The sequence below is a fragment of the Dryobates pubescens genome, chromosome 17 (assembly GCF_014839835.1).
Source record: "Dryobates pubescens isolate bDryPub1 chromosome 17, bDryPub1.pri, whole genome shotgun sequence".
NCBI lineage: Eukaryota > Metazoa > Chordata > Aves > Piciformes > Picidae > Dryobates > Dryobates pubescens.
This window is the reverse complement of record NC_071628.1, coordinates 10,009,157-10,131,052: the sequence shown is the minus strand read 5'-3', so window position 1 is coordinate 10,131,052 and position 121,896 is coordinate 10,009,157. Positions and strand designations below refer to the sequence as shown.

General features: G+C 53.3%; 1 protein-coding gene across 1 annotated transcript; it reads left to right on the top strand.

Moving 5' to 3' along the window:
- Positions 1-11,752: 11,752 nt before the first annotated feature.
- UACA (uveal autoantigen with coiled-coil domains and ankyrin repeats) lies at positions 11,753-54,584 on the top strand. Its single transcript, XM_054168874.1, has 19 exons — positions 11,753-11,881; positions 29,830-29,963; positions 30,890-30,978; positions 31,959-32,023; positions 33,080-33,137; positions 34,180-34,250; positions 34,359-34,465; positions 35,404-35,585; positions 36,621-36,658; positions 37,494-37,580; positions 40,261-40,368; positions 42,238-42,270; positions 42,981-43,079; positions 43,292-43,328; positions 45,123-45,175; positions 46,580-49,264; positions 50,860-51,012; positions 51,881-51,946; positions 53,147-54,584. Exons 1-19 carry the CDS (start codon positions 11,825-11,827, stop codon positions 53,216-53,218), a joined length of 4,194 nt encoding a protein of 1,397 aa, XP_054024849.1. The 5' UTR covers positions 11,753-11,824; the 3' UTR covers positions 53,219-54,584.
- Positions 54,585-121,896: the final 67,312 nt, after the last annotated feature.

The window sequence follows — 121,896 nt, the reverse complement described above, 5'->3', positions numbered from 1 at the left end:
TTGGAATGTGCTGCCCAGGGAGGTGGTGGAGTCACCATCATTGGAGGTGTTTAGGAGGAGAGTTGATGGGGTGATGATCTTGAAGGTCTCTTCCATCCTGGTTCAGTTCTCTTCTGTTCTGTTCTATGAATCATTAAGGTTGGGGAAAGACCCTGAAGATCATCAAGTCCAACTTTCTACCCATAACCACTGGACCATGTCCCCAAGGGCCACATCTACCTGCTTTGTGAACACCTCCATGGGTGGTGACTCCACCACCTCCCTGGGCAGCCTGTTCCAATGCCTGACCACTCCTGCAGGAAAGAAATTGTTCCTTGTGTTCCACTTAAACTTCCCATGGAGCAGCTTGAGGCCATTGCCTCTTTTCCTGGTCATTAGTTACTTGGGAGAAGAGGCCAACACCAGCCTCACCCCAACCTCCTTTCAGGGGGTTGTAGAGTCAGGAGGTCTCCCCTCAGCCTCCTTTTCTCCAGGCTGAACAACCCCAGGTCCCTCAGCTGCTCCTCACCAGCCCTGTTCTCCAGACCCTCCACCAGCTTTGTTCCCCTTCTCTGGACCTGCTCCAACTCCTCAGTGTCCTCCTTGAAGTGAGGAGCCCAAGACTGGCCACAGAAAAATGCAGAAGCCTTGGAGAGATTTGTGCAAGGTCCTGCCCCTGGGTCAGGGCAACCCCTGGTATCAACAGAGGCTGGGGGTGAAGGGATGGGGAGCAGCCCTGGGGAGAAGGACTGAGGGGTGCAAAGCTGGAGATGAGCTGGCACTGAGCAGTCCTAGCCCAGCCCCAGCTGTGTCCTGGGCTGATCCCTGGCAGCAGGGGGAGGGAGGGAGGGGATTCTGCCCCTCTGCTGCACTCAGCTGAGACCTCACCCTGCAGTGCTGGGGCCAGCTCTGGAGCCCTCAGCACAGCACAGACAGGGACCTGTTGGGGGGGCTGGAAGCCCTCTGCTGTGAGGCCAAGCTGAGAGAGTTGGGGTTGCTCAGCCTGGAGAAGAGAAAGCTCCAGGGAGACCTTATGGCCATATTTCAGTCACTGAAGGGGACCTACAAGAAGGTTGGGGAGGGACTGTTCAGAAGGGGCAGACAGGACAAGGAGCAGTGGTTTGAAAATGGAGCAGGGTGGATTTAGGTTGGGCATGAGGAGGAAGCTCTTCACAGTGAGGGTGGTGAGACACTGCCACAGGCTGCCCAGAGACGTGATTGAGGCCCCTTCCCTGGAAGACATTCGAGGTCAAACTTGGTGGGGGTCTGAGCAGCCTGATCTAGCTGGGGATGTCCCTGCTGAGTGCAGGGAGGTTTGACAAGATGACCTCTGAGGGTCCCTTCCCTTGATGCATTCTGTGATTCTCTTGGCTGTGGAGGCAGTGTCTGGCCCCTGCTTGGAGTGTGTGCCCTGGCACACGAGACAGCCCATGAAAGGGGCAGAGGAAAGCACTCCTCTGGGAGCAGGTCCCAGGCTGCTGGGAGGCTTTGACCCCTGGGGTATTTTTTCCCCTCTCTCTTGAATGACAAGACTCTGAGACAATCCACCCATGAATAGCTGGCAGGGAGCAGCAGGCTCAGCTTACAGGGCTGCAGACCCCCAGGGCAGGTATTTCAGGCAGCTTCTGCCTGGTGGCTTTGTCCAGCACTCTGAGGGGAGGCACAGGACCTAGGACATGTCTGCCACCTTCTTCTACACGTGGACATGGTGATGAGGGATGTGGCTTAGTGGCAGTGGCTTAGCAGTAGTGCTGGGATGGATCATGAGCTCTTGGCAAGGGGTTGGACTTTATGATCTCAAAGGTCTCTTCTAACCTAAGCAGTTCCATGATTCTTCCAGGATGGATCCAAGGGCCTCTGCCCTAGACCAGCTCTTGGGCTGGTGCAAGGATTGCAGCCAAAGCTCCTCTCCAGAACCTAGTCCCTGTCCACTAGTCCCACTTGCCATTGGCCAGCATCCCAGAGGAGCAGCAAGAGCAGGAGGAAGGTTCACTTTTCAGGAGTGAGAGGAACTGGGCAGCACTGGTGTGAGCTGAGAGCCCTGTGCCAGCCTCACAGGTCACACCAAGCGCTCCTCCCTCTGTCACCCTGGGGTCTGAGCATCCCCCAGCCACCTCCCTCTCCTTCTGAGCTCCTCAGCTCCCCCTTTACATCTGTCACACGGAGGGTGGTGAAACACTGGGACAGGTTGCCCAGGGAGGCTGTGGATGCCTCCTCCCTGGAGGTATTCAAGGCCAAGCTGGATGAGACCCTGAGCAACCTGGGCTGGTGGGAGGTGTCCCTGCCCATGGCAGGGGGTTGGAACTGGATGATCTTTAAGGTCCTTTCCAACCCAACCCATTCTAGGATTCTGTGGATCTATGAATCCTTCTCTGCTCCTCCTGTGAGCCTGGGGCTGCCCTTGCTTTGGCTGCTGCAGCAGGCAGGCTCTCCAACCCTGCTGAGCAGAGCAGCTGGAGAGCACACCTAGCAGGGGAGAGCTAATGAAGCTATTCTGTGAAGCTTGGAGAGCTCTGTGGTGCTCCTCTGGCTGCTTTTTAGGATTCTGGTGGGAGACACTGTGATTGCTATTATTATTCTACCCCAAATCCATGCCTGGATGGTTGCTAACCTGGGACCTTACTTGCTTTGCTCCTCCTCAAGCTAAAAATGGCTCAAGGGTCTCTCCTGTGCTGACAGGAGCTCCCAGGAGGAGACAACATATGAGAGAGCTACTGAAGGTCAAGTGGCTCTGGTTTCACTGCTGATGCATTTGGGCTTAAGCAAGGCTCCAGGCTGTTGATGATCCAAGCCTAGACATTAGACACACGAGGTACAAGGAGCTTGGGAAGAGCTTTCCCTTTGTGGCTGACTCCACCACCACAGCTTTGGAAGCTGCAGTGGTGTCGCCTAGGAGCTCTGGTTTCCAGTGTAACCAGGCAGCCAAAACGATCCAGCCAGGGTGGAGAAAGACCTGCTAATGACCAACAGCTATTAAGATGTTTTCCTCTGAACCAGGCAACCCAGCAGGTTGCCCAGGATCACAATGTCCAGGGAGGTTTGGAACCAGCCCACAGAAGGAGACTCCACAACCTCTCTGGGCAGCCTGCTCCAGGGCTCCAGCACCCTCACAGCACACATGTTTTGATTCATCTTCAGATGGAACCTCCTGGGTTCCAGTGTGTGCCTGGTGCTCCTTCTCCTGTCCCTGGGCACCACCCACAAGAGCCTGGCTCTATCCTCTTGCCCCCCACCAGCCTTTAGCTCTTGCTGAGCATGGATCAGATCCCCTCTGGGGCTGCTCTTCTCCAGGCTCAACAGCCCCAGGGCTCTCAGCCTTTCCTCCTCACAGAGATGCTTCCTCAGCACCTTTGTAGCCTCTGCTGGACTCTCTCCAGGAGCTCCTTGTCTCTTGAACTGGGGAGCCCAGAGCTGGACCCAGGACTCTAGCTGTGGCCTCACTGGGGCAGCTTCGAGGAGGAGGAGAACCTCCCCTGATCTTCTGGCCACACTCCTCTTCATGTACCCTTCACTGGAACTGGAATGCCCTGCAGCCAAGACAATTCAACCGGGAAATGTGTGTGGGGTCACCCTGGGGAGCTGTTCTGTCCCAGGCTCCATCCCCAGCCTGAGCTTCCCCCCTTGCTGCCAGGACAGATTCCCTTCCTCTGGGGCGTTATCTTCTCTCGGGGTGTGTTCAAGCTCTGAGAACACCCAGGACAGGCTGTTCTGCTGGCTCTCAGCAGCAGGCAGCAGCCCTGGTTTCAACACCCACTTCTGAGCTGATACACAGCTTTGGAAAGTCCTAGCCCACCTGTTCCCCTCCTCTCGGACCCGGACAGGCAGTGCTTGTGGGCTGGGGGGGCCGGGCGCTGAGCTTGGTGCGCTCCCCGTGGCCACCAGGCACTGCTCTGAAACAGCTGCTGGTGACAAGTGAGAGCAGCCAAGCTGGCAGCAGAGCTTCTGTCAGCCTTAGCTCCGGGAGCTTGGCACAGGGTTTGTTTTTCCCCGAGCCTGGCGTCGCGCCACGGCGGGCTCAGGAGCAGACAGGCTGTAAACATGGCCTGCGTGGAGCCTCCCATCTCAACACGCTTCAACCTCCTCCCTTTCTGGGAGCTCAGGGCAAAATGGGGGTGAAAGGAGCCCAGCAGCAGCTGGGAGTGGTGGGCTGAGGGCTATTGAAGGCTTCCCGCTGCTGTCTCCTTCTCGTCCCCGGCGTGGCGGCAGCAGGACATGCAGAGCGGTCTGTGCACGCCTGGGTGGGGAGAAGGGGCTGCAGGGGAAGGGGGGAGTCAGGCCCCCCACTCCAAGAAGGACACTGTGGGGCTGGAGCAGGTCCAGGGAAAGGAAAGGAAGCTGGAGAGGGGCTGGAGAACAGGACCTGGGGGTGTTGAGCCTGGAGAAAAGGAGGCTGAGGTGAGAGCTCCTGGCTCTCTACAGCTCCCTGAAAGGAGGCTGGAGCCAGGTGGGGGTTGGTCTCTTCTCCCTAGTAACAAGTGATGGAGTAAGAGGAAATGGCCTCGAGTTGCCCCAGGGCAGGTTCAGGTTGGACATGAGGAACAATTTCTTGCCTTTGAAGGTCCGGCCCAGGCTGCCCAGGGCAGTGGTGGAGTCCCCATTCCTCAAGGGGTTTCAGAGCCTTGGAGATATGATGCTGAGGGCCACGGTTTGGTGGTGACCTGGCAGTGCTGGGCTAATGGTTGGACTCCATGAGCTCTTTCAACCAAACTGGAAAGGATTCTGCCATTCAGGCTGAGGCAGAGCAGGCAGTGACTCCTCTGGTTCTGAGTGGCCACCGCTGCAAGTTGCTTGGTGTAGGCACAAACCCCAGCTCAGAAAGGCACTGGGCAGGGAAGTGGTCCTCTGGCAGGTGCTGTGAGCCACCCCTGGAAAGTTTCCTCACGTCCTTGCAGTGAGGACTGTGACTCCTCATGGGCTGAAGAGCAAAGGGAGATAAATGACTTCCTCCTCCATGTGCGTGCCTGGCGTGGAGCTTAATTTCTGGGGATGATTAAAGCAGCAGGGGATGCAGGAAGTGGTTGGGAATCCAATGACCCAGGTGGAAATAGAAAGTGAGGAGCAGGTTTGCCTTTCATGTCAGGCTGTGGTGGTTATGGCCTGTTACAAAGTGATTGATAAGTACAGGGCCTGGGGGAGCCTGACACGTTCAGGCTGATCTGCTTTCTCCCTTAGGGAAGAGCTGAGTACCAAACCCTGTGGAGACTCGTGCTGGAGACAGGTGTAACAGTACCACAGTGTGGTAGGGGTGGGAAGGGACCTCTGGAGATCATCCACTCCAACCCCCCTGCCAAGGCAGGGTTGGCTAGAGAAGGTCACACAGGAGCACATCCAGGTGGGTATGGAGTGTGTCTGGGGATGGAGACTCCACCACCCCTCTGGGCAGCCTGCTACAGTGCTCCATCATCCTTAGATTAAAGGAGTTCCTCCTCATGTTTGCATGGGGTGATTTGTCCAGGGGGTGCTCCCCAGCCAGCTCTGCAGTGTGGCTGCAGGGCAGATGTCACTGGGTGTAAGTGGAGGGCCTAGTGTCCTGCTCTCTGACCCCCAAAACAGGAGAGACAAGGACTTCCTGGAGAGGGTCCAGGGGAGGCCACAAAGATGATCAGAGGGCTGGAGCACCTCTCTGATGGGGACAGGCTGGGAGAGTTGGGGCTGTTCAGCCTGGAGAAGAGAAGGCTCTGGGGAGACCTTAGAGCTGCATTTCAACATCTGAAGACCTACAAGAAGGCTGGGGAGGGACTGTTCAGAAGAGCCTGTGGGGATAGGACGAGGAGCAGTGGTTTGAAACTGGAGCAGGGGAGATGTAGGTTGGACATTAGGAGGAAGTTCTTCACAAATGAAGGTGGTGAGATACTGGGCCAGGTTGCCCAGAGATGTGGTGGAGATCCCATCCCTGGAGACACTCAAGGTCAGACTCAGTGTGGCTCTGGGCAGCCTGCTCCAGTTGGAGATGTCCCTGCTGAGTGCAGGGCAGTTGGACAAGATGACCTTTGAGGGTCCCTTCCAACCTGATGCCATCTGTGAATCTGTGCCACCACTCCAGCTTGGTTGCCTCTGCTGGAAGGTGGTGTCTCCTTCCTTTGGGCAGTGTGTGACCACCTGGCTTCCTGCTGGTTTGTGAGGCAGACACTTCTTGACCCCCGACTGGGGGTGAGAGGATCGCACGCGTGGAGCTGCTTCTAACGGAGCAGAACCACAGAGCTTGGCAGTGTACCTCTGGAAAACCTCCACCACAGCTTGGCTGGTTCCTCCTCCTGCCCCACTGCAGAGCTTGGCAGCAGTCCCTTGCTCTCCACTGCTGGATGTGCAGGCCAGCCCTGCTTCTGTTTCAGAGGATCTTGCCAGAGATTAATTAGATCCCAGGCCCGTTAAGAGGACCAGCCAGCAAATTTTGTGTGCCATTCACTCAGGGCTTGTCACACAAACACTGTGGGAAGAAGGAGTCCCTTTGTGGGGCTGCTGCAAGCAAAGGCTGTCACAGAGATGGAACACCTGAGCAGATAAGGGAACGTGGTGGCTTCTGAGCTGCAGAGGCTGCTTGCTTAGCTCAGAATTTGGCCAGGTTGGATGGGGCCTCCAGCAACCAGCTCCAGTGGGAGGTGTCCCCAGGGCAGGGGGTTTGGAACTAGATGATCTTTAAGGCTCCTTCCAACCCCAATCATTCCATGATTCTATGATTTTAGCTGTGGTTGATGACACAGCACTGAGTGTCTACAGGCGTGGGTAGCCTGGCTGTGCTGGGGCAGAGGCTGTGCTGGGCTACCTGCAGCTGCTGGGAGTGGGGACAGTGGTGCTGATGCATCAGGGTCTGAAGTTCAACAAGGCCAAGGGCAAGGTCCTGGCCCAGGGTTGAGGCAACCCCACCATCATCACAGGCTGGGCTGAAGGACAGGAGCCATCCAGAGGGACCTTGGACAGGCTGCAGAAGTGGGGCTGAGACAACCTCATGGGGGTCAACAAGGTCAAGTACAACAAGGGCATGGTCCTCCCCTGGGCCAGGGAAACCCCCAGTGTCAGTATTGGGTGGGGATGAAGGACTGGAGAGCAGCCCCATTGGAGAAGGACTTGGGGGTGCAAAGTTGGAGATGAGCTGGCACCAAGCACTCCCAGCCCTGCCCCAGCCATGTCCTGGGCTGATCCCCAGCAGTGTGGGCAGCAGGGGGAGGGAGGGGATTCTGCCCCTCTGCTCTGTCTGCTGAGCCCCCACCTGCAGTGCTGGAGCCAGCTCTGGATTGCACAGCACAGACATGGACCTGTTGGAGCAGGGCCAGAGGAGGCCACAGCAATGCTGTGAGGCCAGGCTGAGAGAGTTGGGGTTGTTCAGCCTGGAGAAGAGAAGGCTCCAGGGAGACCTTCTGGTGGCCTTCCTGTATCTGAAGAAGGCTTCAGGAGAGCCAGAGAGGGATGTTGTACAAAGGCATGGAGTGACAGGATGAGGACTTCAAACTGGAAGAAGCTTGATTTAAAGGAGACATTAGGAGGAAATTCCTCCCCAGGAGGGTGGTGAGGCACTGGAGCAGGTTGCCCAGAGAAGATGTGGAAGCTCCAAGCCTCACAGCATTCAAGGCTAGGTTGGATGAAGCCTTGAGCAACCTGGTCTGGTAGGAAATGACCCTGCCCATGGCAGGGGGTTAGAACTAGGTGATCTTTCAGGTCTCTTCCCACCCAAACCAGTCTGGAATTGTGTAATCTAGTGGGCACCCACCAAACCCTGTGTCAGCACACAAGGAGACAGAGTCAGTGTCAGTGTTGCAGAGAAACCTGTGGTTTGAAGGATGTAGTCCCAGAGAAGGAAGCAATGTGGAGTTGGGGGGAACAGATCTCCAGCTAGAGCTGCAGAGTGCCATTTGGTCCCTCTGCCAGCAGCGAGGTGACCTTATCTAACCCCCCTCAGGTTGTGCTCTGCTGGTTGTGCCCACGCAGAGCAAATAGAGGCCACGGCAGACTGGCTGCTGCTGGCTCATCTCACTGCCAGGAGAGCTGGAAGGCTTGGCCAGGTGAGTGGGGAGCGAGGAGACAGAAGCCAAGAAGCAGTAACTGAGTGATGGTGAGAGCATGCTGCAGGACAAATGAGGATACATCCAGCTCGTGGGCAGAGAGATGGATGTGGAGAGGTGGTGGAAGCGTGGCGGAGTGGGAACCACCTGCCAGGAACCACAGCAGCAGCAGCAGCTTGAGTTAATTTGGAGAGCAAAGTTGAGAAATCCAGAGGAAACAAACCAACCAACCAACCCCTGCAGAGGATGTGTCCAGAATTAGAGAATAGCTCTGGCAGTGGGGCCAGGGGAAGGGCTGGAGCACGGATATGTGTCCAGGAATGGCTTGAGTGGTGAGAGCAGAGGACTGTGGTGCTGAGGGGGGTGTGTGAGACGAGCTCCTGAAGCTGCAGGGCCTGGAGGCCAGTCACAAGTAGAAGTCAGTCCTTACTAATTCAACCTGAAAAGTCTTGTTCCTGTGCTGACACGTGCAGCAGCAGGCCTGAAAGATGTTCAGATAGGGAGCACTGGGCTTCCACAGGAGGAAAGGAGAAGGCTCCGACCTGGCTGATTGCTTCACCCTGTGCAGAGCTGGACAGGGGGAAACTCTGTGTCTGGGACCAGCTTCACCCACCAGCGGTAAGAAGCTGGTTGTGATCACAAGGCAGATGTTCATAGGTGCATAGAATCATAGAAGGGGTTGGGTTGGAAGGGACCTTAAATATAACCCAGTTCCAACCTCCTGCCGTGGGCAGGGACACCTCCCACTACCCCAGCTTGCTCAAGGCCTCATCCAACCTGGCCTTGAACACCTCCCCAGGGAGGGGGCATCCACAGCCTCCCTGGGCAACCTGTTCCAGTGTTTCACCACCCTCACTGGAAAGAATTTCTTCCTCATCTCCAGTCTGAGTCTCCCCTCACGTTGTCCCCTTTGTGGAGGCTGCTGAGCTCTGGAAGAGCCAAGACCCAGCTGGTTGGTGTCCACATGTGTGTGTGTGTGTGTGTGAGGCAGGGAATGCTCTGGAGCTGTTTTTGAGCACTGGGAGCTGCACTGAGCCCTCAAGTTGTTAACATTCTGCTTCCCATCTTAGTGGCTCAGAAGGAACTTCCTTCCAGCAGCAGAACTGGTGGATGGAGGAGAAACCTCCTGCTGCTAGCTTGGTCCTGAAAGCCACTGAATGTTTTGCAAAGCTGAAACTTTTGGTGATAAACCCTTTATTTTTGAAGGCAAATTATGGTTCTGATTTGAAGAACTCAAAGCAGTCCATCTGCCCCAGGTTAGGCTGCTGCTGGGGCTTGAGTCCCGAGGGGACATGAAGGCTGCTGGTGCATGTCTGCGCAGATCCTTGCCTTACACAAACACCCTTTGGAGGTGCCATGGTTTGGGTGAGCTCTAGGAATTTGCCTTTTCCAGTTCTGTACCTGCAGCTGGAAGAAATCACAGGTGGAAAATAACTGGGGGATCCTGATCTGACCAGCTTCCAGCTCCTGCTGTTGCTTTACCCACCTCGTCACCTCGAGTGGTGCCAGGCAGGCTCGGGTTACCTGTACCAGCTGTGGCAGGGTGGCAATGCCAGGCTGAAGTGCTGGGAACAAGGGTTCAAAGGGGATTTGCTGGCCTTTGAGAGCTGGAGTGGTGCTGGCTGGCTGAATGACAAGAGGTGTCGGCTTCTGCTCTGAGGAGATGCTGCTCTTGGAGCTTGGAAACGTGGGGGCATCAACATGGGGGGGGGAATGGAGGTGCCTGCTGAGAGAGGTTGCCTGAAAGCCTGGCTCCTTCAGGAGGAGAACCTCAAAACTCTTCAATGGCACTCAGAGCATGAAGAAGGTTTCTCTGAAGAGTTTAATCTGGACTTAATCCCTTTTAGATGAGGTTAGGCTGAGGGTTAGGCTCCTCTGGGGGAGGATTTCATTTTCAGAGCATGCTGGTGCTTCCCAGCCACCCTGAGGGGTACCAGTTGGCAGTGTTTGAAGACACCAAGTACCCTTCCCTCTAAGCAGGCCACCTACAGGGAAACTTCAGTGTTTTGAGTACATGGTTGGCCTGAACTGATGGAAAAGCAGTGACATTTACCTCCAGCTCTGCTTATCTTGCAGATTTGTTTATTCAATAGCTCCAATCCGAGGTTTTAAACACAATACATGGGTTGTAATGGAACAGCCCCAGAACTCCTCCTGACCTTGGAGGTGTCACTGCTGTGCCACCATCTGTGACAGGGCTGTGAGTAAGGGGATGAAAAGGAGATGCTAAAGAGGCATTGGGCTGAACAAAGCTGTGACCAAACCAAACAAACTGCCACCCTCAGACATTCCTTAGGCAGAAGCTGGGAGTTAATGACATTGTTTGAAACGCTGCCTCTACTCAGCTCCTAAGATCTCCTCTGACTAAAGGTCTCCTTTATGAAGGGGGGAGGATGTTTGCAAGGACAGCAATCTGTTTGCATTTTTTGCTCCTGGCAAGTGTGCACCAGGCTCCCCATGCTCTCTCCCTCCTGCCACCAGACCTGGGACCTCTGTCCCTTGTCCCCAACCTGGGGAACCAAGAGGGAGACAACTATAGCAAGAATCACACACTGGTTTGTGTGAGAAGGAACCCCCAAAGGTCATCTAGTCCAATCCCCCTGCAGTCAGCAAGGGCATCTGCAACTAGAGCAGGTTGCTCAGAGCCCCAAACAACCTGACCTGCAATGGTGGCAGGGATGGGGCAGCTCACACCTCTCTGGGTAGCCTGGGGAGGCTCTCACCACCCTCTGTGCCAAACGTTTCTTCCTTCTCTCCAGTCTGACTCTCCCTCCTTTAGTTCACACCATCACCCCTTGTCCTGTCACAACAGGAGTCTGGCCCCAGCCTGAAGCACTGAAATGTCACCAGGTGCTCTCCCTGGAACCTTCTTTTCTCCAGGCTGAACAACCTCGACTCTCTCAGCCTGGCCTCACAGCAGAGGGCTTCCAGCCCCCCCCCCCAGCATTGCTGTGGCTTCCTCTGGCCCCTCTCCAACAGGTCCCTGTCTGTGCTGAGGACTCCAGAGCTGTCCCCAGCCCTGCAGGTGGGGTCTCAGGAGAGCACAGCAGAGAGGCAGAATCTCCTTCCTCTCCCTGCTGCCTATGCTGCTGGGGATCAGCCCTGGACAGGGCTGGGAGCACTCGGTGCCAGCTCATCTCCAGCTTTGCACCCCGCCGAACCCCTAAGCCCTTCTCCACAGGGCTGCTCCCGATCCCTCCATCCCCACCCCGTGCTGACACCGAGGGCTGCCCTGGCCCAGGAGCTGGACGTTGCCCTTGTTGTACCGGACCTTGTTGACCCCCATGAGGCTGACTCAGCCCCACTTCTGCAGCCTGTCCAAGGTCCCTCTGGACGGCTCCTGCCCCCCAGCCTGCTGTCATGAGCCCGCACGCAGAGGGCGCCGGCGGTGCCGCCCGGTGTCATCACCGGCCTGTGCTGAGGGTGCTGCTAATGTTCCCCCCGGGCCAGCCCCTTCCCGGCCCCCCCGCGGTCCAAGGCCCGGTCGCCCTCTCCGTGTCCCCTGCGGGGCCGCCCGGGCGCCAACACGGCGCAGCGTCTGCCGCGTGTCTCTGCCCCGCCCGCGGCGCTCCCCCTGGCGGCCGGTTGGTTCCGCCGGGGGTCAGGCTCCGCCCCCCCGCCCACACCCCCGCGGGCCGCCTTTAAAAGGAGGAAGTCCCTCCCCCTGCCCCTCTCGGCGATTGGCCGCGGGGCCGAGGCGGGTGCGCGCTGTTTGGCTGCGGCTGGCCGGTGGGCGGGGCGGCCGGCTAGGGGTGCCGCGGCGGGCGGGGGCCGCCTCGTCCCGGCCGTGGCGGCGGCGGGTGCGCGTGGCGGGGCCGGTGCCGCGCCCGCCCGCCCCGGGCCGCGCCATGAAGAGCCTCAAGTCCCGCTTGAAGAAACATGAAGCGGTCATCGCGGGCAGCACGGTAGGTGCCGGTGGGGCTGGGCAGAGGGGAGGGGAAGGCCGCCCCGGTGGCGCTGAGGGCTCGGGGGCTTCCTGCGAGGGCAGCGGCGGCTGCTGGGCTGGGGGGAGTGTGAGTGCTGAGCTCTCCTCTGGGGCGGTGGGGTGAGGGTGAGGAGCTGAGGGTGAGGAGCTGAGGGGTGCGCTCTCGGGGGTTCGTAGGGTTGGAAGAGCAGGAGAGCTGTGGGACTCTGTGGAGAGGATGGGGCAGGAGGTGCTGGGGAGCCGAGGGCTGAGCTGGGGGGCGCTGCATGAGGCTGGAGGGCTGGGGAGGTGACGGGGTGATTCCGGGAGGTTCAGGGTGTAGAATTGCTGTGGGTCCCGGGTGTGGATGGAGCAGGAGGGCTGGGGAGGTGAGGGGTTGATCCCGGCGGGGTGTAAGGGACAGGAGAGCTGTGGGTCTCTGAGGGGCGGATGCGGCAGGAGGGCTGGGCTGAGAGGAGCAGAAGCAGCCGGGCAGCTGGACGTGGCGCGGGGGGCAGAGCGCAGGGAGGCTTTGCTGAGAGCGGCGAGCGCGGAAGAGCTAGAGGAATTTGTGGGGAGGAGAGTCTCTGGCATCTCTAGGGAGCGAGCTCTCTGGGGCAGCCCCTGGCCTTTGGTGGGGAGGATCTGGGCTTCAGTGAGTTGGGGATCTGCTGGAGGAGTGGGGATCCCTTGAAGGTTGAGGGCAAGGGCTTCGAGGACAGGCAGGGAGCCCCTGGGGTTGGGCTATGTGTGGGGAGGAGGCACAGCAGAGAGAGGATCTCTCAGCGCTGGCGTGAGGAGAAGCATGATGAGAATATGCACTCTGCCTGGCACCCAGCCCCTTGCTGAGGCTGCCCTGGATGACCTGCAGCTGGGAAAACAAGCCTGCAAACGTGTGTTACCTCTGCCTTCGGTTTTGCTTTGTGGCCCCACCAGAAATTAACACTTTTCCCCCCCCCCCTTTAAATCTTATAAGAGCCTTGGGAGTGCTGAGCTCTGGCTGGCAGCCTGCCCTGGGGCTTGCTGAGATGTGTGTGCATGGCAGCGGCTGGTTCACCATTAGTAATTCCAGTGGCCAAATCCGAGTGCTTATCCCAGTGCACAGAAGGAGGATTTGCTTAGGAGGGGAACAAAAAGCTTTCAGAGTGCCTGGTGACTTTTTGCAGTTGTGTTTTCTGCTCATACTGGGCCTGGGGGATTTGCAGCCTCTGGAAATGAGGTACCTCTGCGATGGTGCAGCTGTCTGCGGCGGCTTCTCTTCGGCTTCCGAAGTGTAGGCTGCTGTTGAGGGGCTTTAACTGGCTTTGTTGGGTTTCATTTTTACTTCATGCATCAGGGCTGAGTCAAAAGCGGTGTGGCCAGCAGAGAGAGGTGATTCTGCTGCTCTGCTCCAGTGAGACCTCACCTGGAGTGTCATGTCCAGCTATGGGGTCCTCAGCACAAGAGAGACGTGGACCTGATGGAGCAGGTCTGTAGGAGGCCACAAAGATGATCAGAGGGCTGCAGCACCTCTCCTATGAGGACAGGCTGGGAGAGTTGGGATTGTTCAGCCTGGAGAAGGCAAAGATCCTGGAAGAGTTTAGAGCTGCATTTCAATATTTGAAGGGGAGAGACTGTTCGGAAGGGTCTGTGGGGATAGGATGAAGGGCAGTGGTTTGAAACCCCAAGCAGGGTAGATTTAGGCTGGACGTCAGGAGGAAGCTCTTCACAATGAGGGTGGGGAGACACTGTCACAGGTTGCCCAGAGATATGGTGGAGTCTACATCCCTGGAGACACTCCAGGTCAAACTTGATGTGGCTCTGAGCAGCCTGATCTAGTTGGGGATGTCCCTGCTGGGGAACAGGACCAGAGGGCCTTTGAGGTTCCCTTCCAAGCTGATGCAGTCTGTGCTCTCCACAGATGGCTTTTGCTGAGAGAGGGCTTTGTAACGGAAGAAAGCTACGCTGGGAAGTTACTTTGTGTGGCAAACCATCTTTAACTGTGACCTAAATGCTTCCCTTGGAGTCTGCTGTGGCAGTTGCCCTCTTCAGCTTCTTGCTGTCTCTGTTGCTGCGCTTGCCTCTGGCCGTGCGGAGCAGCGGAAGAGGGCAGGCCAACAGCCACACGCTGCCTTCTATCACTCATTCAAGATATTAGCAGTCTCCAAAATAGCTCTGTGCATTTGCTTTGCATCTGAAGCTATGACTTGAAAAGAATAACTCATTTGAAAGCCATGCCAGCAGACAGGCTTGGGAAGTGCTGAGCCAACTCGTCCGCCACGGTGACAGCTCCCTGCGGAAGTGCTGCCCTGTGCTGAACGTTTCCCTCCGCAGGGGAGTGAGTCAGAAGTCAGCTATGATGATCTGTCCTGTGGAGGCTGGCACTGGTGTGTTATTCACTGGTTGCACTTCAGAACTGTTTGTTGTTTCACAAGGAGGCTACAATTACTCTCTTTCCACAAACACTGACAGCAGCTCTGTTTGGTTTTGAGCAGAGGTGGAGGTTTCTCCCTTCCGGAGGTGAAGGCTCCACAAAACCTTCCTTCCAAAGCAGGTTTCAGCAAGTTCTAATAACTTCTGCTCTTAAAAGCTTGAAGGGAAAGTATTTTTCACAGACTCACAAATTCACAGAGTGGTTTGGGTTGGAAGGGACTTGACAGATGAGCCAGTTCCAACCCCCCCCTGCCCTGGGCAGGGACACCTTCCACTGGATCGGGTTCTCAAGGCCCCATCCAACCTGGCTTTGAATGCCAGGCATCCACAGCCTCCCTGGGCAACTTGTTCCAGTGTCTCACCACCCTCACTGGAAAGAATTTCTCCCTCATCACCAGTTTGAATTTACACTCCTCAAGTTTAAATCCCTTCCTTCTCATCCTGTCAACAAGCCCTTGCAGGTGGTGCTGGTGGTTTCACTTCAAGCTTCTGCTTTGGGCAATACTGTCCACACTTGGTGCTTAGACTTCAGGCAGTATTTTCTGCTCTTTCTACAAAGAGGTTAAAAACCCCTTGTAGTAGACAAAGGTCACTATTTATACATGAAAAATGCTTCATGAGACTCCCCCACTGGTGGAAGACCTCCAAGGGTGAAACATCTAATGCCATCCTCCAGCTTAGCATCTACCAGAGGAAGGTGAGAGGCTCTTGGCACCTCTTCCCCAGCCAAAGCATCTGGCATACACTCCAAGAGATTTGAAGGGTCATGTTAGGGATCAGAAATCATAAGTAATACTTACTAATAATGAGTTTCAGTGAGCTCCTCCAAAAGACCCCACTTTTGTACTCATGATGTCCTTATTTCCCCTGCTTGTTACATGATCACCCCACTGGCTAATCAAAGCACAGCTTGGAACCTTCTTTGTGGGGAAAACAAAATCCAGCTCTGTGGGTCAGTGTCAATAGTGGGCCTGAGGGAGGAGGCCTGGGACAAGCCAGGTCTCTGTTCCTACCTCCTAGGGAAGGAGGGGAAGTGGGTGGGAGTCCTGCCAGCAGGAGCTTTATAGGTCCTGCCTGAAAAGAGTAAAAGAGTTGCCTGTTTGAGAAACTCCATCCCTCTCTCCTGTCCCCACCCAGTGCTATTTCCTGGGGGGTGGAGGGAAAGTTAATCCTTTCACCATGCTCCTCAACGTTTTCCTCCCAGGTTCAGGTAATAGTTCCATGTTCCCCTGGCTTGTGATGGTGAGCTTTTGGAAGTGGCTTTGTTGCTTTTTCTCCTGATGGAGGGAAGCCACAAAAGGCAACAGAAATTGAAAGGACAGTTACTAGCAATTCCACCATTCTCCAGAGCATCCTGTCTGAAAATGGAATGATCTGGTTTGGCCAGCTCCAGCTGGCTGATGGTGGTTGGGAAGTAATCTGAGGAGGAGCCTGCTGAGGAACTGCTGTGGAGTTGCTCTGTTAAATTTCAGGTTCATCTTCATCTTAATGGGGGAGTTTTAACCTTTCTTCTGGACTGCCTGCCAGAGGATGACAGTTTGCAGAGATTCCTGGTGGGGCTTTGAGCACAGCCAGAGCTGTATCAGTGAGCACTGGTGGGTCTGCAGCTCTTGGGAGCTGTTTGCATCTGAAGATAGGACATCAAAGCTGGAGCTGGTGTGAGATAGATAGGAGGGCAGGCAGCACTCTAGAAATCAGCAGCACTGCCTGGAGAGCCTGTGAGCAGTGAGACTGAGCAGATGGCAGACCAGGCCCAAACTTCCACCAGTCCTTTCTCCTCTGGGAAGAGTCATGCTGGATGTATTTAATTCAGAGAAACGGACCATCCCATGTCATTAGTGAAATCCATTGTGCAAGAAACAAAAGTAGCCACAGGAGCACTTCTCCTGGTGTGATGAGCTGTGATTATTAAATGAGTCTCTGAACAGGGAGATGTCATCCAGAGCCACCTGGATGAGCTGGAGAAGTGGGGCCATGTGAACCTTATGGTATTCAGCAAAGCCAGGTGAAAGGTCTTGCCCATGGGTGAGGGCAGCCATCTGTGTCTGCACAAGTTGGGGAGGGAGGGATTGGGGAGAAGGACTTAGGGGTTCTGGGGGGTGCAAAGCTGGAGGTGAGCTGGCACTGAGCGCTCCCAACCTCAGCAGTGTCCTGGGCTGATCCCCAGCAGTGTGGGCAGCAGGGGGAGGGAGAGGATTCTGCCCCTCTGCTGTGCTCTCCTGAGACCCACACCTGTAGGGCTGGGGCCAGCTCTGGTGTGCTCAGCACAGCAGAGACATGGACCTGTTGGAGCAGGGCCAGAGGAGGCCACAGCAATGCTGGGAGGGCTGGAAGCCCTCTGCTGTGAGGCCAGGCTGAGAGAGTTGGGGTTGTTCAGCCTGGAGAAGAGAAGGCTCCAGGGAGACCTTCTGGTGGCCTCTCAATGTTTCAGGGGGCCAGGTGGACAGCTGGAGAGGGACTTACTCCTAAGTCCTGTTGTGGCAGGACCAGGGGTCATGATCTGATCTAAAAGAGGGGGATTCAGACTAGAGAGAGTGTTTGACTCTGAGGGTGGTGAGAAGCTGGTCCAGGTTGCCCAGGGCAGGGTAGATGCTTTATCCCTAGAGCCATTGCAGGTCAGGCTGTTCGGGGCACTGAGCGAGCTGCTCTAGTTGCAGCTGTCCCTGCTGACTGCAGGGGGATCGGACTGGATGAGCTTGAAAGGTCCCTTGCCACCCAAAGCAGCCTGAGATTCCACGGGTTCTGTAGTTGGTGCCAGCTGAAGGAGTTTCAGGTGGTGCTCACTCCCCTGGTGCTGTGCACCCTGCCCCGGCTGTGTTGCATGGGTAACTCTTCCTCTCTGCGAGAAGTGGAACTGTTTGAGTTGTCTCCCTGCACAGTTCAACCCCTGCTGCCCTGTCAGCAGAGGAGGGGAGGCACCACCTCTTGTCTGATCTGGCTGCTTTTGTCAGGGAGGAATGCTGTTGTTAATGAGCTGGTTAATCAGCGGGGCTCGGTCTTTGTACCTACAGCAGAACAACTTCAAAGTGGTTTGGAGCACCGGGAGTGCTGTAAAATAGGAGCAGAGAATGGTTTGGGTTGGAAGGGACCTTAAAGATCATCCAGTGCCAACTCCCTGCCATGGGCAGGGACACTTTTCACTCAAGGCCTCATCCAGCCTGGCCTTCAAGACCTCCAGGGAGGGGGCATCCACAAGCTCCCTGGGCAATCTGGTCCAGTGGTTTACTATCCTCACTGGAAAGAATTTCTTGATGGTCTCCAGTCTCAATCTCCTCTCTTCTAGCTCAAAGCCATTGCCCCTCATCCTCTGACTGCAAGCCCTTGTCAAAAGCTCTTTCCCCAGCTCTCCTGGAAGGCTGGAAGGCTGTTCTGAGGTCTCCCTGGAGCCTTCCCTTCTTTACATGAAGGAATGAAGTGAAAACCAGGTGTTTGGTCTCCCAGTTTTAACCCAAGGCTCAAAGCTGAGGATTGAAGGTCACTTCTGTGTTGAGCTTCTTAGACAGCAGAGGAAAAACCTGTGGCTGCTGGTGGCACACATCAGGTTGTGAACAGGATTGTTGTCACTGCTGTGCTCTGTGCAGAGTCAGGCCAATTCCTGTCACTGCTCACACTGCTGGGAGCAATCAGCAGGATTTTCCCAGCATTGCTGCTGTTGCCCAGAACAAAATTCCTCTTCCCTGTCCTATGGGTGGCCCACCCAGACAGAGCAGCCTAGAGGAGAAGGACTTGGGGCTCTGAGCTGCTGGAAAACCTCAACATCAGCTGGCAATGGTCGCTGGCAACCCAGGAGGCATCTGTGTGCTGTGACCAGCAGGACAAGGGAGGTGATTCTGCCCCTCTGCTCTGGTGAGATCCTGCATGGAACACTCTGTCCAGTTCTAGTGTTCCCAGCATAACAGGGACCTGGAACTGTTGATACATGCCTAGAGGAGGCCACAAAGATGATCAGAGGGTTGGAGCACCTCCCCTGTGGGGAGAGGCAGGGAGAGTTGGGGCTGTTCAGCCTGGAGAAAAGGTGGCACTGGGGAGACCTTAGAGCAGACTTTCAGTGCCTGTAGGGGGCTACAAGAAAGATGGGGAGGGACTTCCTAGAACTACTGGTAAGTGATGGGATGAGGTGCAATGGACTGGAGCTTGAGGTGTTCGGAGGAGACTTGATGGGGTGCTTGGTACCATGGATTAGTTGATTAGGTGGTGGTGGATTGGTTGAGGGGTTGGACGTGATGATCTTGAAGGTCTCTTCCAACCTGGTCTGTTCTGTTCTATTCTATTCTAGATACTGAGAGTGGAGATGAGGCAGAAATTCTTTCCAGTGCGGGTGGTGAGATGCTGTAACAAATTGCCCAGTGAGGAGGTCATGGATGCCCCCTCCCTGGGGGTGTTCAAGGCCAGGCTGGATGGGGCCTTGAGCATCTTGCTCTAGTGGGAGGTGTCTCTGCCCATGGCAGGGGTTGGAGCTAGCTGATTCTCAAGGTCCCTGCCAAGCCAAAGCATTCTGTGAAACCCAAGGTGCCTTCCTGATGCCACTGGCAGGCAGCGTGGCCAGGAATCACCAGCACTGCAATATCCAAATGCCAAAGCTGAGGGTTAACAGCCCCACAATGTTCAAATGGCAAGGCCTAGGCTGGCTGGGGGCGGTGGGTGGGTGGTTCTTTAGAGCATGGTTGGGTTCCAGGAAGGTTCATTAAGGCTCCTGCTGATGTCAGTGCTCCTTGAAGAACCCTTGGTGCTTCATTTCGCCTGTGGCGCACTGGAATGAGCAGCTTGTTTGCTGCGAGGTGTTGGTGGGGTGAGGGAACAGGAGGGACAGTGTGTGGGTCAGCAGAAGCTCTGGGGGGTGTAGCCTGCTTCTGGGTGCACTGAGATTCTCCAGGCTTGTTGAAAATGATTAGTTTTATCCATGCTTTATCACTTTGGAATGCAACAGCTGGAAATATTTGCAGTCTTGGAGGTAGAGCGAATGCCTGAGTGCAAACCGAACCTCCTCAGCTGATCTGCAGCCAGAATGGTGCAGATAAGGCTCTTGGCTTATCTGCCTGAAGTTTATTTGACCTTCTGCTCAGATCCAGCCCTCTGTAGTGCTTTGTCAGGATTGAAAGATCAGTATTTATCAGCCAGCAAGTGCTTACAGCACCTGGGAGGCTGAGGCTGTTCAGTCTTGCTTGAGACTGTCTTCATTTCTTAGTGGTGACAGCAGGATAGGGGGCAGACAGCAAGGTGAGGTTCTCTTCTCCACACATAGGCGCTGGAGGCTGCTTCCCTGCACGATGGTCAGGTTTCCCCTGCATAATAGGTCAGGTTTCATCACCCCTTAATATTCCCTGATGCTTTGCTGTTAATAAATGGGAGCACACAAATCAATCAGGCCTCGCCTGAGAACTTTTAATCAAGCTAATGGGTTTTTGCCTCCAGGCCAGAGGAAGGTGGGGTGACACAGGTTTTAATGGCACACAAAGGCAGCTGGACTCTGACCTTGCTGCTGCTTTCTCCCCAGTTCAAGGGGAAATACTTTCTCCTGGCTGCTTTTGGAGCGAAGCTGCTGCAGGACCTGGGCTCCCAGGTGGTTTTGTGGTGGAATCTGTGATGCTTTCATTCCTATCAGGGGTTGTAACCTTCTCTGATCTGTGTAGCTCTGACCTCAGTTACCCTGAAGTGTAACTTACACTGGTTTGTTTTCAGGGTGTGGAGGGTTTTCTGATCACTTCTATTAGTGTCCAAGTTGATCTGTACTTCAGGGCTGAGAGTTTCATGGACTCCTAGAATGGCTGGAATTGGAAGGGACCTTGAAGGTCATCCAGTTCCAACCCCCCTGCCATGGGCAGGGACACCTTCCACTAGAGCAGGTTGCTCAAGGCCTCCTCCAACTTGGCTTTGAATGCCTCCAGGGAGGGAAAATCCACAGCCTCCCTGGGCAACCCCTTCCAGGGTAGAATAGAATAGAATAAACCAGGTTGGAAGAGGCCTTCGAGATCAGAGTCCAACCCATCAACCAATCCAACACCACCTAATCAACTAATCCATTGCACCAAGCACCTGAACACCTCCAGTGATGGTGACTCCACCACCTCCTTGGGCAGCACATTCCAATGGGCAATCACTCTCTCTGTGTAGAACTTCTTCCTAACCTCCAGCCTAAACCTCCCCTGGCACAGCCTGAGATTGTGTCCTCTTGTTCTGGTGCTGCTTGCCTGGGAGAAGAGACCAACCCCCACCTGGCTACAACCTCCCTTCAGGTAGTTGTAGAGAGCAAGAAGGTCTCCCCTGAGCCTCCTCTTCTCCAGGCTAAGCAACCCCAGCTCCCTCAGCCTCTCCTCACAGGGCTGTGCTCCAAACCCCTCCCCAGCTTTGTTGCTCTTCTCTGGACACCTTCCAGCAACTCAACATCTTTCCTAAACTGAGGGGCCCAGAACTGGACACAGGACTCAAGGTGTGGCCTAACCAGTGCAGTGTACAGGGGCAGAATGACCTCCCTGCTCCTGCTGGCCACACTGTTCCTGATGCAGGCCAGGATGCCATTGGCCCTCCTGGCTGCCTGGGCACACTGCAGGCTCATGTTCAGCCTAACATCAACCAGCATCCCCAGGTCCCTCTCAGCCTGACTGCTCTCCAGCCACTCTGACCCCAGCCTGTAGCTCTGCATGGGGTTGTTGTGGCCAATGTGCAGAACCCTGCACTTGGATGTGTTAAATCTCATGCCCTTGGACTCTGCCCAACTGCCCAGCCTGTCGAGGTCCCTCTGCAGAGCCTCTCTACCCTCCAGCAGATCAACTCCTGCCCCCAGCTTGGTGTCATCAGCAAACTTACTGATGATGGACTCAATGCCCTCATCCAGATCATCAATAAAGATGTTAAAGAGCATGGGGCCCAGCACTGATCCCTGGGGCACACCACTAGTGCCTGGCTGCCAGCTGGCTGTGGCACCATTCACCACCACTCTCTGGGCTCTGCCCTCCAGCCAGTTCCTAACCCAATGCAGTGTGCTCCCATCCAAGCCATGGGCTGACAGCTTGGCCAGGAGTTTGCTGTGAGGGACGGTGTCAAAGGCCTTGCTGAGGTATCCCTATTTGAGGATGTTTTAGCAACCCAGTGCCCTTCAGCTGTGTGTGGGCAAGGGGGAAGTTGTGTTCAAACCCAAACATTGAAAAGATGTGTAGGTTTTTGATTTGTTTCAGCATAGAATAGAATTAACCAGGTTGGAAAAGACCTTTGAGATCATCCAGTCCACCCTATCACCCAACACCATCTAATCAACTAAACCATGGCACCAAGCACCCCCATCCAGTCTCGAACACCTCCAGGGATGGTGACTCCACCACCTCCCTGGGCAGCCCATTCCAATGGCCAATCACTCTTGGCAGCCTTGGCCTCCTTCAGGAGTTGCATGCAGAGTGCTTGGATGCTCCTGTAGTCTGGGTGCTGTTGTGGCTGCTGCTGGTGTTTGTTTCTCCCTGCCCCAGCCGTGTGGGAAAGAGAACTGGCCATGCTGTTAGGTCCTTGTCGCTCCTTGTGGATAGACTTGACCTACTGGACACAGATTTGGAGCCCTTGAGATGACTTTGGGAGGACTTTTTCTCTTGTCACATGGAGAGCTAGAAGTATATTGGAGTAATGAACCATTTGATCTTGGTGAGAGACTCCAGCTTGTGCAGGAAGGAAAACGCCTTAAAACTCAGGAGTGTTCATGGTGTGGGTCTAGCTGGTTACTCCTTGTTTGACCTGGCTGTTCAAAGACTTACCTCTAGTACCTAGTGAGGCCACAGCTGGAGTACTGGCTCCAGTTCTGGGCTCCCCAGCTCAAGAGACAAGGAGCTAGTGGAGAGAGGTCTGAAGATGCTGAGGGGCTTGGAGCATCTCTGTGAGAAGGAAAGGCTGGGAGCCCTGGGGCTGTTGAGCCTGGGGAAGAGCAGCCTGAGAGGGGATCTGATCCATGCTCAGCAAGAGATAAAGGCTGGGGAGCAAGAGGATGGGGCCAGACTCTTGTGGGTGGCGCCCAGGGCAGCACAAACTGCAACCCAGGAGGTTCCATCTGAAGAGGAGGAGAAACTTGTTTGGCGTGAGGGTGCTGGAGGCCTGGAGCAGGCTGCCCAGAGAGGCTGTGGAGTCTCCTTCTCTGGGGAGATTCCAAACCCTGCTGGCCATTGTGGTGCTGGGCAAGCTGCTGGGGGTGCCCCTGCTTGAGCAGGGCTTAGGGCTGGAGTGGATGGTCTGCAAAGGTCCCTTCCAAGCCTCCCCATGCTGGGATTCAGGATGAATTCCAGGATGCAGTTACCTGAATCAAAGCCGTGCAGCAGTACAGCCTCCTTCTTGACAGGGGCGTTTTGAGCCAGGCAAAACCAGAGCCGTTCCAGGAAGGCTGCTGTGTTTAGACTGAGCCTCACCCACTCTTAGCATTCAATAACCTTCTGTAGATAGAGAAATTGCAGTAAATGAGGTGATAATGTAACCTGGGGGCGAAACAAGAACCCTCTGTTCAGGCTGTCGTTCCTTGATGCAGACTAAACAGTGGCTCTGACTCGGGCGGTTTAGAGCTCCAAAACGTTTGTAAGTGAATCCAGACAGCCTGATAAGCAAGCTGTGGTTCTAAAACTGAACATGCCCTTTTTTCCCCCCCATCTAACATTTGAGCTAAGACTTTCCCAGACCTGTTCTCTGCAGCAGTTTTCTTGGCAGCTGCAGTCTTCACTTTTAAGTTGGCTGAAGTGCCGCAGGGAAGAAGCTCAGCTTGGTGGCTGAGCTGTTTCCACAGCCTGACCTGGCCTTCCGTGTTGTCAGGTTGTGTGCAGGGGAAATAAATCAAAGGCCTTCCAAAGCTGCTGTCACCCTTGTGCCCCAGCAAATGACAGGGTGGGGCAGTTCGGGCCTTGGGCTGGCTCACAAATGGACTCTGGCCCCTGTGGAAAGAGCAGGGACGGGAAATGCGCGGCTGGATGGATGCGGGGAGCCTGCCCTCCTCCTCCTCCCTGCTGGGACCCACAGGTGTGCAGTAGTGACTCAGCAAGCACTCAGTGACAGAGCAGTCCTGTGGGAACCCCTCTGAGACCTGAACTGGGAGAGTCAGAGCAGACTCACAGGCTGGTTTGGATGGGACTGTTCAAGCTCGTCCAGTCCAACCCCTCTGCAGTCAGCAGGGACAGCTGCAACCAGGGCAGGTTGCTCAGAGCCCCAAGCTACCTGACCTGCACTGGGTCTAAGGATGAGGCATCTCCCACCTCTCTGGGCAACCTGGGACAGGGTCTCACCACCCTCAGGGTCAAACATTTGTCCCTTCTCTCCAGTCTGCATCTCCCTCTTAGCTTAAACCATCAGCCCTTGTCCTGTCACAACAGGCCCTGCTCAATAGTCTGTCCCCAGCTTTCTGCTCAGCCCCTTCAGGCACTGGAAGGCCACCAGAAGGTCTCCCTGGAGCCATCTCTTTGCCAGGCTGAACAACCCCAACTCTCTCAGCCTGGCCTCACAGCAGAGGGCTTCCAGCCCTCCCATCACTGCTGTGGCTTCCCCTGGCCCCACTCCAACAGGTCCATGTCTGTGCTGTGCTGTGCTGAGGACTCCAGGGCTGACCCCAGCACTGCAGGTGGGGGTCTCAGCAGAGCAGAGGGGCAGAATCCCCTCCTTTACTTCTGCCCACACCAGCTGAGGACACAGTTGGCCTTCTGACAAATAAGGGCCTGCAGTGAATAGTTCTTGCCCTCTTCCTTGAGGAGAATCCTTCTCTGTGGCCCTTCCAGACTTCATAACCTGAAGTATGGTGTCAGTGTGTTTCTGTGTGTGAGCTGAAGCCCATTGATAGATCTGTGAGCTCTTGCTATTAGTGGTGCTGGCAGCATTTGCCCAGAGCTCTTTGCTCTCAGTGTTTGATGTGCTTATGTCACCCACTAATGGCATTAGAGGAGGCTGTGTCCTCTCTGGCTTTCCTCATTAATGGGATTATCTGCCTAGCTCAGTGCTGCTGAGGAGCCCTGCTCACTTTCACAGGTTTATGTCAGCTTGTGGGACTTGAAAGGTTTAAGAACTGCCTTGGCTTCCAGCTGCTGTTCCTCAAGGGAGGGAGAGGACTTGCTGAAGCTTGTCCATGACTTATTTAAGCAAGCTGTTTATTTGTGTAGCCGATGCTTTGGAGCTCTGTAGGCAAAAAGTGTTTAGGGATGCTGGATGAGCAATTCACACTGCAGGTGGAAGCCTCCTGAGCAGTAATTCTACCTCAGCAGCGAGTTAGCTTGTCACAGTTCCCTGTCCTCCTTGTGTCCCTGGCCCAGTGTTGCAGATGCTCAGCACGGTGGGGTTGGAAGGGACCTCTGCAGATCAGCCAGTCCAACCCCACTGCTCCAGCAGCTTGCTGAGGGTTATGTGCAGGTGGGTTTGGAACCTCTCCAGCTCTGGAGCTTCTGGTGGTGGTGGTCTTTGTTCTGCAAATCAAATGTAAATTAGGTTCCAAGTTCTGGTTGTGTGGAATGAGTGCAGCACAAGGATGTTTCATGAGTTTAATACCCTCGGGGCTCCCTTTCTGCTCTTCTTGTGAATCCCCACGTTCATCTCCCTTGGAGAACAGCTCAATCCCCTGTGATTTTGGTCACAAGGTCGTGTTTCCCAAAGCTGCTGGCTCCTGCTGGAGCCAGGAAGGCTGAATTTCTAGAGAACTTTCCTCTTTGTGCTTAGTCTGAGCTGGGCAGGACTGGGGAATGTGGTTTAGCGATCCTAACTCTTGTGGTCGAGGCTGCTTTGGGAGGATCTTCAGGCTAAAGGGGCTGCAGGGTGAGTGCAGCTCACAAGTCATGTGGAAATATCTTCAGGCAGATAAAAATGGAGAGAAGGGAGATCCTTGGGGTAAACAAACTGGAGAAGAAGACTGCTGACATGGAAGGCACACTCCTGATGTGGTTTCTCACCAAACCCATTCCACTTCAATGGATTTATTAGTATTCCCCCCTCCCCCCCACTGTTCCTGTCTCTTGTGAAGTGTATTTATTCTTCTTTCCACACACCACCCCCCTCCCAAAATGCCATTTTTAGCTTGAGGAGACAGACTTGGTCCTGGACAGAAGATAACTTGAGATGACATAGTCACTGCACTCTTTTGGAGTGGCTTTGTCACATGGACACTAATTGCAGAGAGGTCTCGGAATGTGCCTCTGAGAAACATGCTGGTGCTGGGAGGCAAAGGGCTGGTGCTCACAGCAAGTGATGTGCAATGGGGTAGAAGCTGCTGGGAAGGGGTCAATTGTGTGTGAGTGAGTGATTTCCAAAGCCTCTTTAACCCCAAGGAGCTGAGCCTGCAGAACAGGAGGCTGAGGGGAGACCTTCCGGCTCTCTCCAGCTCCCTGCAAGGAGGTTGGAGCCAGGTGGGGGTTGGTCTCTTCTCCCAAGGAACAAGAGGAAATGACCTCAGGCTGCACTAGGGGAGGCTTAGAGGAACAATTTCTTCCCCAGGAGGGTTGTCCACACCTGGCACAGGCTTCCCAGGGTTGTGGTGAAGTCCCCATTCCTGGAGGGAAGCTGTGGAGATGTGATGCCGGGGGGGGGGGGATATGGTTTAGCAGTAGACTTGGTCATGTTGGGTTAGCAGTTGGACTTGGTGATCTTAAAGGCCTTTTCCCAGCTCAATGATTCTATGATCCATTTATGAAGTGATTTTTCAGTCCCTTGTGGATGCCCTTCAGGGTGTAGATGTGGTTCCTCCCTCTCTGCACCATGTTTGGACTGGATGGTCTTAGAGGTCTTCTCCAGCTGAACCAATTCTCTGACTCAATGTTCCTGCAGCCACGAAGCAGTGTGTGGCTGGTCTTGTTGACCTGTGCCTCTAAATATGGCACTTGGGAGACCTCCATTTAAATTTAAACCTGGTGAAAGGAGACTCCTTCATCATCCCTGCTGTTAATCATTGTGCTGTCTGTTTTCACAGCCTCTCTGACTCCTCTCCTTGAAACCTCTTGGGAGACAGCCCGGCAGCAGCAGTAAGCTGAAACCCGGTTCTATTCAGAACGGGCTTCACCCTTGGAAAAGGAGGATTGGTTTTTGTTTAAAAGCAGAGGCATGTGTGTTTTCTAATTCCAAATGGGTTCCATTTCTGTCCAAATGGGACCAGGCATTCCATCTGCTCCGGGGCTGGGACTGTCTGAAGCCTGCTCCCCAGTCTGGTTTCGGCTTCGTGGCGTTGCGGAACGAGGCGGAGGGGGCGAGGAGGGGGAAAAAATTACTCCTGGGAGTATTTCAGTCCTGCTGTGTTATTAGTGGTGTGCTGAGTGTGACCTTCCCTGATGTCAGTGGGCAGCTAGTTTGTCTTCACGTGTTTGTTATTTTAAAGTGAGTGCTTGCATGTCTGGGGAGCAGAACAGCACCGTAGGAAAGCTTCATGCGTGCTTGTCGCCGTCGTTAACATTAAACCTCAGATGCCTTACTCAGGGCAGGAGCACGCAGGGAATGCGTCCACAGCCATGCCTCTCTGTCCTTTGGCTATCGGCTCCTGCCTTATCAGAAATAGATCAGGGCTGATGAGGCTGCCCATGGATTGTTTACAAGGTATTTCAGGCCTGAAGGGATATTTGCTCGGGGGCTGGAGTCGCTCTGCCCACTTCTGACCCGCCGCAGAAGTGAAAGCTTCCCGGGAGGGTTTTCTTTGGGGCTTGCTGGTGAGGAGGGACAGAGCCACCAAGGCAAGGGCAGCCTCTAGCCAGGGGGGTAGCCCCTGCTTATTTCAGAGTGATGAAGTCTGAAGGTGATCCTGAAGATGGGGAAAATGAGGATCCAAGCTAAGTGAAGGATGGAACAAGATGAATTCAGGGCGGTGGAAAGAAGCTGTGCCTGAGCTCTGCCCTGGTGCTTTGTGAGCTGCTCTGGTTTGTAAGTTGAGGCAAGATCAACCGATTGCTGCTGGCAGCAGGCAGCTGCGAGCTCTACCATGACTTGTTGGCTTTCTTGTGCAGCCAAAGACACAGTAGGTATCTTGGGTTTCCTCTCAAGGGCAGTGCTGCAAAAAGGGTGAAGGCTTGAATGCTGCAAATGCTTTGTAAGAGTTGCTTTCTCATTCCTGTGAATGCCCTGGTTTGAGTTGGGGGTGGGGTGGGGGTGGGAAAAGGGCAACAAACCACAAACAGCTAGTTCTGTTTGGTTTTACTTTCCAGCTCAGTCTCCTCTTAATTAACTCCTTCCTTAAATGTGAACTGTTTGGGGTGAGAGTATTTAATTACAGGGAATTCATGCAGTTTATTGAAGTGTTACAAGCAAAGTGTGTGTGTGAATATTCATAGATATATCTCTTTGAAGCAGTGCTTTGGATAAACAGCTTTGTGAAATAGGAGCAAGGAGGTTTGAGTTAGATTCATGAAGTGACCCTGGAGACCTTCAAGGTCTGCCTTGATGTAACCCTGGCCAGCCCCATCTAGTTGGAGGTGTCCCTGCTGACTGCAGGGTGATTGGGCAAGATGCCCCTTTGGAGATGCCTGCCAACCTGATGCAATAATGAATGGCTGGGGAAGGGTCTTGTTTGTGCTAGCAGGTGTGAGCTGCAAGTGTGCAACTCAGGGATCTAAATCCAGCAGCAAGCATGCCAAGAGGTGGCTGTTCTCCTTCAGGGATGTGAAATGTGTCACACCCCACAGAACTCTGAGGGAACAAACTTGCTGCTTTGTAGGTACTGGGGCTGAGGTGGTTCAAAATCCTTGGCAGAGGAAGCTTTGCCCAGCTGCAGAGGAACACTGGCACCCCTCTGGCCACTGGTCCAGTGTTTGCTGTGACCAGTAATGTCACCAGAGTCATGACTTCATTATGCCAAGCAGCCTGGCTTGGCTTTTAGGCTAATGGATGTTTGAGCTGATTGCCAGCTCAGTGCTGTGCTTTAGCTGGGCAGCACCCTGTGGCTGTAATTTCCTTAGCTGTCTATTTTTATTGCTTCATGACACCTTGAGCAGGTATTGCACTGAACAAGCTGCTGCTGAGACTTCAGGAGGACTCTAATCTTGTTAATCCTGAGCATGGGGAGTAGATAACCATGGTCACAGCTCCGTGGGACAGATCATTCTGCAGGTGCAGGCTGGTGGCAGCAGGTTTGGGGTTTGGTGTGGGTTTCTCTCCCCTTTTTCCAAGCAAACCCAGGCTCTGGTGCAAGGCAGCTGCAGCTCTGGGATCTGCCTGCTTTGAGAACTGGCTGATTGGGGTTGGTGTGCTCCATCATGGACCTTCTCTTCATGGATCAAAGAACACAAACATTCAGTCCTTGCTAGCAAAGGCAGTCTGAAGGAGAAGGAGATTCTGTCTTGATAGCATCTAACTGGATGGGGTTTTTCTGACATGAAGACTCCATAGATTTGGGGGTTTATTTGTTGGTGTTCCAGAGAGAGAGAGGGATCTGCTGGAGAGAGTCCAGCAGAGAGAGAACAAGCTCTGCTTTGGGGTGGGGTGCTTGATCTGTGACCTGAGAGCCTCAATTTGGAGAAAACAAGGAGAAAATGGGGGGTGCTGAATGTCTGAGACTGCATGGTGGCCTGTTTGGAACTGACCAGTTAAGGAGTGAGGAAGCAGTTGTGTCCCTGGACTCAGCACTGGTGACACCACACCTTGAGTGCTGTGGCCAGCTTTGGGCACTGCAGTGAAGGCATTGAGGTGCTGGAGCAGGTACAGAGAAGGGTAAGGAAGGTGGTGAGGGATTTGGAGAGCATGTAGTAGGAGGAGAGGCTGAGGGAGCTGGGGTTGTTTAGGCAGGAGAAAAGGAGGCTGAGCAGAGACCTCATTGCCCTCTACAACTGCCTGAAAGGAGGTTGGAGTGAGGCCAGTGTTGGCCTCTTCTCCTGAGTAACTAACAACAGGAGAAGGGGAAACAGCCTCAAGCTGTGCCAGGGGAGGTTTAGGTTGGACATGAGGAATGATTTCTTCCCTGCAAGAGTGATCAGGGCATTGGAACAGGAGGTGTTGGAGTCACCATCCTCAGAGGTGGTCAAGAAGTGCGTGGATGTGGCACTTGGGGACATGTTGTGGTGGTCATGGAGGTGTTGGAGTCACCATCCTCAGAGGTGGTCAAGGAGTGTGTGGATGTGGCACTTGGGGACATGTTGTGGTGGTCATGGAGGTGTTGGAGTCGCCATCCTCAGAGGTGTTCAAGGAATGTGTGGATGTGGCACGTGGGGACATGTTGTGGTGGTCATGGAGGTGTTGGAGTCGCCATCCTCAGAGGTGTTCAAGGAGTGTGTGGATGTGGCACCTGGGGACATGTTGTGGTGGTCTTGGAGGTGTTGGAGTCACCATCCTCAGAGGTGGTCAAGGAGTGTGTGGATGTGGCACCTGGGGACATGTTGTGGTGGTCATGGAGGTGTTGGGTGGAAGGTTGGACTTGATCTTAGAGGTTTCTTTCCATCCTTTATGTTTCTCTGTGTTGCATGTTGCTTTGCAAGCTGCAGGCAGTTCAGAGCTGTAGACTTTGGATGCCTCTCTAGAGCTCAGCAGATGTTCTCCTCTTCACCATCACTTGTAGCTGAAGTTTGACCCTGCAGGAGAAGTTGTGTCCGTAGAGCACCCTGAGCTCACCTGCTTTTCTGGTCCTCTCCTGCACAGCTCAACACAGACTGGAACAAATATGATGACAGGTTGATGAAAGCAGCAGAGAGAGGGGATGTGGAGAAGGTTTCATCCATCCTTGCCAAGAAAGGAGTCAGTCCTACCAAACTGGATGTGGAAGGGAGATCTGCGTAAGTACCTGCTGGGGCTCAGCAGGGGCATGGGGAAGGTGCTGGGAGGTGCAGTCCCTGGATCTTATTGCTGCCCTAAACACTCTTTTTCAATATATAGGTCTGTGTAATAGTTTGTGTTGGGTTCTGGGTCCAGTTCTAGGCTCTCCAGTTCAGGATTGGCAGGGAATTACTGGAGAGAATCCAGCAGACTCTACAAAGATGCTGAGGGGCCTGGAGCGTCTCTGTGAGGAGGAAAGGCTGAGAGCCTTTGGGGCTCTTCAGCCTGGAGAAGAGCAGCCCCAGAGGGGATCTGCTCAAAGCTCAGCAAGAGCTAAAGGGTGGGGAGCAAGAGAATGAGGCCAGACTCTTGTCTGTGGTGCTCAGTGACAGGACAAGGAGCAATGAGCACAACCTGGAACCCAGGAAGTTCCATCTGAAGAGGAGGAGAAAATTCTTTGGTGTGAGGGTGCTGGAGCCCTGGAGCAGGCTGCCCAGAGAGGTTGTGGAGTCTCCTTCTCTGGAGAGCTTCCAACCCCACCTGGCCATTGTGATGCTGGGCAAGCTGCTGTGGGTGCCCCTGCTTGAGCAGGGGTTAGCACTGGATGATCTCCAGAGGTCCCTCCCCTCCCTCACCACGCTGGGGCTCTGGGGTTTAAATATTTGCTCTTGCCAAACTGGGATGTCAAAGGGAAATTGAAAGCATGTTGGTGGTATTTCCCCCTCCCTGGGTGATTCAAGGTAAATAATGGTTGCTTGTCCAGAAAGTGATCTTGTTCCTTCAAGTAATGTCTGCAAACTTCTGGGGTGGGTTTGGACCCTGTCCAAAGCTGGGTTTGTGCTGCCTCATGCTCTCAGCAGGCAAGCTGTTTGCTTTGACTCCTGGTCAATATCACTCTGCTGTGTACAAGCCAGGGGTGCTTAAGCAAAGTGGTTTCTATTTTTAGGTTCCACGTTGTGGCCTCCAAGGGAAACCTGGACTGCCTGAACACCTTCCTGGTTCATGGAGCTGATATCACAGCCACTGATGCTGCAGGTAGGTGTCCTCAAAGGTTCTCAGCCTGCTCTTTGTTTTGGAGTAGAATTAAAGGTAAATCTTCCTCCTTCCTGTAGCTGGCAAAACAATGAATGATGTGTGACTCAATGCTGAGCTTTGAGGGAGCTGCTGATGTCCTGTCATGTAAGGTCATGAAGGCACTAGAGCTTATGAACCTTGGTTTTGTGCTGCTACAACTGTACATAGAATAGTTTTGGGTGGAGAAGGCCTTTAAGGTCATCAAGTCCATCCATTGTCCAACTCTGCAAAGGCTAAACCATGTCCCTCAGCACCATCCCTGCAGCTTTGAAACATTTCCAGGGATGGGGATCCAGCCACCTCTTGTTCCAGTGTTTGAGAACCCTTTCAGTGGAGAAATTGTTCCTCATGTCCAATCTAAACCTCCCCTGGAGCAACTTGAGGCCATGTCCTCTTGTCTGGTCACTTGTTCCTCAGGAGAAGAGACCAACCCCCACATGGCTTCAACCTCCTTTCAGGGAATTGTAGAGAGCCTGAAGGTCTCCCCTCAACCTCCTTTTCTCCAGGCTGAGCAACCCCAGCTCCCTCAGCTGCTCCTCACCAGATCTGTTCTCTAGACTCTTGCCTGGGCAACCTGTTCCAGCCTCTCACCTCTCTCATTGTGAAGAGCTTCCTAATGTCCAACCTGAATCTCCCCTGCTCCACTTGCAATCCATTGCCCCTCATGCTCTCACCACAGGCCCTTCTAAACAGTCCTATCCCAGCCTTCTTGTAGGCCCCCTTTGAGGTGCTGGAGAAGGAAGGGAGCTGGGCCCCCCCTGGAGGTGCCGGAGAAGGAACGCTAACGCTTTAGTGCAGCACAAATGAGCTCCTTAGGGAGCAGTGTCTCAGGATTAGTGATAACCTTGCTGAGCACCACCCCAAGCCCGTTGGGTTCGTGTCTGGTGCTTCTCATTGCATGCTCCAAGCTGACCTGGGGTTTGGTGTTCTTCTCTCCCCAGGCAGGAACGCCTTGCACCTAGCCGCGAAATACGGACATGCTTTGTGTCTGCAGAAGCTGCTGCAGGTACTGGAGGAGACAGCTTGTTTGTCTTGGGCTTGATTTCTTGAGAGGGACAAGAAGGTGCCTGGAAGGTTCAAAATGGGCATGTGCCACTGGTTTGTTCTTTTTTAGAATGGAATAGACCAGGTTGGAAGAGACCTTTGAGATCGAGTCCAACCTATCACCCAACACTATCCAATCAACTCAACCATGGCACCAAGCTGCCCATCCTGTCTCTTCCTAAACACCTCCAGGGATGGTGACTCCACCACCTCCCTGGGCAGCCCATTCCAATGGCCAATCACTCTCTCTATGAAGAACTTCCTAACATCCAGCCTGAACCTCCCCTGGCACAGCCTGAGACTGTGTCCTGTGGAATTGCATTAATGTGGCTGTGGACTTGCATTGATTTTAACAATGAGACAGTCATGGGGGGAAAGATCTTTCATTTGTATTGAAGGGGCTGTGGCTGAAAGGGTGCTGAAAGCAAGCCAATGAGCTTTTTTGGTCTGCTCACAGGCAAGCAAATCAAGTTGTGGAGTCTGCTTCTGGAATAAAAAGGAGCTTGGGTGCCTCTTCAGACCTGGTGCTCCTTTCATGAGTGCCTTTAGGAGCAGTAACACTGAAAGGTCTGCCCAAGGGATGAGGTCCCCCTCACAGGTCTCTTTCCCAAGGGGAGCATTGAGCTCTTCATGGGGCTCTCCCCCCAAGGGGAGAGCTGATTGTCCTCATGTGGTGGACATTCATATCCTCAATCTGTCACTAATGAGATGATGTTGGCAGTGTCTTAGTTTTGTCTGCTGTTTGTATGATTTTGTACTTCACTGGCATGAAGATGATGTGAATGTGTCTGAACTCTTGGAGCTTCTGCAACTCTTGATCAATGTCTTCAGAGCATCAAAGTGCCTGTAGCCACAGCCTGTCAGCTCCTGCATGGCACTAGGTTTCTAAACCACAAGCTTAACATCTGTCTTTAGTTCAGGCACTTTTTATTGCTTTCATTCAAACCTCAGAACATTTGATGCTTGCTCAGTGCACTCTGGATCTCAGCTGATAAACTGGGGTTGCTTATTTTAACAGTACAACTGCCCAACAGAGAATGTGGATCTTCAAGGAAGAACTGCTCTTCATGATGCAGGTAAAAGGTTGTGCTTCCCCCCTGGCTGGAGTGGGAAATACAGCTTTAGCTTCACTTGATTTTCAGATGGGTCAGAGTCTCCTACTGCATTAGGAGATAATGGTTTTCTCTTCTCATGATGCTTGTCCTCAATGACAGAGTTGTTATCCATGGGACAGCAATGTGCCCTCATAAGAAAGCCACTGATCTCCTGGGGTGCATGAAGAAGAGCGTGGCCAGCAGGCTGGGGGAGGTTTCTTGTCCCCCTCTACTCTGCCCTAGTGAGACCATATCTGGTCTCCCCAGTTCAAGAGAGTCAGGGAACTACTGGGGAGAATCCAGCAGAGGGTATGAGGATGATGGAGTAGAACATCTGTCTGATGAGGAAAGGCTGAGAGCCCTGGGGCTGTTGAGCCTGGAGAAGAGCAGCCTGAGAGGGGATCTGCTCAGTGCTCAGCAAGAGCTAAAGGATGGGAGGCAAGAGGATAGGGTGGGACTCTTGACAGTGGTGCCCAGTGGCAGGACAAGGGGCACTGGGCTCAAACTGGAACCCAGGAGTTTCCATCTGAAAATGAGGGAAGTGTTCCTTGGTGTGAGGGTGCTGGAGGCCTGGAACAGGCTGCCCCTGGAAGTTGTGATATCTCCTCTGGAGAGATTCAAAACCCACGTGGATGCGTTCCTGTGGCCTGCCCTGGGTGATCCTGCTTGGACTCTCTCTCTAGAGGTCCCTTCCTACCCCTATCATTCTGTTACTCTATGAACAGTCTTAGCAGAGGCTGTAGGTCTGAAGGTCTCTCCTGATGCCCATGAATCAAATCTCAAGCAAGTAGCAGGAGCAGTGTTTCAGGACAATGATGTTAGCAGGTTAAGATCCCATCGCTCTGGATTCCCTTCATCCTCACTCTGCTCTGCAGTGTCTCAAACAGGAGAGCTTGATTTCCTTCACATGTTTTTGAGATGGTTGTCTGGGAACTAGGTCCTAGAGCCTTGTCATGCTTTAGCTTGTGGAGGTGTTTGGAGTGTCACCAAGGCTGTGACTTGCTCTTGCTCTTTCTCTTTCAAGCTATGTCAGACTGTTCCTCCAGCATACAGCTGCTCTGCGATCATGGGGCCTCAGTGAACTCAAAAGATGGAGTAAGTTGCTGCTTTGAGCATTCTCCTGCACAAACCCTGTTTGAGTTCTTGTGCTTTCTCTACTTTTTCTCCTTATCCTTACTTTTCTTTCCCTCTCCCTCCCTGCAGGATGGGAGGACACCGCTAGTGCTGGCCGCTCAGATGTGTCGTCCCACCGTTTGTCAGCTTCTGATAGACAGAGGAGCAGATGTTAATGCCAGGGACAAACAAAACAGGTAACACTTGCTGAGGCTTGTCAGGGTGCCTGCTGACATTTCAAGGGTGGAAAGCTCTCCTTTGGCTTACAGGCTGCAGAGTGAAAGAGGCTAAATCCAGTGGAAAAGAACTTGGGCTTGAGTTCAGGAGTGGATGTGCCAGAGCAATGACACGGATCAGGCATGGCCTTCTTAATTGCTGCTTCTTGCAGCTCAGATAAATAGTTGGGTGGCTGCTGCCAGCAGAGGAACTGGAGTTTGTTTGCTGAAGGCTTTGGTTGTAGAACTGCATCTTGCACCCTTTGGGGGTCAACGTGCAAAATGAATCATGACAAAAGCAGTGCTTGGTCAAGGAGTACTTGAGTCCCATCGTGGCTTCAAAGAAACCTAAAGGCCCTTGAAACATTTGCTCCTACACTCAAGGAAGAGGTCAGGGAAGGGGGCTTTGCAGCTCCTGCTTCTGCCAGTTGTTTCTTGGAAGATGGCTGCTTGGTGGCCCGTGGAGATGAGGCTACTGTGGGACAAAGCATGGATCCTTGCGTTGCATGCTCTGGAGCTGGCAGGCGTTCGGCTTGTGCTGCCAGGACTCCCAAGTACTTGCCTCCTCCAGCTTTGTCTAAACCCTCTCCTGCTTTGTTGTGTCTGAGATCTGCATCTAACTAGAGAGAGAGGGAGCCAAAGTCATAGTTTTCAAAACACTGGGTGGCTCTCAAAGGCTTGAGGTTTATGTTGAGTTCCAGGGAAATGCTGCCCTTGGAGCATTGTTTGCTTTTGGACAAATACTTAACCATTGACCAAACGACTCTTGGAAGCTCAGCTTCCTCTCTTGATAGAGGAAAGACTCCTTGCCTCGAGTTCCCATCACTAGACAGCAGTGTAGGAAGGATTAGTGCTGTGACTGCTCCACTGAAGGCTGAGATCCTCAAGTCTCTGAATCAAATCTCTCTCCTCATCCTCAGGACTGCCTTAATGCTAGGCTGTGAATACGGCTGCAAGGATGCAGTAGAAGTGTTGCTCAGGAATGGTGCTGATGTTAGTTTGACTGATGGCCTTGGTCATGACTGTGCTTACTATGCCCGAATTGGTGACAATATTGACATTTTGGCTTTAATAAAAGCTGCCCTTGAGGATTCCAGCAAAGGTATGAAGAACCTGGCTGCCGTGGGTTTGGGGTTGCTCTCCTGTTTGGTGCTCTTCCCGCTGCTGTGCCTTCAGGAACTGGCTTGGTTTGGAGGGCAAGTGTAGTTCTTTGAACAGCAGCAATAACAAAAGTGATAAGCTGCCTGATTGGGAGGGGGAAGAAGGTCTTGGGGAAGAGGTTGGTTTAGCCAGCAGTGTACCCATGTAGCCAAGAAGCCACCAACATCCTGGCCTGGATCAGTAATAGTGGTCAGCAGGGGTTAGGAAGTGATTGTTCCCCTCTGCTGGGCACTGGTGAGGCCACATCTTGAATCCTGCATTCAGTTTTGGGCCTCTCACTCCAAGGATGACATTGAAGAGCTGGAGTAGGTCCAGAGAACAGGTGGAGGTGAAGGGTCTGGAGAACAGGTCTGGTGAGAAGCACCTGAGGGACCTGAGGTTGTTAAGCCTGGACAAAAGGAGGCTAAAGGGAGACCCTCCTGGTTCTCTACAACTCCTTGAAAGGAGGTTGGATTGAGGTGGGGGTTGGTCTCTTCTCCCTAGTATCTCATGACAGAGTGAGAGGAAATGGCCTGAAATTGTGCCAAGGGAGGTGTAGGTTGGGCATCAGGCAAAACCTCTTTGCTAAAAGAGTGGTCAGGGATTGGAACAGGCTGTCCAGGGAGGTGGTGGAGTCACCACCCCTGGAGGGGTACAAGAAACGTGTGGACATGGCACTTTGGGAACGTGGTGGTGTTGGCTTGATGGTGGGGCTTGATTTTAGAGGTCTTTTCCAGCCCAAACAATGATTCTATTGCAAGGTGAATGCAGGCTCAAGGTTGCTTGAGCCTGGCATTGCAGTGTTGATTTTTGGGAGCTGTTTAGCTTTAGCTGCAGACAAACTTTTCACTTGTTTCTGTGGTTGATTAACTGAGGAAGGGTGAATTTATTTCTGGGAATGTCCTCCCAAGATGGAAAGTAGACAGAATGAGCTGAATGTGCTGCATGAGTCTGAGGGAAATGCTTTGAACTCACTCTTTCTGTGGTGCTTTTTCAGCAAGAGGCAGCATGAAGAGAGGGCAGCCTGAACAAAAGGTAAGGTTGGACGTGAGCATCTCCCAAGCCATTCATTCTATCACTGGTGGTGTTGAAAGGGTCCTTAAAATGATGCTGTGATGTGAAATTAGTGTGTTATAAAACCTTAGACAGTAGGACAAGGAGCAATGGATGTGAGCTGCAGCACAGGAGGTTCTACCTCAGCACAAGGGGGAACTTCTTTACTGTGAGGGTCACAGAGCACTGGAACAGGCTCCCCAGAGAGGTTGTGGAGTCTCCTCCTCCGGAGACTTTCAAGGCCTGTCTGGATGTGTTCCTCTGTGACCTGTGCTGGATTCTGTGGCCCTGCTCTGGGAGAGGGGTTGGACTCAGTGATCTCTTTAGTGTTCCAACCCCTGACATCTTGTGATCCTTAGATTCCTACTTAGCTGAGAAGATTCCCTCTCTACTCTGATGCTGTGGCTGCTGATGTGACAAATACCTGGTGATTTGCACATTCAGGGTTAGAGCTGTGACTGTTTGCTGGCTGGCTGAGCTCTGGGTGACCCCTGTGAGGGTGTTTGTGGTATTGCCCCCCATTGGAAGCTGAAATGGAGGCAGGGAGGGAATGGATTGAGACTTGAGGGGAGATTTAGGCTGGAGGTTAGGAAGAAATTCTTTCCAGTGAGGGCGGTGAGACACCAGAACAGGGAGGTCGTTGGTGCCTCCTCCCTGGTGGGGTGTTCAAGGCCAGGTTGGATAGGGCCTTGAGCAACCTGGCCTATTGGGAGGTGTACCTGCCCGTGTCATGGGGTTGGAACTAGGTGATGTTTAAGGTCCCTTCCACCCCAAAGCATTCTCTCTTGAGCTGAAGGCTTCATTGTTGCAATCCCAGGTCACTAACATGTCACAGAAGTGGAACCGGCTGCACACGCAGGAGGATGTGAATGTCAAGCTGTATCAGAAGGATCATAATGCTCAGGTGAGTGAGGAGGATTGCTGTGTCTGCTCTATTCCCACCCTCACAGTCAACCAGGCCTGCTCAAGTCAAGATGTGCTTGTAAAATGAGCTAGCAGTTCTGCTAGGAAAGGTCAGGCCTGTTGCTGCTTAATTAAAGCTTAATTGCGTGCCTGTAATGTGGCAATTATGCAGAGAAGCTGTAAAGGTTTTCAGGAGCAGAATCCTTGTTTGGATAACAAATGAGTGCAAGTCTCTTCATGTCTTTACCTTGCCCAGCTCTTCACCTTCTGCTCCTTCTGCCTGCAGTAAAATCCCAGGGTCACAAAGCAGGAAGGTTTACTGTAGTGCTCTCAAGAGGGAGGTTTAGTGGTGGCCAGGGGGAAGGTTTACTCGTGGCCAAGCAACCTGTATCATAAGATCTACTGCCTGGTATTCATTTTCTCCTCCTGTGACTATGTCACTACAGTTTTCACACAGGTAAACAATGCCCCTGTGCTCAGCACTGGTTAGGCCACACCTTGAGTCCTCTGTCCAGTTCTGGGCCCCTCAGTTTAGGAAAGAGGTTGAGCTGCTGGAAGGTGTCCAGGGAAGGGCAACAAAGCTGGGGAGGGGCTTGGAGCACAGCCCTGTGAGGAGAGGCTGAGGGAGCTGGGGTTGCTTAGCCTGGAGAAGAGGAGGCTCAGAGGAAACATTATTGCTGTCTACAGCTACCTGGAGGGAGGTTGTAGCCAAGTGGGGGTTGGTCTCTTCTCCCAGGCAACCAGCACCAGAACAAGAGGACACAGTCTCAAGCTGTGCCAGGGGAGGTTCAGGCAGGATGTTAGGAAGAAATTCTTCATAGAGAGAGTAATTTGCCATTGGAATGGGCTGCCCAGGGAGGTGGTGGAGTTGTCATCATTGGAGGTGTTTAGGAGGAGAGTTGATGGGGTGCTTGGTTGCATGGTTTAGTTGATTAGATGGTGTTGGATGATGGGTTGGATGTGATGATCTTGAAGGTCTCTTCCAACCTGGTCTGGTTTGGTTTGGTCTATTCTATTCTAATGTTTTAAGCTTTGCACTGAGCAATCAAAGCCTTCATTCTGCTCCACACTGTACTGAAAGGATAAGGCCAGTGGTATCCTGGGGTGCTTGGAGAGTGTAGCCAGCAGGTCAGAGGAGGTTCTTCTCTCCCTTTTCTCTGCCCTGGTCAGACCACATCTGGAGTAGTGTGTCCAGTTCTTGGCTCCCCAGTTCAAGAGGGACAGGGATGTACTAGAGAGTGTCTAGGGGAGGCTATGAGGATGATGGACTGGAACATCTCTCTGATGAGGAAAGGCTGAGAGACTTGGGGCCGTTTAGTCTGGAGAGTAGCAGCTTGAGAGTGGATCTTGTGAATGTTTGTAAATATCTGAAGGGTGGGTGTCAAGAAGTGGCCAGGCTCTTTTCAGTGCTGGCCTGTGACAGAACAAGGGGCAGTGGATGCAAATGGGAGCACAGGAAGTTCCACCTCAGCATGAGGAGAAATGTTGTTGGTGCGAGTGTGCTGGAGCCCTGCAGCAGGCTGCCAGGAGGGGCTGTGGAGTCTCCTTCTCTGCAGACTTTCAACACCTGCCTGTGACCTGCCCTAGGTGATCCTGCTCTGATAGGGAACTGGAATCTACCTCCAGAGGTCCTTTCCAACCCCTACCATTCCATGACTCCCTGGTAAAGCCCTCCAAGTGCAGCTTGCTCTGCTTTGAGCTCAAGCAGTCACTGCAGTTGGGGCAGCGGTGATCAGGCAAGAGTTAAAGGTGGTTTATTGTTTGGATGGGAGCTCTTGACAGCACAGAGCTATCATTTTCATGTGCTGGCTTTATTACAAGTTACCAGGGTGTCTCCTGTGGCTGCTGGAACAGTTAGCACATTTAAAGGTCGCTCTGCTTCCTGCCTGTGAGGCTCTTTCATCACACCTTTGGCTGCAGTGCTTGGGCTTCAGGAATTGTTTTAACATCAGTTATTTTGACTCGTTAGCAGACAGCAGATAAGCAGCCTCTGGAGTGCTGTCAGCATCTTTTCTCTGCTCATGCTTTCCAAACCCTCTATGCACACTGACAGGAGGATGAGCTATGCAGAGCTTGAAGGCTCTGGAGCTTGGGCTGAGATAACCTTTCAGAATGAGCCAGACCTGGAGTAAGGCCACAGAATCATTAGGGGACTCGTTAGGCAAGGCTTGGTGTCTGTAGTTACTGCTCAAACTGCTGCTTCAGGTTTAGTTTCCTGGGGGTAGGGGGGAAGGTTTGAAGCTGAGGGAGAGTAGGTTTAGGCTGGATCTTAGGAAGAAGCTTTTCAGTATGAGGGTAATGAGACTCTGGAACAGGTTGCCCAGAATGGCTGTGGATACCTCCTGCCTGGGGGTGGTCACGGCCAGCCTGGATGAGACTTTGAGCAACCAAGTCTAGCTGAGAGGTGTCCCTGCCAGGTTGGAGTAGATGACCTCTGAGGTCCCTTCCACCCTAAGCCCCATTCTATGGATGTGTGTGGAATTATGACAATGATTTGGGTTGGAAGGGACCTTTAAAAGTCCTGTAGTCCAACCTGTGGTCAGCAGGCACATCTGCGACCAGAGCAGATTGCTCTGAGTCCCCAGACCACTTGACCTGGAATGGCTCCAGGGTATGGTGGTGGTGGTCCTTCTTATTTTATTTCTTATTTTTTTTACCCCCCTCCCCCTTGCCTTTTAAAGGAATTGGAGTTAGAAAATCAAGATTTGAAAGACCGGATGAGAGAAGTGCAAGAGGAGCAAAGGATGCTGCTGGATAGGATCAGTGGGCTCCAGCTCCAGCTCAACGAGGTAAGCTTGGTGTGGGAACAACTTGAAGGTTGGAATAACCACCTGATGCTGGCAGTGGAGGCTGGTAGAAGCTGGAGGAGGGGAGATTTAGACTGGAGGTTAGGAAGACGTTCTTTCCAGTGAGGGTGGTGAGACAGCGGAGCAGGTTGCCCAGGGAGGCTGTGGATTACCCTCTCCCTGGAGGTGTTCAAGGCCAGGTTGAATGAGGCCTTGAGCAAGCCTGGTTTAGTGGGAGGTGGGGGGTTTGAGCTAGATGGGTCCCTTCCAAACCAAGCCATTCAATGAAAGCAGAACAGAAAGCATGTGAAATTGGGATGTGGGTTTCATTGCTGCCTTGGGAACTCTTTCTCTATCACAGTTACTTTCTGCTGCTGCCAAAGCCTTTGGTTTTGTAAGATCCTGAATGTGAGGAGACCCTTTTACAGCTTCACTCACTGCTATTGCTAAATTTGAGCAGTAGCACTTCCTGGCTGTACCTTGATGTTAAGGTGAGCCATGAGATGTTCCTGCACCTCATGATCTGGAGAGGAAACGTCACCTGCACAGTTAACCATAGGTGATGTGTGTCAGCTCTGCTTGTTTTCCAGCTGCCACTGGGAGTGAAAACACACAAAGAATCTTGTGGCAAAAAAGGGTTTAAGTAGGGAATTTCTCACCCCCCTATATCTGAAATCATCTTTTTAAGAGCTCTGGTTTAAAGCCACTGCTTTAGACCTCTGTCCTGAGGTCTAAAAGTGAGCAGCAGAGGTGAGGAGGAAAAAAAACCCAGAAAGAATTGATTATTATTATTGTTTTTAGCCTTTTAGGGGCTCACATCTGGCTTCTTCACTGCATTTTTGTAGCAGTTGAGACCTCAAGGGAGAGGTCATTTTAGATATGAGCAGTAGAGGTGAGGAGGGAAATAAACCCAGCAATCTTGTTTAGCTTTTGAAGGGCTGAACATTTTTATTTCACTTTCTCTTTTGTAGGGGCTTAAGGTGTGTGTGCAGCTTCCCCTCCATGGGGGCAGGCAGAATAATTCTCCTCAGAACCATTTGCTGGTTGAGCTTCTCTCGTTTGAAACCAACCCCCAAATGCCTTAATGTTCCCTTTCCAACAACAGCAAGCTTCTAAAAATCCCTTCTGCCTCAGGAGTGCAGGAATTAGGCAATGAAAGAGAGATTCCAGTTTCCTGCTTTGCATGGCAAGGGGCATTGCTCTGTCCAACATAGAAACATCATCTCAGAATCAATAAGGTTGGAAAAGACCTCAGAGATCATCAAGTCCAACCTGTCACCCAAAACCTCATGACTACTAAACCATGGCACCCAGTGCCACATCCAATCCCCTCTTGAACACCTCCAGGGATGGGGACTCCACCACCTCCCTGGGCAGCACATCCCAATGGCTAACAACTCTGTGAAGAACTTTCCCCTCACCTCCAGCCTAAACTTCCCCTGGCACAGCTTGAGACTGTGTCCTCTTGTTCTGGTGCTGGTTGCCTGGGAGAAGAGACCAACCCCCACCTGGCTGCAACCTCCCTTTAGGGAGTTGTGGACAGCAATAAGGTCTCCCCTGAGCCTCCTGTTCTCAGCCCAGCTCCCTCAGCCTCTCCTCACAGGGCTGTGCTCCAGACCTCGTCCCAGCCTCATTGCCCTTCTCGGGACACCTTCAAGTGTCTCAATGTCCTTCTTAAATTGAGGAGCCCAGAACTCCTTCATTACTGCCCAGGTCTCTTGACAGAGATTAGATGTGAAAGGGGAACAGTCAGAGGTGTGTAGCATTAGAGACTGGGGTAGGTTTGGCACTGAAACTGTGACTGAGCCCCTGAAATACTTACTAAAGAAATTCATTTGGGGTGGGGGGGGATTTCTTTTGTTATTTTTGCAGGAGCAAATGTTTGCAGATGATCTTGAAAATGAGGTATGAGATATCACCTTAAAAAGTAAGAGAGCCTTAAAACAGGGGAAGTGGCCATTGCATTTCAAGTCATGGAGTAGAGAAAACAAAAGCTGCCTGGAAATCCCTGAACACCAGGAGGAACTTCTTGAGTTTCAGGGTGCCAGAGCCCTGGAGCAGGCTGCTCAGAGAGGTTGTGGAGTCTCCTTGTCTGGAGAGCTTCCAAACCCCCCCTGGCCATTGTGATGCTGGGCACTGGGCAAGCTGCTGTGGGTGCAAGCTGCTTTAGCAGGGAGGGTTGGAGTGGGTGATCTGCTGAGGTCCCTTCCAACCCCCACCATGCTGGGATTCTGGGAGATGCTAAATTGTATCAGCCCTAATGCTATCTCCTAGTGCCTGCTGGGTTCATAAGCTGCACAGCATGTCTGCTGCTACAAATAGTACCTGTAATCCCCACAGTACCTTCACAGCTGACTTAAGTATCCCTCTAGTGACTGTCAGTAATGCAAGGCTAATAAATGAGGATAAATTAAGCACTACCTAATTATGTTGGTGCATATTCCCTTGCCTCATTCTTCAAGACTCAGGGGTTGTGGACCAACTCCAAAGTCAAAGGTCAGGGATCCTTCCCATGCTGCTGCTTGCTTCAAGTTCAACCCCACACTGCAGGAGATTGCTTGAGATGTTAGCAATCTGCCCCTTCTTGGCTATGTGGCACTCTTTCTCCCTTTCAGAAGGATGAGTTGAAGAAAATCCTAACCAGCAAGGAGAAACAGCAGGAGGAAAGCTTGAGAACTATCGAAGCCCTCAAAGCCAAACTCAAGTACTACGAGGTACGTTCTTTGGTTGGAGAGCTAACACAGCAACTCGTGTTTGCAGCAGTAAAGACTTCAGCAATCTGAAATGGTTGAAAGTCTTAAGTGATGACCTCACTGTTAAAGCTTTCCCTGCCCTTTAAACCATGCAGGAAAAATTAGAGGTGAATTTTCAGCTTTGTTCCTTTTTTTTGTCTCTCTCTCTCTCTCTCTTGCTGTTGACTCTTTAGGTTGACTTGCTGGGACCTGGAAGTAACTTTGGGAACAGTAAGTATAGTGAGTTCTTCCAGCCATGCATGATGCAATGTTAGAATGCATGGACAAGGGTGGTTGTGGTGGTGGTTTCTTCCTGTTCTTGGACTTAAGCATAATGTTTGTCCATACCTAAGTGTGCAGTCAGCTGGGTGCAGTTGTGTTTGTACCCAGGTGCTAGGACACTGTTGATCAGTTTTGTGGGTGACTGCTCTTGTGAAATGTCCATTGTCACTCTGTGTCTTCCAACAACATGAAAAGCAGGCTGGGTAAGGTCTGTGCTCCTTTACCTTTCCATCCTTGAGCAGGCTGTAGTGAGGTGGGGTTGGTCTCTTCCCCCTAGTACCAGGTGATGGAAATGGTCTCAGGTTGCACCAGAGGATGTCTAGGTTGGATATTAGGAAGATTTTCTTTGTTGCAAGAGTGGTCAGGGGCTGGAACAGGCTGCCCAGGGAGGTGGTGGAGTCACCACCCCTGAAGGTGTTCAAGAAACCTGTGGCCATGGCACTTTGGTTTAATGGCCATGGTGGTGTTGGCTTGATGGGTTGGACTTGATGATCTTAGATCTTTTCCAGCTTAAACAATTCCTCTGATTCTATGAATGCTCATGACAGGAAAACCATGGTCATCATGCAAGCTTGAGTGCAGGCAGGTTTGAAAGCAACTTTAACCACTAGACCTCACCTTTACCCTTCTACTAGAAATGGTTCCATTTCCAGAAGCTGAAGTCTTTTGCTTCCAATGTGGTTACAGGCCTGGCTTGCACTTGTGTAACTCAAGGTGTTACTTAATCTGTCATGAGCCATTGTGGGAGCTGTTTGGCTGCCTGTCAGGAAGGATCATTTATTTGGAGTGCAAGAAGATGCTTCTCCCAGGTGTGGTCAGGTGCAGACATGCAGTTAGCTCAAGGTGGCTGTTTCACAGAACAGTTTAAAGAGCCTGGCAGGGCTGGGGTGGTTTTTCCTTAGGAGGAGTTGGTGCACATTTCCAGTGTGACTTCATTCAGGAGTGGTTGGTAGGACAAGAGTTAGGAGTTGATAGGACAAGAGGAAACAGCTTCAAATTGCCCCAGGGAAAGTTTAGGTTGGACATGAGGATAAATTTCTTGCCCTTGAGGGTTGTGAAGGCCTGGCTCAGGCTGCCCAGGGCAGTGGTGGAGTCCCCATCCCTGGAGGGGTTTCATAGCCACATAGGGCTGAGGGCCATGGTTTTATCAGTGACCTGGCAGTGTTGGGTTAATGGTTGGGCTCCATGATCCTAAAGGTCTCATCCAACCTAAACTATTCCATGATTCCAGTACCAAACATTTCATAGAATTACAGAATTGCATTGGTTGGAAAAGACCATTGAGTCCACCATGGCCACTGAACCATGGCTCCAAATCCCATGCCTGTGTTTCTTACACCCTTCCAGGGATGGTGAGCCCACCCCCTCCCTGGGCAGCCTGCTCCAGTGCCTGACCACTCTTGCAGCAAAGAAATTTCTCCTAATCTCCAACCTAAACCTCCCCTGGTGCAATTTCAGGCCATTTCCTCTCATTCTGTCACCTGTTACTAGGGACAAGAGGCTGACTCCAAAGAGCTGTGGAGAGCCAGAAGGTCTCCCCTCAGCCTCCTTTTCTCCAGGCTGAACAACCCCAGTTCCCTCAGCTGTTCCTCAGGGACCTACTCTTCACCTTAAACACCAATCTACAGCCTAGAGCAGTCCTGTTGAGCACAACAAGCTTGAGAAAGGACAACTGTGTGTGTGCTGTGCTTCTGTGTCACTGTTTCAAACACAGACTAACTTCTGCTTGCTCTTCACACCTAGGAAAAGAAGATTTGCTGCTTAAACAAGGCCAAGTGTTTGCAGTGGAGTCTCAGGTAATCAATGTTCTGCCACTGGAGAGAGTTCCAAGATAGTTCTGCTAGGGGAAGCTAAATTCTCTGATGGATGTGCACAAGTTAAAGGCTGCTTCTGAGGGGAACGTTTTCCGTGCTGCTTGCTTGGAGACGTTTCTTCTTAACGGCTGGTGCCCTCTAGAGTCCCAGCTGTGACACAGCTTTGAGTGCTGTGGGATGGTTGAGTGCTCAATGGTCTGTAAAAGAGCAGCAGGAGCCTGCTGGGCCAGCAGTCACAAAGTGCAGTTGGGGTTGTCATCCTTTAAGCCAGAAGGCAAATGATCTGGGGTGCAGGAAGAGGAGTGTGGCCAGCAGGTCAAGGGAGGTTCACCTCCTGCTCTGCTCTGCCCCTAGGGAGATCATATTTGGAGTCCTGGGTCCAGTCCTCAGCTCTCCAGTTTGAGGAAGACAGGGAACTGCTGGAGAGAGTCCAGTGGAGGCTATGAAGTTTCACAGAATTAGAGAATGGTTTGGGTTGGAAGGGACCTTAAAGAGCATCCAGTTCCAACCCCCCTGCCATGGGCAGGGACACCTTCTACTATATCATGTTGGTCAAGGCCTCATCCACCCTGGCCTTGAATACCTCCAGGGAGAGGACATCTACAACCTGAGTTTGGTAGTGGAAAACTGGTGGGGTTTTGAGAGCTCCTTTATTGGACCCTGAATTGTTTTCTTTTTTACAGAGAGGAAGTTCTTCTGGCCATGGCATACTCTGATTCCTTTAAAACCTATTTTCACATGCTTTGAAGGAAGGGGGAGATCCTTAAGTTCAATTTTCTTCTAGCAGAGGAGTGATTGATGGCCAATAAGAAGGGAAATGAATAGGGTGTGCACGCACTTCAATGCCAGTAGGGTCTGAAGGTTAGAAACAGCCTTCCAGAGTGACAGTCAAGACTGCTGAAAGCTGAAATGCACAAGTGCTGTAATATGGGCAAGAGCAGCTGAGTGTTTCCAAGAGAGGAACCCAGCAGTGGTTTGGGTTGGGAGGGACCCCAGAGATCAACTCCTCCAACCTCCCATCATGGGCAGGGATGCCCTCAACTAGACCTGGCTCAGCAAGGCCTCACCCAGCCTGACCTTGAGCACACCCCCAGGGCTGAGGCATCCACAGCCACCCTGGGCTATCTATTCCAGAGTCTCACCAGCCTCATACTGAAGATCCTAAGATCCAGTCTAAACCTCCACTCCCTCAGCTTCAAACCATTCCCTCTAGTCCCATTGCTGCCTTCAGACAAGTTTTTGGTTGTTATTTTGCTGTTTTCAGACCAATTATTGCTCGGTTTCAGGCGAATGTTATGTGAGAGAGTCGTGTGTGTGACCATTCACCTGCCTGTGACTTGTCAGACTTCTAAGTGTCGTCTCATTTTTGTGCCAACTGCCCTGCAGTCTAGGTCGATGCTGAGACCCCTGGAGCTCTCCCTGCCCGCCCAATCATCCACCTCAGAGAAGGAAACTTTAAAGAGGGAGCTTGACAACGTGAGGACCTGCTATGGCGCAGCAAAGGAGGAGATCAGCAAGCTGCAGAGAGAGCTCTCTCACAAGGTGTCGGAGTGCAAAGCTCTGGCGTCAGAGTGTGAGCGAACCAAGGCAGAATCTGATGGGCAGATAAAGCAACTGGAAGATGCTTTAAAGGATGTGCAGAAGAGGATGTTTGACTCTGAAGGCAAAGTGAAGCAAATGCAGACCCACTTTCTGGCTCTGAAAGATCACCTGACGAGCGAAGCCGCCGCGGGGAGCGGCAAGGCGACGGAGGAGCTGAAGGAGCAGCTGAAAGAAATGAAAGCCAAGTACGAAGGAGCCTCTGCTGAGGTGGGGAAACTGAGGAACCAGATTAAGCAGAATGAATTGCTGGTGGCAGAATTCAGGAGAGATGAAGGAAGGCTCGTGGAGGAAAACAAAAGGTTGCAGAAGGAACTTGCCAAGTCGGAGGTGGAGCGAGATAAAAGGGGGAGAAACGTGGTGGAGCTGGAGGGGCAGCTGAAAGAGGCGGCGGCGAAGTTAGCCTGCTCTGTGCCCTCAGAGGAGTTCGAAGGCATGAGGAGCTCCTTGTCCAGCGAGGTGAATGAGAAAGCAAGGAAGCTGGCAAAGGTGGAAGGAGAGTGTGACAAGCTGCAGGCAGAGATCCTGCTTTTAAAGAGGGAATCTGAGAGTCAGAAGGCCAAGCTTGCTCAGCACATCAGGCCAGAAGAGCACGAGCGGATGAGGAGTGGCTTTGAGCAGAAGACCGAGGAGCTCGGGAAGACCATCTCTGAGCTGTCTCAGAAGCAGCAGGCTCTGCAGAAGGAGCTGGAGAGATCCCAGGTGGATAACAAGATGCTGAAGCAGCAAATCCAGATGCTGAAAACTGAAATGAAAAGCCAGAATGTGCCTTTAAAAATTCATGAGGAGCTGAAGAAAACAAACGACCAGGCTGTCGGGGACCTGACCAAGAAGCTTTTCGACGTGACAAAGAAGTACAACGAAAGCCAAGCAGAGGCCGAGAAGCTGCTGGCGGAGAAGAACAGCTTAAACGAGACTGTCAGCCGCTTGCAGGCTGTGTACCTGTCACCTGAGCAGCACAAAAGAGAAGTGGAAGCTTTAAAATCTGCTGGTGTTGAGCTGGAAAAGCAGCTTGCTGAGCTCCGGAGAAGATGTGATGAGGAAGAAGCCAAGGTGGGCAAACTGGCGTCTGAAAACGCAGCCATGAGAGAGGCTGTCCGGGATCAGTACGTGCTGGCCGCCACGCACGAGGAGGTGAAAGCAGTCCTGAACAGCACCCTGGAGAAGAGTAACAGGGAGCTGTCAGAGCTGAAGGGAAAAGCTGAGGAGATCAAGCAAGAATTCCTGAGGGTCAGCGAGGAAAATGGGACTCTGAAAAACCAGGTGAGGCTCCTGGAGGATCGGCTGCGCACGGAGTTTGTGAGCGTGGAAGACCACGAGAGCACCGTGGCTGCCTTGAAGAGGAGCGTGCAGGAGCTTCAGGAGAGCAATGCTGCCATGACAGCTGAATGTAAGAGGGGTCAGGAAGAGGTTTTGCAGTTGCACGCAGAAATTGAAGCCCAGAAGAAGGAACTCGACACGATTCAGGAATGCATCAAGTCCAAGTACGCCCCGCTCGCCTCCTTTGAAGACAGAGAGCAAAGCTTTGAAGCCACGGTGAGAGAGCTGAAAGCACAACTGCAGGAGCAGGCACAGAAGTGCAGGGAGAGCCAGGAGGAAAGCCAGAAGCTGAAAGTGGAGAATGAAAAGCTCAGGGAGGGCGTTCTGTCCATCCAGAGCGACCTGCAGCAGAACTACGTCCTCGCCGAGAGGTCGCGTGAGGTGGAAAGAACGTTTGCAAGCAAAATGGAGGAGCTGAACAAGCAGCTGAGGGAACTGCTGCAGAAATACACAGGCGACAGGGAGGAGAAACCTCAGCTCCACCAGGGCCCTGAGCTGCCTCTGCAGGCTCAGCAGCTCTCAGCAGAGCAGATTGAAGCCTTGAAGACGACTCTTGGTCGCACTGTAGAAGAGCTGAAGGAAGCCCTGAGGAGTAAGCGGGAGTGTTACGAGAAAGAAACGCTGAGAGTAGGAGAACTGCAGCAGGAGCTGGCAGGTCTGAAGGAGTCTTCAGTACCCTTGGTGGAATACACACAAATGAAGGAAAAGCTTGAAGAGGAAATTGCAGCCATCAAAACCAGCTTGAAGGAAAAGGAAGAGGAAAGCCAAGTTAAAAATGAGGAAATCTTGAAGCTGCAGTCTGAGATTCAGCTTAGTCAGCGAGCTTTAGCAGAGCTGGAGAGCAAAGAAGTGGTTGAGCTGTCTGAATACAGCTCCATGAAGAGTTCTCTGGAGGCCCAGCTTAGTGGCATGGCTGAGAACTTGGCCAACGTGAGCAAGAAGTACGAGGAGGCGTGTGAGGAGGCTGTGCAAGCCAAAAGGAGTGAGCTTGCCTTGAAGGATGAGAAGGAGTTGCTTCAGCTAAGGAGCTGCAGCATCGAGCAGGAAATTAAAGACCAGAAGGAACGGTGTGATAAATCCCTGACCACAATCATTGACTTGCAGAAGAGAATTCAGGAGTCTGCAAAGCAGGTGGAAGCCAAGGATAACAAGGTGGGATGTCAGGTAGCTCCTTACCCCTAAACTGAAAGCCAGGTTGGATGAGGTCTGGAGCAACCTGGTCTAGTGGGAGGTGTCCCTGCCCACAGCAGGGGGTTGGAACTGGACAATTTTAAGGTCCCTTCCAGCCCAAACCATTCTCTGATTAACTGGACTCCAACTACAGCAACTTAAGTATTCAAGCATGACTTTGTGTTCTCAGGGTAAGGTGCCCAGGACTGGCCCCAGTCTAAGATCAAGTCCTGGTTTTGTTCATCCTAAGCTCAATGTTTTTAGTTCCTTGTAGGCATCACATTTAAACTGCCAGAACTTCCAAGCTGGGTTGGACACTTTTGGGGTGGGTAGAAGCTCACTCTCCTGTCAGAGCTGGCTCTGTTTAGCATCTCTGGTTTACCTTCTGATGGCTCACTGCTCTTCAGAGAGATTCTAGGTCGAACTTCTAATGAGTAGAAGTCATTTGTCACTGGCTGACCTCCAGGGTCCATGCCTCACCTCACAGATGTCAGTGTTAGGAAGCAGAATGTGAATCAGTGATAGCATGTCATGAATCACAGAGTCACAGAATGGCTTGAGTTGGAAGGGACCTGTACTCTGCACTGCTTAGGCCACACCTTGAGTCCTGTGTCCAGTTCTGGGCCCCTCAGTTTAGGAAAGAGGTTGAGTTGCTGGAAGGTGTCCAGAGAAGGGCAACAAAGCTGGGGAGGGGTTTGGAGCACAGCCCTGTGAGGAGAGGCTGAGGGAGCTGGGGTTGCTTAGCCTGGAGAAGAGGAGGCTCAGGGGAGACCTTATTGCTGTCTACAGCTACCTGAAAGGAGGCTGCAGCCAAGTGGGGGTTGGTTTCTTCTCCCAGGCAAGCAGCACCAGAACAAGAGGACACAATCTCAAGCTGTGCCAGGGGAGGTTTAGGCTGGAGGTTAGGAAGAAATTCTTCACAGAAAGAGATTGGCCATTGGGATGTGCTGCCCAGGGAGGTGGTAGAGTCACCATCACTGGAGGTGTTGAGGAAGAGACTGGATGGGGTGCTTGGTGCCATGGGTTAGTTGAATAGGTGGTGTTGAGTGATTGGACTGGATGATCTCAAAGGTCTTTTCCAGCCTGGTTAATTGTGTTCTATTTTTTAAAAGATCTTGTAGTTCCAAGTGCCCTGTCATGGGCAGGGACACCTTCCACTCTGCCAGGTTACTCAAGGCCTTCTCCAACCTGGTGATAAACACTTCCAGGGACGAGCTGTCCACAGCCTCTCTGGGCAGCCTGTTCCAGTGCCTCACCACCCTGATAGTAAAGAACATTAGCTAGTGTCATGGCAATGCTTGCTGATCTTTGTCAGGATTTGATTGAATCCCAGACTGGGTGGGAAGAGACCTTCTAAAGCTCATCCAGTCCAACCCTGCTGCAGCCAGCAGGGACATCTGCAACCGGAGCAGGTTGCTCAGAGCCCCAGACAACCTCGCCTGGAATGGTTCCGTGGATGGGGCATCTCCCACCTCTCTTAGCAACCTGTTCCAGTAAAGAATGCTAAAGAAAAGGAGATTTTTTGGGTTAATTCCACCTCCTTAACTGAGGTTTTCCTGTGCTTTTGCTTTTGCAAGATAACAGAGCTGCTGAACGACGTTGAGCGGTTGAAGCAAGCCCTGAACGGTTTGTCCCAGCTTACCTACACCACTGGGCTCCCCTCCAAGAGGCAGAACCAGCAGGTTGAAATGCTCCAGAACCAAGTGAAAACTCTGCAGCAGCAGCTGGCTGTGAGTAGTCACATGAGGTGTTGTCTGGGATGTGGTGGCGTTGCTCCTGGTTTCTTCTAGAGGCAAGGGAATGGCTGCCTGGCCACTGCAGTGCTTGGGGTGGCTGTGAGCTTAGCCTGTGGTGTGCTCAGGTGGCCTAAAGGCCACCAAAATCCTGGCCTGGAATAGAAGTGTGACCAACACTTCCCCCCTGTATTCAGCACTGGTGAAGCCACACTTCAAATCCTGGGTTCATTCGGGGGCCCTCACTCCCTGGAAGGACATTGAGGTGCTGGAGCAGCCAAGCTGGTGAAGGGTGTGGAGAACAGGTCTGATGAGGAGCAGCTGAAGGACCTGGAGTTGTTCAGCCTGGAGCACAGGAAGCTGAGAAGAGACCCTCAGGAAAAGGAAAGGGGACACTTTGTGCTGGGCTTTTGTGCACAAACACCTTCAGCAGAGCTGCTGATCAAAGCATCATATGAGAGCAGAGTTAACTGCTTGCAAATCTGCCCAGGTCTGGGATGTGCCTTAAACAGCATTTGTTAGGTTGAGCCTTACAAGGCAAAAGGCTGAATTGGGTGGGTTTAAACCAGCAGCTGATGGTGTTGATGAAACAAGGTCTTCATCTTATCACCTGGGCTGACAGCCCAGAGCAGCACATCTCTGATAGCCTTTGTCAAAACCCCTTTGCTCCAAGCAAGCAATAAAAGAAGTGAAGCAGTGAGTTGTTTCTTGGTTAATGGAGGGGGATATGGTAACTTTAACCTTGACATTCTGCTTGGGCTGGCTTGTGTGTGCAAAGCTGAGCCTCCAGAGTTGGAAAGAGGCAAGAGCAGATGTTAAGAGCTGTGATGACTTCACCTCCTCTTTCCTGTCTCGTTGTTTTTAGGATGCTAAAAGGCAGCACCAGGAGGTGGTTTCGGTTTATCGGACACATCTTCTTAGCGCCGTACAGGTATGAGAGCCCCAGCTTTAGATTCTTCTGCTCTCTCATCTCCATGGAGGGAGTCCTGAGGCATGTTTCCAGCTGGAAGACCACAGATGAACTCAAAACTGGCTTCAAGGTTTTCTGTTTTCACGTGGAGCTTCAGTTTAGAATGGGGTGATCCAACAGAGAAACTCCACAGCTGTGGCTTTGTTGTGCCATCTTCTTGTCTCTGTGTCACTAGGCAGAGCAATGACCTGCTTGGAAGGGTCTCATATGTTAGTAATTCTGGACAGAGATTGAGTGGAAGTCAGAACCTTAATGCAGATGTATCCTGTGGCTCTCACTGGACAAAGGCTTGACCAGCTAAGCCAAGTCTTATGACTTCAGCAAGTGAGGGGCCATGACTGCAGCAGCAGCTGTGGGTTCCCAGAGGGTGGGAGCAGTAATTTCTTCCCCCCCACCTTCTCTTTTCTTCAAGGAAGCTGCTGTGTCAGAGAGGAAAATCCCAGAACATTAGGGGTTGGAAGGGACCTCCAGAGATCACAGAATTGTCAGGGTTGGAAGGGACCTCAAGGATCATCCAGTTCCAACCCCCTTGCCATACGCAGGGACACCTCACACCAGATCAGGTTGCTCAGAGCCACATCCAGCCTGGCCTTAAAAACATCCAGGGATGGGGCTTCCACCACCTCCCTGAGCAACCTGTTCCAGTGTCTCACCACCCTCATGGGGAAGAGCTTCTTCCTAATGTCTAATCTAAAACTCCTCTAGCCTGGATCCATTCCCCCTAGTCCTATCACTATCCAACACCCTAAAAAGTCCCTCCCCAGCTTTCTTGTAGGCCCCCTTCAGATACTGGAAGGTCACAATAAGGTCTCCTTGGAACTTTCTCTTCCCCAACCTGAACCATCCCAACTCTCTGAGCTTGTCCTCACAGGAGAGGTGCTCCAGCCCTCTGATCATCCTCGTGGCCAACCCCCCTGCCAAAGCAGGGTGACCTAGGGCAGGTCACACAGGAACACTTCTGGGGGGGGGGGACTTTGAAAGTCTGAAGTTTTCTGTCCTGAGAAAGGAGTAAAAGACTTCCCAAAGCAGATCAGATCTGGTGAGAGCAGTGAAAATACACCAGTGAATGAAGGCTTTTTGGGGTAGTTTGGAGGAATCTCCTGATGTTAGTTGATGCTTTATGAGGCTCTTTCCTTTCCTTTATCTGTTTGCTTGCTCCAGGGTCACATGGATGAAGATGTCCAAGCTGCTTTACTACAGATCATCCGAATGAGACAGGGACTTGTTTGCTGAGGTGCTGTAGTGCCATTGCTCTTGAAGGCTGCTGCATCCTGTAGGAGTGCTGTGATGATGCTGCTGATGGTAGTGATGACCTTCAGGAGATGTATCCAGTTGTGGTAGCCTAGCTGCAATTAGAACCTGCAAACCTCCAAAGCTGAAGCATTTTCTCTCCTTGTCAAACACTAAAGCAGGGCTGCTGACTCTCAGATCTGACGCTGCAAGGGAAGATGTGGAGCATCTTCACAGGCTGACTGTCAAGATGATGACATGGTAGATAAATTATTGTGATGTCTGATTGACCCAACTGGCTAAAGCAAGGCCTAGAAACTCCAGGTTTTGTGACCTTCTGATGCTGTGGTTATCAAACAAACTGTTCACAAGGGCTGGGCTAAGTGTGGTAGCTGTACATTTCCTCTTCATGATGAAGAGAAAGTGGATGGTTTGTCGCAGAAGCTGATGAAGACCACCTCAAGTGTGCTTGGGAAGTCAGCTGCAGAGGTAGAGGAGAGCTGTTTTAGGGGTGTGTTGTAACTTGGCTGGCCAAGTTGCAGCCTTTATTTAAAGCCAAGCTTCAGCTGTAGTGCCTTTGCTTTTGCTGCAAGACTTAAATCAGGTTGGCCATCAAAGCACTCATTTTGCTTGCTCCCTTTCTCCCTCCCCCCAGGTTATTTTTTTGTTGTTGCTGTTGTTGTTCCAGGAATGGTTTATTACATTGATGAGTGGAGGCTGAAATTGTGGGGCTGGAGTGTCACAGCTTGTAGAGCAGCAGTTTGGCTCTAAGTGCAACAGTCCTGCTTCTCATTTCATTCCTCATTAAGCCTCATATGGGTGTGCAGGGTGAGCAGCTCGTTAAACTGGACACTAAATGATTCAGGTATTGGATTTTCCAACACCTATCTCATGGAAGCTGAAGGCATTTTCCACTTAACTGGGATTTATGCACTGCAATCTCCAGATGCAAATGGTGAAGATGAATGAGAGGAGGCTTTTTTATTTGCCTTGGGATCTACCTGGCTTAATGCAAGACAGGAATTGGGCAGTAACTGAAGGGAGATGCTCCCATAAATAAGTGTTTTATGGAAGAGAACATGAAATTAGGGACTAATCAAAGGAAGCAATTGAGAAATGAGCTGGCTAATGCATGTGGCTGGTGGAATAAAGCAAAGTGCTCTCAGTGGCTGTGTTAACTTCAGCCTCCTTGCTTGAGAGCTTAGAGCTTGGCACATGGCAATCTGGCATCATGATGCAAAGCAGACAAGCTTCCCATCCCTGTTCCTGAAAAACAAGGACTTAAGGCAGGGCGCAGACTTGGGAAGCCCACTGTTTCCTGAGCTTCCCAACAAGCTGCCCCTCACAGGCTTAGGCCTCCTTTAGTTGGTTTGTTGGTTTTTTTCCCTAGTGGTGTTCTGTTTATTTCCTGGTTTCTTTGAAATCCCTGTTTTGGGGCTTGGAGAGTCTTGTGGAGTTGAAGAAGCCAACTGCCACGAGGAGGAGGCTACAGAGCTGGTGCTGAACGTGCAGGGCAGGTTTTTATCCTAGAGATACACTTTAGTATATGACTTCAAGGTGTCTGTCCTTCAACAGCTCTCCTGCTGCTTTCCTTCTTCACTTCTTAGAGGACTATTCCAGGAACCATCTCAGAAGATAGAGGTTGCTTTCATTTTGGTGGGGTTGTTTTTTTTAGCCAACTTCTTCTCATGACTGCATTACTTGAACCTCTTCTTTAGAGAGAGCCTTTTGGGGGGGGTTGATAGACTAACTCTGGCAGGTTTTGCTGTTGTATGTGTCCTTACTGAGGACCTTCCATGTTTTCTCCTTTCTCCCATATTTACAGTACCAATAAAAATGTGGTGGATTTTTTTCTTCTTCTTCTTCTTCTTTGTTTTTTGTTGGAGTGCTCAATTCTGTAAAGGGTTGGGCAAAAGAGCTTGGGGAGGGAAGGGTTGGAGTGGGTGAACTTCCAACAGGTGGAAAAACAAGTGCTGAGTTTTAGATGCCTGCTGAGATGATGGTTGGGTTTTCCTATCCATTTCCACCATTTTGGTTGGGCTTTAGATGCCTGCTGAGATGGTGGTTGGGTTTTTCTATCCATTTCCACCATTTTGGTTGGGTTTTAAATGCCTGCTGGGGTGATGGTTGGGTTTTCCTATCCATTTCCACCGTTTTGGTTGGGCTTTAGATGCCTGCTGAGATGATGGTTGGGTTTTTATATCCATTTCCACCATTTAGGTTGGGTTTTAGATGCCTGCTGGGGTGATTATTATTATGATGAATCTACTTCCACAGTTTGGGGTTGGTTTTTAGGTGCCTGCTGGGATTATTCTTGGGCTTTTAATCCATTTCCACCATTTTGGTTGGGTTTTAGATGCCTGCTGAGATGATGGTTGGGTTTTCCTATCCATTTCCACCATTTTGGTTGGGCTTTAGATGCCTGCTGAGATGGTGGTTGGGTTTTTATATCCATTTCCACCATTTTGGTTGGGCTTTAGATGCCTGCTGAGATGGTGGTTGGGTTTTTATATCCATTTCCACCATTTTGGTTGGGCTTTAGATGCCTGCTGGGGTGGTTATTATTATGATGAATCTATTTCCACAGTTTGGGGTTGGTTTTTAGGTTGGGTTGGGTTTTAGATGCCTACTGGGCTTGTTGCTGGGTTTTTTTATCTAGTTCCATGGTTTGGGGTTGGTTTTTGGGTGCCTGCTGGCATTATTCTTGGGGTTTTTTATCTATTTCCATGGTTTTGGGTTGGTTTTTAGGTGCCTGATGGGATTATTCTTGGGTTTTTAATCCATTTCCACCATTTTTGGGGGGTTTTTAGATGCCTACTGGCATTCTTATTACTATTTTTAATCTATTTCCAGAGTTTTGGGTTGGTTTTTAGGTGCCTGATGGGATTATTCTTGGGTTTTTAATCCATTTCCACCATTTCTGTTGGGTTTTAGATGCTTACTGGCATTCTTATTACTATTTTTAACCTATTTCCAGAGTTTTGGGTTGGTTTCTAGATACCTACTGGGGCTGTTGTTGTCTTTCTTGTCATCTATTGTATGCAGAGTTTGGGGTTGGCAGAATTGTGGGGAACTGGGCTAAAAGGAAGCTGGGGAGGGGCTGCAAGAAAGATATGGGGGGAGACTTTTTCCAAGGGCTTGTAGTGATCATAGAACCATTAAGGTTGGAAAAGGCCTCCCACCATGCCCACTAACCTACATCCCGAAGCAACATATCTACAGCCTCTTGAACACCTCCAGGGGTGGTGACTCCACCACCTCCCTGGGCAGCCTGTTCCAGCCCTTCACCACTCTCTCAGTAAAGAACTGAATAGAATTAACCAGGTTGGGAGAGACCTTGGAGATCAAGTCCAACCTATCACTCAACACCACCTATTCAACTAAACCATGGCACCAGGCACCCCATCCAGTCTCTTCCTGAACGCCTCCAGTGATGGGGACTCCTGGCTCTGCCCTCCTGACACTCACCCTTCACATCTTGATAAACATGAATGAGGTCACCCCTCAGGCTCCTCTTCCCCAAGCTTCAGAGCCCCAGCTCCCTCAGCCTTTCCTCAGCAGGGAGATGTTCCACTGCCTTCAGCACCTTTGTAGCACTGTGCTGGACTCTGAGTTCCCTCAGGTCTCCTTTGAACCGAGTGGCCCAGAACTGGACACAATACTCCAGATGTGTTTTCAGCAGGGCAGAGTAGAGGGGGAGGAGTCCATGTATCAGTGACATCCCTGTGGCACTGCTAATCCATGTGCTTGGTCAGATAAAGCCTGAGCTATAGTGTTGGATGATAGCTTAGACACAATGATCTCCAAGGCCTCTTCCAACCTGGTCTGGTCCTTTGCTCTTCCCTTTCCCCCTTTTGCTCTTCCCTTTCCCCCTTTTGCTCTTCCCTTTCCCCCTTTTGCTCTTCCCTTTCCCCCTTTTGCTCTTCCCTTTCCCCCTTTTGCTCTTCCCTTTCCCCCTTTTGCTCTTCCCTTTCCCCCTTTTGCTCTTCCCTTTCCCCCTTTTGCTCTTCCCTTTCCCCCTTTTGCTCTTCCCTTTCCCCCTTTTGCTCTTCCCTTTCCCCCTTTTGCTCTTCCCTTTCCATCACCTACCTGGGAAAGAAGCTTTCAGTAGCTCCATGTTGATGGGGAAACCTCACTGCTCAATGGGAAGAAGAAGAAGAAACTGGGAGGTCACCAAGATGTCAAATGTAAATGGAATGCATCTGAGAGGTTGGAGAGGTGCCTCACAAGAGCCATTTTGTTCCATCAGACAGCAAAGCAACATGAATAAGGTAATGCAAGTAATAAGGTAATAATGGATGGTTGGCACAATGCTCCTCTGATGTGACAGCACTTTGGAAAGGGAATATTTGCCTCTCTTTAGTTTGAGTAGCTGACTTGGAAATGTCTCTGAATCCTGGGAAGTTTCTAGAGATGACTGCTCTCTCTCTCTCTCTCTCTTTTTTCCCCCCTCCTTCCCCCTGCCTGTCAATTTAATGCTTGTGTTGCTCTGCCAACTCAGAAAATGAACTTTTAATAGAAAAAACATACCCATCATTCAGTCCCAGCTATTAAGAGGCAATGGAGGTTTGCATTAAGTGAAAAAGATGTTGAGCATTTAAGGGGCCATTAAGTCGTGAAGCTTTTTACTGCCGGCCTCGCAGCCTCCCTGCCAGCACTCTGCCGGGAGGAGAAAGGATTGGGGGCTTGGTTTTGCACTGGCAGAGGGGGTGCAGGCTGAGGGGAAGGGGAAAGGGGTTGGCTTGAAAGGGAAACCTGACAGGAAAAAGGGGATGGGCTTGTTGCTTTGTGACCAGCCTGCTTGCTTAGGGGTTGGAAGGGACCTTGAGAGAATAGCAGAGCATAGCATAGCATAGACCATGTTGGAAGAGACCTTCAAGATCAGCAAGTCCAACCTATCATCCAACACTAAACCATGGCACCAAGCACCCCATCAAGTCTCCTCCTAAACACCTCCAGTGATGGTGACTCCACCACCTCCCCGGGCAGCACATTCCAGTGGGCAATCACTCTCTCTATGAAGAATTTCTTCCTAACCTCCAGCCTAAACCTCCCCTGGCACAGCTTGAGACTGTGTCCTCTTGTTCTGCTGCTGGTTGCCTGGGAGAAGGGACCAACCCCCACCTGGCTACAACCTCCCTTCAGTTAGCTGTAGATCATCTCCTCCCAACCCACCTGCAGAGGCAGGATCACCTAGGGAAGGTCATGCAGGAACGTGGCTGGGTGGGTTTGGAATGTCAGCAGAGAAGGAGACTCCACCACCTCTCTAGGCAGCCTGCTCCAGTACCCTTAAAGAAGTTCCTCCTCACGGTTAGATGGAATTTCTGATGCTCCAGTTTGTGCCTGCTTACCCCTGGTCCTGCCACAGGGCACCGCGGGCAAAAGCCTGGTCCCAGCCTCCTGACACCCACCCTTGAAGGACTGATCAGTATTGATGAGCTCCTCCCTCAGGCTGATCTTCTCCGGGCTAAAAAGCCCAGATTGTCTCAGTCATCTCCACACAGAGATGTTTCACTCCCCTCAGCATCTTTGCAGCCCTTTGCTGTACCCTCTGCAGCAACTCCCTGACCTTCTTGGAGAAGAGGAGGCTCAGGGGAGACCTCATTGCTGTCTACAACTCCCTGAAGGGAGGTTGTAGCCAGGAGGGGGTTGGTCTCTTCTCCCAGGCAACCAGCACCAGAACAAGAGGACACAGTCTCAAGCTGTGCCAGGGGAAGTTTAGGCTGGAGGTAAGGAGAAATTTCTTCCCAGAGAGAGTTGTTAGCCATTGGGATGTGCTGCCCAGGGAGGTGGTGGAGTCCCCATCCCTGGAGGTGTTCAAGAGGGGACTGGAGGTGGCACTTGGTGCCATGGTTTAGTACTCATGAGGTGCTGGGTGACAGGTTGGACTTGATGATCTTCGAGGTCTCTTCCAACCTTAGTGATTCTATGATTCTTGAACTGGGAAGCCCAGAACCTGACCTAAGACTCCACATGTGGCCTCAGCAGGGCAGAGTAGAGGGGGAGAAAAACCTTCCTCTGTCTGCTGGCCACACTCTTCTTCGTGCACCCCAGGATGGCATTGACCTTCCTGGCCATGGGAGCTCTCAAACACTTCCATAATAATTACTTTTACACTTCATTAAATGCTGGGGTTTCTCTTTTTTTGCTCATGTGCTCTCAGAATAATGTGGAGAAGACTTTCAAAAGCCTCAGCAGGGCACCAGGTTAGGGTTTTACAACCTCCTGGGGGCTTTCCAAAGCTTCCTCTTATCTTGAGGGTGTGCTTTAGTATTTGGGTGCTGACACACTTCTAGTTGGTGCCTTGCCTTGCCAAGCTCCTTGCTGGAGTTCAAGTCTTGTAAGGTATTGATAAACTTACCAATCCTCACTATAGATCAAGTGAAGTGTCAGTGTGACCTGGCCACAATGGACTTCGCAGCATCCCATTGTGGTAGGGGTCAGAGGGGACCTCTGCAGATCACCCAGTCCAACTCTGCTGCTAAAGCAGGGGCACCCACAGCAGCCTGCCCAGGATCACAATGGCCAGGGGGGTTTGGAAGCTCTCCAGAGAAGGAGACTCCATAACCTCTCTGGGCAGCCTGCTCCAGGGCTCCTCACACCAAAAAGTTTCTCTTCCTCTGCAGATGAAACCTCCTGGCTTCCACTTTGTGCCCCTGGCTCACGGCTATGAAGTGGGGTGTGCAGGTGTGTCCCAACATGCAAATTCCTCTCAAAGAAGGGAATCTTGAGGGGAGCAAGGCTGGCAGGGGTGAAGCTAGGTGACTGAGAAATTCCCTAGGAAAAGTAGGGAGAGAAACTTGGGTGGTGGTGCTGGGGAAGTGCCAGTTGTGAGGTATCAGCACAAAACCCCTTCCAGAACAGGAACGTGACTGGAGCTTCAGGGAAAGAGCCAAAGCTGTTTGGGCTTTCTGTGTGTAGAGGAGGCCAAGGACTTGCAGAAGGGTAATGGCCAGGTTCTGAGAAGAAATGGGTTGAGAAATGCCCATTAAGTATTTATGGGCCTGACTTGAAATGCTGAAGCTGGAATAGGTTCCAGCTGGTGAGCTGTTAGAGGAACGTCCTGGAAATGGCAGCCTGGCTGGTGAGCTATGATATTAAAGCTACCAGTGCATGCCTTACAGTCAGAGCATTGTCCTCCAGGCTTGAGAACTGGCTGAGAGGGCTCCTGTGGCTTCCATCACAGTTGGAAAGCCTCTAATTTGAGCTCCAGACCCAATTCCAAGGCGGCAGGAGTTGGCTTGTCCTCCCCTGGCTGCTTCTGTGGTGCCCAGCGACAGGACAAGGGGCGACAGGCGCAAACTGGAAGCCAGGAGGTTGCATCTGAGGATAAGGAGAAACTTCCCTGGCTTTGAGGGTGCCAAACCCCTGGAGCAGGCTGCTCAGAGAGGTTGTGGAGTCTCCTTCTCTGGAGAGCTTCCAACCCCCCCTGGCCATTGTGAACCCAGGCAAGCTGCTGTGGGTGCCCTGCTTTAGCAGAGGGGTGGGAGGGGATGATCTGCAGAGGTCCCTTCCAACCCCCCCCCCACGCTGGGATTCAGGGGCTGCAAGGGGAAGCATTTGGCTGCAGCAGTGGAAATTTGCAGGGTAGCTGAGAGGTGCAAGACCTTTAAATGCTGGTCTTAAGGAGCTTGGGAGTGCATAGAATTGTTTGGGTTGGAAGAGACCTCCGAGATGGAGTCCCACCATCAACCCAGCCCCACCATGGCCACTAAACCATGTCCCCAGGTGCCACATGTCTTGACCACCTCCAGGGACGGTGACTCCACCACCTCCCTGGGCAGCCTGTTCCAGTGCCTGACCACTCTTGCAGGGAAGAAATTGTCCCTCATCTCCAACCTAACCCTCCCCTGGTGCAACCTGAGGCCATTTCCTCTCGTTCTGTCACCCTCTAGACGCTGCAGTAGGATGTTCAGACGCTGCCATTCTTCTCGTCTCCTGCCTGGAAGCCAGTGGCCGTGGCTGCTTTTAGCAGCCCTGGCCTGCTGGCAGCTTGCTTTTGATCTGAAGCTCAACAGGAGCTGTCAGATTTCCTGAAACTGGAAGACAAGACCAGGGTGTGCACTTAGCTCAGCTCTTCAGTCTGACACCCTCAAGCTGTTGCAGGGTTTCGGTGTGGGGTGGGTTCTTTTTGATTCTGGAGGTGCTGCGTTGCTATCTTCCACACATACAAGGAGTGGGTGTGCTGCACTCCAACCACCAGACCTTTGGTGGTGGGGTGTGCATCTTTTTTTGGGGGGGAGGAGAACTTGGAGGTGACCCCACTGCAGCAAGCCTCCTGCCAGCCTCGGGTGGTTCAGTCTCTCACATCCTACTGTCGCTAAAAGGTGGAGGAGATCAGCAGGAAGGGAAGGAGCGACGCGCTGTGAGAAGGAGGGGGGGAAAGCAGAGAGCTGGCAAGTGGGAAGCTTTTGATCTGTGGCAAAGCAGCAAAAAGTTACAGGAGGGCAGAGTGGGGGAAGAGCAGAGGCTGAGAGAAAGGGGGACCAGGGTTCCTCTCGCCCCTCGGATGCGCCTGGGGAAGAGTGAGGGAGGTACAGACCCCACAGGACTTTGGGCAGCTTGGAAGAATCCTGGCAGCCTTCTGCTGGTTTTGCTCTCTCCTCTGAGTGAGGCCATCAGAAGAGCTCAGCTGAACATGAGGAACCTCTGTAACTTAAGGCTGCTGGAGCTCTGCAGCTGGCTGCCCAGGAGGGTGGTGGAGTCTCCATCTCTGGAGACTTTCCAAGCCCGCCTGGATCTGTTCCTGTGTGACCTTCTCTAGGTGACCCTGCCTTGGTAGGAGGGTTGGACTCCAGCTCCAGAGCTCCCTTCCAGCCCCCTATCATTCTGCCTGAAGGAGGGTGCTACAGTTCCCCTGTCCACAGGAAAAGGCTCTTCACAGAATCACCAAGGTTGGAAGAGACCTCAAAGATCATCAAGTCCAACCCATCTTGAGACCCTCTTCTTGTTCCTGTGGACCCAGAGGGAGAGGGCAGCTGGTGGGAAGGAGAGACAACTCCTCACCCCTCCTCAAGACTCTCCAAGGAAGGAGGAATGCTGCTGTGTTTAAAGGTTTGCCCCAGCTGAAAGGGTGAAGACTTGCTCCTCAGACCTACCACATGTCCCAGCTACTGCTCTGCTGGAGCAGGTTCAGGGGGACTGCAGGAGCTGGTGGCAGGGTCCCAGCAGTGCAGGGGCTGGTCCTTTTCTTCCCAGGAAGGCTGGAACTTCAGAAGGTAGCTTAGAGAGCTTTATCTGCAGCTTCTACCTTCTTAGAATCATGGAATCACAGAATTGTTTGGGTTGGATGAGATCTTTAAGATGATGGAGTCCATCTCAGGGCACCACCAGCCATGGCCCTCAGCACCACCACATCTCCCTGGCTTTGAAACCCCTCCAGGGATGGAGACTCCACCACTGCCCTGGGCAGCCCGGGCCAGGCCTTGGCAATCCTCAAGGGGAAGAAATTATTCCTCATGTCCAACCTGAACCTCCCCTGGGGCAATCTGAGGCCATTCCCTCCCTCCTATCACCATTGCTTAGGAGAAGAGGGGAGGGGAGGTGGAAAAGGGAGGGGGTTTCAAAGCTGTGGAGATGTGGTGCTGAGGGACATGGTTCGGCGGTGCCCTGTCTAGCGGTGCTGGGTTGGACTTGATGATCTTGGCGGTCTTTTCCAGCCCAAATGATTCTGTGCTATCTCTTGTGGCTAGGCAGAAGTGCCAGCAACAGCTTCATGCCATGGGCTGCGCTCCAAGCCTTCCAACCACGGCGTGGTGATCATTAACAACCGGCCCCTGTGCCGTCAGATCTCCTGGCAGCACAAATTTGTCTACCTCAAGCATGATTCTGTCATCTGTTTGTCAGAGCAGCTAGAACAGGCAGTCCCCAGCTCCTGCTGGCTCGGTGCTTTTGGTGCCAGCTGGGGGCTAACAGATGGTACCTGCTCTGGCATAACCTCTCCTCTGCAAGCCGATAAAGGCAGGCTGAGGACAGAGGTTACCTGAGCTGGCCCTGGGACAAAGCTGATGTGCCAACGCTTCTGGAATGCGTGGGAACTGGCTCAGGGTGTTTAGACTGGATCAGCACTTCTGGGCTACGTGTTTGTGGCATGTTTCCACACAACTCCAGCATGGTGAGGGTTGGAAGGGACCTCTGCAGGTCACCCACTCCAACCTCCCGCCCCGCTAAAGCAGGGGCGCCCACGGCAGCTTGCCCAGGATCACAATGGCCTCCAGACAAGGAGACTTCACAACCCCTCTGGGCAGCCTGCTCCAGGGCTCCAGCACCCTCACACCAAAAAAGTGCCTTCTCCTGTTCAGGTGGAACCTTCTGGGTTGCATTTTGTGCCCATTGCCCCTTGTCCTGTCACTGGGCACCACTGAGAAGAGCCTGGCCCCATCCTCTAGTTCCCCCAGGCCCTTTCTCTCTTGCTGAGCATTGAGCAGATCCCCTCTCAGGCTGCTCTTCTCCAGCCTCAACAGCCCCAAGTCTTTCTCAACTTAAATCAGAGAATCTTGGATTTATTTGAGTTGGAAGGGACCTAGAAAGGTCATCCAGTCAGCAGGGACATCTGCAACTACAGCAGGTTGCTTAAAACCCTAACCAGCCTTGACCTGGTTCCAGGGATGGGGCATCTGCCTCCTGGGATCCAGTTTGTGCCCATTGCTCCTTGTCCCCTTGCTGGGGACCACAAAGAGCCTGGCCAATTAAAACATTCAACAGAGGGTCTCCAGTGCAGTCCATCTCTGGCTGTTGTGTTGCAGGTTGGTTTTCTTCCTATGCTCCTCTTGAAGCTGGGTGAGTTTAGGAGATGATGTTTTCTCCTGTGCAGGTCTGGGTTTGGCCATGTGGTTGCTGAGGAGAGTTTCTCCTGCTGATGGAGAGCTGGCTTCTTGGCATCCCTCCTGGGACCAGGGGGAGAGCCAGGAGGAAGGCTGTGCATTTTTCTAGGCAAGTTAAAGATCTAGAAGGGGTTGCAGACCCTGAGGAGCAAAGCTGTGATTTCACCAAGTGACTGCTGGGCTGGTGTGGGGGAGGAGACAACATCTTGCCTGGCATCTCAAGGTTGCCATCAGATGTCTCTGCTTGATGCTTATTTTTCTCCTCTCAGTTTCAAATGCACTTAATTGCTGTGTGAGTGCTTGCAGAGCTTCTGCCTGTGGGCTCTGGCAGAGCTGATGTTCTGCCCTCTGGCTCCAAGGTTGTCCATGCCAAGTCGTGTTCCTGATTGCCTGTGCTCACTCTGCACTGCCCCAGCAAGTCATGAACGTTGTGAGGAGTGTTATTGGAGAGGGACAACACTGAGAGAAGGACCCTGGCTGGACCTCCATATGAGGCACTCCCCCAGGAGTGTGCTCATCTGGTGTGTTCCCATCTCAGGCATGAGGTGCTGGTGTGTTTCTATTGAAATGGAGGTGCCCAGGAGAGGTTAAAAATGCTGCAGATGGACTTTCTTGGGGTAGGGCTTGGTCTCTCCTTCCCTAGCAACAAGTGATGGAATGAGAGGGAAAGGCCTCGAGATGCCCCAGGGGAGGCTTAGGTTGGACACGAGGAACAATTTCTTCTCCTTGGGGGTTTTCAAGGCCTGTCCCAGGCTGCCCAGGGCAGTGGTGGAGTCCCCATCCCTGGAAGGATTTCAAAGCCATGGAGATGTGGTGTGAGGGACATAGCTTGGTGGTGACCTGGCAGTGCTGGGGTAAGGGTTGGACTCGACCTTAACATTCTCTTCCAACCAAACCAATTTTACAGCTCTATGAAAGTGATTTCTCACCCCATCCCCTCCCCCTAATTTGCTATAACCAACCCCCTCCCCCTCCCCAGGCTTTCTTAATCTGCTTTGGAATCTGAGGAGCAGCAGATGTCTCCTTGCTCTTCCCAAGCACCCATCCCCTCCCCACCAAGGAATCACGAAGTCCTCTTGTTCGACAAGCCACAGAAAAGAGGATTTTAATCCAACCTTGCTTCCCCCTTCTTCCTTCCCCCTCCTCCAACCCCCTCCCCTGCTGTGGTTTGTCGTTTCACTCAGTAGCTTGCCATATCCCATGGAGTCCTCCTGCTCCTGATTGGAAACACCAGCCACGGCTTCATTACAAGCTCCACGGCTTCCTCCCTGCACTTAACATACCCTACAAATTGGTTGCTCAGCTTTGGCATCTTGCCCCAGAGGAGTTTTGGTGGTGTTGGGTTTGGGTGTTGGGGTTGTTTTTGGTGTCATTTGAAGGTTGGAAATCAGCTCTCTGAGCTGTCAGGAGCAGGCTTGTTAGGTCGCAGGAGTCAGGCTCGCTGGGTTTCAGCCTTCTTGGAGGGGAATCGCACCAGCCTGGAAAGCTCCCGATGGCTGTGGAACCAAACCTTGTTAAGGAGAAACCCCAAACCACTGCCCTGGGAAAAGGCACGGAGAAGAAAGGAGTGAGCTGAGTGGAGCTTCTTAAGCCACATGGTCCTCATTTGCCTCTGATTGCTTTAACATGTCCTGGCTGGAACGCGTTCCCCGGGGCGGCCGCGGGTGCCAGCTCCACACCTGGCTGCGGCTGGGCAGAGACCAGCTTGGCCCTTTCATCTTCCCTGCTCTGCCTGCTGCAGTGATTGGAACCAAGGCTTGGCCCCACATCACACAGAGGGGGGAGGTGAAAACCACCTTGGGAGATGGTTTGGAGAGGAAGCCTTGCAAGGGTTGTGTAGGGGGAGACTGGGTTTTGCGTTGGGTGTTTGGGTTGGGTTGCCCCCCCCCCCCCCCCCCCCCCCGCCCCCTTCTTTTCTTTTTCAATTTTTCCCCTCTTTTTCTTGTCTTTTTTTTTTTCCCCTCATATTTTTATTTTCTTTTTTCCCCTCATCTTGTTCTTTTTTCCTCCTGTTTTTATTTTTTTCTACTCTTTCCTTTTTTCCCCCCATTTTATTTTTCTCTTTTCTTCTTCCCCCTCCCTCCTCTTTTTCTTTTCTTCTTCCCCCCCTCCCTCCTCTTTTTCTTTTCTTCTTCCCCCCCTCCCTCCTCTTTTTCTTTTCTTCTTCTCCCCCTCCCTCCTCTTTTTCTTTTCTTCTTCCCCCTCCCTCCTCTTTTTCTTTTCTTCTTCCCCCCCTCCTCTTTTTCTTTTCTTCTTCCCCCCCTCCTCTTTTTCTTTTCTTCCCCCCCTCCTCTTTTTCTTTTCTTCTTCCCCCCCTCCTCTTTTTCTTTTCTTCTTCCCCCCCTCCTCTTTTTCTTTTCTTCTCTTCCCCCCTCCTCTTTTTCTTTTCTTCTTCCCCCCCTCCTCTTTTTCTTTTCTTCTTCCCCCCCCTTCCTCCTCTTTTTCTTTTTCTTCCCCCCCCCTCCTCCTCTTTCTCTTTTTCTTCTCCCCCCCCCCCCCCCTTCTCTTTTTTTTCTCTCTTGTCTTTTTGTCCTCTTTTGGAGCAGTTGTGTCAAGTTTCTGGACTGGCAGAGGCAGGAAAGCACCACAGACAATGTGGCAAGCAGAGCTTGCAGGCAGGCAGGCCAAGGGCTATAAATTATTATTTGAGTTTCTTGCTTTCTCCTTGACTGCAGATCAATAGGAAGAAAAGGTGCATCGAGCACTCCCTTCCCCCCCCCCCCTTTTAATTAAAAGGCTGCTGTGATTAGGCTGCAGTGAGAAGCATGAAAAGGATGTGCCTGGAAGCAGATGCTGGTCTCCAGCATGGGGTGTGTTGCTTTCCTCATGGCTGGCTTGCTGGCTGGTGTGTTCTGGAGGCCAAGTTTCTCCAGGAGAAGCCCAACTGCAGTGCAGCACGCTTCACCCTGCTCCTGCCAACCTCTGCCTCCTCACATCCTCAGCCAACACAACCTTGTTTCCCATGGAGCAAAGGCGACGTGTGCCTAAGTGGAATGAATCTTCTGCTTGTTTGCAGCCTCTTCCCATTTCATTCCACCCCAAGCTGGGGACACTCTGCCCATCCTGCCTGAGGCTCCATCAGCATTTTTGCACCTAGCAGGTGCAGCAGTGGTGCTGTTCCTGTGGCCTCTCCAGAGCCAGCTGCACATCTGCACCAGAGCTTTGGTTCCTCTGCTCCTCGCCTTCAGACACAGCTGTAATTAAATGCAGATATTAAAACTGAAGCCTTGGTTTATGTTCCATAGCTCTGAGGAGAGTGACCCATCCCGTGATTCTTGTTTGAAGTCTTTCTTAACCTTTACTCCTTTGATGCTGAGTCTGGCTTTGATTTTCCTGCAGAAAAAGTGGATTTTTGTAGAATCTTCAGGAAGGAAATGTGCCAATCCCACCACATTCCTCATTCCCCAGGGAGTGTGGTGTCTGAAGTCTCTGATAAAGCCTGTGGCACGAAGGTTTTATCTGGCCCCATCCTTGGGCTTTGCTGCTTCTGGATCAATGGGCCAAGGGCCAGTGGGATGAGGTTTGATGAGGCCAAGCGCTGGGTCCTGCTCCAGGCTCGAGGCAGAGTGTTTGGAAGCTGCCTGGTGGAAAAGGACCTAGAGGTATTGGTCAACAGCTGGTTGAAGATGAGCCAGTGTGTGCCCAGGTGGCCAAGAAGGCCACCAGCATCCTGGCTTGGATCAGCAACAGCGTGGCCAGCAGGAGCAGGGCAGGGACTGTGCCCCTGGTCTGGGCACTGCTGAGGCTACACCTTGAATCCTGAGATCAGTTTTGTGTCCCTCACTCCAAGAAGGACACCTGAGGAGCTGGAGCAGGTCCAGTGAAGAGCAGCAAAGCTGGTGGAGGGCCTGCAGAGCAGGGCTGGTGAGGAGCAGCTGAGGGATCCAGGGTTGTTCAGCCTGGAGAAAAGGAGGCTGAGGGGGAAGACCATCTGGCTCTCTACAACCCCCTGCAGGGAGGTTGGAGCCAGGTGGGGGTTGGTCTCTTCTCCCCTGGAAGAAGGACAGGACAAGAGGAAATGGCCTCAAGCTGCCCCAGGGGATGTTTAAGTTGGGCATTAGAAGAAAATTCTTCCCTGAGAGAGTTCTCCAAGACTGGAAGAGGCTCCCTGGGGAGCTGGTTGAATCCCCATCCCTGGAGGGGTTTCAAAGCTGTGGAGCTGAGGAACATGATCTAGCAGCAGCCTTGGTAGAGTTAGTGAATGTTTGGAGGTGATGGCCTTAAAGATCTTTTCCAACCAAGATGCTTGCATGACTGTATGATTCCGAGGCTGGTCTCCAGCGTCAGAAGCAGAATGCAAATGCTGCTGAGGGCGAGATGTGTGTGTGGTGGAGACCCGGGGTGGCTCGGTGCACATCCCAGATGTGGAATTTCCTCACGCTGAGCTCTGCTGCGTAGATCCTGGAGGAAGCACTTGCAGGTGCTCAGAAAAGCGCAGCTCAGAAACCTTCCCTCTCCGGCGCATTCCACGATCCGACGGGAGCCAAAAGCTCTTCAGCAGCCTGTCTGCTTGTTTGGGATGTTGTGTGGGGTGAGGTTTTGGGTTTTTTTTGCCTCCTGGGAGGTGCTGGTGAGCTGATATGGAGCTGTTAGATAAGAAGCCGCCCCGGGGCCGTGCCAAAGAGCGGGGCGCAGAATTCCCCTCGCCCGTCCCACCCCGGGCGGGCGGAACGGGAGCTGGAGCTGCCGCCTCCTCACGGCGCGGCGAGAAGTCTGCCTTCCCCGGTGGGTTTGGCCGGCTGCCCGCTGAGCTGGGCTCCCAGCAGAGGTGGAAATCCTTCAGGCTGTCTCGCTGCTGCTGCAAGGTGGGCAAGGAGCCAGGTGCCCTGGATCGGGCCAGGCTTGCTGTGCCCATCTCCTGAACGAACCCTCAGCGCTGGCGAGCGCTTCCCACCGCCCCGGTTCTTCATCCCTGCGGTTGCCTTTCACCGCAAGCCTTTCCCCATAACTATCACAGCTGTTTCCTGCTCCAAAGGAGGAGAAATGAACTCCTCCGGCTCCAGCCAAAACCTGATAACTGCTGGGAAGTGGCTTGTCAGCAGGGACTGCGCCAGGCGATGGTGTGAGGGGAACGGCAGCTTGGGGGAGGAGGGAGGAAGGGAGGGACACTGTGCTGCCAGGCACTGCTGGAAAGCTCATCCCCTCCTCTTGGAAGCGGCTGGACCTGCCATGGAGCAGCTCAATCGGTCAGGCCAAGAGGAGTGGGCAGTGTACCCTAGACTGAGGTGACCTGCTTGGGGCCAGATGTTGCCTGGGGGCTTGGCTGGGGGGGTATGGGGCTGGGGGGCAGACCAAAGGGAGGGTTGCAGTGGGCATGCACTCCCCAGAACATTTTCTTCCTGCCATGGGTGAACACTTGGCCTGTGAGCCTGCAGTCTGGATGTGAAAATAAAGAATGGCTTGAGTGGGAAGGGACCTGAAAGATCAGCCAGTTCCAACCCCCCTGCCGTGGGCAGGGACACCTCCCACTAGAGCAGGTTGCTCCAGGTCTCATCCAGCCTGGCCTTGAACACTGCCAGGGAGGGAGCATCCAAACCTCCCTGGGCAACCTGCTCCAGTGTCTCACCAGCCTCACCATAAAGAACTTCCTCTTAATGTCCAACCTAAATCCACCTCACTCTAGTTTCAAACCATCCCCTCTCATCCTATCACTACATGCCATTATAAAAAGTCCCTCCTCAGCTCTCCTGTAGCCCCCTTCAGGTACTGGAAGGCTGCTCTAAGGTCTCCCTGTAGCCTTCTCTTCTCCAGGAGAAGAGTGGGCTTGGGAGGGGGTGGAAAATGCCATACTGGGCTTGATTTGGGGAATTCAGGCTTTGTAAGTTGGGTTCTTTGCCCCTGGTACTGGTTGAACCTCGAGAAGCAACTTTCAGCCTTGCCTTGCAGTGTTGTGGTCTTGTTTTGACCCAGGAGCACTTCTGCTGACCCCTAATGAGAGCTGGGCAAGCACCCAAGAGTGTGGGATCGGATCTACTCCTCTAAAGCTCCTAGAAGCCACCCTAAGCTCAGAAGCTTTCGGAATGTTTACTTACCCCATGCCAGCAGATCTGCACAGGGCAGTCCTGGTTCTCCTGTCACAGAGGATTTCAGTGGGGTAAGCTGAGAAGCTGGGAGAGGTGCTGGGCTTCCTGGACTTGCTTCACACAGGTTTGGTCCCCAACTCTCTCTTGGTTTCACCCCTCTGTCTGTGAGCTGATGACAAAGGTGCTGCTGTGCCTCTCCAGGGTCTTGGCAGGATGAAGGCTGTGGAGATGGGTGGGACATGGAATGTGGCAGAGATTGGGGGTGGTTGATGCTGCCAGAGCTCTCTCCTGCCATGGCCAAGCACCACTCTGCCCTTCTCAGCTCTGCACTTGGTAGCTTTCCCTTCCTTCCCTGAGTGAGCTCAGTGGGGTGATCCTCATCTTAACAGCAGAGGCTACACCATTGCGTGCTGCTGTGGTCATCTCTGCTGGCTGGGTGAGGGGTTAGCAGCCATGTGATGTTCTGTGCTTGAGCAGTTGTGAAGATCCTTCTGCCTCTCCTGAACCCTTCCATAGAACTGTCTCAGTTGGAAAAGGCATTTAAGGTCAAGTCCAACCATTGCCTACCTCTGCCGAGGCTGGTGCCAAACCATGTCGCTCAGCACCACATCTCTGCGGCTTTGAAACATCCCCAGGGGTCAGGGCTCAACCACTGCCCTCAGCAGCCTGCATCAAGCCTTGACAGCCCTCAGGGGGCAGAAATCGTTCCTCATGTCCAACCTGAACCTCCCCTGGGGCAACTTGAGGCCATTGGCTCCAGTCCTATCACTTACTCCTTGGGAGAAGAGCCCAATCTCAACCCCTAGCTAGCTCCAATGTCCTTTCAGTGAGCTGGTCCAGAGCAGGGCAGTGAAGCTGGTGAGGGGTCTAGAGAACAGGCACTGAGGAGCAGCTTGAGGCATCTGGAGTCATTCAGCCTGGAGAAAAGGAGGCTGAGGAGTGACCTTCTGGCTCTCTACTAGTCTCTGAAAGAAGGATGGAGCCAGGTGGGGGTTGGTCTCTTCTCCCTAATATCAGGTGATAGAATGAGAGGAAATGGCCTCAAGCTGCACCAGGGGAGGTTTAGGTTGAATATTAGGAACAACTTTTCCTGCAAGAGCAGTCAAGCATTGGAGCAGGCTGCCCAGGGAGGTGGTGGAGTCACCATCCCTGGAGGTGGTCAGAAAAAAAGCACGGCCGTGGCACTTGGGGACGTGGTTTAGTGGCCACGGTGGCGTCGGGTTAATGATCTTAGAGGGCTTTTCCAATTGAAGCAATTTAATGGTTGTGTGATTCTCTGATTTGAGGGGAGGAGGAGGTGCAGGAGCCCGGGGCTGCTGATGGAGCTGCAGCCTGCAGATGGTGCCAGAGCCGTGGAGAAGAGCGAGCTGGCTGCGCCGCAGAGCTTGGTACCCAAACCCTGCTTCGGGGGCGGCGCGGGGGGCACGACATTGTGCTTCGTGGTACGGACGGAGGTCAAGTGCAAACTGAGGAGAAATCTGTCCCGGGAGCCTTCCAGAGTTCAGGGAAAGCTGTTACAGAAGGTTCTGCTCTGGGTGACTGAGGAGATAGCCTTGAAGCAGGAAAAGCTTTGACAACAGCACTGGGGTGTGGAGAATCAGAACCGTGGAATCTTAGGGGTTGGAAGGGACCTCCAGAGATTGGGTCCAACCCCTCCCACCAAAGCAGGGTCACCTAGGGCAGGTCACACAGGAACACATCCAGACAGGAGTTGAAAGTCTCCAGAGAAGGAGACTCCACAACCTCTCTGGGCAGCCTGCTGCAGGAGAAGGTCCTGCACCTCCTGTCAAACAGATTTCTTCACAGCTTTGTCATTCTTCTGCATTGTGCCTGCTCTAGGACCAGTTAGGTCCAGTCCTGGAGCCTGTCCATGCAGTGCAAGAGGATGGATGCAAAGGTTTGCTCTTTAAGTGCCCTGAGAAGAACACCTGAAGGAGGTGTGCATGGTGTACCTCCACCATCAGGCTCTGGGACCTGCACAGCAGGTCATTTATCCATCCTGCCTCGTGTTTGGGCTGCTCCACAAGCATCTCCCCTGCTTCTGAATACCCTTGAAGACATTTCCATCAGCCTCTTAATCTGAGGGTGTCTTCAGGAAGCCCTAAGGACAGGAAGGGAGGGTAGGGAATGCTCCTGTCACTGAGCTAACAGCCATGTCTGGAGAGCAGCAGCATATCTGCCATGGGTCAGAGCAGTCACAAGGCTGAAGGACTTGATCTCTTCATCTCCAGAGATGTCAGGCTGGCTGCTTGCTTCCCTGTTCAAACCATTTGTGCTTGGTTAAGCACTGGTCGTCAGCTGCAGGTTCTGTAGAAGAAAGCTGGGGAGGGACCTTATACAGGGGCTTGTAGTTATAGGAAGAGGGGCAATGGCTTTGAGCTGCAAGAGGGCAGATTTAGACTGGAGATTAGGAAGAAATTCTTCACAGTGAGGGGGGGGGAGACCCTGGAACAGGTTGCCCAGGGAGGTTTGGATGCTCCCTTCCTGGAGGTGTTGAAGGCCAGGATGGATGAGGCCTTGAGCAAGCTGCTCTAGTGGGATGTGTCCCTGCCCATGGCATGGGGATTTGGAACTAGATGATCTTTAAGGTCCCTTCCAACCTAAACCATTCTGTGATAACTCTCTGCTCTCTCCTGCTGCAGGGGGTATCTGCTCCCAGCACAAGGCTGGCATAAGAGCTCTGTTCATACTGGAACCAGTGGAGCTGCTCAACTGACCACACTCAGAAGCATTGCTTGTACAGAGGTGGGACACATCTTTTCCTTCTGAAAGAGGTGAAAGCTCCTTCAACCATGTCTCCCAAGACGAGGGCTTCTTCCTACTGATGTCCAGGAGCAGCATCCTTGAGGGAAGCCATGACCAAACAGCTACTGCACATGGAACTGGGTGAGCTGGGTCATACCCAACCATCCTCTATGGGCTTGCTCACTGCAAGGTGGTTGGACAAGATGACCTCTGAGGGTCCCTCCCAAGCTGCTGCAATGTTGTGGGTCATACCCAACCAACCCCCATGGGCTTGCTCACTGCAAGGTGGTTGGAGAAGATGACCTCTGAGGGTCCCTTCCAAGCTGCTGCCACCTGTGAATCCGTGGACTTGGCTTTCTTAGTCAAGCCAAGCTTTTGTGGGCAGCGCTCCTGCCAGGCCACATGTGTCCACCACGCACCAGGCAGGCCACATATGAAAGGGATGCTAGCTGGAGACAGGGACTGACTCTAATTTGGCTTCCCAATAGCCTGTGGACATAATTTATCTTCTGTGGCCAGGCCAGCTGGCTGCCGAATGGGCTGGTGGGGATGGCATCTCCCTTTGCAAGCGTGCTTTCTGTGGAGCCTAGTTTCTTCCTAGGTGAGAACTTTACAGAGGAGACTAATGACCACATGTTGATGAAACACTGCTGTGAGCCCATCTGGCCCTGACCTGCCTCCGTGGGCAGCAGCTGGTGAGCAAAGACAGCAGAGGGAGCTGCCCCAGCTGAAGTGGAAGAGGTTGACCCCTTTTTCTCCCTGACAGGGCTGTTAGCTCTTTAGGATCAAAGCTTTTCACATTTGGTCCCTGTACTTGAAGGAGTTCAAGTGTTTCCACTGCAGACATTTAGTGATTCTGGCTCTGCTCCCTGCCACCCAGCCCCAGCTCCACTTTGTGAGCCTTCTCCTTCAAGCTGGAGTTTACAAAAATAAAACCTAGATGAAAGCCAGCGCAGCTGCCCCGAGGTTGGAATCGATGCTGGTATGATGTGCTGCCAAAGAGAGAATTACTCAGGAGCAGGGATTAGAGCTGTTTGTCTCCAGGAAGACCTGGTCTTCAAAGCCAGGGAATTTTCCCAGCTCTAGCTGGTCTGTCTTCAGCTACGAGGTGCCTTCTCCGTGGGCATGGGGCTGTCAGCTCTCTCCGTTTCCCTTTGCCTTCTTCCTCTCCTCTCTTCCCTAACTGCTTCCAGCTTCTCTTATTTTGGCTGGGTTTTGCTGCTCAGGACTTTCTCTCTCTCTCTCTCTCTCTCCACCAGCTGTAAAAACTTCAATACTCTGAAAAATATTTTCCTTCCTGTTGGGAGAGAGGTTGGGTTTATTTTTGTGTTTGCTTCTTCTGAATGCTCCACGCTCCTGCGGCACTGCTGAGGGTCCACATGTTCCAGGAAGGTTTAGAAGCTCCAGTTCTAGGCAGCTTCTGGGGCTGGGGATGGAGCTGCTGCTGCTGCTGAGGTCTTGCAGGGGTTGTCTGGGTGATGGGAGTGCTGCAGGGGCTGGTGTGGTGACCTGCACAAAGGGAAGGTGAGGGTTTGGAGGAGAGAAGGGCTCAAGATGTGGCTGGTGGTCAGCAGAGCACCTGGGCCCAAGTGTTCCCCCACTCAGTGCCCTGACTCTGCATGTTGCCACTGGAAAGGGTGGTTGGTGGCATCACCCAGCTGCAGCAGAAAGGCTGCCCTAACCATATGGTCCATAGCAGGTCCTACCTGTGGCATGGTGAAGTCATTGTCCCTCTAAACTGGGCTCAGTTTTGGGCCCCTGGCTCCCAGAAGGATATTGAAGGGCTGCAGCAGGTCCAGAGAAGGGCAATGAAGCTGGTGACGGGTCCAGAGCAGCTGAGAGACCTGGGGGTGTTCAGGCTGGAGAAAAGGAGGCTGAGGGGAGACCTTCTGGCTCTCTATAACTCACTGAAAGGAGGCTGGAGCCAGGTGGGAGTTGGTCTCCTCTCCCAAGGAATAAGCAACAGGAGAAGAGGAACTAGCCTCAAGTTGCCCCAGGGCAGGTTTAGGTTAGCCATGAGGACCAATTTCTTCACTGAAAGGGTTGTCAGTATCTGTCCCAGGCTGCCCAGGGCAGTGGTGGAGCCTCCATCCCTGGATGGGTTTCAAAGCCGTGGAGATGCGGTGCTGAGGGCCATGGTTTGGTGGTGACCTGGCAGTGCTGGGCTAATAGGCTGGGCTCTGGGCAGGCTGGTAGGAGGTGGTGGAGAGGAAGCTGCTGGGGAACTCTGTGGTGTGTTTTCAGGGAAGCAATGAGCGAGGCAGCCGTGAATGTTTTGATGGATTCAGGTTTTATTTATTAATGTTCCATTCCTGGCTTGTTTGTCCATCTCCTTAACAAGGTCAGGGCTGGAAACCAAAAATAGCATCAGCAATGGATCCCAGCCTTGCCTGTTCAATCTCTCCCCTAAAACACAGCCTGGCCCAGAGGAGGGGTGAGCCACCAGCCCCCTTCCCATCCCCCACCCCCTGCCCCCCCCTATTCCAGAGAGAATTCCTTCCAGCCAAGGAGGACCTGCTTCCTTCTGGGCCCAGACCCCAGGATGGTTTAATTTCTGTGTCAGTGCTAATTGATTGGAAGCAACAATTTTGCCAGACAAAGCTGTAAATTAGTTTCAAATGGGGGGAAACAAGGGCCACCCACTGCCCAAAGATCATCTTGCAGGAACAACATGAAAACAGCCAGCAAACCAGAACCCAGGGAAGGGGAAACCCAAGTGAAACCAGATTTCCACCCCCTCCCCTTTCCCCAGGAAAAGTGGAACCAGATGGTTCGTGGCTTTGATAATAAGGGAGCCTGGTTCTTCCAGATAGAGCCTTCAGCACAAAGGGATGGGCTCGGAGGAGTGAAACCTCGCAGGCATGAAGGCTTGCCTCTGGAGACCGTCGGCATGTGAAACCCTCCCAACGAAAACATGACACAAAATTGTCCTCCTAATTGCAGCTCAGCCCTTCCTTGCCGGCCCTGCCCCCTCTCGTCGCCTCCCGCCCGCTGCCGGTGCCGGCCCCGCTGCCGCCCGGTCCGGCCGCGGGTGCGAAGCGCTCCCCTGCCCGCCCGGCAGCCTGCCCTGCGCCCGGCAGCCTGCCCGGCATGGCAGGAGCTGGGACGGGCTTTGGGCAGAGCTTGCCGGTGGGCCCTGAAGGCAGCAGCTGGGGGATAAGCAGGGCATGCAGCCTAGCTCCGCAGCTGTGCATTTCAGAGGATCGCCAAGGTCTCTTCCAGCCCAAAGGGCTCTATCATCACCAAGTCCCAGCCCTTAGCCCAGCGCTGCCAGGTCACCACCAAACCATGGCCCTCAGCACCACGGCTCCATGGCTTTGAAACCTCTTCACCACTGCTCTGGGCAGCCTGGGACAGGACTTCACAGCCCTCAAGGGGAAGAAATTGTTCCTCATGTCCAACCTAAACCTGCCCTGGGGCAACATGGGGCCACTTCCTCTTGTCCTGTTCCTTGGGAGAAGAGACCAAGCCCCACCTGCTTCCAGCCTCCTTCCAGGGAGCTGTAGAGAGCCAGAAGGTCTCCTCTCAGCCTCCATTTCTCCAGGCTGAACAACCCTAGATCCCTCAGCTGCTCCTCACCAGCCCTGTTGTTCTCCAGACCCTCCACCAGCTTTGCTGCTCTTCTCTGGAGCTGCTCCAGCCCCTCAGTGTCCTTCTTGGAGTGAGGGGCACAAAACTGACCCCAGGATTCAAGGTGTGACCTCACCAGTTCCCAGTACAAGGGACATGCCCTGGTCCTGCTGGCCACACTGTTGCTGATCCAAGCCAGGATGCTGGTAGCCTTCTTGGCCACCTGGGCATACACTGGCTCATCTTCAGCCAGCTGTTGCTGAACAGATCCTTTTCCACCAGGCAGTTTCCAGCCACTCTGGCCCAGGTCTGGAGCTTTCATGGAGTTGTTGTCACCCAAGTGCAGAACCCATCACTTGGCCACGTTGAACTTCATCCCATTGGCCTTGGCCCACTGATCCAGCCTGGCCAGGTCCCTCTGTAGATCCTCCCCACCCTCCAGCAGATCAATACTCCCACTTCACTTGTCATTTGCAAACTTACTGAGGCTGCACTTTTGGGCTGACCCAGGATGAAGAGTGCTGAGCAGCTCTGAGGTTGGGCCACAGCTTCGTGGTAGAGCTTGAGCTGACTCATAACCTCCACTGCCTGGGAGCTCCTCAGCTTCAGAGCCATTTCCTGCATCACTTGCTGGGTCTGTCTCTGCTGCCAGCCCTGGGCACGTGGTGGCTGCTGGGTTTCAGCCACAAACACCCTGCCAGTGAAAACTCAGATCTTCTTGGTTTGGCTGTGTTGTATGGTCAGCTTTCTCAAGCTTTTGGTGGGTGCTACCTTCAGGGCTGGCTAGAAACTACCAGCAGATCCTTCTAGAGGCCAGCTGGGCTGTGTTGAGCATCAGCACACCAAAACCCTCATCTGACCCAAGTCTGGTGCCTTGACATTCAGGAGGTAAACTTCTTTCTGGGTAAAGACTTCTGGTTTACTGTCCTCTCATGGAGTGGTGGAGAAGAAGGGAAACCATCAAGGGGAACCTTTTCCTATCATGCTTTGTCCTTATCTCCTGCCCTAACGGGATCAAGATGGCAGCAACAAATGCTGTGGTACGTGAGGAAGGTCCCCACAGGGACACGGAAACCCAGGTGCAAGTTCAATGCCATCATTCATTTATGCCTACAGGACCAAGTGCCCTGTTCCTGGTGTGCTGGGGACAGATGAAACCCCTGGTTCTGCCCCAGGAAACTGAGTGGAAATTCCTTCTGAATTCCATGGAGTTTGTTTCTGGACAGTGAACTCTTCACCTGCTGTGGGTAAGTCCTCCTTTCCCCAGGCTGCTGCCTCCTGGCTGTCTAGGTTCTAGGTTGTGGAGCAAGGGGAAGCTGAGAGAAACCTTTCTGCCTTTCCCTCCTCTTCTTCTTTTTTTTTCCTGCTCTTGAAATATTACTCTTGTCCAAGTTGATCTTCTCACAGTTGCCCTGGGAGCTGGCTTGGCAGGGCTGTTTCCTTCTGCTGGGGAGAAGCAGGCACGTGGTGAAGCGAGTGGAGTGGTGGAGCAGAGGCACGAAGCTGCTGCTGGCAGCTTTTGGAGAGCCTTTTGGGGGGCTGCCTGCTGATGAGTTCAGGGCAGCTCCATGTCTGTTGGGCTGGGGTAGAATAGAATAAACCAGGTTGGAAGAGACCTTCAAGACCATTGCATCCAACCTATCATCCAACACCACCTAATCAACTAACCCATGGCACCAAGCACCCCATCCAGTCTCTTCCTAAACACCTCCAGGGATGGGGACTCCACCACCTCCCTGGGCAGCATATTCCAATGGCCAATCTCTCTGTGTAGAATTTCTTCCTAACATCTGGCCTAAACCTCCCCTGGCACAGCTTGAGACTGTGTCCTCTTGTTCTGGTGCTGCTTGCCTGGGAGAAGAGACCAACCCCCACCTGGCTACAACTTCCCTTCAGGGAGTTGTAGAGAGCAAGAAGGTCTCCCCTGAGCCTCCTCTTCTCCAGGCTAAGCAACCCCAGCTCCCTCAGCCTCTCCTCCCAGGGCTGTGCTCCAAACCCCTCCCCAGCTTTGTTGCCCTTCTCTGGACACCTTCCAGCACCTCAACATCTTTCCTAAACTGAGGAGTCCAGAACTGGACACAGGACTCAAGGTGTGGCCTGACCAGTGCTGAGCACAGGGGCAGAATGACCTCCCTGCTCCTGCTGGCCACACTATTCCTGATACAGGCTAGGATGCCATTGGCCCTCTTGGCCACCTGGGCACACTGCAGGCTTATGTTCAGCCTACTATCAAGCAGCACCCCCAGGTCCCTCTCTGCCTGGTTGCTCTCCAGCCACTCTGCCCCCAGCCTGTAGCACTGCCTGGGGTTGTTGTGGCCAATGTGAGGAACCTTGCACTTAGGTGTGTTCAATCTCCTGCCCTTGGACTCTGCCCATCTCTCCAGCCTGGCAAGGTCCCTCTGCAGAGCTCTGCTACCCTCTAACAGATCAACTCCTGCCCCCAGCTTGCTGTCATCTGCAAACTTCCTGATGATGGACTCAATGCCCTCATCCAGATCATCAGTGAAGATATGAAAGAGCAGGGGGCCCAGCACTGATCCCTGGGGCACACCACCAGGGATGAGGGCTTTGAAGAAACAAACAGCTCTCACCAAATGATTGCTGTTTGCTCCTTGCCTTGTGGTGAGGTGAGACCCGAGGCTGAGGAACCGCTGTCGGTTCCACCCAGCAGCCCTCTCCACCTCCCCGCCCCGGCGAGATGCTGCCCAATCGCTTCTGCATCTCTGTGGCTTCCTTCAGCCACAGATGCAAAGTCTGACATCCAAATGCACAACAGAAGGTGGGTAGGAAGTGCTACACAGACCTACATATGTGTGTGTCTGCTCCCTGCTGCACATGGAGAGGTTTCTCTTGCTCTTCTTCGCCCGGAGCCATCAAGGAGAAGCTGGGCGGTATTTGTGTATCACGCTGGAGCGCTCAGCCTGGAGAAGGGAAGGCTCCAGGGAGACCTCCTGGAGGCCTTTCAGTGTTTCAAGGGTCTGAGCAGAGAGTTGGGGACTTTGGAGCAGGGCTTGTGATGACAGGACAAGGGCTGATGGTTTGAACTGAAAGAGGGAGATTCAGGCTGGAGAGAAGGCAGAAATATTTGACACTGAGGGTGGTGAGACACCACCCAGCACAGGATCACACATCCTGTGACCCTGGATGGGTGGTCACCTCTGTGTGAATGAGGCACTCCAGGTCTGTGCAGGAGCCTATGAAATGGGGCAGGACTTCCATTGCCAGGGAAAGGTTTAGGTTGGACACGAGGACCAATTTCTTCCCCTTGAGAGTTGTCAAGGCCTGGCCCAGGCTGCCCAGGGCAGTGGTGGAGTCTCCATCCCTGGAGGGGTTTCAAAGCTGTGTAGGTGTGGTGCTGAGGGCCATGGTTTGGTGGAGACCTGGCAGTGCTGGGGTAATCACAGATGGTTGGACTTGATCTTAAAGGCCTTAATGTGAAAAGGATGAGCAGTGGCCTTTGGATGCTGTGTCTTGGACATAGAGGGGAGAGGTTAGGGGTGCACCCCTGCTTAGCTCCTTTGGATGGAAAGGACCTGCAGGGCCTCTGTGTTCTCCCCAGCTCTGTAAGGGCAGCCAAAGCACAGCACTGGTGGCACAGGCACGGGAAGAAACACTTGAGCCCCCTGGGTTTGCTCTGAGGAGAAGGAAGCAGCTCGCCCAGGATCACAACACCCAGGTGGGTTTGGAATCCCTCCAGAGAAGGAGACTCCACAACCTCTCTGGGCAGCCTGCTCCAGTACTCCAGCACCCTCACACCAGAGAAGTTTCTCCTCAAGTCTGGCTGCTCGTTTGCAGCTCCAGAGTGTCGCCAGCAAACGGGGTTGTGCCTGCTTGCGTGACGCTGCCAGCCTGGAGTCACAGCGCTGGCCACCTCCAGCCCCATCTGCCTGAGGCTGGGGGCTCCTGGCTCTCCCCCACTCTCCCTTGGTGGATCACACTTCTTCTCTCATCTCTGCTGACCTGGAAATTGTTTCTGCCAGGGCTTTGTGCGTCTGGTGGAGGCTCTGCCTGGCAATCTCGCTGCTGCTGCGCTGTTTCAACCTCCCCGCTCGCCGCCTTTTGCAAAGGTCACGGTATCTGCAGAGACTTCTCCGGCTGGAAGCTGCTGGAGGGCTGGGGGGAAACTCCTGTGCTTGTCGAGTCACATTGGGTGCAGAGCAGCTCTTCCTGTTGCCACACAGAAATAGCTTCTCCTGCTCCGAGGAGGACGCTTTGCTCTCGGGCTCCCCGCCTGCCACCGGCTGCGCAGGCGCCGAGTCGGCGTGCAGGGCGCCGCTGAAGCTCCCAAGTTGGGGGGATGTGAGCCCCTCCAGAGCTCTGCTGAGCAGCACGGTGCAAGCCTGGTAGGGGTGCACCTCGCCAAGTCCTTTCCAGTATCACACCTCCGTCTTCTGGCTCCTGAGAGGTGTGGGAAGGAGCCAGATGTGGGGGACTTGGCTGTTTCTGTGGTGGACGCATCGCTCCCTCAGGAGCAGGAGAACAAAAGCTTGAGGGAGACCTTGGAGCTGCAGTTCAATATCTGAAGGGGACCTACGGGAAGGATGGGGAAGGACTGTTTAGAAGGGCCTGTGGTGAGAGGATGAGGGGAAATGGTCTGAAACTGGAGCAGAGGAGATGTAGGTCAGACATTAGGAGGAAGCTCTTCACAGTGAGGATGGTGAGACACTGGCACAGGTTGCCCAAGGATGTGGTTGAGGCCACATCCCTGGAGATGTTGAAGGTCAAGCTTGATGGGGCCCTGAGCAACATGATCTAGTTGGAGATCACAGAATTGTAGAATAGTTTGGGTTGGAAGGGACCTTAAAGATCATCTACTTCCAACCCTCTTGTCATGGGCAGGGACACCTCCCACTAGACCAAGTTGCTCATGGCCTTGAACACCTCCAGGGAGGTGGCCCTGCTCATTGCAGGGGGCTTGGAGAAGAAGACCCTCCACGGTCCCTTCCAGCTCTGAACCCATCCCAGGCCAGGCAGGAGGATGCCAAGTGCCCCCTTGTCCCCTCACCTGCTGCTGGCTTTTTGGTTTTGTCCTGAAGGAACACAGGAGCTGTAGGAGAACACACTCCTGCTAGATATCTCCAATTAAAGCTCAGCTTGGTGCTGATTAGATCTTGAAGTTACATCAAGAAAGGGGGAGGAAGGGGGGAAAAAAAGCAAGTAGTAAATAAGCAGAATTATTCCCCCCCCCCCTTCCCTCCCTCCTCCTCCTCCTCATCCTCTCGACAGATGGAGCCTCGCTGATGATCTGATCTGATCTCGTTCTGCAGAACAAATTGTCGAGGGGGAAGCTTCGCCGCTGACGGTGACGCTTTTTGTTTGTTCCCCGGCTCACGGCAGGCAGCCGGAGCAGCCTTGGCCACCGGCCCCGCGCCGCCGCCACCGGCCACCGGTGGCAGGCTGGGCTCCCGTCTGTCTGCTGCTGGGGGGGAGGGAGGTGGTGCCGAAGTGAAATCACTTCCTCCCGGTCCTTACATCAGCTAATTAGGGACCTAATTGGCTCATTAGAGCGAAGTGACAGCTCCTTCAAGGAACGCGGCGTAACGGCAGGAAATCTGCGCAGCGCCGGGCTGCCAGCGCCCGCGGTGGCGGAGAGGAGATGCTGGGTGAAGACATCAGCCTGTGCTCTCCTCCTCTCCTTGTCTGGAGGAAATGGAGCTCCAGGCTTCAAGAGTTCCTCCATTACAAGCAGACAGGTCGGCGTGTTCTTACAATCGTGGAACTGTTAAGGTTGGAAGAGACCTGTTGAGATCATCAGGTCCAGCTGCTCACCTAGAATCATGGAATGGTTTGGCTTGGAAGGGACCTTAAGGATCATCCAGCTCCAGCCCCCTGCCATGGGCAGGGACACCTCCCACTAGAGCGGGTTGCTCAAGGCCTCATCAAACCTACTTCCAGGGTTGGAGCCGCTACAACTGCTCAGGGCAGCCTCTTCCAGTGCTTCACCACCCTCATGGGGAGGAATTTCTTCCTCATGTCTAACCTGAATCCAGCTTTTTCCAGCTTGAAGCCATCACCCCTCATCCTGTCACTCCATGCTTTTGTAACGAGTCCCTCTCCATCTCTCTTGTAGCCCTCTTCAAACACCTTAGAGCAGCTGCTCTGAGCCTTCCCTGGAGCCTGCTCTTCTCCAGGCTGGACAACCTCAGCTCTCTCAGGCTGTCCTCACGGGAGATCATCTTTGTTCCCTCCTCTGGACCTGATGTAGCAGCTCCATGCCCTTCTTGTGCTGGGAGCTCTTCAGCTGGATACAGGACTCCAGAATTCATAATCCCCCCACTACTGCTAAGCTGCTACCACTGAGCCATGTTCCTCAGCAGCAGTGTTGGCTCGGTGCAGAAGGTCTCATGGGGAAGCAGGACACTGGGTGCCATCAGCCTCTGCAGGTATTGTCAAAGGCAGTGACTGCAGCATGGCAGAGAGCTGCTAGCTTGAGCCCTCCCTCCCTCCCTCCCTCCCTCTGGCTTTGCTGGTGTACCTCCTCAGCAGAAGGCTCTGGAGAGGACCAAAGGGAGAAGTTGGATTTGACTTTCACCTTTTTTTTCCCCTTGCTTCAGACAAACCCAGCCATGAGCACTGCCCAAGTCTGAGGTTTGGCTGAGTCATTGACAAGTCCTTGGAAGTGGTTCAGTTGTTGAGGGCCTGGGGTGGCAAATGAGGACCTGGATGCCATTCTCTGCCCTGGCTCTGGCTTGGTGTGGCCTTGAGCAAATTTTCCCACCACCCTAGGGCACTTCTTCTACGCTTTGGCCAGCCTTGCCTTGTAAGTAACCTCCTTGGAGCACAAACACAGCCCACAGCCGAGCTCTGATCTTGTTTGGAGCCATGTGTGTTCCATCTCAAGATGCCTTGGACATCTAAATATGGCCTTACTATTCCTGTGAGCATCAGCTCTCCAATTTAAGCCCTCATTCATGTGTGACCTAACCCTGGGGGACCACAAAGTCTGGTTGGTGTGGTGTGTGTCTGCCAGCAGGCTGCCTTTGCACCAAGATGCCCACTACCTGCTATTCCTAGCACATCAGAGTCCTCCTTGTGTTGAAGAGCTTGTGTTTGCCTCCAGGCTGTCCAGGGAAGTGGTGGGCACCCTGGAGGTGTTTAAAAGACATTTGGATGAGGTGCTGAGGGACGTAGTCTAAGAGTTGTGCACAGGGAGATGTTAGCTTGTGGCTGGACTTGATCATCTTCAGGTCTCTGCTAAGCAGAGGATGCTATGACCTTGTGATGCACAAACTAGGTGTTCCTCAGAGGTCTATGAAGGGACCTTGGTCCAATAGGATTCATGAGGGCCAGAGCAGCCATCTGGGTCAGCCCCTGGAAGAGCAGAAGGTGGGAGGTACTTTCTTACCAACTGTAGGTTGCAACAGGCACCCGAAGCTAGTCGTAGGCTGGATGTAGCAGCTTGAGATTCCTTCAGTCTTCTGCTTGGAAAGGTCATTTTCCATGAAATGATATCAATGATCAAGACCAGAGAGACTGATGGTGTCTAAGCTGAGAGGGATGATGCTGGCAGAGAGGGTGGGAATGGGGGTCAGGAGCTCTTAACCAACTCCCAGCATGGTGGGGGTTGGAAGGGACCTCTAGAGATCATCCAGTCCAAGCCCCCTGCTGAAGCAGGGCACCCACAGCAGCTTGCCCATGAGCACAATGGCCAAAGGGGTTTGGAAGCTCTCCAGAGAAGGAGACTCCATAACCACTCTGGGCAACCTGCTCCAGCACCCTCACACCAAAGAAGTTTATCCTCATCTTCAGATGGAACCTCCTGGCTTCCAGTTCGCGCCCACTGCCCCTTGTCCTGTTGCTGTGCACCACTAACAAGAGCCCAGCCTCAGCCTCTTGCCCCCCCCCCGCTTTAGCTCTTGCTGAGCATTGAGCAGATCCCCTCTCAGGCTGCTCTTCCCCAGGCTCAACAGCCCCAGGGCTCTCAGCCTTTCCTCTCCTCACTGAGATGCTCCAGGCCCCTCAGCATCTTCAGACCCTCCACCTGACTCTTTCCACTAGTCCCCTGTCTGTCTTGAACTGCCCAGAACTGGATCCAGGACTCCAGATATTGCCTCAGCATGGCAGAGTAGAGAGGAAGAAGAACTTCCCTCTCCCTGCTGGCCACACTTCTTCATGTACCCCAAGAGGCCATTTCCCTTCTTGGCCATAAGGGCACATTGCTGCCATCTTTGTAGCCTCCACTGGACTCTCTCCTCTGCCTCCCTTGAACTGGGGAGCCCAGAACTGGACCCAGCTCTCTAGCATCAGAGGCAGCATCCCTCTGTAAGGCTCTCTTCAATCTTCTTGCTTTATCCATTCGCAGGCACTCCACGACCCTCTCAGGGGAGAAGTTGAACCTGCTCCGAGATGTTTTTGCAGCTGGAAGGGAAAAAAAGCCTTGTAAAGCTTCAGGAGGAATTGGTTTCCAAGTATTTTTGTAGTGCATAAAATAATATTTTAGAGAGAGAGAGAGGGAGGGAGGGAGGGAGAGAGAGAGAGAACAAAACGGGCAAGGAAAGGAGGTTAAATTCCTGCAGCAAATTGCTCAGGGAATTTTTGTTCGACTCTGTTCCTACTGCAGGGGAGGGAAAAAAAAAAATCTGCCTCTGATTGTGGTGTTAAAAGCCAAGAAACTGCTTCAGCCAAAACCCAAGGCTGCTCCAGAGGTGAGGATTGGCCCGGTCTGGTGCTGCTGGAGGTGTGAGACGGCGCGGGAAGCCGCGGGGTGAAGCGCCTTCTGAGCGCGCACTGGCTGCGGAACAGCTCTTGTGTCCAGTGGGGTGGAGATCTTGGCACGCAGGGAAAACCTACAGAGGGACATGGGCAATGCACAGAGGGATATGGCCAGGCTGGATTGATGGGCCAAGGCCAGTGGGATGAGGTTCAATGAGGCCAGGTGCTGGGTCTTGCACTTGGGTCGCAACAACCCCATCAGTGCTCCTGGTTGGGGGAAGGACTCCAAGCTGGAAACTGACCTGGGAGTGTTGGTCAGCAGTGGTTGAAGAGGAGCCAGTGTGTGCCCAAGTGGCCAACTGCATCCTGGCAAGCCAGGTGAGGAATAGTGTGGCCAGCAGGACCAGGGTGGGGCAGAGTGACTGGAAAGCTGCTCAGTGGAAAAGGACCTGGGGGTGTTGGTCAACAGGGGCTAAAGATAAGCCAGTGTGTGGCAAGGTGGCCAAGAAGACCACCAGCATCTTGGCTTGGATCAGCAATAGTGTGGCCAGCAGGACCAGGGCAGAGATTGTGCCCCTGGTCTGGGCACTGGTGAAGCCACACCTCGAATCCTGGATTTGGTTTTGGGCCCCTCACTCCAAGAAGGACATTGAGGAGCTGGAGCAGGTCCAGGGAAGGGCAGCAAAGCTGGTGGAGGGTCTGGAGAACAGGTCTGGGGAGAAGCAGCTGAGGGATCTAGGGTTGCTCAGCCTGGAGAAAAGGAGGCTGAAAGGTGACCTTCTGGCTCTCTACAACTCCCTGAAAGGAGGTTGGAGCCAGGTAGGTGTTGATCTCTTCTCCCAAGGAACATGCAAGAGGAAATGTCCTCAAGCTGCCCCAGGGAAAGTTTAGGTTGGACATGAGGAACAATTTCTTTCCCCAGAGGGTTTTCAAATAGTAGAACAGGCTGCCCAGAGCAGTGCTGGAGGCCCCATCTCTAGCCATGGAGATGTGGTGCCAAGGGACATGGCTTAGAAGTCAGCTTGGTAGTGTTGGGTTAATAGTTGGACTTGATGAGCTGAAAAGCCTTTTCCAGCCAAACTGATTCTATGCTTCTAATCCCAGGCCCTTTAGGTGGTCTGTTGATCTTCCCTTCCCCTCCCTGGGATGATGAGCAGTAGCTGCTCATCTCCCTAGCAGAGCACTGCTTAATGTAAAAACCTTTCCTAAGTCAGGTTGTTGACAGAAGTTGGGTTTCCTGGGGACTTCTGCTAACCCAGGAGACAGCAGAGCTCCTGAACAAACCTTGCTCTTGCCTCTCTTCCTTGAAATATCATTTTGGAGCTCTGAAGCAATAAAACCCAACAACAACAACCACCACCACCACCACCACCACCAAAAATTTCCATTTCCAACGTTTTGACTTGAAATGTCATTTTGGGTTTAATTGAAGAACCAGAGGGAAATGACATTTTGAAGTCAAAATGTTAATGTTTAGCTTCAATGGCTCCCACGGGAAGGTTTAAATGTTCCACCAGAGCTGCAGTTTGACTGTGAAAGAATCCCCAGCCCCAGGGGGGGGTGGTGGTGGTTTCCAAACAAGGCTGAAGTTTTCCATGCTGATGCTCTGCAGCTTCAGGAGAGGTGGGCAAGGGTGTCCTCAGGTGGATTGTTCCTCAGGGGTGAAGTTAAACGCAGCTGGCCAGGAGTGGTGTTCTCCAGGGCACAGTGCTGCTACCTGGTCTCTTTAATGTCTTTGTTGATGGTCTGGAGGAAGGGGATTGAGGCTCCCTCAGGCAGTTTGCAGATGACTCTAAGCTGGGGAAGGAGTATTGGCCTGCTGGAGGGACCTGACCAGGCTGGATTGGTGGGCCAAGGCCAGTGGGATGAGGTTCAATGAGGCCAAGCACTTGGTGCTGCACTTGGGTCGCAACAACCCCATGAATGCTCCAGGCTGGGGGAAGGACTCCAAGCTGGAAACTGCCCAGTGGAAAAGGACCTGGGTCAGCAGTGGCTGAAGATGAGCCAGTGTGTGCCCAGGTGGCCAACTGCATCCTGGCAAGCCAGGTAAGGAATAGTGTGGCCAGCAGGACCATGGTGAGGATTGTGCCCCTGTACTGGGCACTGGTGAGGTCACACCTTGGATTCTGCGTTCAGTTTCGGGCCCCTCACTCCAAGAAGCACAATGAGGGGCTGGAGTAGGTCCAGAGAAGGGTAATGAAGCTGGTAAAGGGTCTGGAGAAGAGGTCTGGTGAGGAGCAGCTGAGGGACTTGGGATTGCTGAACCTGGAGAAGAGGAGGCTGAGGGGAGATGTTCTGGCTGAGACACTGGAACAGGTTGCTCAAAGAAGTTATGGATGCCTCATCCCTGGAAATGTTCAAGGCCAGGTTGGATGAGGCCCTGAGCAACCTGGTCTAGTGGGAAGTGTCCCTGCCCAAGGCAGGGTGTTGGAACTAGAATATCTTTAAGGTCCCTTCCAACTGAAATCATTCTGTGATAAATTTGCCTGAGTCTTCCCAAACACCCAAGTCCTGGCTGGTTCAGGTGGTTTTAGTTTCTCCCTGCCCAGGGGCACGTGGAACAGGCATCCTGCTGGCTCCCAGGAGCCAGGAATGGTGCTGAGCCTCTCAGGAGGGAATTAAAACTACACCAATTCTTGTTCTCAGACATCTCCCTCCCTGGGGCTTAACGTGGTGTCTGCTTCCAGAAGGAAAGTAACTCTGAAGAAGCTTTGGTGTTTGCTCCCATGCTGATGTCACCATAGCAGGAGCAAGCTGGAGGGACAGGCTGGTCTGTGCAGTGAGAGGCTGAGGAGCAAGGAAGGATCTGGCCCTGAGAAGTGGCATGAGGAACAAGGGACTTTGGGATGGGCATTGCTTAAGGCTGTTGAGGAGATGTAGATTGGATATAAGGAAGAAGTTCCTCATCGTGGTGGAGGGTAGTGAGACACTGTGAGCTTGCCCAGAGTGGTGAGAGCTGCCTCATCCCTGGAACCACTCCAGCTCAGGTTGTCTGGGGGCTCTGAGCATCCTGCTCTAGTTGCAGATCCTATGATCTCTAATGGTGGGGGTTGGAAGAAACCTCTGGAGATCATCAAGTCCAAGCCCCATGCTGAAGCAGGATGTCCCTGTTGACTGCAGGACTCGATGACCTTTAAGGTGCCTTCCAACCCAAACCATTCCCCGGGTCTCTGAAACGCCCTCTCAACAAGATTCCACTTCAGAGCTAACTAACCCACAGGTGTTTTCCAGCCTTGCCCTGGCTGTGTCTGGCCTCTTTGGTGGTGGGAACATCCCAACCTTCTACTCTTCCAGGTTATTCCTCTCCTTTTCCTATTGTTTTTGTTGTTTTGCCACAACACAAGCCCCTGTGGCGCCGCAGAGCTCTGCGAGCGATCCCTGCTGCTGCGAACGCCACGAAGCCTCCACCACCTCCACCATCCAGGGAGAGATAATGTCGTGCTTGCTCTGTTGTGTTTTAGTCTTGAGGTGCTTGACAAATCCCTAAAATTACCCTTTAATTGTTGCTTGAAACCAACCAAAACAACACCTCCTGTTGTCAAACCATGCCATGCTGAGGCGTGGCAGAGCCGGCTGCTCCCCCGTGGTGCCAGCAGGACCAAAGCCCTGGAGCAAAAAGAAAGCAGAAGCCAGAAACCTTGGAGCAAAATGCCAAGCCAAAGGTCTCCTTGGGGCAATTAGAAGGAGGCTTTTTGGCTTGGCCTCCTTTTTTTTTTCCATTGTGGGTTGGCAAACTGCTTTGTCTGTCTCTCTGCCTTCAGCGAGTTCTTCTCCCCCTCTCTTTCTCTGTCTCCTCTCCTCAGTGGGATGAAGGAGAGGTCATCACTGCGGCAGTGCCAGGGAGGATGGGCAGAGCCTGCTGCTCCGAGGTGGAAGGTGAGCAGTTGGTCCTTTTGGCCATAGCACACATCTCTTAATCCCACTTGAAGGGCCCTGGCTGCCAGCGTGGCACCGTCACCTCGGATTAGTAACGCGGTGGGGACTCACCGAGGCAACTCCCTGCAGGGAATATCCTCCTCCTCCTCCTCCTCCCAGTGCATCTTTCTCAGCCAAGAGCTTTGAGCTTGAGGAGGGCAGATTTAGGCAGGATACTGGGAAGAAAGTCTTGGCAGTGAGGGTTGGGAGGCACTGGGACAGGTTGTCCAGGGATGCCCCCTCCCTGGAGGCGTTCAGGGCTGGATGAGGCTGTGGCGGGAGGTGTCCCTGCCAGTGGCAGGGGGTGTTGGAACTGGACGAGCTCTCAGGTGCCTTCCATCCCAAAGCATTGTGTGAATCTCTGAAATTCCCAGCTCCAGCTGGGCATTTGGAGTTTCTCATTACCCAGAGAAACCTCAGCCCCATCTCCTACTTTCCTTTTAATTGCTGCTTTTCTGAAGGGCTTCAAAGAGCCCTTCCAGCAGCGGGACGGGGCACAGAATATTAGATTTGGGTTTGGTGGTTGGGGTGTCTTTTTTTGCCTCCTCTCCCTTTCTGAGGGGAGGGGGAGGATATAATGATAAACTGTTGCCATTATGGAGGGAGATGCAATTATCTGCAATCTATTTTCATCTCTTCTGCCTTTTAAATCTTCCCTGCTCCCTTTTTAATAAGAGGCAGCAACCAGCCTTTGATGTCGGAGCGGAGGTGTAGCGAGCTTCTCCTCTCCTTGCTGCAGATGTTAATTGAATTGCCTCCCTTTCTCTTCATTAGCTGCATTAGCTGGCATTAACACCTTTTAATATCTCTTTAAAATCTTGTTCAATTTACTTTCTTTAATCTTTTCCCTTTCCCACAGTGTTGCATCACTTTGATCCTCGTCTTCTCCTTTTCTTTGATGACAACTCCGGGTTTAATTTGTATTTGAATTGAAATGGAAATTTCCTAATTCCCCAGAATTCAGCCAGCAATTTTACAGGGTGGGTTGGTGTTTTGGGTTTTTTTGGCTTCTTTCTTTTTGGGCATCTGCATTAGCATTTGGGTGCTGTCTGAGCTGGGAAAGGGGGGAGCCAAGGGCAAAGAAGAAGTAGAAGAGTGAAACCGCTGAGGTTGCTGCCCGCCCCCCCCAAATACAAACCAACCCCATCCTGTCCTTGTGTGTGAGCTGCTCTGCCTGGAGGAGCACAGACAAGGTTCACAAAGGGCTTTCTGCAAAGCCTTGTCCTGGAGAACCTGGCTTCCAGGCTCAACCTGGAGGAGCACAGACGGGGGAGATACAGACTGGGTTGTCAGGAAGAAGTCCTTTCCAGTGAGGGTGGGGAGGCACTGGAACAGGTTGCCCAGGGAGGTTTTGGGTGTCCCCTTCCTGGAGGTGTTCAAGGCTAGGCTGGATGGGGCTTTGAGCAACCTGGGCTGGTGGGAGGCATCCCTGCCCATGGTAGGGAGTTGGAACTGGATGATCTTTAAGGGCCCCTTCCAACTCAACCCATTCTGTGATTCCAAATGCCCCAGCAGAGGATGAGTGGGCTGAGCTGGCCTTCTCCTGCTGCTGCAGGGGTGCTGTTAAGGCCCCCTTTATGATTATGGCATCAGAAAGTTGTTTGGATGGGAAAAGACCTTCAAGATGATTCCAGCAAGCCACCCTGTGTGTGGTGTGCCAGCCTGTGGGGGTGCCCAGGCTGTGGGGGAGGGTGGAAGATGAGCAATCTGGTCTGGTGGGGAGTGCTAGTGGGGTTGGAACTAGATGATCTTCAAAGTCACTTCCAACCCAACCCATTCTATGAATCCACGAAAGCAGGGAGCAGGAGGTGGGATGGCAGGAAGAGCGTTCAAGGAGTCAGGCTCCTCCTCCACCCTTACCACAAGGCTCTCCAGAGGAAAACAAAACACTCTCACGTTGCTTGGGCTTGTAGGAAGGAGAGAAAGTTGCTCCCCAGTTGGGTTTTCCATCAGATAGAAGCAAGAGCTGCAAAGACCCAACCTGTTGGGTTGTCTGGGGTTGGTCTCAGCCTGATGTGCTCCATTTCCTGCAGGGTTTGGGGCATGTCTGGATGCTTGTGGGAAGCCTTTCTCCTCCTTCACCCACTCAGACAAGGTTGGCAGGGGGTAATGAGTCTCCTGGCACACTCAAGGGCTGCACCCCAAACACCTCAAAGCCATCAGCGCAGGCCTGCTCTGGGGTGGGCATGTGGGTGATGCTGCAGGTTCAAAGCACCAGCACTGGTTCCTCAGCTCCTTGGGTGAGCTCCTGGTAGCCCTAGATCCCCTCTGCCTTTTGTTCTCCCTTTTGAATTTGCTTTGAAACAAAGAAACTCTGTAGGTCTCTGCATGTGCCTCCTCTGCAGGAAGGGGAAGCTGTTGGTGAGGTCTCCAGGGGCTGTCTCTCCTACAAATGTGGCTGAATTTCATCCTTTGGCCTGTGGGTTTGGGGACCCTGCCACAGCCTCACAGCTGGGAGCATCTCAGGACCAACTTCACTGCTGTTCTTCTGCATCTCTGTTGGCCACAGCCCCGGGTCCTGTCCCTGCACCTGAAACCCTGATGGTTCTGCTGGACATGGCAGCCAGAGACCAGCAGTGGTAGAGCACTTACCAGCTGCAAGGACCTGATGGGAAGTAGAGGGTGGAGATGTTTGGACTGCATCTAAACAAGGGCACAGCACTGCTATTAAATTTATTTCACCTCTTCCAGGCTTCTCCTTCTCCCTCTGCTACAGCATGGCCATCTCCTGGGGCAGGAGAGAAGCACTTTGCATTAATAGCTGGGCTAGGTTCTCCTGGGCAGCCTCTCTGGTGCTCCTCTGGAAAGCTCATTGAAGGAGGCCCCATTTCTTTGCAGATCTTTAACTGGAAATCCAGGAGGGTTATTAAGCAGAGAGCAGAGAATTTATTCTGGCCATTAATTATTGATGGGTAACATGACAGGGGTTTAATGGTGTCCTCTGATCCTGCTGCAGCACAGCGATGTAGGGATGGGAGCAAGCCCAGGGGGAAACCAAATCCATCTCCCGTGTTGCCTCAACGTGCTGGTACACCTGAGAGCCTGGCTGATCACCTTCCAGAAGCTCAGGTTGGTCCAGTTCATGGGGATGGGGGTCAGGAGGTCTTTACAGAATCCCAGCACGGTGGGAGGATGGAAGGGACCTCTGGGGATCATCCACTCCAATCCTCCTGCTCAAGCAGGGGCACCCACGGCAGCTTGCCCAGCATCACAATGGCCAGGTGGGTTTGGAAGCTCTCCAGAGGAGACTCCACAACCTCTCTGGGCAGCCTGCTCCAGGGCTCCAGCACCCTCACACTACAGAAATTCCTCCTTTTCCAACTAAAAGGATTCTATGATGTATGGAGCCTGCTTTGTGTGTGATCCTGTGATCATGAAGCCTACACATGGCAGCAGGTCTGGCCAGGGTTCTGCAGGCACCGGGATAAACAAGCACCCACAGGACTCCAGGTTCTCTCCCAAGGAAACAACTCTATGACCTTCTTGCTCCCTACAACTGCCTGAAGGGAGGTTGTAGCCAGGAGGGGTTTGGTGTCTTCTCCCAGGCAAGCAGCACCAGAACAAGAGGACACAGTCTCAAGCTGCGCCAGGGGAGGTTTAGGCTCAAGGTGAGGACAAAGTTCTTCCCAGAGAGAGTTGTTAGCCATTGGAATGTGCTGCCCAGGGAGGTGGTGGAGTCCCCATCCCTGGAGGTGTTCAAGAGGGGATTGGAGGTGGCACTTGGTGCCATGGTTCAGTAGCCATGAGGTGCTGGGTGACAGGTTGGACTGGATGATCTCTGAGGTCTTTTCCAACCTCATTGATTCTATGATTCTATGACTTGCCCCTCCCCAAGCCTTCACTCAGCTGAAGACTTGATGTGGCTGCTTTGCAGAGCAGCTCCTCATCTCCCTGCTAGGCTGGCTGGGCACCCTGTGAGTCCATGCTTTGGGCCCAGAGCCCTTCAAGATGAGGAGAAATCCCTCCAGACCTTCTCGAAGCTGTTTGTTCTGCCGGCGTCGCCGCGCGGCTCCGTGCGTGGAGCTCGCTCTGGGCCCCGCTGTGGCAGAGGGGCTGGAAATGAAAGGGAATATATTTTGCCTTTGAAAAGGGGAGAGGGCTGGTGTCTGCTGTGTTAAACTCAGAGTCTTGGATGTGGGGAGGGAGAGGAAAGGGGAAAAAAAAGCCAGGGGATGAGAAGCTTCCTGCGAGCTCATCCCTGGTAATTGGGCTGAGAGGTCTCGCGCGGAGCCGCAGCCTGCGGTGGTGTTTGAACGCCGCCTGCAAATCCCAGGCCGGGCCATTAGAAATTAAAGAGCCGCTGTTAATCTGAGCTGGAAATAAAACAGGACACCCATGAGCTCATCTGCTGGGTCTTGAAGGCTGCTGCTGCTGCTGGTGTCAGCTTCAATTGGAATAAACAAGGCCGGGTTGCTCAACGGCGCCCAGCTACCGGAAGGCGAGAGGAGGCTTTGCTGGGAGCGAGAGGCTGCTCCTCCGCTCCCAGACGAGAGGCACTTGCCCAATTTCTGCTCATTTTTAAACCCAGGCAGTTGGGAAACCAAGAAGGGTACTCAGGGGTGCTCATTACCACTTCTCCCTTGCAAGAGTGTTGGGGCTTTTTTTTTTTAAGTTTCCTTTCCTCCAGCACCCAGAAGGAGGAGGGAGGAAAAAAAAACCCCAACCCACTCCTGGCCCTCGCTCGGGATCCCACATCAAATATTCAAGGCAGATTACACCAGAACCACACAGGAGAAGGGAGTGGAAAAGGGGGGGTGGTGGGGGGGAGGAGAAGAAAAAAAAGTCTAAACTGCTCAGATGCTTTAATAAAGGAGCCAAGAGGGGAAAAAAAAGGTTAAAAAGGAGAAAGGGAGAGGCTGCTGCTTGCTCCTCGGGGCAGCGCTGCTGTTGACGGATGCCAGCGTTGCCTTGGGTTTTATTTATTACCTGCAGCCAAGAGCAAAATCCTGAGCAGGGAGAAGAACGTGCCTGTGGCTGCTGCCAGAGAGTCTCTGCAGGGCTGCTTCACTAATAATAATAATAATAATAAAAGAAAAGGGGGAGAAATTAATAAAAAGACGAGGGTGGTGGAGAATTCCTGCCCTGGAGGGCCCAGTGGCCTCTTTGAAATGGGGTTGTTTGCTCTTGGTCTAGGCAGAGAGGCTTTGGGTATTGCTGCTGCTGCTGCTGCTGCTGCTGCCCTGAGGAGGTTTTGGGTGGAAAAGTTGGATCTGAGGGTCTGACTGGGATGTGAGGGTCTGAGTGGGATGTGAGGGTCTGACTGGAGGTGTTCAAGGGCTTGGGCAACCTTCTCTAGTGGAAGCTGTGCCTGCCCATGGCAGGAGGCTTGGAATGAAATGATTCTTAAGGTCCCTTCTTGGTCTAGTGGAAGGAAGCTGTGCCTGCCCATGGCAGGAGGCTTGGAATGAAATGATTTTTAAGATGGAGAATTCCTGCCCTGGAGGGCTCAGTGGCCTCTTTGAAATGGGGTTGTTTGCTCTTGGTCTAGGCAGAGAGGCTTTGGGTATTGCTGCTGCTGCTGCTGCTGCTGCCCTGAGGAGGTTTTGGGTGGAAAAGTTGGATCTGAGGGTCTGACTGGGATGTGAGGGTCTGACTGGAGGTGTTCAAGGGCTTGAGCAACCTCTTCTAGTGGAAGCTGTGCCTGCCCATGGCAGGAGGCTTGGAATGAAATGATTCTTAAGGTCCCTTCCTGGTCTAGTGGAAGGAAGCTGTGCCTGCCCATAGCAGGAGGCTTGGAATGAAATGATTCTTAAGGTCCCTTCCTGGTCTAGTGGAAAGAAGCTGTCCCTGCTCCTGGCAGGGGGGGTTGGAATTAGATAATCTTTTAAGGGCCCCTCCAACCTAAACCATGCTATGAAATTCTATGCCATGGTTTAGTGGTGGATGTGGCAGTGTTGGGTTAAAGCTGGTGGTCTTTAAAGGTCTCTTCCAAGCAAAACAATTCTGTGGGTCTGTGTGGCACCTCACGCTCCACTTTCCAGCCCCAGGGTAGGCTCTGGAATAAACAACTGGGATTCTTTGGGTTGGGAAAGACCTTGAAGGTCGCTGAGTCCCTCCCAACCCAAACCACTCCACTGTTTCATGATTCCATGAGTCTGTGACTGGGCTGTCACAGGGTCTGACTGGGATCTGGCCATCCAACAGGGCTGTGAGTGTCCAGCTGGGCTCTGTGTGTCTGACCAGTCCATGTGTGCATCCAGCCTGGTTGTGGAATGGCTTCCTGGGTTGCACTCATGAAATTTCCAGCCTGCTGTGGGTGACCCTGCTGCAGGAGAGGGGCTGGACTAGAGAGAATCATAGAATCAATAAGGTTGGAAAAGACCTCAGAGATCATCAAGTCCAACCTGTCACCCCGCACCTCATGAGTACTAAACCATGATCTCCAGAGGTTTCTTCCACCTCCCACCACACTGGGATCCTGTGAGTTGCAGCAGGGCAGGAGCTGACCCTCAGGGACTCTCAGCTTGGATTTGAGGAGGGGGGTGCTTGGTGAGCACCCTGGCCCCTGCTAGCTTGGCCGTTCCTGCTCTTTCCATCTGGTTTCGCACCTCGGTCGTGGCTGCCCATGCGCCTCAGGCCACTTGGATCAGAAGCCCTGGGCACTGCTTGGGGGCACAAGAAGCTTCCCATGCTGTCTCCCACCCCCCTGCATGATGGTAGGTCTTACTGAGCCTCCTGAGCACAGCTCAGATGAGGAATGAATATGTCAGAGCCAGGTCCTGCCTTTGCCTTTGCTCGAGTGGGCAGGGGACTGGCCCAGGGTGGGGAAGCAGCTTCGGATCCCTTTCATCCAGGTGGGTTTTGACCAGGACAGTGGCAGGTACTGGGACTGCTGCAGCCATTTGTTCTTGTGGTGATGCCCTAAATCTTCTCTCCCCACCAGGAACCTGCCACTGCTGAGCCTCATTTTGCTCTGGGAGATGAGGAGGAGGTGGGGGTAGGAGGTGGGACAGGGGGTGAGCAGGAGATGGGGTAGGGGTTGAACAGGAGATGGGCAGGAATGGGGAAGGGGATGGGGCAGGAGGTGAGGTAAGGGCTGAGGAGGGGATGGGGCTGGAGATGATAAGGGGATGGGACAGGGGGTGAGCAGAAGAAGGTTACCAGGGGTGAGCAGGAGATGGGGCAGGGGTGAAGGTGCTGGGGATCCTAGCTCTGAGGGCAGGGCTGTGGCTTCCTTGGGTGCTGTGGTGCCACCAGATAAACCATTCCAAACCTGCCAGAGCTCCTGTGATCACAGTTTTGCTTCCCAGATAACATCTCCCCCCCCCCCCCCCCCCCCCCCCAGAAACACCTTTTGCTGCTTCTCTTTTCCACCACCTAATTGCTTTTCTCCTCCTAATTGCACCACAGAGCATGACCCAGCTGCAAGGAGGAGATGCTGTGTGGTGTGAACCTGGGGCTTGGGTTTTGGGGAAGGATGAAAGAATGCTTTGCTGTGCTGGTGCTTGAACTTGGGGTGTCCATGATGCCCAAAGCCAGCCAAAGCCACCCAGACCTGGGGTCCCTGGTTGCAGGGAGCTCTCCTGGCAGCGAGAGCTTGAGGCAAAGCCCCTGAAGCTGCCTGTGGCATTGAGCTGTTTGCAGCAGGTGTGCTTTGGACGTGGTGATGAAGCTGTGTTATTCCATGAGCAGCCCCAAGGGAGTCACTTTGCAGTGCCCCAGAAGCTTTCTGCATCACTCATACCCCATGGCAACGTCTGACGGTGGTGGGGAGAGGGGGGGGTGAAGGGTGGCCCAGGTTGGAAATCTTTGGAACTAGAGCAGGGTTTATTTAGGTTGGGCATTAAGAGGAAATTCCTCACACTGAGAGTGGCAGAAGACTGGCAGAGGTTGCTCAGAGATGGGGTGAAGACCCCATCCAGGGTCGTGTTTGATCATTGGGCCCTGAGCAACCGTCTTGAGTTGGAGGTGGCCCTGCTGTCCGCAGGGGATTTGGCCCAGGTGAGCTCCGAAGCTGTCTTCCAACACAAGGCCTTCTGAGGGTCTGCCATCACTTGGGGACCCCTCCCAGTGCCCTCCCCAGGTTGCTCAGCACCTCCCATGAGGTCCTGGCCACCTTCTGATTGCAGCCTTTAATCGCTGAGGGTTTTCTCCTCCTCCTCTTCCAGGGCTGCACCCTTGGGTTTCTCCGTGCTCCCAGCACCTGTGGCACTCAGCAGTGGAGCTGGTGAGTCACAAGCCACCCACGTGGAGTGTTTGCTAGCCCAGAGGGGAAAGCCCTGCTCCTTCAAACCCTGCATTCCAGGAGACTTACCCAGTCCCAGCCTCCACCCACCCAGCACCTCAGCAAGGTCTAGCCTGGGAGGGTGGCAGCACCTCCCTGAGGGTGGGTGAAGGCTGTGGGGCACAGGCTGGCCCTGCTCCAGGGTGCAGGTGAGATCCCAGAGCTGCTGCCAGGGGCAGGGCATGGTTGATGCTCCATGGAGATACTGCTCCACGGTGCTGTTTGGTGGCAGGCCAGGGAATTAGAGAGTGATGGCGGCGTTTGGGTTGGAAGAGACCTTTAAGAGCATCAGGTTCAACCACTAACCCAGCACTGCCAGGTCACCACCAAACCATGGCCCTCAGCACTGTGTCTCCATGGCTCTGAAACCCCTCCAGGGATGGGGATTCAACCAACTCCCCAGGGAACCTGTTCCAGGCTTTGAGAGCTCTTTCAGGGAAGAAGTTTCATCTAATATCCAAACTAAACCTCCCCTGGTGCTCCTTCAGGCCATTTCCTCTTGTCTTATCACTTATTCCTTGGGAGAAGAGACTGATCCCTACCTAGCTCCAGCTTCCTTTCAGGGAGTTGTCACAGAGCCAGGTGGTCTCCCCTCAGCCTCCTTTTCTCCAGGCTCAACTGGTCCCTCAGCTGCTCCTCCCCAGCCCTGTTCTCCAGACCCTTCAGCAGCTTTGTTGCCCTTCTCTGGACCTGCTCCAGCTCCTCAATGTCCTTCTCAGAGTGACTGGCCCAAAACTGACCCCAGGGTTGGAGGTGTGACCTCACCAGTGCCCAGGACAGGGGAACAGCCAGGGAGCCCAGCCTGCAAAAGGGGGATGCTGGGGGACAAACGAGCCAGGAGCTGGGTTGGCACCCAACAGTGATTTTGTCTCTCGCTTTGCCTGTGGCAATGCTGTGGCCCCAGCCCTGCAGCCCAGTGCCAGGAGGGCTCAGCCCTCCTTGTAGCCATCTCCAGGGAGGGTGCTGGGGACAGAACACAGGGTCCCAACCTGGTGGACCATCGACATCATCTCCCAGGGGTTTCTGCAGCGTGCCCCACTGGGCAGGGAGCATCTCCACAGCGGCAGGCAGGTGGTGGCACACGTGGTCCTGAGAAGCAGCATGGGTTGCTGTGGTTTTGTGCTCATAAGCAAATGGATTTGTGGCTTCAGTTGATTGACTCAGAGCTCAAGAGCTGCTTGGCAAGTGGTGGAGAGCACCAAGCCCAGCGCTGCTCCTCGAGCAGCCCCGTGGGCAAAGAGCGCATCACGAGCAGCAGCTCAAGGCAGGATGTGGCTGTGGCTGCTTTTCCTCTTCTGCTTTTTTCCCCTTCTTTGGGGTAATTTTTTTACCTTCCCCCCCCCCTCTTCAAGCTGAGATCTTCTCTAAAGAAAACAAATCGCTGTGGTTGTGCAGCTGGCAGCAGCCCCAGCGAGCAGCGATGCTCTGGCTGCGAGCAGCTCCAGATGGGGTGGGAGTGGTTCACGGCGATGCTGTCCTGTGGGAGCAGCTTCTGCCCTCTGCTGCCGGCCAGCACCTGGATGCTAAGCTCGGGGACATGGGGACAGGCTGCTCTGCTCCCCCAGGATGGCAGCATGGGAGGTGATCTGGCCCATGGCAGACCAAGGGCTCAGCAGGGTGCTGCTGGTTTCAGTTGAGTCACTTTGAGAAAGTCATAGGGGTGCTGAAACTGCTTTGTGCCCCAGCTGGGTCCTCAGTCTCAGTCTTGCTTCTGGAAAGCAGCCCTGCAGAGAAAGACAGGGGAGTGCTGGTGGACAGAAAGTTCACCATGAGCCATCAATGAGACCAGGAAAGCCAGTGGTCCCCTGGGGGGGCATGAAGAGGAGTGTGGCCAGCAGGTTAAGGGAGGTTCTTCTCCCCCTCTACTCTGCCCTAGTCAGAGCACAGCTGGAGTATTTGGTCCAGTTCTGGGCTCCCCAGGTTAAGAGAGACAGGGAACTACTGGAGAGAGTCCAGTGGATGCTGTGAAGATGCTGAGGGGCTTGGAGCATCTCTGTGAGGAGCAAAGGCTGAGAGCCCTGGGGCTGTTGAGCCTGGAGAAGAGCAGCCTGAGAGGGGATCTGCTCAATGCTCAGCAAGAGTTGAAGGATGGGGGGCAAGAGGATGGGGCCAGACTCTTGTCAGTGGTGCCCAGGGACAGGACAAGGGGCAGTGAGCACAAACTGGAACCCAGGAGGTTCCATCTGAGCAGGAGGAGAAAATTCTTTGGTGTGAGGGTGCTGGAGCCCTGAAGCAGGCTGCCCAGAGAGGTTGTGGAGTCTCCTTCTCTGGAGAGCTTCCAAACCCCCCTGGCCATTGTGATGCTGGGCAAGCTGCTGTGGGTGCCCTGCAGGCACCCAGGGTTGGAGTGATGATCTCCAGAGGTCCCTTCCAACCCAATCCATGCTGGGATTTGGGGATTCTGTGAGCCAAGACCTGTGGGTTTGTGCTGGGGTTCCTTCATGTCTATCTGCTGTGTCCTGCAGAGCCTTGCAGCTCTCTGTGCTAGCTCCTTTCTCGCTCCTTGTCCCATCTACCCCACCTTGAAGCCCCCTCTTTGCCTTCACTCTGAGCTGACAGCAAAGCTCTGGATTGAGGATGCTCAGCTTCTCGCCACCAACCCTGCTCCTGCCCTTTAATCTCAGGCTGGGACCAGCTGCCAGTAACCTGGGAGGAAGTGGTTTGTGGAATGGTGGCAGTCATGAGCTGGTTCAGAAATGTGGCTATGGCTTGAGGTTTCTGCTCTGGAAAGCTGACTAATTTCCACCAGAAGCCAGCCACAAGAATAGAAAACCCATCCCAAGAAAAGGCTGTGCCACTGACCTTTTGACACAGAGCTTGGGGAGAGGCTGAGGGGCTGGAGGATGGGGGTGGGGGCACCTGGGGTGAGCCCTGGGGCCATCAGCACCCTGGTCTGCTCCACATGGCCAGCACTGGGATCAGGGAACATGATGTCACCTTAGAGATGTCCATGCTGGGGTGTAAAGACTTTATTCCTCCTTGTTTGTCTTTTGAAGTCTTTCTTCCTCCTCCACAGAGCAAACTCAGGTGCTCAAGTTCTCCTTCCCCAGCCCATGCCACCAGTCCTGTGCTCTGGCTGCTCTTACAGGGCTGGAGAAACCACAGCAGCCCTGCAGATCTTTCCCATCCCAAAGAGGTAAGCAGGGGTGCACCCCAAACCTCTGCCCTCTGTGTCCAAGACACAGCATTCCAAAGCCACTGCTCATCCTTTTCACATTAAAGCCTTTAAGGTAAGTCCAACCATCTAGGATTCCCCCAGCACTGCCAGCTCACCACCAAACCATGGCCCTCAGCATGGCTTTGAAACCTCTCCAGGGGTGGGGACCCCACCACTGCCCTGGTCAGCCTGGGCCAGGCCGGGACAAACCCTCAAGGGGATGAAATTGTTCCTCATGTCCAACCTAAACCTCCCCTGGGGCAACTTGAGGCTCTTTCCTCTTGTCCTATCTCTTGTTCCTTGGGAGAAGAGACCAACTCCTACCTGGCTCCAACCTCCTTGCAGTGATCTGTAGAGAGCCAGAAGGTCTCCCCTGAGCCTTCTTTACCCCAGGCTGAACACCCCCAGGTCCCTCAGCTGCTCCTTCCCCAGACCTCTTCTCCAGACCCTTCACCAACCTTGCTGCCCTTTGTTGCTCTTCTCCTTGGGGACCAACACAGCCCCCAGGGGCAGATGCAGCCCCACCAATCTCTTTCCTCAGTGCAGGTTCAGTTCCTTTGGGTGGCAGGGCTGCAATTTGTGTTTGAGTTTGGCTTTCTAGTGAAGCTCTTGGCTTGTCACTCTGAAGGCACAACATGCTCCTTTAAATAGCAGGCTAAATTTCTCCACCTAGCCTTCAAAAATAAACCCCTCCTCTGCCAAATGAAAGGACAGATTCCAGGATGCTTTGTTGTTGCAACAAATTGGGTGGATACTGTCAGACTTCTGGATTCTGGGAATGCTTCCAGAGCCTCTCTTTGTGTGCAAGTCAGTTACCATGTAATTGTCAACTTAAATTGCAGTGTTGGATAACTCGGCGTCGGTGGAAGATAATCTGCTGCTCCTGCAGCTCTGCTCCAGGGAAACAGCCTTGGGTTCTGCTCCTCCTGAGCCTGACCTGCGAGTGAGGAGAGGGTCTGGGCTCTGCACAAAAGGTCCTGCCCTGCCCAGGGGGCTGTTTGTATCACAGAATCTCACCGCCGTGGGGGTTGGAAAGGACCTCTGGAGATCACCCAGCCCAAGCCCCCCCCCCCCGCTAAAGCAGGGCTCCCACAGCTGCTTGCCCAGATCACAGTGGCCAGGTGGGTTTGGAAGCTCTCCAGAGGTGGGTTTGGCTGCCTCTCTGGGCAGTCTGCTCCAGGGCTCCAGCACCCTCACACCAAAGATGCTTCTCTTCCTGTTCAGATGGAACCTCCTGGGTTCCAGTTTGCGCCTGTTGCCCCTTGTCCTGTCACTGGGCACCACTGACGAGAGTCTGAGCCTATCCTCGTGCCCCCTACAGCTCTTTAGCTCTTGCTGAGCATTGAGCAGATCCCCTCTCAGGCTGCTCTTCTCCAGGCTCACCAGCCCCAGGGCTCTCAACCTTAAATCAGAGAATCACAAACTGATTTGGGTCGGAAAGGACCTCTCAAGCTCATCCAGACCTCCCCCTCTGCACCCAGCAGGGACAGCTGCAACCAGAGCAGGTTGCTCAGAGCCCCACACAACCTGACCTGCAATGGCTCCAGGGATGGGGCATCTCCCACCTCTCTGGGCAACCTGGGACAGGCTCTCACCACCCTCAGGGTCAAACATTTCTTCCCTCTCTCCATTCTGACTCTCCCTCTCTTAGCTGAAACCATTACTGCTTGTCCTGTCCTGGCTGGGGACGGAGAGTGCCAGGAGGCCTCCCCTCAACCTCCCTTTCTCCAAAAGCTTGTCCCCATCTTTCTGACAGGTCTCCTTAGGGTGACACCTTCCTGCAGCCCGTTCTGTGAGGGCTGGATCCTGCTCACACAGCCAGCACAGGCTTGCCCGTCTGGCCCACGGTGAGGCCGGGACAGATGGGACAGTCCCTGGCGGCTGCAGCAGCAGCGGCAGCCTGTTGCAGCGCAGAGGTAAGGAGGTTCACTTGTGCTGTGGTGGGAATGGTGGTTGTCCTCTTCCTTCCCCTTTTCAAACTGGCAGCTTCTGCTGCTGTGTTTGTTTGAGCTGGGCTCGATTAGGGTCGCTGCAGCTGTTTTCACCTGGCGTTTCCTTCCTTTTGCTTTATTTCCACCCCCCCACCCCACTTTGATTTCCACCTCCTCCTCCTCCAAAGTCTGAATCCTACTGAATATGTCATCTCTTGTCACTCCATCAGTCGAGCAGCTCCCAGGGGGGACCTCCAGGACCAGCTCTGTTGGAGCTGCTGTGCTGCAGCTAGCGCTCCTCGACCCCGCGCCGGGGCGCCTTGCGTAATCCGTTGCAGACGACGAAACCACAGCATCCGCCCCGGCCAGAACCACGCCAGCAACTGGGGAGCTGGGCTGGGCAACAAATGAGAACCCTGGTGGCTGATGAGAAAGCAGAGCACCCCACGTTCCCACCTCAAGGCTTCACCAACCACAAGCAGCTTTTGCAGCTGGGAAACCACCCCCGGTGCGTGGCCGCCAGCTGGGGAACCTGCTGCGGATGGAAGGAGACTTGAAGGTGGCTGGCGTGGTGATCACTTGGTTCTTGTTGGCCCTCGGGGGGGGGGGGGGGGGGGGTCAGCCAGTCTTGGGGATAGGGGGTAAAAAAAGGGTGTTGGTGTGGTGTAAAGAGGTGATGCTGGAAGAACCTGGAATGCAGATCACAGCAGCCCGGGCTGGTCCGGTTCGTGCTGGCAGAGAGGGTGGGAGGGGAGTCAGGAGCTCCTCACAGAGTCTCAGCATAGCTGTGGGGGTTGGAAGGGACCTCTGCAGATCAACCAGTCCAACCCCACTGCTAAAGCAGCTTGCCCAGGGTCACAATGGCCAGGTTGGGTTTGGAAGCTCTCCAGAGCTGGAGACTCCACAACTGCTCTGGGCAGCCTGCTCCAGGGCTCCAGCACCCTCACACCAAAGAAATTTCCCCTCCTGTTCATACAGAGCCTCCTGGCTTCCCATTTGTGCCCAGTGCCCCTTGTCCTGCTCCTGGGCACCACTGACAGGAGCCTGGCACCAACCTCTTGCCCCCACAGGCCCTTCAGCTCTTGCTGAGCATTGAGCAGATCCCCTCTCAGGCTGCCCTTCTCCAGGCTCAACAGCCCCAGGGCTCTCAGCCTTTTCCCCTCACAGAGATGTTCCAGGCCCCTCAGCATCTTCTCATGGTCCTGCCCCCCTCTTTCTGATTCTCCACCAAAGGTTCCACTCCTCCCTATTTTTTTCTGTGACATCCCTTCCAGGGATGCTCTTGGACTTCTTACTGCATTTGTGCCCTGCACTTGCACTGTTGACAGAGCAGCTTTCCCAGAAGGAACTTGCTGTTTTCCTCTGCCCTAAAGGACATCTTCCCAGTTTGACCTCCTCTGGGCCAGCTCTGCACAGGGCTGCCATCAGTGTGGACATGTTCCTGCTTTTGCTACCTTCTCCTGTCTGGAAGTAGAAGCTGTGGAGAGGGTGTGAAGTGTCAAGGTTCACAACTTCCAACTGAGGGCTTTGAAGCTCTCCATGCCATAGAATCATAGAACTGTTTTGGTTGGAAAAGACCTCCAAGATCATGGAGTCCAACCATCAACATAAGACCACCATGGCCATTAAACCAGGTCCCTGAGTGTCATGTTCACATGTTTCTTGACCACCTCCAGGGCTGGTGACTCCACTGCCTCTGTGGGCAACCTGTTCCAGTGCCTGATGTCCTCTCTGATCATTCCACCCTGTCTAAATGTGCATGGTGGCTGCTGCTGGTAAGGATTAGGCTGGAGGTGAGGAGAAAGTTCTTCCCAGAGAGAGTTGTTGGCCCTTGGAATGTGCTGCCCAGGGAGGTGGTGGAGTCACCGTCCCTGGAGGTGTTCAAGAGGGGATTGGAGTTGGCACTTGGTGCCATGGTTTAGTAGTCATGAGGTGTTGGGTGACAGGTTGGACTTAATGATCTTTGAGGTCTCTTCCAACCTTATTGATTCCATGATTCTATGCCTTTCACCACCCAAATTGCTCCACCCCATCCCTGAGAGTTTGCAGGGCCATTTCTCTGGGAGGAGTCTGGCTCCTCACATGGCTGGCTGCTCCTCAGAAGAAACAGGGATGAAGCAGGCTCTGACAGTAGGTCCTTAGAAGCTTCAGTGCTCTTCACCTGGGCTCTCCATGTTCCTCATCAAGAGCCCCAAAGTGCCTGCAGCCTGGATGGGAAGAGATCTCACTGAAGTGCCAGCAACCGGCTCCAAGTGCCTTTGCCAAGGGAGCTGTGGTGGCATATGTTCACTCTCAGAGCAAGGTTACACTCTTGACTCATTAGAAGTTACTCCCCTCATTGTGGGGCATATGCAGAAGAACCTGGTGCCAAGCTGGCATCGTGTGTGGTGGAGCAGAGAGGGCTCAGAAAGGCTCTGGAGGAAGTTTGCTCTTGCACTTCTGTCCTCAATCATTTTGTTTTGGGAGCAGCAGGAACCCAACCCCCAATGGATGTGGGCTTAGCAGAGGCTGGGAGTGCTGGTGGGGTGGGGGATACCATCTCTCCTTTGGGGTCTGGCACCAACTGAAGCTGACCTCCCCTCCCAGGTTATTCCTGGAGCAAAGAACCAAGCCCTGGGAGAGGTGGGATGGGGCAGAGGAAGGTCACAAAGATGACCTAAGGGCTGGAAGCTGTGAGGCCAAGCTAAAAGTTGGGGGTTGCTCAGCCTGCAGAGGATAAGGCTCCAAGGAGACCTTCAGTGGCCTTTCAGTACAGCAAGGAGCTGATCAGAAAGCTGGGGAGGGACTTTTGAGCAGGGCCTGTTGTGACAGGAGAAAGGGTGATGGTTTGAACTAAAAGAGGGAGATTCAGACTGGAGAGAAGGCAGAAATGTTTGACCCTGAGGGTGGTGAAAGCCTGTTCCAGGCTTGCCCAGAGAGGTGGGAGCTGCCCCATCCCTGGAGCCCTTGCAGGTCAGGTTGTCTGGGGCTCTGAGCAACCTGCTCTGGCTGCGGATGTCCCCGCTGACTGCAGCGGGGGGGGGTGGACTAGCTGGACCTTTCTGACCTAAACCAGCCTGTGATTCTCTGCTAAGAAGCCACCAGAGCTCTGGGACTGGGGTGCAGCTCTCCGAGGATGGTTTGAGCCTGGCAGCTGCGATTGCTGAGAGGCTGAGTTAGAGCCGGGTAATTCAGCACATTCCTACCTAATGGTCCTGGTGGTTTTGCAGGATCCGCGGCCGGGGCTAATGGCTCAGCGCTGAACCATAAGTGGTTGTGTTAGACCTTGGATTTATTGGAGGCCGAGGGATTAATTTCCTGAACTATACGGCCGCGATGTTGAGGTTAAATTAAGATCTCGTTCCGAAGGATTCTTTTTATTATCTTTAATTTGTAGCCCCTTTTCTAGGGCTGTTTTACAGCGGTTCCTCCCCCTCCCTGCCATGTTCGGTGTCGTGTTTCCAGGAAGGATCTTATTTCATGCAGACTTAAGAGCACTTTCTTCCCTCCCGGCCCCCCCTCTCCTCCTCAGCAGAACCTCTCCCAGCTCCTCACCGTTCGAGTTCCTCTCGTCTCGGTTGTTTGTACACAACAAGAGCTTAAATCCTCTCTTTAGAGAAGCAAAGATGTTGATGCAGAAAGCAACAAGAGCTCCTGGCAGAGCTCAATTCCATCCGTCCTCTCCTCTTTCCCTTTCCCCTTCCCCCCCCGCCTGCCCCCGTGTGCCGCCTCCTTCAATCCGCTGCAGCTGAAAGCCCTTTTGCTGCGGTGCTCAAACGCGTGTTGAGCCAGTCTTACGCGAGGGTTTTACTCCGGGTCGTACCTCCGGAACGCGGTGCTGGCTCACCCTGCTCTTGCTTCACCCTCCTTAAAAATCACAGGGCTGTTGAGGTTGGCTGAGCCGTGTCCCAGGCTGCCCGGAGAGGTGCCTCATCCCTAGACCCATTGCAGGCCAGGTTGTGTGGGGCTCTGAGCAACCTGCTGGCTGCAGGGGGGGAGGATTGGACTGGGTGAGCTTTAAAGGTCCTTTCTGACCCAAATCAGTCTGTGGTTTTCCTGATTTAAGGTTGAGAGATGGCCCTGCTGACTGGGGGTGGGAGTGAGGTGTGTTGGACTTAGATGACCTTTAAAGGTCCTTCCTGCCCCCAGCCAGCCCGTGATTCTCTGAACCCCTCTCTTCAGAACCCCTTCATGCCTCCAGGCTCTTGCAACACCATCCCCACTCAACCCAAACCTCCCAGCCCTGGTGCTCCCAGCGGCTGCTCACCCCGGGGCTCTATCTTCTGCAGGGATTTTCTCTCTCTCTTTTTTTTTTCCCTTCTTCTTCTCCTTTTTTATTTCCCACCCCCCTTCCTCCCTTCTCTTTCCAGAAGTGCTGATGGACAAGTTGAGTAACCATATCTGCTTGTTACAGGACATCTTGAGGCTGATTGCAGAGGTCAGGACTCAACTGGAAAGACCGCAGCGGGTTGCTGACTGGCATCCACGGTCCAGATAAGATAAAAACAACTGATGACAGCAGGGAAGTGAAACAGTCATCTCAGCACTTGGATTAGTGCCCAGCAGAGAGGAAAGGAGGGGGGGGAAGAAACAACCAACCCAACCCCGAGGAGGACCAGTGGGGAGGAGAAAGGGGGTGGAATATGGTTAGAATAGAAAGCCTGGAGAAGGTCTCTGGAGGCAGCAGATTTGGGGGTGTTAAATATTTACGGATTAGCAGCACTTGTTGTGTGTTCTCCCAGCCACCCAGCTCCAGGGTGGGGCTCCTGTGGGGTTGCAAACCCCTTGCTCTCTTGTGTTGTGGTGGGAAGAGCAAAGCCCTAGAGGATTCAGGGAGAAACTGTTTGCAGGGAGAGTGGTGAGCCGCTGGAACAGGCTGCCCGGGGAGGTCGTGGATGCCCCCTCCCTGGAGGTGCTCCAGGCCAGATTGGACAATGCCTTCGACAACCTGCTCTGGTGGAAGGTGTCCTTGCCTGTGGCAGGAGGGATTTGAGCTAGATGGTAGCTAAGGTCTCTTCCAACCCGACCCAATCTGTGAATCTCTGAGTGGTGGGAGTGGAATGGGAAGTGACAGGCTCTGGTGGGTCTGGCGGTGGTGAGATTCATGGTGGTGAAGGAGAAATCTGGATGAACAGGAGGAAGGATAAATGAGGTGCCATAAAAGTGACTATTATTATTCAGAAAATTCTGCTGAAGAGCATTGGAGTAATTAACTCATAATTGCTTCTTACTCAGTTCAAGTGACATTGTAAGTGGCTGAAGGTCTGTGATGAGGGGGAGAAGGGGGGGGAAGAGTCCTGGCTTTTCTGCCGTGCCTCAGGTTTGCCTCCACCCTGCTGTGGTTATTGTGCATGCTCGTGGCATCTGAGAAGAAACCTTGGCCCTTTGGAGAAGTCCCCCTTGAGCCCATAGAGCCCATTTTCACCATGATGTAGAATCATGGAGTGTTTCAGGTTGGAAGGAACCTTTAAAGCTCATATATTTCACTCTCCCTCCCACCCCACAGTGAGCAGGGGCATCTGCAGGTAGAGCAGGTTGCTCAGAGCCACATCAAGCCTGACCTTGAGAGGCATCACCACCTCCCTGGGCAACCTGGTCCAGTGTTCCACCACCCTCACAGTGAAGAACTTCTTCCTAATGCCCAATCTCAATCTACCTTACATCCAGACAGAGCATTGAGCACCCATCCTGGGTTGCAGTCCACGTCCATTGCCCCTTGTCCTGTTACTGGGCACCACTGATAAGAGCCCAGCCCCGTCCTCTAGCCCCCCACCCTTTAGCTCTTGCTGAGCATGGGGTGGGGGGCAGAATTAGAAGTGACCTCTGGAGATCATCCAGTCCAACCCCACTGCTAAAGCAGGGGCACTCACAGCAGCTTGCCCAGGATCACAATGAACAGGTTGGGTTTGGAAGCTCTCCAGAGTAGGAGACTCCACAGCCTCTCTGGGCAGCCTGCTCCAGGGCCCCAGCACCCTCACACCGAAATTTCTCCTCCTGTTCAGATGGAGCCTCCTGGCTTCTAGTTTGTGCCCATTGCCCCTTGTCCTGCCACTGAGCACCACTGGCAAGACCCTAGCCCCATCCTCTTGCCCCCCACCCTTTCTCTCTTGCTGAGCATGGATCAGATCCCCTCTCAGGCTGCTCTTCTCCAGGTTCAACAACCAGAGGTCTCTCAGCCTTTGCTCCTCACAGAGATGCTCCAGGCCCCTCAGCAGCTCCATGAGAGAGACGCCCTTCCAAGGGCAGGTTCGCTGGGGAAAAAAATCCTGGGAAGGCTGGAAAAGAGCATTCCTGCTGCGGTGGTCTCCCGCAGAAGCCCGAGCCGGCCGTGCCGCGCAGGCAGCATCAGCCCGCAGCGCTCGGCGGAGCCGGGGCCGCTTTCCACCCCGGCGTGTTTGTTTGTGTGTTTGCGAGAGCTGCACCATGAGTCACCTGGCAGCGCGGCAGAAGACAGCCCACCAGCGAGGAGAGAGCCCGGGGACTGCCAGCGGAGCCGCCGCCAACAAACCACTCGTGGCTTCAGACGCTCTCTTGTGTTGGGGCTCGCCGGAGCCAGCTGGGAGCCGAAGCCCCTGGCTGCTGCCAGCCCCGACCCCTGCGCCGCCGCCCGCGCTGCCAGCCCCTGCGTGCTCTAATTACGTCGGGGCTAATGAGGAGAGCACAAAAGCCCACGGCTGCCCGGGGCTCTGCTCTGCGGGCCAGGAGACACCGGGGAGCTTGTGCTCCTCTTCAAAAGCCACGGCGTTCTGTTTCTTCTTGCGGCAAAGATGGAGGGCCAGAGAACCGTGGAATTGTTTGGGTTGGAAGAGTCCTTTCAGACCGTGGAGCCCAACCGTCAGCCCAGCGCTGCCAGGTCACCACCACACCGGGGCACTCAGCACCGCATCTACACGGCTTTGAAAGCCCTTCAGGGATGGAGACGCCACCACTGCTCTGGGCAGCCTGGGACAGGACCTGACAACCCTTTCTCTGAAGAAATTTTCCCTCATGTCCAACCTCAACCTTCCCTGGAGCAACTGGAGGCTGTTTCATCTTGTCCTGTCACTTGTTCTTTGGGAGAAGAAACTGCCCCCAACCTGGCTCCAAGCTCCTTTCAGGGAGCTGTAGAGAGCCAGAAGGTCTCCCCTCAGCCTCTTTTTCTCTAGGTTGAACACCCCCAGTTCCCTCAGCTGTTCCTCACCAGGCCTGTTCCTCAGACCCTTCACCAGCTTAGTTGCCATCCTCTGGATGTGCTTCAGCTCATCAGTGTCCTTCTTGCAGTGAGGACCCCAAAACAGTACCCAGGAATCCAAAACATCTTCTTCCCAATGTGATGTGTAACCCCAAAGCTTCATCCCATTCCCTCTCTCCAGGGGTGGTGAGAGCCAAGGAGGCACCTGGGGCACAGCATCACAGAATCATTTGGGTTGGAAAGGACCTCCAAGATCAAGTCCTAATGTCAACCTAAGACCACCATGGCCAAGAAACCATGTCCCAAACTGTCATGTCCACACATTTCTTGAACACCTCAATGGATGGTGACCCCAACACCTCCATGGATGGTGACTCCACTACCTCCCTAGGCAGCCTGTTCCACTGCCTGACCAACTTGTTCCGTGCCTGACCTGGGGAAGGGAAGTCTCTGGGGTGACCCTTAGAGCAGCCTTCCAGCACCTGAAGAGGACCCACAAGAAAGCTGGGGAGGGACATTTTACACAGAGTTGTAGTGATAGGATGAGGAGCAAAGGCTTTGAGCTGGAAGAAGGCAGATTTAGACTGGAGATTAAGGAGAAATTCTTTCCAGTGAGAATGGTGAGACACTGGAACAGGTTGCCTGGGGAGATGTTCAAAGCCAGGCTGGATGAGACCCTGAGCAGCCTGGTTTAGAGGAAGGTGTCCCTGCCCGTGGCAGGGGGGTTGGAATTAGATGATCTTCAAGGGATTAGATGATCTTCAAGGTCCCTGGCAACCCAAACCACTCTGTGATTCTCTGAATCTATTCCAATGCCTGCCTGTAGCCAACTGGGGGTTGGTCTCTTCTCCCAGGCAACCAGCACCAGAACAAGAGGACACAGTCTCAAGCTGCACCAGGGGAGGTTTAGGCTGGATGTTAGGAAGAAGTTCTTCCCAGCAAGAGAGATTGGCCATTGGAGTGGGCTGCCCAGGGAGGTGGTAGAGTCACCATCACTGGAGGTGTTTGGGAAGAGACTGGATGGGGTGCTTGGTGCCATGGTTTAGTTGATTAGATGCTGTTGGGTGATAGGTTGGACTTGATGATCTCAAAGGTCTCTTCCAACCTGGTCTGGTCTATTCTATTCTATCCTCTTCCATTCCTATTCCTATTCTATTCCTATTCCTATTCTACTCTATTCCTATTCTACTCTATTCCTATTCTACTCTATTCCTATTCTACTCTATTCCTATTCTACTCTATTCCTATTCTACTCCTATTCCTATTCTATTCCTATTCTATTCCTATTCCTATTCTATTCTATTCCTATTCTATTCCTTATCCTACCCCTACCCCTATCCTATTCCTATTCCTATTCTATTCCTATCCTATTCTATTCCTATCCTATTCTATTCCTATCCTATTCTATTCCTATCCTATTCTATTCCTATCCTATTCTATTCCTATCCTATTCTATTCCTATCCTATTCTATTCCTATCCTATTCTATTCCTATCCTATTCTATTCCTATCCTATTCTATTCTATTCTATTCTATTCTATTCTATTCTATTCTATTCTATTCTATTCTATTCTATTCTATTCTATTCTATTCTATTCTATTCTATTCCTATTCCTATTCCTATTCTGTTCCATTCCAAATGCCTGCCCCTGGTCTGTGCCCCTCTGCCAGGAGCAACCAGCTCCCCCTCAGCTCCCGCAGCCATGGCAGGGGTTAAGCAGCCGAAGGAGAGAGTGAGAGAGAGAGAGAGAAAAGGGCTCTGGTGATGCAAACAATAAAAAGTCTCCACATTCCACTGAAGTTTCTTGAGCAACTGGCATGGGCCCATGAATGTACTTAAGCAGAAAATCACCAGAAAAGTGCTATAATCTGACAGATTTTTTCACAGGCTTAAATATTCATGAATTAGAAGAATTGGCAGAATTTTCCCCGTTATTAGCTTTCATCATGGCTCCAGGAGCAGTTGGTGCACTGGCTGCTCTTCAAAACCTATTAATCTGGGCTGTCATCACAGCAGCCATTTTTTAATTAGCTCCTTTAGCTCAACGAGCTGGTGGAGGAGTGAGGCTGGAACGTTGCAAATGTAGGAAAGTTTTAAAGGTGCTCCCTTTTCCCCCTTCCCCCCTCCCCCCCAGCTTTTCCTCCAGGCTCTGAAATGGTTCTTTAAGTTCATTTGAGTGGTTAACTTCTTATGCTGGGGGGAAGAGGCGGGGGGGGGAAACCCCAGCCAACCTCAAAACCCACCCCAGGTCTTGGAAAACTGAGCTGCTTCCAGCAGGGAGGGAAAAGCGTAAGGAAGACATTCCTTCTCGAAAGCAAACTTTCACAGCTTCCCTGCCCAGCAAAACCAAATGAGATCAGAGAATCATAGAACTGGCAGGGTGGGAAGGGACCTCAAGGCTCAGCCAGTTCCAACCCCCCTGCCTTGGGCAGGGACACCTCACACTACAGCAGGTTGCTCGCAGCCACATCCAGCCTGGCTGCAAACACCTCCAGGCAGGAGGCTTCCACCACCTCCCTGGGCAACCTGTGCCAGGCTCTCACCACCCTCATGGGGAAGAACTTCTTCCTAACATCCAATCTGAATCTACCCACTTCAAGGTCTGGAGCACAGCCCTGTGAGGAGAGGCTGAGGGAGCTGGGGTTGCTTAGCCTGGAGAAGAGGAGGCTCAGGGGAGACCTTCTTGCTCTCTACAACTACCTGAAAGGAGGTTGTATCCAGGTGGGAGTTGGTCTCTTCTCCCAGGCAACCAGCACCAGAACAAGAGGACACAGTCTCAAGCTGCACCAGGGGAGGTTTAGGCTGGATATTAGGAAGAAATTCTTCACAGAAGGAGAGATTTGCCATTGGAATGGGCTGCCTGGGGAGGTGGTGGAGTCACCATCAGTGGAGGTGTTTAGGAGGAGACTTGTTGGGGTGCTTGGTGCCATGGTTTAGTTGATTAGATGGTGTTGGGTGATGGGTTGGACTCGATCTTGAAGGTCTATTCTAACCTGGTTATTCTATTCTATTCTATTCTATTCTATTCTATTCTATTCTATTCTATTCTATTCTATTCTATTCTATTCTATTCTATTCTATTCTATTCTATTCTATTCTACCTGACACCCTAAAATGCTTGCCGCTGAACCACCCTGTGAGTATTGCAGGGGCTGTGCACGGCATGGCACCATGGGCTTCTGGCTGGGGTTTGGGTTTGGTCCCTGCGTACCTCAGCTGTAAATCCTTCTCCCTGCCATGCAAGACCTGCCACTGCATCTCAGGAGCATCTGCTGGGCTGCTGGAACATGGTGAGCATGGTGGTGTTGGGTTGATGGTTGGACTTGATGGTCTTAGAGGTCTTTTTCAACCTTGCTGACTCCATGGTTCCACATTTTTGTTACTCCTCTGCAGGCAGTGTGAAGTGTTTTGCAAGAAGGTAACCAAGAGCTCTGGTGGGTTTGAAGTGGCTCCTTCTTGAAAAGCAAGAACCCTGTGGTGAGCATGTGTGGGCTCCTCCTGCATCATAGAATCACAGCATGGTTTGGGTTGGAGAATTCCTCAAAGGTCCAACTGTTAACCATGTCCCTAAGCACCTCATCTCCATAGCTTTGAAACCCCTCCAGGGATGGGGACTCCACCACTCAAGGGGAAGAAATTGTTCCTCATGTCCAACCTAAACCTCCCCTGGAGCAAGCTGAGGCTGTTTCCTTTTGCCTTATCACTTGTTCCTGGGAGAAGAGACTGACCTCCACCTGCCTCCAAGCTCCTCTCAGGGAGTTTTAGAGGGCCAGAAGGTGTCTCCTGAGCCTCTTTTCTTCCAGGCTGGCCCAACCCAGGTCCCCCAGCTGCTCCTCATGAGACTTATGCTCTAGACCTCTAGATGCTGTTCCATGCAGACTGCTCCTGCACCCATCAAAGTTGCCATGGAAGCCCATCTTTGGCTGCTGGCATTAGATCTCTCAGGAACCTGTGATCATCTGGCCTGGCCTTGGCTGGAAGGTGAGCTGGGTTTGCCATTTCTGTGATGTGTAACAGGCCTTTTAGTTTGGATTCACCAGGCCCTGAAGCATTGCTTGTGTCAGCTCTGGTCTGCTCTGGGACAAGCAAGATCTGGAGGTAGGGATGGGTACCAAAAAACTCCAGCTGGAAAGATCTCCTGACTCATGAGATGTCAAGGCATTAGGGTTTAGCAAGAGGCTTAGAGGATGAAACAAACCCTTCTGTTCCCAGCCCTGGGTGGGCAGAGGGCATGGGCATACTTGGGGAGCACGTGGCAAGGATCTCCCTGCCCTGGAGGTGGGCATGTGTGGGGCTGGTGGTACTGGAGGAACACATGGAAAGGAGCTCCCTGCCCTGGAGGTGGGCATGTGTGGGGCTGGTGGTACTGGGGGAGCACATGGAAAGGAGCTCCCTGCCCTGGAGGTGGGCATGTGTGGGGCTGGTGGTACTGGAGGAACACATGGAAAGGATCTCCCTGCCCTGGAGGTGGGCATGTGTGGGGCTGGTGGTACTGGGGGAGCACATGGAAAGGAGCTCCCTGCCCTGGAGGTGGGCATGTGTGGGGTTGGTGGTACTGGGGGAGCACATGGAAAGGAGCTCCCTGCCCTGGAGGTGGGCACAGGTCCAGATGCCAGCCCTGAGCAGCAGTGGGTCATCTCCAGGCCTGGAGCTCTAGGGCCTATGTGCTACCTCTGAGCTTTGCTCTGGGTGAACTTTCTCAGCCACATACTTGGCTCAGCTGGTTTCAAGCCCAGCTTTGCTCCCTGAGCTGGAGATGTTTGGCTTGTTATTTGCATGTGAAAACACAGAAAAAAATCCCCTCTTTCTGGTGGCTTTCAATGTGCCTTTCTTGGCATGAGTGGCTCCATCTTGATCTCTCTTGCTCCTTGTTGCCAGAGCTTTAATTTGTGCATTCCAGTGCCTGTGTCCTGCTGACTGGGGAAAGGAATTGCTCTGGGATTAAGAGGCTTTTTTCCTCCTTATTGTCATGGAAAGCAAAGAGTGCAACGAAATCAGCAGCTGAAATGCCAACTGCGTCTCTAACCTTTCAGGAGGTTGCTCTTTGTAAGTCCTTCCACCACCAGAAGTGATTTTAAAGGGTGGTTCTTTTCTTTTGCCTTGACTCAGTGTCCTAGGTCCTGTCTGGAAAGACCCAGCCAAGCACCAGCAGGCTACTGAAGGGTGTTTTATTGACATCAAAGGAGGCCAGATGGCCTCAAGTTGGACCAGGGAAGCTTTGGGGTGAGTATTTAGGAACGAATTCTTTCCTGCAAGAGTGGTCAGGCCTTGGAAGAGGCTGCCCAGGGAGGTAGTGGATTCACCACCCCAGGAGGTGTTCAGATACTGTGTGGATGTGGCACTTGGTTTAATGGTCATGATGGTGTTGGGTTGATGGTTGGGCTGGATGATCTTAGAGGACTCTTTTGAACTAGTCTATTCCCCTCACTCCAAGAAGAACATTGAGTTGCTGCAGCAGGTCCAGAGAAGGTAGCTGCAGCTGTTGAAGGGTCTGGGGCACAAGTCTTGCAAGGAGCAGCTGAGGGACCTGGAGCTGTTCAGGCTGGAGAAGAGGAGGCTGAGGGGACAACTTCTGTTTCTCTACAGCTCCTTGGGTCAGTCTCTTCCCTCAAGGAACAAGTGATAGTACAAGAAGAAGTGGCCTCAAGTTGCCCCAGGAGAGGTTTAGGTTGGACATGAGGAACAATTTCATCATGGAGAGGGTTGTCAAGGCCTGTCCCAGGCTGCCCAGGGCAGTGGTGGAGTTCCCTATCCTCGGAAGGGTTTCAAAGTGTGGTGGTGAGAGAAAGTTCAGCCTAAAACTGTCACACAAAGCTGTGGAGATGTGGTGGTCAGGGTCACAGTGTATGTTTGACTCCATGATCTTGGAGGTCTCTTCTAACCAAAGTGATTCTGTGATTCTCTTTTGCCTCTTTGGAAGGAGCTGGAAAGGAGGCAAATATTGCTGAGGGATGTAGAAGTGATGGAGAACGGTGGGAATGTGAACCAGGGCTGGCATCCAGACAAAAAGCCTCCTCCCATAACATGTTGGGGGGGAGGGAAAGCTCTGCAGCCAGGCTTTGATTTCCACAGCAGCAGTTCCTCTGCTCCAGCCCCCTCGGGTTGCACTCCTGGGTGACAGCTCAGGGTCTGAAACAAACCTGGACATCTCTTACAGACAGCAAAAGAGATCAGCTTTGTCCTCCCATGCTTGAACAAGGAAGCCATGTGTGCCTCTTCTCATTAACCCCCATGTTTTGATTGTTTTGGTAAGGAACTCCACAGCAGAAGCAAGCATGGAAGCTGACATAATTAAAGGCTTCTTTCATTTCCACCCCCACCCCCTCCCCAGCCCTGGTCCTCTGGTCTTTGAAGAGCTCAGGGATCCCTGAGGAATGCTCTGAACTCTGCAATATTTTGATAGCTGCAATAACAGAATCAAAAGATGCTTTCATGAGGAGAGCACCTTGTGTGGATTGGGGCCAGCCCCTCTTCCCTCCCCCTGCCAATCCCTGATTTAATGGGGTCCAGAGCTCCGGCGCTGATGGGGACTTGGATCTTGTGTCGGTGTTTCTCCAGGGAGGCTTCCCCTGCATGCTGCTCAAGTGCTTGTTGGGGCATCTCCCTCTTTCTGTTTTCTGGCTCTTTGCAAACAGAATGGAAGCAGAAAATCACAGATGGCATCAGGTTGGAGAAGACCCTCAATGGGCATCTTGCCCAAGCCCCCTGCACTCAGCAGGGGCATCTCCAACTAGAGTAGGCTGCTCGGGGCCCCAGCAAGTTTGACCTTGAATGTCTCCATGGATAGGGCCTCCACCACATCTCTAGACAACATGTGCCAGTGTCTCACCACTCTCATTGTGAAGAACTTCCTCCTGAGGTCCAGCCTCAATTTCCCCTGTTCCAGCCTCAAAACATTGCCCCTTGTCCTACCCCCACAGGCCCTTCTGAACAGTCCCTCCCCAGCCTTCTTGTAGATACCCTTCAGATATTGAAATGCAGTCTCCCCAGAGCCTTCTCTTCTGCAGGCTGAACAGCCCCAGCTCTCCCAGCCTGGCCCATAGGAGAGGTTCTCCAGCCCTCTGATCACCCTTGTGGCTCCTCTGGTCCCTCTCCAGCAGGTCCATGTCTCTCTGGTGTTGAGGGCCCCATAGCTGGACACAGCACTCAGATGAGGTCTCACCAGAGCAGAGGGGCAGGATCTCCTCTCTCCATCTGCTGGCTATGCTGCTTTTGATGCAGCCCAGGCTGCCATTGGCCTTCTGACCTGCAAGTGCCCATTGCTGCCTCATGGCCAGCTTCTCACCCACCAGCAGCCCTAGGGCCTCTTCTGCTCTCAATCTTAGCACCCCCTGCTCTGGATTGGTACCAATGATTGTCCTGAGCCAGGTGCAGGACTTTGCACATCACCTTGTTGAATCTCACGAGCTTCTCCTCAGCCTGATTCTTCAGCCTGTTCAGGCCCCTCAGGACAGGACCCATCCCACCCTTCAGTCATACCAACCTCACCACTCAGCTTGGTGTCATCTGCAGTCTTGCTGAGGGTGCCCTCAGTCTCACTCTCTGCATCATTGGTGTGGATACTGAACAGCGCTGCTCCAAATACAGACCCCTGAGGAACACCTCTTGTCACTCAGCTCCAGCTGTCTCCTGTGTCCCTGCCCATGGCAGGGGGGGGTGTGGAACTAGAAGACCTTTAAGGCCCCTTTCAACCCAAACCATTCTGTGATTCTATGATCTGGACATCAAGCTATTGACCACTACCCTTTGGATGCAACCATCCAACCAACCTTTACCCTGAGCTGGTGACCCTGCCTGGGGGCAACAGGGAGAGCTTGGCCTCTGCTGTCCTTTAGATGATTGCTCACAGTGATTCTCTTCTGCTTGAGACCCTGCCAGCTTCTTAGTCACCCTGAAACCCTCTTTAAAAGGCTTTAATTTCTCCCTGTCCCTAATGAACCAGCTCATTCCTCTCTCTGAATCCTCTTCTCTGTGCCCAAGCCATTGAAATCCAGACTTTGTTCTTCCCCCGCCTGTGTTGTCTCCAGAAGCTCCAGCCCCATGTGTGTCTGCTCCACCTGAGCTTTGGCAGCCAGGGCTGCTTGGAAGGAGGAAATTGGGGCATTTCTTTAACCATTAAGCTGGAATCATTAAGCTTTAATCAGGCCAAATTAGGGTTTTGGATCCCACTACCTTGCATCAGTGGCTGATTGTATGAACTCAGTCACTCTTGAAGCAAAACTGTCCCCAGGCTCCGTCCTGCATGGGTGGAGAGCAGTGGGCATGGTGCCACCAGGGCCCCTCACCCTCAGACCCCATGGCTTCTGAGTCTTCTTAGGGTGCTGGAGCCCTGGAGAAGGCTGCCCAAGAGAGTCTGTTGAGTCTCCTTCCCTGGAAACATTCAAAACCCATCTGAATGTGTTTCTGGGTGACCTCTCCTAGGTGATCCTGTTTTGGCAGGGGGGGTTGGACTTGCTGATCTCCAGAGATCCCTTCCAGCCCCTACCATTCCGTGATTCTCACTGCTACCTGCTTGTTCTTGCCACAAGCAGGGGCACCTCTGTGATGGGGCATGCTTCATGGGGAGCCTGCCCAGACTCATGCACCCAGAGCAGCTTGGCAGTGCCAGGCTCACCAGTGGGACCTTGTGCAGCTCACAGCTGCATCCCAACAACCCTCCTGGGGTGGTTCTGACCTTTCCTCCAATGCTAAGTAGGTTACAGCTTGGATCTGTCCCTGTAGAGGCTGAGGCCACTCTTTGACAGAATCATAAAATCATCACTGATGATGGTTTCAGTCATCATTGGTCTCATCCAAGTGGTTGAGGATATAAATGCCTGGAAGCAGAGAATCAATGAGTTGTTGAAGCTCACTGAGTCCAACCCTTGCCCCAGCACTGCCAGGTCCGAACCACCAAACCATGTCCCTCAGCACCACATCTACCCAGCTTTGAAAGCCCACCAGGGCAGCCTGGGCCAGGCCTTGACAACCCTCAAGGGGAGGGGATTTTTCCTCCTGTTCAGCCTCCCCCTCCCCCACTCCTCTCTGCCCCCCTCTCTGCTCATCCTCATCCTCCTCTGCGGCAACCCTGGCACGAGGGGGAGCGGGGAGCACTGAAGCATGGTGGCATCTGTGCCAGTCGTCTCTGCTCTGACTGGTTCATCACCTCTTGTCTCCCATCAAAGCAGCTATTCACAGCCTAATGGGAATGAATTCTCATTAAAGCTGCTAAATTACTCCGAGACAAAGCCCGGCGCCGGCGCCTGGGCTGCTCTGCCAACCCTTCACCGCCGGCTTTCATTCACCACTCAGCCTTCTCCTTCCAGATTTAGGAGGCTGCTTGGCAGGGTGAAGATGGGGGGGTGGGTGGGTGGGTTTGATGGCAGCAACCTCCTGCCCACAGCACCCCAAAGCTGCACCCAAGCTGGGCTGGGAGATGGGAGTGGGACACCCCCCCCCCCCAAACCTCTCCCTTGTTGGGGACAAAACAACCGGGGGTGTCACAGCTTTGTGAGAGGATCATAGAATGGTGAGGGGTGGAAGGGGCTTGTGTTGAACATTGAGTCCAAGCCTCCTGCCAAAGCAGGGTCACCTGGGGCAGGTCATTGAATCAGTCACAGAATCACAGAACTGCTTGGTTTGGCACAGCCCTCCAAGGCCAGCGAGTCCAACCATCAACCCAGCACCACCATGGCTACTAAACCATCTCCCAGTCTGCCATCTCCATGCATTTCTTGAACACCTCCAAGCATGGTGACTCCACCACCTCCCTAGGCAGCCTGTTCCAGTGCCTGACCACCCTGGCAGTGAAGAAATTGTTCCTCATGTCCAACCCAAACCTCCCCTGGGGCGACATGAGGCCATTTCCTCTCATTCCGTCACCTATTCCTTGCCGGAAGAGACTAAGTCCCAATGGCCTTTCAGGGGATTGTAGGTTTCAGGTCACACAGAAACACATCCAGATCAGTCTTGAAAGTCTCCAGAGAAGGAAACTCACAGAATCACCAAGGTTGGAAGAGACTTCAGAGATCATCAAGTCCAAGCTGTCACCACAGACCTCATGACTGATCCATGGCACCAAGTGCCACGTCCAATCCCCTCTTGAACACCTCCAGGGATGGTGACTCCACCACCTCCCTGGGCAGCACATCCCAATGGCTAACAACTCTCTCTGGGAAGAACTTCCTCCTCACCTCCAGCCTAAACTTCCCCTGGCACAGCTTGAGACTGTGTCCTCTTGTTCTGGTGCTGGTTGCCTGGGAGAAGAGACCAACCCCCTCCTGGCTACAACCTCCCTTCAGGTATTTGTAGAGAGCAATAAGGTCTCCCCTGAGCCTCCTCTTCTCCAGGCTAAACAACCCCAGCTCCCTCAGCCTCTATGTGCAGCCTTCTCTAGGGCTCCACCATCCTCACAGCAACGAACTTTCTCCTCATGCTGAGGTGGAGCTTTCTCTGTTCCCCTCCTCCCCTCGCCCCTCACTTCACTTTTCCTCACAGTTTGCTGTGGGCAAGGACCACAACTGGGTGAGACCCACGTGAATCCCAGCACTGGTGACTTGCCACCCCAAAGGTCATGCTCTGCAGCATGCTGCCCCAACCAGTGTGACACCAGTGGGGCTAAATGGAGCCAGTAATGCTGTTGCAATCACTAAGCAGAATTCACTTTGCTGACAGCTCTTCAGAGAATTTACCCTTCCCCTTCCCCCCTCCTGTCTGTGTTTCCCCACACTCTGTGAGCTTCCTGTAGCTCAGCTGACTGTGCTGACTTTCCTCCCACTCACGTGTTCACACCAAGACAAGGCAAGTGAGAGGAGGATGGGTTTGGCCTCAAGAGTGGTTCCCCAGCACAGCTCATGTGGCTTCAGGAACAAAAGATGGAGCCTTGGAACTCAGAAGTCCTTCCCCCAAACCATCTGAATCTCAGTTGGTCTTTCCCCACAGCCAGGCTGCAGAGGTGATGCTTCTGAGACAACTCCTGGAGCTGGGCCATGAACCCATGGTGGACTTCTGATGGTGGTGGAGGTCATGAATCTTCTTTTATGGAGCAGACTCCAGGAAGGGGCCAGGGCTGGTGTGGTGGGAGCCTGGCTGGGGCAGAGGATGGATGTCAGCAGCTTTTGCTGCTTGCTGCTGTTTTGGTGTGTGCTGTCTCATGCAGCCATGGCTCTGGTGGGTGACCTGCAGAAGGGAAAGTTGCCTGGTGATGTAAATTGAGGTTCTGGGGTGTGTTCAAGCTTTCCAGGACTCCTGCAGTCAGCATGAATGAGCACATTTTGCTTGGGGCTGGGGCTGGCTGCTGGGGCTCTGCAGCTGCTTCCTTGCAGATGCTGGAACCATCGATGCCTCCAACAGTTCAAGTTTTTGCTGTGGGTCTGTACTTGTACTTTAAGCCATGACTTTGTGTGCTGGTCTTCCCCCTAGAAGCATGGAATCATCAAATCATTTTGGGGGCAGGAGACCTTTAGGACCACTGGAATGTGATGCCCAGGGAGGTGGTGGAGTCACTGTCCCTGGAGGTGTTCAAGAGGAGATTGGAGGTGGCACTTGGTGCCATGGTTTAGTAGTGACAGGTTGGACTGGATGATCTTTGAGGTCTTTTCCAACCTTGTTGATTCTATGATTGAGTCCAACTGATGACACAGCACTGCCAGGTCATCACTAAGCCATGTCTCTCAGCACCACATCTCACACAGTCACAGGGTGTTAGATGTTGGAAGGGACCTGAAGAGATCATCTAGTCCAACCCTTCCTGCCAGAGCAGAGCTCTGTGGCTTTGAAACCCTTCCAGGCATGGGGAGTCTACCACTGCCCTGGGCAGGCTGGGCCAGGCTTGACAGCCCTCAAGGGGAAGAAATTGTGCTAAGGGACAGGGTTTAGCGGTGTCTTGGCAGTGCTGGACTAATGGTTGGACTTGGTGAGCTTCAAGGTCTCTTCCAGCCAGGGTGGTGAGACACTGGAGCAGGTCGCCCAGGGGGGTTTGGATGCTCCCTCCCTGGCAGTGTTCAAGGCCAGGCTGGATGAGACCTCGAGCAACCTGCTCTAGTGGGAGGTGTCCCTGCCCACGGCAGGGGGGTTGGAACTGGCTGATCTTTTAAGGTCCCTTCCCACTCAAGCCATTCTTTATTTTCACATCCAGACTGCAGGCTCACAGGCCAAGTGCTCACCCCTAGCAGGAACAAAATGTTCTGGGGAGTGCATGCCCACTGCAACCCTCCCTTTGGTCTGCCCCCCAGCCCCATACCCCCCAGCCAAGCTCCCAGGCAACATCTGGCCCCAAGCAGGTCACTTCAGTCTAGGGTACACTCCCCACTCCTCTTGGCCTGACCGACTTAGCTGCTCCATGGCAGGTCCAGCCTCTTCCAAGAGGAGGGATGAGCTTTCCAGCAGTGCCTGGCAGCACAGTGTCCCTCCCAGGGAGGTCATGGATGCCACCTCTCTGGAGGCGTTCGAGGCTGGGTTGGATGGGGCTTTGAGCAACCTGCTCTAGTGGGAGGTGTCCCTGCCCATGGCAG

What these genes read in the sequence shown, in the direction of transcription:
- UACA (XM_054168874.1), top strand. Translation starts at nt 11,825, where the DNA reads ATGAAGAGCCTCAAGTCCCGCTTGAAGAAACATGAAGCGGTCATCGCG. An exon ending in AACTGCTCTTCATGATGCAG is followed by an intron (nt 33,138 to 34,179) that starts GTAAAAGGTTGT and finishes TTCTCTTTCAAG; the next exon opens with CTATGTCAGACTGTTCCTCC. An exon ending in CAGATGATCTTGAAAATGAG is followed by an intron (nt 42,271 to 42,980) that starts GTATGAGATATC and finishes TCTCCCTTTCAG; the next exon opens with AAGGATGAGTTGAAGAAAAT.